At 38.1% G+C, this 141,170-nt stretch overlaps 14 protein-coding genes and 1 pseudogene across 21 annotated transcripts in view; 8 read left to right on the top strand and 7 right to left on the bottom strand.

Annotated features, from left to right (window-relative positions):
* Nucleotides 1–5,961, top strand: part of LOC133742363 (actin cytoskeleton-regulatory complex protein PAN1) — a 9,191-nt gene extending 3,230 nt beyond the window's left edge. The window contains exons 3-13 of one of the 2 annotated variants that reach the window (XM_062170028.1): nucleotides 416–634; nucleotides 717–943; nucleotides 1,917–1,991; nucleotides 3,022–3,093; nucleotides 3,180–3,278; nucleotides 3,600–3,671; nucleotides 3,752–3,866; nucleotides 4,450–4,518; nucleotides 4,677–4,974; nucleotides 5,054–5,135; nucleotides 5,228–5,961. In XM_062170028.1, the coding sequence (XP_062026012.1) occupies nucleotides 416–634; nucleotides 717–943; nucleotides 1,917–1,991; nucleotides 3,022–3,093; nucleotides 3,180–3,278; nucleotides 3,600–3,671; nucleotides 3,752–3,866; nucleotides 4,450–4,518; nucleotides 4,677–4,974; nucleotides 5,054–5,135; nucleotides 5,228–5,728 (1,829 nt within the window). In that variant the 3' untranslated portion in view covers nucleotides 5,729–5,961. Of the gene's footprint in view, nucleotides 1–415; nucleotides 635–716; nucleotides 944–1,916; nucleotides 1,992–3,021; nucleotides 3,094–3,179; nucleotides 3,279–3,599; nucleotides 3,672–3,751; nucleotides 3,867–4,449; nucleotides 4,519–4,676; nucleotides 4,975–5,050; nucleotides 5,136–5,227 lie in introns of both variants that reach the window. The other variant, XM_062170027.1, reaches the window with a different exon arrangement.
* A 781-nt stretch (nucleotides 5,962–6,742) lies between these two features.
* Nucleotides 6,743–8,865, top strand: LOC133744641 (putative pentatricopeptide repeat-containing protein At5g43820; annotated as a pseudogene).
* Nucleotides 8,866–12,710: 3,845 nt separating this feature from the next.
* On the bottom strand, nucleotides 12,711–13,994 carry LOC133744640 (NAC domain-containing protein 2-like). The gene has a single exon (XM_062172714.1). The coding sequence runs from the start codon at nucleotides 13,992–13,994 to the stop codon at nucleotides 12,711–12,713; it is 1,284 nt and encodes a 427-aa protein (XP_062028698.1).
* Nucleotides 13,995–25,183: 11,189 nt separating this feature from the next.
* LOC133744165 (uncharacterized protein At5g43822) lies at nucleotides 25,184–29,009 on the top strand. The gene is made up of 6 exons (XM_062172309.1): nucleotides 25,184–25,347; nucleotides 25,429–25,550; nucleotides 25,644–25,823; nucleotides 27,605–27,661; nucleotides 28,136–28,200; nucleotides 28,552–29,009. The coding sequence occupies exons 1-6, from the start codon at nucleotides 25,216–25,218 to the stop codon at nucleotides 28,593–28,595; spliced, it is 600 nt and encodes a 199-aa protein (XP_062028293.1). The 5' UTR covers nucleotides 25,184–25,215; the 3' UTR covers nucleotides 28,596–29,009.
* An 871-nt stretch (nucleotides 29,010–29,880) lies between these two features.
* On the top strand, nucleotides 29,881–34,153 carry LOC133744121 (U-box domain-containing protein 44-like). The gene is made up of 4 exons (XM_062172258.1): nucleotides 29,881–30,303; nucleotides 30,929–31,499; nucleotides 31,603–31,912; nucleotides 32,418–34,153. The coding sequence occupies exons 2-4, from the start codon at nucleotides 30,945–30,947 to the stop codon at nucleotides 33,992–33,994; spliced, it is 2,442 nt and encodes an 813-aa protein (XP_062028242.1). The 5' UTR covers nucleotides 29,881–30,303; nucleotides 30,929–30,944; the 3' UTR covers nucleotides 33,995–34,153.
* A 288-nt stretch (nucleotides 34,154–34,441) lies between these two features.
* LOC133744122 (F-box/kelch-repeat protein At5g42350-like) lies at nucleotides 34,442–37,590 on the bottom strand. Of its 2 annotated transcripts, XM_062172260.1 has the most exons (3): nucleotides 37,432–37,590; nucleotides 37,282–37,331; nucleotides 34,442–36,680 (listed from the first exon to the last, which is right to left on the bottom strand). In XM_062172260.1, the coding sequence occupies exon 3, from the start codon at nucleotides 36,621–36,623 to the stop codon at nucleotides 34,881–34,883; it is 1,743 nt and encodes a 580-aa protein (XP_062028244.1). In that variant the 5' UTR covers nucleotides 36,624–36,680; nucleotides 37,282–37,331; nucleotides 37,432–37,590; the 3' UTR covers nucleotides 34,442–34,880. The 2 variants fall into 2 exon arrangements, with proteins under 2 accessions (XP_062028244.1, XP_062028243.1); XM_062172259.1 differs by lacking the exon at nucleotides 37,282–37,331 and having other exon boundaries at nucleotides 37,432–37,589.
* A 19,744-nt stretch (nucleotides 37,591–57,334) lies between these two features.
* LOC133743325 (uncharacterized) lies at nucleotides 57,335–59,856 on the top strand. The gene is made up of 9 exons (XM_062171207.1): nucleotides 57,335–57,518; nucleotides 57,638–57,664; nucleotides 57,763–57,842; nucleotides 58,200–58,272; nucleotides 58,359–58,416; nucleotides 58,757–58,808; nucleotides 58,950–58,974; nucleotides 59,072–59,163; nucleotides 59,471–59,856. Exons 1-9 carry the CDS (start codon nucleotides 57,420–57,422, stop codon nucleotides 59,520–59,522), a joined length of 558 nt encoding a protein of 185 aa, XP_062027191.1. The 5' UTR covers nucleotides 57,335–57,419; the 3' UTR covers nucleotides 59,523–59,856.
* A 179-nt stretch (nucleotides 59,857–60,035) lies between these two features.
* On the bottom strand, nucleotides 60,036–63,248 carry LOC133743323 (probable protein phosphatase 2C 27). Its single transcript, XM_062171206.1, has 4 exons — nucleotides 62,555–63,248; nucleotides 62,078–62,269; nucleotides 61,298–61,503; nucleotides 60,036–60,955 (listed from the first exon to the last, which is right to left on the bottom strand). Exons 1-4 carry the CDS (start codon nucleotides 62,762–62,764, stop codon nucleotides 60,397–60,399), a joined length of 1,167 nt encoding a protein of 388 aa, XP_062027190.1. The 5' UTR covers nucleotides 62,765–63,248; the 3' UTR covers nucleotides 60,036–60,396.
* Nucleotides 63,249–72,870: 9,622 nt separating this feature from the next.
* On the top strand, nucleotides 72,871–79,642 carry LOC133745230 (pentatricopeptide repeat-containing protein At1g77360, mitochondrial-like). Of its 5 annotated transcripts, none has more exons than XM_062173267.1 (4): nucleotides 72,871–73,120; nucleotides 74,061–75,650; nucleotides 76,518–76,593; nucleotides 76,727–79,641. In XM_062173267.1, the coding sequence occupies exon 2, from the start codon at nucleotides 74,093–74,095 to the stop codon at nucleotides 75,536–75,538; it is 1,446 nt and encodes a 481-aa protein (XP_062029251.1). In that variant the 5' UTR covers nucleotides 72,871–73,120; nucleotides 74,061–74,092; the 3' UTR covers nucleotides 75,539–75,650; nucleotides 76,518–76,593; nucleotides 76,727–79,641. The 5 variants fall into 5 exon arrangements, with proteins under 5 accessions (XP_062029251.1, XP_062029250.1, XP_062029249.1 ...); XM_062173266.1 differs by having other exon boundaries at nucleotides 76,518–76,598; XM_062173265.1 differs by lacking the exon at nucleotides 76,518–76,593 and having other exon boundaries at nucleotides 76,727–78,153; nucleotides 78,235–79,638.
* A 915-nt stretch (nucleotides 79,643–80,557) lies between these two features.
* On the bottom strand, nucleotides 80,558–81,327 carry LOC133744639 (receptor-like protein EIX2). The gene is made up of 2 exons (XM_062172713.1): nucleotides 80,818–81,327; nucleotides 80,558–80,662 (listed from the first exon to the last, which is right to left on the bottom strand). The coding sequence occupies exons 1-2, from the start codon at nucleotides 81,325–81,327 to the stop codon at nucleotides 80,558–80,560; spliced, it is 615 nt and encodes a 204-aa protein (XP_062028697.1).
* A 55-nt stretch (nucleotides 81,328–81,382) lies between these two features.
* Nucleotides 81,383–82,538, bottom strand: LOC133744638 (receptor-like protein EIX1). The gene is made up of 2 exons (XM_062172712.1): nucleotides 81,706–82,538; nucleotides 81,383–81,560 (listed from the first exon to the last, which is right to left on the bottom strand). The coding sequence occupies exons 1-2, from the start codon at nucleotides 82,536–82,538 to the stop codon at nucleotides 81,383–81,385; spliced, it is 1,011 nt and encodes a 336-aa protein (XP_062028696.1).
* A 1,692-nt stretch (nucleotides 82,539–84,230) lies between these two features.
* Nucleotides 84,231–87,203, top strand: LOC133744637 (uncharacterized). Its single transcript, XM_062172710.1, has 2 exons — nucleotides 84,231–85,217; nucleotides 85,497–87,203. Exons 1-2 carry the CDS (start codon nucleotides 84,231–84,233, stop codon nucleotides 87,201–87,203), a joined length of 2,694 nt encoding a protein of 897 aa, XP_062028694.1.
* Nucleotides 87,204–91,626: 4,423 nt separating this feature from the next.
* Nucleotides 91,627–92,280, top strand: LOC133744636 (uncharacterized). The gene has a single exon (XM_062172709.1). The coding sequence runs from the start codon at nucleotides 91,627–91,629 to the stop codon at nucleotides 92,278–92,280; it is 654 nt and encodes a 217-aa protein (XP_062028693.1).
* Nucleotides 92,281–93,599: 1,319 nt separating this feature from the next.
* LOC133745123 (coatomer subunit delta) lies at nucleotides 93,600–100,148 on the bottom strand. Of its 2 annotated transcripts, none has more exons than XM_062173115.1 (12): nucleotides 100,038–100,148; nucleotides 99,377–99,446; nucleotides 98,969–99,008; nucleotides 97,245–97,468; nucleotides 96,627–96,869; nucleotides 96,336–96,510; nucleotides 95,732–96,036; nucleotides 95,214–95,412; nucleotides 94,977–95,130; nucleotides 94,560–94,622; nucleotides 94,341–94,437; nucleotides 93,600–93,977 (listed from the first exon to the last, which is right to left on the bottom strand). In XM_062173115.1, the coding sequence occupies exons 2-12, from the start codon at nucleotides 99,377–99,379 to the stop codon at nucleotides 93,888–93,890; spliced, it is 1,593 nt and encodes a 530-aa protein (XP_062029099.1). In that variant the 5' UTR covers nucleotides 99,380–99,446; nucleotides 100,038–100,148; the 3' UTR covers nucleotides 93,600–93,887. The 2 variants fall into 2 exon arrangements, with proteins under 2 accessions (XP_062029099.1, XP_062029100.1); XM_062173116.1 differs by having other exon boundaries at nucleotides 100,043–100,126.
* Nucleotides 100,149–102,998: 2,850 nt separating this feature from the next.
* LOC133742408 (WPP domain-interacting tail-anchored protein 1-like) lies at nucleotides 102,999–104,028 on the bottom strand. The gene is made up of 2 exons (XM_062170063.1): nucleotides 103,420–104,028; nucleotides 102,999–103,072 (listed from the first exon to the last, which is right to left on the bottom strand). Exons 1-2 carry the CDS (start codon nucleotides 103,793–103,795, stop codon nucleotides 103,065–103,067), a joined length of 384 nt encoding a protein of 127 aa, XP_062026047.1. The 5' UTR covers nucleotides 103,796–104,028; the 3' UTR covers nucleotides 102,999–103,064.
* Nucleotides 104,029–141,170: the final 37,142 nt, after the last annotated feature.

Below are 141,170 nucleotides of genomic sequence, written 5' to 3'. Positions count from 1 at the left end.
GGTGTGTTTTTATTATCATAACAGGAAATTCTTGGTAAACATCTCAGAAAGATAATGCTTAATGAAGTTTAGGTAGGGATTTGTCTGCTTTAATTCAGTTTCCTACTCTAATGCTGATTATACATCTATGTTTTTTTTTTTTTTTTTTGGGGATAGATGGGAGATCAAATATGTATGTATTTAATTGGGAATCATCCTAATTTTTTCATGATATAATATAATTTCTTGTTACTGGACACCTTAAGAATTTTCATTTACTTTTGGTACTTTGATTTTCGTCGAAGATGTTTATGACACCCTTAATAATGACGGTGTAGTAGAAATGAATATACTTTTACCTGAATTTGGAGAATCTTTCAAAAGACTTTGTTTGGTTCTGCAAATGCTCAATAATATCCATTTGGGTCTTTCACAGAGGTTCTAAAGCAGGTGTGGGACTTATCTGATCAGGATAATGACAGCATGCTTTCCTTGAGAGAGTTCTGCTTTTCTCTCTATTTGATGGAACGTTACAGGGAAGGTCGGCCTCTTCCAGCTACACTTCCAAGCAATGTTATGTTGGATGAGACACTGCTGTCAATGACAGGTCAACCAAAAGTGGGTTATGGAAATGCAGCTTGGAGTCCCCACCCTGGTAACATTTTGGGTTTCTTTTCCAACATCTTTTATTTTACTTAGATTTTTATGGGTGAGATATTTCTTTCTCTTGCATTTAGGCTTTGGACAACATCAAGGGATGCAAGGTTCCCAGATGATGCCACCTGGCACTGGTTTGAGGCCACCAATTCAGGGAAACGCCCCTCAGGCTGATCGTACAGTGCAACCGAATCAGCAAAATTTGAGGGTGCCAGGGATGGAGGGCTTGGCTCAAAACCAGCTTGACAATGGGAAGCAGGATTCAGCCAACTCAAGACCTCAAGACCCTAACAGTGCAGGGAAAGAGGCAAGTTCCTTTGTGCTTTTAGTTATCACTTACCACAATCTTGCTTGAAATGTATATCAGGCCCTTTAAGTTTCTGCAGTCTCATTTGGGAGATAGGATGGGGATAAGATGATGTTATTAAAGTAAGAATAGTCACTAGCCAGGTTTTGTATATCCTAATGAGAGTCTAGCAATTCCAGATTAGGATTTAGTCCTAAATAATTTAGAACCGCACTGAGAGGCTGGTCATGTGGTCCTATTGAACAAACTACCTTGCTCTTCCTTTTGTCAAGCAACTTTTTCAAAAAAGATAGTCAGTACCACAGAGATACAAAGCCCAAGGTTTGAAAAAATTCTGTAGGCCTTATACTTTTTTAGACAGAATGAACTGAACTAACACCTTTGGAAAAAGTGACCTGATGCATCCCAACTAAATAGATATAACCGGAAAGTTGTTAGTTTGAGTCACCTGCTATACCCTCTATGTCAATTATTATTCAAGATATTGGTTGAAAGTGTAGATGAAGTGCAACAGTCTTGAAAGTTGCACACTATTAGAATAATTGACTTCGGTCTCATCATATCATTTAGGAGTGACATTGTTTCGTCTTATTGGCCAACGCTCGATGTGGTGTTTGCTTGGCCTTGCGCTAGCATTAGATTAGCCTTGGTATTGGCTCTGCCCTAGGTGTTTGCTTGCCCTTGGCGTTGGATTGGGCCTTGTGACCCTGTGACCCTGGCTTTCACTTGTGCATAGACTGGGATGACCTTTTCTCATTCTGAATCTTTAAATTTATAATTTTAATTAAACTGGCTCGGCCTTTTGCTTAGGCTATGCCTTGCTAGTTGGCTTCCAGAAACCTCGATATTTTAGTTGACTTACCACATTGTTTTTTTCCCAATTCCTTTTTTTCTTTTTTTCCCAAGTCCTATATGTGCCTTTTGCTTACTTCCTTGCAAATCATTCATACTTATATATCACTGGATTTGATAGGTTGAAGAAACTGAGAATGTGATTTTGGACTCAAGAGAGAAGATTGAGTTCTATCGCACGAAAATGCAGGAACTTGTAAGTAGCTTCTATCTTTCTTTATTCCTGTCTTCCTTGTCATTAGAGGCATGCTGTTTAAATTTTGCTAAGTAAAAAGGTTCAGATATATATATTTTTATGCTGATCTATAAAAACGGATGCAAGAACAATTCAGGCCTTGCTCATGTGGTTGGGGTTTCAGTTTACCTAACTAGCTATTTGCTAGAGTTTTCTGCCTCCTAAATATTGTAGGGTTAGCGAAGGTGGCCCTCAGCCTGTGAATCGGGGTTGAGGATTTCTGGGTATCAAAAACTAAGTAGTTGAAATGCATGCTGGTTCACAGTTTATCATTATTGGGTGTCTAGTGATTCTGTAATGTTGGTTGACAGCTTGAACATACCCTAACACACAGATGCTAATTGATTTGGTCATCGCAAACCTCTTAGTAATCTTTCTATGTGAGTAGGGTTTACCTGTTCGCTGAACTGATGCTTGAATTATCTCATAAAGTAACTTAAGTAATGAGATATAAGTACATTATTTCGTTGCCTTTGGTTGCTTGAACATACCCTAACACACAGATGCTAATTGATTTGGTCATCGCAAACCTCTTAGTAATCTTTCTATGTGAGTAGGGTTTACCTGTTCGCTGAACTGATGCTTGAATTATCTCATAAAGTAACTTAAGTTATGAGATATAAGTACATTATTTCGTTGCCTTTGGTTGCTTGAACATACCCTAACACACAGATGCTAATTGATTTGGTCATCGCAAACCTCTTAGTAATCTTTCTATGTGAGTAGGGTTTACCTGTTCGCTGAACTGATGCTTGAATTATCTCATAAAGTAACTTAAGTTATGAGATATAAGTACATTATTTCGTTGCCTTTGGTTCCTTGTTTGGTTAACTAGCTGTCTAGATATTTCATCTAGATATCATATACTTTTTTTTTTTTGCCTCTTTCTTGAACAGTAGAATTCTGGTCATAGCTGACTCTTCTGTGCTTCACCTTTTTTTTGTTTGGGCAATCTTCTGTGCTTCATCTATTTTGTCATTTTTGCTTACAGGTTCTGTATAAAAGCAGATGTGATAACAGATTAAATGAGATCACAGAAAGGGCACTGGCAGACAAGCGTGAGGTATTTGCTAATTCATACAGAACCATAATGCTCTCATTTGGCACAAGTGGTATCCCTTTAGCTTGTCCTAACAAGTGATAGTACAGGCTGAACTACTGGGTAAGAAGTATGAAGAGAAATATAAACAAGTGGCAGAAATAGCATCTAAGTTAACCATTGAGGAGGCCACGTTTCGTGAAGTTCAGGTAATACCATTATTTATTTCAAGTGGGTAGTAACTATTATCTTCAGTTTCCATGTTGTGAGCTCAGAACCATGCCATTGTTCCGCGCATGAACATGTCTGTCATTTTCCTTCTATCTGTTTTTTTCCAAGCTTTATTTTCTACATTCTCTTTATGGGTGAAGGTATTACAAATTAGGACATCCTTAGATCAGTCACATAGCTGCAAATTATTGTTGATGTTTTGTTCTGTGACTGTCTAGATGTGTATCTTCTTTGAATGACCTAGTGTTTTATTCATGAGAAAGTGTTTCATTATTTTGTCTTCACTCGATTCATCTCAGGAGAGGAAGATGGAATTGCATCAAGCAATTGTTAGAATGGAGCAAGGAGGTAGTGCTGATGGTATCCTTCAGGTACACCCTCTGCCATTAGCTATATGGGCTTATTACTATATGTTAATTTGTTTACCGCTGATGGATTATTGCTGCTCTAGGTCCGAGCTGATCGTATACAATATGATCTTGAGGAGCTAATAAAGGCTCTTACTGAACGTTGCAAGAAACATGGGCTAGACATGAAGTCAGCTGCAATAATTGAGCTTCCAACTGGTATGCAGGCTCTCGTATCTTTCCCAACCTTTGTTCTGTGTTGTTTCAATTAAGCAAGGACCCACACTGGAGGAAAATGCCATACTATGCCCAATATCTGAATATGTCTCCAAAAATGGATATCTCAAAGTTTTAAACTAATAAAAGTTAGAAATGAGGGAAGTTGTGAGAAGAACATGGAAATTGTAAATAAAACTTTAGGAGAGATATCTGAAGAAACCTCATTATGTGATGGATGAGTGATCTAGGATGAATATGATGTGCCTGACAAACAACGATTATAGAAATTAACATAATTCACCTCTGTTTTATACAAAATTGTTTCAATACATGCATGGAAAATTGTGAAAGTAATTGATTGCCTTGGCTTCATCATTTCTATTTGTAAAGCCATTGTACCACAAAGGATAATCATGAAGGAGACCTTAACTTTTGGAGCCAAGGCAGATAATTTTTAAAGAATGTGACTATATTGTTCCATATGCACTCATTATTCTTGAAAATTACCTTATCGCATTTCATAATAATTTGCCTTCTTATTTTGGTTTTATTCCATGACATTTTTCATGTGATGGTTCTTAAGGTTGGCAACCTGGAATTCAAGACGGAGCAGCTGTTTGGGATGAAGATTGGGACAAGTTCGAAGATGAAGGTTTGTCATAAGTTTCGTAGTGCAGATTTTCTTGTTACTATACCTCATGATTGTTTTTTTCTTCATCTCTTTTTCCTATTTGATATGCAGATGCACTTTAACCAAAATGTAAAAATACTTGTTCATTCTTACTAATAGGAGTTCCAATAACTTTTCAGGATTTGGCAATGATCTCATAATTGATTCCTCAACAAAATCTGTCCAGAGAGAAAAGGCTTCCCCAGATCGTAGTTCAACTGCTGATTCATCATCGGTTACTGATGGAAAGTCAGGAATTTCTTACAGCAATGGTGATCATGCACATGAAAGTGAATCTGTTTTCACCCACGGTGAAGATGAACATGTAAGAAGTCCCAATGGCAGTCTAGCTGGAAGGACTGCTGTAGACAGCCCGTCTCGAGACTTCTCAGACATCCACTATGGTAAAAATTCCGAAGCAGATGGAGAAACACACGGGTAGGTGTTAATATAATTCTCTCCATGCTATCTGTTTATGCTAATGCTGATTGATACTTTGTATTTCTGGTGACAGAAGTTTTGATGAATCGACCTGGGGTGCCTTTGACAATAATGATGATATTGATTCCGTTTGGGGATTTAATACTGACAAGGGCAAGGTGAGACTAACATCTAAAGTACTGCTCTAGCTAGTGATTACAAGACAACAGCAAATGCATTGATGTTTCCCATATATGATGTCAACTTGCAGGGCACAGATTCTGAGAAGCACAGAGATTTCTTTGGATCTGATGACTATGGTGTCAACCCAGTAAGAACTGGATCCCCCAATGCAGATACCGCCTTTCAGAAGAAGAGCATTTTCTTTGAAGACTCTGTTCCTAGCACACCAGTCTCGAGGTTTGCCAACTCGCCAAGATATAGTGAGGCCGGGGATCACTACTTTGACAATTTCTCAAGGTTTGATTCATTCAGCAGCAGGCAAGACAGTGGTTTTTCTTCTCAACCTGAGAGGTTCACAAGGTTTGATTCCATGAATAGCACTAGAGATTTCGGCCACTCGAGGTTTGATTCCATAAGCAGCAGCAAAGACTTTGGCCAAAGTCATGGCCACACAAGGTTCGATTCCATAAACAGCACAAAAGATTTTGGTTTCGATGACACAGATCCATTTGGCTCTTCTGGCCCCTTTAAGGTCACATCAGAGAGTCAAAATCCAAAGAAGGGATCTGATAATTGGAATGCTTTCTAACCGGCAATCCACTGTATTATCTGTACCTCACAAAACCCCCATTTTTTTTTTTCCGTTCTTTTTCCCCATTTTGTTCAAGGCTTGTGCATTGTAGCCAATTTTGTGTGTTGTATAGCTTAGAGACAATGCCGGACATACGTACTATTGTTTGTATGGCCTTATTGTATTAAATTGATGGCAATGTACTATTTGATGTATACGAAGATGAAAACGAGTAAAGTTGATTTTTGTTCTGTTCTTTTCCCCCAATAACAAGTTCTCCAAGTTTTCTTACGTTGCAATTTGCAAAACTATTGAATGCAGATGGGATTACCCTTCTTTTGGATTGATGGATTCCATAAGCTCTTTCACGTAGATGTGATTATCCCATATGCTGTATGCTCTAATCAATTTCATATGGCTAGGAAGTTAAAGAATGTGTCATAAGACGTCAATGATGAAATCTCAATAGATTTGCCAGAGCTGCAATATTGAAACCAGTTTCACTATTTCAGGCTGAACTCCCAAATCCAGTCATCGATTTTGGGGTGGAGGCATGTTTCGAGGAAGTTTGAGCATGAGAACTCCAGAAGAAGCTCCTTTGTTTATTATCCAAGGCATTAGTGACTTGAGGGGGGCACTTGAAAGAAGGGGGGCACTTGAAAGAAGACATTACATGATTAGGTTTAGGTATATCGCATAAAGTTGAGCTGGTGAGAGTGACTCTAACAACTCTAGCCAGACTAATGTTTCTCCAACCACTCATAATTACCAATATTTGTTCTATGTTGGATTCCAGAGATATTAATAATATCACTTTTTTGGGGTTCTAGATCATCCTGGCTTGGAGTTGATTGATAAATATGCTATGTGGGTTAGTGATGAATGGTGAAACGTACTACTTGGGCAGATAGATGGATTCCTGGTGTTTCTGGGATTATGCTCCACGCTCAGCATTTGGCTGCTTCCATATAAAAAATTTACTGATCTGGTGGATTGGGTGAAGTTATGCTGGAATTTGACCGTCACTTTACAATGGAGGACGCTATTAATGCTACCGAGTCCATCCCACTAGCATCTGCTTGGGTTGATTTGGCCCTATGAGAAATCTGGGAGTTTACCAATTAGATCTGGTTACCATAAGAGTCATGGTGGCAGGCTTAAACCCTCATTGCATTGTTAATTCTAAGGTCTGGAAGTTTCTTTGGGAGTGCCCTGGAATTCCATAGGCTAGTAATTTTCTTATGGAGGCTTGCTATGATTCTATTCCTTAAATGGTCAATTTGCATTCCAAGAGCCCTGATTGCTGAAAGAAACCAAGTCTCTCATTACAGGCTTTACTCTGCAACTGGAAGCTTCTACTGTCATCAAGGGTCTTTCTTTAGTCAAGGAATGTGCTTTTCAGGAAATTATCATTATTTCAGCAGTCTATTTCTACACAGAGAGGATGGAGTGTGCAATACCCAATTACCAAGATCCATCCCTCTTTTAACTTGACAAGCAAGCCAAGCCACAGCTGAGTTTGAAGATCTCTCAAGTCTTAACCAAATTCCATGGACAACAATGAAGCATATATAAATTGAAGTCTTCTAATGTCCTTGAGAAGAGGGTAGATTTCCCAGGGGATCTTCTGAGACTGATTATTGATAGCCAAAAGCATCTGTTCAGAATCAGTTTCAATAATGAAATCCTGGAAATCATGTGATTTTGCCAACTTCAGCCCCTCCAAAATAGCAGAAGCTTCAGAAACAATGGCATAATTTGAAATAACAGAGATAGTGGAGCCTGCCACCAATTGCCCCAGATGATTTCTAGCAAAAATACCATCTCCTGCCCTCCTTGTAACATCATCCCAAGCACCTTCACAATTAATTTTAATCCTTCCAGGACAAGGAGCCACCCATTTAGAATCATCAGAGTCTAAGATTGGCAAAATAGCACAAATATGAGCAGAAACTTTAGTAGTATTGAGGAATTCAGCAATGGCGGCTCCTATTCTATGAATAATGCCGATAGGATTAGGGGACAAATGCTCATAAACAATTTCACATCTCGCTTTCCAAATATTTCATAATGTAAGATCCACCCAACACATAAGATATTTTGAACCAGATTTAGAAGATGATAGTTGTGTGAACACCTTTAAAAGCCAATCATCCAATGTAGTCACTACTGCAGGATCAATTTTATAACACAATGGAATGCCAAACCAAACCTGGTTTACCCAAGGGCAAAGAAATAGAACCATGCATGTTCCACTGATTCTGGAAATTCCTTGCAGATAGGACATAAAGGATTAGATACCACCTCCTTCGAATAAAGACCCTTCATAGTTCATAGTAAGTAGCAAATTCAGACAAGCTCTCCATAAGAAATGCTGTGTTTTTTAATTTGGCAATTCAGAAGCCAAATGTAGCCAAACATGTTCATACATACCATATAATCCTCAGAGCATTGGGTCGAAGAAAGTTCTTTAATTATATGATGCAAGTGCATACAATACAATGTAATGATCTCTAACTTTATCTCTATTGGGAATATTAGATGAATGTGTAAACTACTTCAAGTGTATGTCGAGTAATGGTTGTGATCCAAATGTTGATACTTATACCAAATTGATTGCTGGTTTCCTTAAAGCCCGGAAAGTGGCAGATGCACTGGAGATGTTTGATGAGATGTTAAGTCGAGGATTTGTTCCTACGATGGGGACTATAACCTCTTTTATGGAAGCCTTATGTAGCTATGGTCCACCATATGCTGCTATGATGATCTACCAGAAAGCAAGAAAGGTCGGATGTAGAATATAATTGACTGCTTATAAGCTATTGCTTATGCGCCTATCTAGATTTGGTAAATGTGGAATGTTGCTAAATATTTGGGATGAGATGCAGGAATGTGGTTATGCTTCTGATATCGAAGTTTATGATCGAGTATGCAATCAGTGGACTTTGCAACATAGGGCAGCTTGAAAATGCTGTACTTGTCATGGAAGAGTCTCTACGAAAAGGTTTTTGCCCAAGCATACCTATAGCAAACTAAGTAAACTTCTTGCTTCAAATAAGTTAGGGAGGGCTTATAAGCTATACTTGAAGATTAAAGCTGCTCGTCGTTTTGACAAGACACAGAGAATTTGGCGTGCTAGGGGATGGCATTTCTGAATTGACATCTCAGTGTTATTGACTTACCTGCTAGAAGAGTGGTTGTTCTAGTAAGTGCATGTGTGACACTCCTAAAGAATCGAAGAACAGCTCGATCAATCCAAAGGAAAACTCGGTTTGCTGCAAATTTGGCATTCAGTGTCCGAATCGTGATTGCTATACCTTTCTGGAAAGGGAACGACGCCAGGAACAAAACTCGTCGCTTTGCCATGACGTGTGGGCTTTTTCGGGCTTTCGGGATCGTTTCGGGCCTCAAAACTGCGTTTTACTATTTTTCAGAATTTTCGGATTCAAATTGGATTTGTTTTGTTTTGACCCGTGGGCTTTAGAGACCCTAGGGTTTCTTTTCTCATATATAAGCAATCTTAAATGGCTGCAGAATCTATCTTTTATCATATTATCAATCAAATTGAGAGTTTTTCTCATCTATCTCTGGTGGACTCCAGATTTATCCTTTTAGGGTTTATTGCTTGTAAACCTAGGTTACTTTCGACTGCGTCACATAAACTATAATTTCTGCATGCAGCTGGTATATTTGTCTAGGACTCTAGGTATGCAATTTTGTATTAACTGGCTTTTGACTTTTGTAGGACATTGTATTAGAGATTGGTTTGATAATGGAGCTGACATTTTATCAGGTAAGATCTTCTTGTATCTTTAATCATCGGTAGTTTTCATAATAGCAACTCGTCTTTGCAAGTTTCTCACATGGAAATAGATGGGGCCTCAAGTCTGTTTAAAATGTCTGGGGCAATTCAATTTTATCTTCATGCAAGCTGTTTTAATTTGAAGCTCCGATTTAGCAAACTTCAGACTCAAGTTTTGTTTCTTTTGCTATCAACATGTACCAAGATTTATTTTTTATTTTTATTTTTTTGGGTTGCTCCCTCAGTCACACTGTAAAAGGGCTCTTTTAAGTAGCTTTGAATTGCCAAAAGAAGTGGAATTTTTTTCTTTTTTTCTTGGATGTATTTGAATCTTTTGTTCTGATCATGAATGCCTTTACACATTTCACGTTTGTCATAACCAAATTATTAATTGCAAGCAGATGACCATGCTCAAACATTAACCAACTCCAAAGAGATAACCATGCTAAAATCTGGCTGGCTGATCGAAGATGCTTCCATTCATAACCTTGAATGGGAACTTTGCTGCAGATTGCCAAATCATGGAATCTGTAATGATGGAAAGTCTTGAGTAAATCCTCAACAACCAATACCTCCTCTCAATTTGGAGTTGGTCGTAAGCTCTTAACTAGCTAGGTTGTTGGGTAAGGGTTGTAATAACACTTGTGGCTGAACCATGTTTCCAAAGCTTCATATCACATAGCAATTAAAGCAAAACCAAAAACTGTCATTGAATAGGCTTGTGAAGTTAGTTTTTTTTTTTTTGGTCACTATCCTGTAATAAATCATTATCAAGCAATGATGACGCTAGTTTTGCTTGGAGACCAAGAATTCTTGGTCCTAGGACGACAAGATCAAGCAATGAGTTGAGGGATAAGATATTCTGTTTAACAGACAAGGTGATGGAAAAAGATGGTCAGCATAATCATTCAGGATATTTCCTCATAGAAGTAAGAAGTTGGATCCATTCAATGTTTAGTTTCAAATGAAGATGGTCTTTCCACTTAATTCTAGTAAATTGCTTATTGTATGTAGGATACATTCTACAACGATCTGAGGGATCCTTCTGCTTTTTCTTATAGTGGATCTATATTTGATTGGCTTAGAAATTCAAGAGATGATGCTCTTAAAAACTAAAAAGTGGAGTGTGTCTTAGCTGGAAAATTGCAAAAGAAGAGAAAAGCAGTTGTATGCAACATAACTGGCTCAAAATTGCCTCAGTTCCAAGGTGATGATATGCACAAGACACAGTTTTGCAACTTGAAATTTCAACCTGCTGATACGTCACCAGGTACACACTTCTATTGCTTTTTCATGCCCTATAAATTATGTCGTACTTACATAATTGGCTCTATGTGAACTTCATGATTGGATGTATTTTCAATTCAATTTGACTGCTTTAGGTCAATTTCTTATAGAATCTATCAGTTTGTCAATAAACCAATCTCCCTCCTCAAGGGTGGTTGGGTATGCAATTTATTGTTAGCATTTATTTTGTCCCTCTCTTATGGTAATGCCAATGGAAGTTTTCAGCAGGTAGGCAGTCGTTATTATACATTTAACAGTATAACAATGTACAATTTTATATTGTTGGGAAATAGAACATTACCTACTTATACTTTTACCTTTTGCGTTATTGCATTGTTTATGTTTCTATGGAAAACCATAAATAAAGGTTGTAGACCATGCAACATTTGAAGTGATATCAGTAATACGACAATGTATATAACGAGCATGAGAATCAATAATACTAACATTAAGAATTCTAGATTTCTGACACAAGATAATACTACCACACTGACCGTCGTTTATTGCATTGCTAAACTGTGGTGACATGTCTAGTTTTCTTTGCACACAATTCCTCTCCGCTCGTGTTTATAGTTCTGTTCTTATAATGTGGCAATATAACTAATTGATTTGGGGACTTTTACTTGGTACCAGCTGACGGCAGACACAGTTGTGATTAATGACATAAGGTTGCTTCATCTAGATCGAGGATATACAGAACAGGGCAGCTTATCCAATACTCTTATTCTAATTGAAGCTACATGTACAGGAATATAGTGTAGGATTGTATAGTGCTACGTACAAAGATGACTATCAATGACAAATGGATTCCAGAGAATCCCTGCTACTTTTCCAATAATTGCTATTTCCTTCTTATCAATGTAATCTGAAAACAACGTACGTTGAGGTTCATAGTTATGTTCAATTAAGAGCGTAATTTGGTTTTCTTTACAAAATGATACAACCGCATTGTATTGTTGTCTTTGTAAGGTTGGGAAGTTTTCAATAATCGAGTTTCCATTTGGGAGTTTTGGTTTCATTAATGAGCAACGTATGAGGAATCTGTACAAATTGAAGGGATTGGGAGTTCTCTATTCTAGCCAATTTAGAGCTTCATTGACTAAGCTCATGCAATCTAACAAACTTGAAGTCTTCTAAAGCTAGCCCTGCATAAAGAGTGGATCAACCCAAAGAACCAGAAGAGAGGGAAGTGAAGAATGAATTTTTTTTGTTTTGTTTTTTTTACCTCTTTTATCTCCTTCCAACCCAATTTTAAGAATGATTTTTACCTCTTTTATCACCTTCCAACCCAATTTTTTCTTTCTCCCTTTGATAATTGTGGGTTAGAAGTTGGTAATCCTTCATCAAAAGTAGTCTAATACAAGTACAAGGTGATGTAAGTTTTGAATTATCTTTTAAAGACTAGCTGCATAAATCTTGAGATTAGTAACCATGCCGTCTCTGCTAACTTCTTGCGGTGCATGAGATCAAGAGGAACAAAACATGTCCTCGCAAATAATGTTGCACCTACTAGTAAATTTAACCAATTGCAGGTAATACGATTTGGAGTCTAATCAAAGCTTTTATCCATTTAGTTGAATATGAAATATAGACTCATTGTTCATTTTTAATGAAAGTCATTTTTAATGAAAGTCTGAAGATTGAATATATATGAAATATAGACTCTTTGTTCATTTTTAATGAAAGTCTGAAGATTTCATTAATGTAAGACTTTCTTATAGAAGTCAGAGAACGCAAATATCTGTGGCCTCGTTAAAACCTTTTCCGAGTAAAACCCATTTGGGATAAAATCTTAGACAAAAGAAAGAGTACCACGCGTTCATATATACAACAAATTAAAACAAAATTTATTGACATTGTTGTCAATTAATCTTAATAGCTAGGCTATTTTCATGCTAATATCAGCTACGATCACCATTGCATGTCACTCCAAAGCAAATTGTTCTCCTCAGGACTAAAATTGATCGACTCCAACCAATCTGAACAATATTCATCAGCTGTCTTTTGTTGCTCAACCGTACTTGGGACCTCCACCAAAGACTCAACCCAGTACGCACCATCCTGAAAGCCAATTGATCCTCCACACACATTATTGCTTCCAGATGGATCAAGGCAACCTTTTCCCGAGGATAAATATGGCATATCATTGCAACCATCATAGGCCGCAGACATGGATGATGTGGGAGCATGAAGGGTGCTCTTTTCCTTTTCTTCAGCCATATCTATATTACTACTCTCACCATTAAGAACTGATTCGTCCTTTTCTATACCCATTTCTTTTAAGAGTTCCTCCCAGAGAAAATCTTCCTCCGGCAGCATATTAAATATCCCATGATCGTCCCCGAATGAAGGGCCTGCCTGCATCTCGGCTAATGGTTGCTGTCCACCATTTTCCTCACCTTGAAAGCCAATTGCGTGAGCTTCTGAGGGTGCATTATCATCTTCAAAGCATTCCAATGACTCTTCTAGTTCAGCTGCGAATGCAGCATCATCTTCTGATGGCATTGTTAGTGGTGCATTAGCAATGGATGGCACCGTTCGTTGCCGCTTCTCTTGTGGCTCAAGCAACTCTTCTTGCTCCCTATTTGAGTTTTCTCCATCATCCAAGGCATAATTGTTTTCAAGAACCTCTTCCTCTTCACGTTGCTTTCTCTTCTTTTCGATCTTGGTTTTGGGTTCACCATTCTTTCGTAATAGACAAAGAACATAGTCTTTCACTATTTGTTTCTTGTCTATGAGTGATCGATCAAGGTAGAACTCATACAAGATCCAACAGCCATTGTGCACCGAGTCTTCGTTCTTGTAAGTATATCTTTTCTTCAAGCCAACAGCACGACCAGTTTCAACAGATCGTACTGGCTTGCCGGAGTCGTCGCCCTTCCAGGTGCCACTTCCAACATTCCGGCGCACACGCTTGTCTGTGGAACTCATCTTCTTGTGTTGGGTGAAGAAGTAGATGTCCTTGTTGAGCCTCAAGTTGTGTGGTCTTTTGGTCTTGAAGGCCTCCCATATCTCCCAAGGTTCTTGGTGACCGTAGAGGTCGCAGTCGAACACCACGCGGTTTCTGCCGGGCACGTTCTGTCCGCTCAACATGGGCTTGAGATAGAAGAGAACTAGTTCATCTTCCATGGGGCAGAACCTCTGGCCAGGAAGGTGATTGCGTCTGCTCTCCTCCATCGAAAAGTCTTGCTGCATGTTTATCTTGCTTTTCTTGGTTTCGGAAAGAAGTGTTTATGGAAAGAAGATGAGTAGCTAGGTTTTGATGGATAGAATTGTTTCTGGAAACAAGACTACTCTTGATGGGTTTGGAAACTTAGGGCTACAGTTTATAGAAACTTACGGCTTCGTCGCTTCGATCAGTTTATATAGAAACTTGGGGCTTCAGTTTTTGAGGAAGGTTCCCTCTTGAGCACGACACTAGCCTATGAGCCAACACGTGTCCTAACCTTAAAACTCACCGCCTAGCATCTAAAGATTCCTCCAGCTCACTCCTATTCCAAACGACTACATCAAGTATTGAAAACGACATACGCAACCATGATCCTACTCACCAAGCTAAAACAGTGAATCATAACCATAGTGCAGCAATTAAGATCAAAATATAAGGGTCCTAACAATGAATATTCCTACCAATATTATACCATACAAGATGTCTCTAACGTACGACTAAGCTCATTGTGGAGAATTAATTGTGAAGTTTTGATGAGTTCGGATGGAAAGGACGTTGTAATATATGATCCCACAGAAACTAAAAATATAGGACTGTACGTTTTTCAGTCTCGTGCAGCAGTAGCATGTGTACTTAGACACTTTAGGTTTACCAGAATTAATTCAGTAGCAGAAACATATTAAAACCCAAGATTTATTAACAGAATGAGAGTCTTTTGTGATCTGTTAAAGTTTTGTGTACCACAGCTTTGAATATATTTCTGAGTTATGATGGAATCAAGTTGTACCTAATTAACATTTTTCTTCTTGTTGTTGCTTCTTTTGGGAATTCAAGCAAAAGAAGTTTATATTGAGTTTTGGGCAGAAATAAAAGACCTATGGAAATGATTATCAACTTGAGGAATGTTAAATGAATAATTTTATCTTCATATATCATCAATAACTGATGTTGAGTATACATTCATAGCTGGAAGGCTGTCTGTAGACCTAAAAGTATGGGTGGTTTAGGGATTAACCAAACGGCAAGTATGAACCAAGCCATGCTTGCCAAAATAAGCTGGAGATTAATGTAGAATAATGATCAAGGTTTATGGAGCAGAATTTATAGAGCTAAGTATCTTCATGATCATTCTTTATTGTCTTCTAATTATTAAAAGAACCCCAAAATTGCTCCAGTACATGGTCTGGGGTGGTGTTTTGGGGATGAACTGTTAAGACTGGGTTAACAATGGAGAACTTGGAATAGTGCTCTAGTAAATTTCTGGAATGGTAAATGGAGCTGTGCATGAGACAATTTGCTCTAGATGCCAAGTATGTTAATGACAGTGTCTGTTCAGGATTTTCTGCAAAATGGTAAATGGATTGCCTATATTTTAAGAAATTATCTTCCTCCATCCCCAGGTTATTAGTCATATTACATGCATACCCCTTTCCTTGAATCATTCTAATAATGATAAACTCATTTGGGGAAGTACATCTTCTGGTATATATTTTTTTTCAGTGAAATTAATCTGCATATTACCAATTATGTCAAGGCCAAGATCATTGTGACTTTACATGTGTGTTAGTATAGGTAATTGTATTGTTGGCATCTGGAATGGCTAGGATGAAAGTACTAGAATGGCCTAGGCATCCGACTTGCCTATTCAGTTACCAATTATGTCAAGGCCAAGATCATTGTGACTTTACATGTGGCAGCAAAATATGGTCTTTTGCTATACCTCCTAAACTGAAGATATTTATTTGGATTATTGTTCAAGAAAGATTGTTAAACAATGCTCACAGGTTTAGAATACATGCATATTGCTAACTCTGAAAACACGGGACACTTGCTGCGTGATTTTAGATATGCTCAACAGGTCTGGCATGCTGTTACCATCCCTATTACAACGTAGAATACTTTTTCCATGGGTTGGAAGGAGTGGATTACTGCTAATTAGAAGCAAAAGGGGTGCTTATAATTAATTTTTTAGAAACATGCAGTGGAATACTTTATTTGTTTTGTGCTGCCGGTATATTTGGAAATAAAGGTGCAAGGGGATCTTTGACCCTGCTTTTCATGTTCCTCATAACATTTCTGACGTCATTATGAATTATATATGCAACTAGAGTCAATTTAATTCAAGAATTATATATGCAGCTAGCTAAAGTTAATTTGCGGTCTTAAAAAGACGACATCTCTGGTCTTAAAAAGATGACATTTCTAACGTACATATTCAAAACTTACATCACCTTGCACCATTAAAGATGTATTATAGTTTTTTTGATGAACTTCTAGTCCTCAAATATTTAAGAAACAAGAAAAGGGGAAGGATTGGAAGCTGTTAAAAGATGTAAAAATCTCAAAATGACACAAACTACTTCAGAACATTAATTAAACCCATTCCTTTGGGTTGATGCAAGCATCTAATAGTTTCCATTCTTCGCTTCCCTCTTTCTGGTTTCTGCCCACAAAACAGCAAGATTTACTCACTCAATTATAAGCCAAAACTTCAAGCCGTTTCAGTACTATTGGAAATAGAGTTATCAGGCCGGCAGAGAGATCCAGGAAGCTTACATGGTCGTTTTCCCACCGAGCAGTCAGTGGAAGAGAGACAAGAATGCTCTCAGATTCGACCTCTTGTCTTTAATCCAAAAGTTGTTCCACAATCATAAACCTTTTGTATACAAGAAAAAGATCAGTTGGACCTCATTTATAGACTTATTGATCGATGATATGAATTTTTTAACATTTCAGGCTAGTTTTAATGCCAAAATTCAACATGACGCCCTCTTCGCAATTGCTGCGCGCCATGACTAATAGTCCTCTGTAAATGCCTAAATGGTATATACTTCCTTTGCACATTCTGCAAGTCAAGGAAAGGGTATGTAGGAAGAGAATGGAATCACTCAACTCAACTAGTATGAAATAATTAGTAGAAAATACCCAAGAAAAAGAAGGAGCATTTCATGTTTCCAACCATTTACCAGTGGCAAAAGAAAGGAGCATCTCCTGGTCATAGTCATATAGATCATCAAAAAATATTCCTCCAAGCCCGCACCCTCTCATCGCAATGTTGCATATAGATATGATCATCGAGCATAAAGCAAAACAGTATCACAAAACTCCTTTGGCATCTTAACTAATCGAGTCCAACTGCATCAAAGAGTAATGGATGCATCGGTACATGTTCAAGCGAAACCTCTGATGATTTAGGAAACCTCATTGTTTATTTATAATCTTTACAACCCCAAAACATCAAACAAATATTGATGCTTTGTAGTTTTTTTTGTTTAAATATTGATGCTTTGTATTTGATACTACGAGGATATAGTTAATATATCTGTATTGTATAACTACAGCCCACATGCATGGGCAAGCATGAGAGCTCAAGGGAAACATGAAACAAAACTTAATTTATATCCCTAGTTTTCAGTACTGCATGTTGATACGTCTATAGTGAACTTCTATAGGGTAAACCTTATTGAAATTGTGACATGTTGAATGATTTGACAGGACTTAATTTATCACAGAATCACAAACACTACTACAAAACATGCCTACGGCTGGGGGCACACTACAACTTTCCCTTTTGAAACCTTTTTACTTTGGTCTGGACCCTTTTGAAACCTATAGGCACTATCAGAGCAAGTTCACCCGTTGGGTCACTGGGTCACCTACTATTTACTGCTTTTTAGTGTATATTTTCATTCTCTGGGTCACGAAATACACTGTGCCCGTGACCCAGGGCACAAAATACACTGTGCAGGTCACCATGGTGACCCAGAACACTGTACAGGGTGACCCAGGGCACGAAATACACTGTGCTCGTGACCCAGAGGGTGAAATTAACACTAAAAAGCAGTGAATAGTGGGTGACTTGGTGACCCAACGGGTGAACTTGCTCTCAGTCCCCTTTGAGATGACATTCAATTGACGAGGCGTGTTCAATGTGATCAATCTCGATCATAGGGTCTGTTTCTAATCCAAGATTAATCACCTAAATGGAGTAGTCACATACCCATGTAACAAAAAACCAACAGTTATTAAATTCTGAAATAAAACAGCAAAGTAAATATTCATGCACTTAGCACGTAGGACATTACCTGTTTATTTTTATTTTTTGAAAATAAAGGGCTGGTGCGGTTATCCTCAAGCCTCTATTAATGAAACTACCGAATACAAGGGGGGACCCCTGATTACAATAAGCATTTAGATTACGTCCCAAAATGATATCAGAAGTCTCTACAAAATATATGTATTCAAACAAGCACCAATTAGCAAAGAGTGCACTACTGGCTACTCCATTTGCTTTGACATAGCGGTGACATGCCGGAAAGATAACTCGATTACAACGAAACATGATTACCAAAAGCACAGCTTTCCCACTATGTTGCCGCCGGAGAAGAAATCCTGCGGCACTCAGTTGCATCCTGCCACTAGGAGGATGCGACCATTGTTAGATCACTGCATCGCTAGGCCAGGCAAGGCACTTAGAGTGCACACACAAGCATTCAGCCCGACTAGCCCTACAAAATAGTGAAATACATGTAGGGACTTATTACACGCCAAAAGCGAGACATAACTAACCAACTAAAATAGATAGATATAAAAACAGAAAATAAATAGACATTACCTGTTTATTTGAATTCACAACTTCTTGTGCCATTTTGATCATTAACTAACCTGGAGTCTTTATGAAGCTTGACTTGGTTTGATAAAAACACAAAATAATCAAATAATCAGTGTATGAGCTGTGACCTGTTGATAAGTTATAATTCCAACATTGTAATGGTCATGGTTCGATTCTCACTAGGTATGTAAGGGTGGACAAAATACATTAAGTCTAGTAATGATAAATTAAGAGCTCATAAATTAATAACAAAATAGAAGAAGAATGTGAAGAATATGCTAAACATAGATACAAAAGTTAGAAATAGGCAAAATAGCCAAATTATCCATTCTTTTCCCATAGCTGTTGATCTACATTAACTTTTAGATTTTCCATCCAATTTCTCCGTTAACTTGACCTCAAGTGCTAAGCGTTTTCGTCTTTTCAATTGTCACCTAAGAAAAAAAATTCCATTCAAAAAAAAAAAAATTGTGCATCAAAGGAAACCTCAAGCAACTAGGGAAGGTTTGCAAAGCAGAATTGGAGAAGGAAACTAGGCACGTTGAAAACCACCACACCCTGCACCTTCTCTTCTATCTCTCTTTCTTTCTTCTTTTTCCTTTTTTTCTATCTTTATTATTCTAAATTTTACTTTGGTTTTTAAAACTATGTGTAGCTAAATCCTTTTTGTTAGGGACGAGGTTAGAAGCCCCAATTATGTGATAACCATTACTATGTTAATCTAGTTTCGAGAATTTTTGTGTGAGATTGGTTGTTTATTTCTGTTTGATTGAGAATTTTTGCATGTGTATGTTTTATGGTTGCAAACATAGGATTTATGCATGTAATTGGAGCTAGGTTTAAGAAAATAATTCACCTAATTTTTTTATTTTCTAAATCCACAAGTACGCTAGACTTTGGACAAAAGCTGATGTCTTAAACAACTAGAAGAGCATGCTAGGTAGGCGTTCCTCACTAGAATGCAACTCTATAACCAATCGCTTCCACAAAATCTTAATGCTTCAAACATGTTGACACTAATTGTGTTGTAGATAGGATAACGTTCTATACCTTGATTGCATGTTGATAGGTTTAGCTATTGTGCGTTCACATAAACTAAATACTTAGGGAAGTAATAATAAGGGACATGATCTCTGCTCCGACTTGTTTTTTGATTGGTTTCTATCTCACGCTTTAGTAATTGAAACTAGGTTACATGACTTTGTTTGATCGTAATTGGTGGTGAAAAACTGAGTCTCTAACATCTTCTTTGTTATCTTTTCAAAAACTAAAATTGTTTCTCTTCTTTGTTTCTTTTAATTTTCGTTAACTTCAAAAACCCCCAAATTAAACTTTGTTTTATTTTATTTTTGTTTTGTATTTAGTTAGTTTATTTTTCGTGATTAATTGTGCACCCTAAATCTCCTGCCTTGAATGATTTCTACTTATCCTATACTACAATTTGACATTTTTGTAGGGTTAAATTGTGCGTTTGTTTTTAGCGCATCAATTTATGGCGTCGTTGCCAACTAGGTTTAGAAATAATAGATAAGATGGAAGAATGTTGGAAACTAGGATTTTCAACAACCTACAATCTCGCCGTTCCACTCCAAAAACCTCTCGGCTCTAAAACCTAATGGCTTGTCGCAAAATCTTCCACATTAGAAAAATCCTGAGGATCCTCCAAAATCATCACTATCCCAAAGATAGTCACCATAGAGAGGATTATCCCAGATTTTTCAAAGCCTTCTGGCACCAAAAACCAATTGTCTTATGCTACTACAATTTCTTCAATAGTCGCTGCCTACGCCAGTTTACTTTCCTTGCCAAACCAGAACAACCTTGTGGCCTTAGAATCGGAGCAGTCAGTCTTCAAAGAAGAGGATCGTATTAGGGCTATCAGTCACGAGGAGGCCGAGGATGCGGACAGCTGCCGGTGGTTCGCTAAGTTGCAAAGGCCCTCCAAGTCCCCCAAGGTGGTTGTGTAAGCCAAGGCGGCGAATGAGTCAGATTTGGAGCTTTGTGATTGCTTTGGTGGAGCTAAAGATCAGGAGATTGAGCTGCAAAAGTGATTATACCTTTGGCAATGAGTCTGTTGTGACGCAAGTCTCTGACAATAAGGAATGAAGTCTGTTGCGGCTCCTGCAAAGTGGACTCTAATGGAATAAGCTTTTGGAAGGATTAAGGTTGTTGTTGGAACAAGCTTTTCCTGTTTCTTCAATCTTCAGAGGAGTCTGAACAGAGTAGTGTGCTTTACTGTCCAGATGGCTGTGAAGTGTGATAAGTGTGCTGAGAAGTGTGATTCTTCCACGGATCTGGCTAAACATGTGAGGGCAAAACATGGCAGCTTCAAATGCACCTTTAATGGTTGCAAGAAAGCCGGTTTTGAGACCTTCAATACCTTGGTCGCACATCAGGCGATGCACAAGCCGAAGTTCCAGTGTGTGAAGAACAAATGCAAGATGATATTTGCATAAGCTGGTCAACTAAAGTCACACAAGTGTAAATGACTGCTTATGTTCAGTACTTCAGTTGTATTAATTTAAAGCTTTAACTTGTAAGATTGACTGGTTTTTAATTTCAAACAAGATGTATTGATTTAAAAAAAAAAACAAAAAAAAGCTTTTCCTGTTTTCAATTTTTTTTTTCCAATTTCATTCAAGTATGAACTCCATTTAAATTTCTTGTTTGGAAACAATTTAACTTTGGTTTGTTATCACTTTAATATTGGGTTTGGAACTTTAAATTTCTGTTTGGTAAAAAAAAAAAATTAAATGAAAAAATAAAGAAATGAAGAATGTCAGATTTGATATGCTGAGATAAAACCACATTTTCAGAACGAGTTCCTTAGCAGTAAAATAAATGGTTCGGTACTTTTTCTTTTTTTGTACTTGCTGATTATTAAGTCTTGGTTGCTTAATTTTTATTTTTAGGTAGTAGTTGAAAAGATGAAAATGTTTGTCACATGCTAGACGTACATGTGAGGTCAAGTTAACGGAGAAATTGGATGAAAAATCTAAAAGTTAATGGTAAGGTGCAAATCGGCAACAATTAGAGAAGTGAGGGTGTAAATATTCAAAATTGAAACGTTAGGGGGTAAATCGACAGTTATGGGAAAAGACATGGGGTAATCTGGCTATTTTTCCTTAGAAATATTATAAATTCATAATAGTAACATGTAATTGGCCTTCACGTAAGAAACTTTTAGATATTCGTTTTTAGTTTTCAAACAAACTTCATAGTTTTAGAAGCAAAATCTCAGTTTGTACAATCCTATTATCCTAATTAGAGGCTCTCAAAATTGCAAAAGCAAGATAGATCCCTTCATTTTCATGGCTTTTAAGGAGTTGGGCATAGTAAAAATTATCCATGTATAATCAAAACAACGTGGACATGTTTTATTTTTTGTTTTTGTGTTTTAGTATATACACTAAAAATAACATATAATCGACAACTAACATGCTAAAACCAGGTTTCATTCAATTTTTTGTAAGAATGATTTTTTAAAAAAGATAGACTAAAAGATAAACGGTTCACATGCTAATGTAACATCGTGACACGATGGATCCAAAATGGTGGTTTGAAGCTTTTTCGAGTGCTAGTAAATCCTTAGTACGTATATACGTATCTCCTACGAAGGAGATATACAGGACAAAGCAGATATTTAATCAAGCTATGTATGGAAGCAAGGTAGTAACCGCTAACCATAGTTAGAAAGCATGTTGTTGCTTAGCATCATATGATACAGAAGGACAAGTAGGTTGAAAGCCTATTGGTTTCCCAGGTTTATGTCGCACAAGTTACTGTAAAAGATATCATTGTTGTTGTGAATCTCATTCAGGAATCAATCAAGATCAGATTGTATCCAGAGCGAGGCCTCGCTTTGAAATTTCAGAGCGAGGTTAGGATTTAGGATCACTTTTCGATCGCATATCCACATCTCGACCGTTCAGTTTTTAGGTACTAATGTATAGGTCATCTATGCAAAATTTCAGCCAAATTGATGGTCGTTAAGACATCTAACTCCCTTAAACCAATGGACGAACTGAATATGTCCAACCTGAACTGTACTAGCTTTATGGCAGTTATTAATGTCTTAACGACCATCAATTTCGCTGAAATTTTGCAGAGGTGATCTATACATTAGTAGCTAAAAACTGAACGGTCGAGATGTGAAAATACGACCGAATAGTGACCCTAAACCCTAACCTCGCTCTGAAATTTCAAAGCGAGGCCTCGCTCTAGATAGGATATATATATATATAATATGTTGTGTGAGTCATGTTCACCTAATCAATGAATTTCTTGCTTAGTTGTGCATCATATGATACATAAGGACAAATAGTTTGAGAGTGTGTTGGTTTCCCAGGTTTGTGTCGCACAAGTTACTGCGAGAGATATCATTGTTACTGCGAAACTTATTCAGGAATCAATCAAGACCCTAATGATGATATATATATATATATATATATAGGATTTTTCTCAGGTAAGGATGTCCTTACCTAAGGTTTAGGTACGGATTTGGTGTTTTCACCCACTTTCCGATCACATTTTCACATCTTAACCGTTCAGTTTTTAGGTCCTAATGTATAGATCACCTCTGCAAAATTTCAGCCAAATTGGTGATCGTTAAGGCGTCCAAAACTGCAATTTACACGAACGGACCGAATCTGTCGAACCGGAACCGTTCGTATTTATAATGGTAAATTGCAGTTTTTGATGCCTTAACGATCACCAAATTGGCTGAAATTTTGCATAGGTGATCTATACATTAGGACCTAAAAACTGAACGGTTAAGATGTGAAAATATGATCGGAAAGTGGGTGAAAACCGGAAATCCGTACCTAAGGCTAGGTAAGGACGTCCTTAGTGTAGCCGGACTGTATATATATATATCAATAAATTCCCTGATCAATAGGTTCTTTGCTTGGTTATGCTCAATCATGCCCTTGGATCGAGATTCAACAGTGCAGCTGGATCATCACTCCTTGATGGAAGATCAGATATTGATCCCATAAATGGTGTATTCATCACCCTAGGATAGTATTCTTTATTCAAAATATATTTCACTAAAGAGAAGGATTGTGAATTTAGAGTTGGTTCTGATGGATGAATGTGAATTGATGATGACATTCTTAAATAAAGTTAGACATTTCATCCAAAAGCAATCACCATCTAATACCCCAAAATCATCTTCACATATGATATATAATCATTCAACTCATACAGAAGTAGACTCATTAATAACTACAACAGAACTACAAGTACTAAGAACCTAAAAACTTATGTAAGAAAAAGGGAATCAATCCAAATTCTGCCAGAATTATTCTTATCTGGGTCAATCCAAAGACAAAAAACTAAAACAAATCCGAATTTCGAATTTTAAAGAAAATGAATCTAGAGTTTGGAGGAGCATACAATTGGGAAATCGAGGGAGTTGCAGCGAATGATGTCAGTGAGATTTGAACTCATGACCTCCACGGTGTTAGTTAGGCTAGCTAACCAACATGCCACGACTCACCCAACGGTGTTAAATTCAATTGTTGTAGTTTGAAAAAAAAAAATTTCATCATGTGTTACATTTAATACCCTAAGTATTAACACTTCTCTTTTAACCAAATCGACTTATCTCTTAAAAATCTTTATGCACTTACTACTTCTATCATCTTACAAAAAGTATATAAATAACTCATAAATCACTCATTTGAATCACTTATAGACGCCAATAACTTTTCTTTTTACTACATATCTAAAATCTTTGTAGTCTATCATCTTCTTATTTTCTACTTTTCTGAGATAGAACCAAGTACAGTGAGTAAGTTGTTAATACAAAACAATTTCAAATTTATTTAAATTTCTTGCACTTAAACCTCAATGAAGAAGTCGACATTTATGTATGTATTACATAGTCTTCAAAAACTTAAATATTGAAGCATGCTATTTTGTTGGTACATCAATAGCATTTAAATGAGCTCAATCAAAATACAATCAAAGCTATTATAGCATATAATCTAAATTTTGTTTGGTTTATGATAACTAACGAGCTAAGGTTCTTATTTTGTGAAATGATATATTACTCTTATATATCTACGATCTTAACAACATCAAAAGCCTTGTAAAAGATTGTCATTGTGAAATATTAAGATCACTGCTTCGATCTAATGCCTCTAGGAGATCGATCTCTAACACGTACGATACATTTGCGGGTGTGTAACAAGTTAAAATTTATATAAATGCAAGAGGTTGTTGCAAGCTATTATCAAGACATAATATAAAGGGATAAACACCATCATAACATGCATTTACCCAAATTTTGTTGCTGACTTGCAGTTACTTCATTAAAATTCTACTACACAAAAGTGACCATGATTTACCAAAGCTAATAGTAAAAAAGCTATATGAAAACTTTAAATTGAGCTATGGAGGATTGAGAAGACAATAATAAACACACTCAAAATATTTTGGTCCTTGAAAAAGGGTATACGCAAGATGGAGAACAGCGGTGAAATCTGAAACCGCCAAAAAGAGAAAACTTTATTCACAGTAAAAATTAAAGTTAAAAAAAAGAGAGAAGATTTTATCAACAGCCGACAACAGGGACTCGAGTTTAAACGTAGAGCCAGTTCGAGTTCGAAGTTGTGTAGGAGGAGGTGAGGATGGAGGCGACGGTGAAGAAATACCAGCAGAGGTTCAGGAAGGTTAGGGACGAGATGGAGACCTGGGCCCACCTTCAATCTCTCTTGATTTCCCAGTTCAGAATGGCCTCCTCCATCATCCTCAGGTTGCAGGTCGGTCCTCTTCTCTTCTCTTCTCTTCTTTTTGTTTTTTAATCTCTTAAATTTGGGAGTTTATTGTTGGGCTTTGATCAGGTGCTTCAAGATTCAACCAACTACGGTGGTGGCTTGAATGGAGTTCCCCATATTCAAGAGGCTGTGCTGCTCAAGCAGATGGAGTCATTGCAAAATCGCTTGCTTTCCATGAACAACACCATGTAACTTGTCTCTTTCTCATGCAATTTCTGACATTTTTATTTAGTTTCTTTGCATTCTAGTTTCTGACATAGTCTTGTGTTATTGAATATCAGGGATCAGTTTCATGCTATTGTGTTGTCTCTTGGGAGGATTCATCGTGATGGTAGGCAGATGGTACAAGGTGGTTCTAGTCAGCTGAGTGTCAAACAACTGCAGCAGCGAGTTGGTGTGAAACCCAGTCTCGCCGATTGCGTAGATGGGCTCATGCTTCTTCAGGACATGCACTGCTCTGAGTATGTGACCTCTCTCTGTTTTCATTTGTGCATTGTTAGTTTACCAGAGGATAATAAACTTTAGCAGCATTAGTGACGGTGGGGACTGGGGATGTGTTTGACTTGAACAAACAACCGGGCTGGGTTACCTCTCTATAGCATAGATTACTTTTCCGAAAATCAGTGTGTTAATTCTATGTTGCAAGTGAGACCTTAGCTCTTTGCACTACTCAGAACAGGCTGGTCTTAAGAGATTTTTATTGTTAGCAACTTGGAGGTAGAGGCCTCTCATGAGTTCCTTGCTGAGCTCTAACCAGGTTAGTACAGGTGGGCAAATCTCCAACAGCAATCTCATTGCTCATAGAAGAGCAAAAGGTGGGTTGAGAGTATGCGTGGAAAGTTAGACTTATCAAAAGCCCTATGGTAGACTAAGATGGGATTTCATTGAGGAAGTTGTTAAGGTAGTTGCCATTTTTGGTATCCCTTTACTGTTGCTCATGAACTGTGTGAGATCTGGTAAATATAAGATTATGGTAGAGAAGTGAAGCAAGGAGATGCCCCATTGGGCATCTCCTTATTTATATGTGTGGTGCATGGAGAAATTGAGCCTAAATCACTCAGTTATCAGAAAGAATGGAAGGAAGTGAGACTGCAAGGTTGGACCCTCTAATTTCTCACCTTCCTTTGCAGATAACCTAATTTGTTATGGTGTGGCTCTGTTGATCTTCTGCCATACCAATAGTATTTCATATGGAACCTTAGAGACCCTCCTAAGATAAAGAAATCTCTGCACCACTTATTTTTTTAATGCGCAAAGTTGATATTGAGTTGTATTACTATCTCTATCTATATTCAAATGCCCTTCTCTTCCAACTTGTGCCAGTGGCAAATTGAAATCTGGTTTTGAGTATTCTAATTCTATTACTTGAAAATATCTTTGTTGTTGTTTGTTGGGTTTTCTGGAAGTGGAGATGTAGCAGAGGTTTTAAAAAACAGTTCCAAACTCCTTACTCCCCTAGATCAGTTATTGAGAGTTTCATTGAAAATGGGTTAAGGCCAATAGGATTAATAATATTGGATCTCCTTTTGTTTATAATATTTATTTGCTTGGTCTCTCTGTACCTGAAGAATCTGTAAAGATCAGTGCCTATGGCCATGTGGTTTTAGAACCAATAAGACTGGAGGTATTGGAGCTGGTGGTGGCTTGATTTGAAGTAGTTGTGGCGACTGCAACCTCAACATTGATCATTAAATTGTGGAATATGATTCCCTCCATGTTGCAAGTTTGATCAAGGGTCAATGGGATGAACCCTACCCTTACATGTGCTGCTCAATAGTGTAGAAGATTGTGACTAAGGCATTTGGAAATGCTCCAGTCTCCATCAACCTCTTTTGTTGCAAATGTAGTATCTTAGGTGATGGATCCGCTCACTTGAGGCACTCTCGTCTTGGGATGGCACCTGTGAGAGAGACCTGTGGAATGTATTTTAGTGCAAACTTCAGGATGATAAAGATGGCCTTTGTAGGCCCAAAATAGTAGCGTTAGTTTGTCTTGGTTTTGGCCTTAAGCACCCCTTCAAAACCTAGAAAACAGTATATATCTGAAGCATTCATGCTTTGCTGTCGGTAGAGTTATCGGCCTACATACATATAAGCACACAAAACAAATCTTCTTCATGCTCTCTCACACCCACACACTATCTAATGTAACTGAACTTTGTTTTTCTTCTGGTCATACATGGATCAAGATGCCTCCAACTTAGTTGGTCACTAATTTACTCTTTTTATCCTCTTCCTATCAGGTACCTTTTAAAGTCATCATTGGTTTCAGCACTATCAGAACTTACTTTGAAACCCAGGTATGTGAAGTTCTTATCTTCTATAAGAATTGCTGGTTACCTTATGATTTGTCTGAGGACATTGATCCTCTCAAATATGAGGGCATTCTATGGTACATTAGATCAGTAATTGGAATATGTTCTCCATATAGCTTACTGTCATTCTTTTTTAACATGTCAACACAACCAATACCAACAGCTATCGATATAGGGGTCTCACACCCCTCCGCCCCACCACAAAAAAAAAAAAAAAAAAAAAAAAATGTAAAAACAGCCCACCATTTGCTTTATTCCCAATTCTCCTTTTTGGACTTCCAGCGGCATAGTCTGCAGATGAGTATGTCCTCTTGTTACATGGCTATATCGTCCTTTTCTCTCTTTTTCGTTCTCTTATTATTATTTTTTTTCCGGTTGTTGTTGTTGTTGATGTTTATGCAATTAGTGTGTCTTATATCATACTGTTTGTATGCTTATCCCGGATTATCACCTTTCCAGTGCCAGTGATCTGGGTTCCCTCCAGCAGATCTTGATTGATCAGCCCAACATCCCCAAGGAGGAAGGTAAGAAAAGCTGTTTACTCTTCAGAGGGTTATGTAAACTTTTTCGGCTATGTTATATACGCAGTTGAGCCAAATTTAATTCTGTAAAATGTTGCGTTATGCTTGTGTATGAAGAGTTCTTATTTTTGTTTGGAAATATTGGATATGGAATCAAAACAGAAACCTTTATCTTATTCATTTGATATTGGTGCCAGTTTATCTAGGTGAGATGTCTAATATGATTTGGTGAATCAACTAACCATAACGTCCATGTGGTTAAATCTTCTATAGTAATTGCTTAGCTAGTATAACATCTATTAAATACTGAACTAATTCTCTGACTGATAAGCCTTTGTTTTTCTTCTTTTGCAGTTCAATTCATCTTTGATATCATATTTGCTGAAGAAATTTGTTGATCCTTTTCGTGACATGAGCTGCAAATTTTCCTAGCTCTGGAAATGGGGACTTCAAAGAAAGCAGGTACCTTTAGATTTCAAAGAGCGATGAGGAAAGGAATGACAGTTGGGTTCCAAGGTGCTAGCAACATTCATTTCTGGAAGTGCACAAGACGAAGACGAGCAATTTACCTGTAATCTCTATGCAAGTGATTTGATCGAGCAGAATGTTAGAATCTTTTCTGTTGTTTGCTCCCCTTGAAGAAGATTTTGTTTCAATGCATTTTGCTGAAGAAGGGGGTTTTGCATTATTCTTGTTTTCACTCACGTGAGAAGAGAATTTTGATGAGGTCAAGATAAGCTTGATCCAGTCCAAGTCACTTTGACCAATAGAGATTTCCATTCAATGAAATTTGCCTTCTACTATTCTTTATACTCGAGGCCAAAAGCTTCTGAACTGGATCTGACCTTCTGGTCCTGCCGTCCGAAGTACACGGTTTTAGATTTTATCTTTAACTTTTACAAGATCTTATTCTTATTAGAGAATAAGATTCAACCATTAGACTTGGAAATAGACACGGACATCTTGTTTCCTACCCAATCTTAGCAACATATGAGTTTTATATGTACTTATTGTGCTTGTGAAAATGGAAATATGATCAAATTTCATGGTAATAATTTATAGATCTTCAACAATTCACCATCGTTTACTTGGATCATCCTAGTGTGATAAAAAGTCTTGCACGAGTTATATAAGAAGAGTATAAAGTTCTGAAAAAATCAATCGAATCTGAAATTTATCGTCACGTATACCTACTAGATGTTAATATAGTTTTTTGTTGATATGTAGTTGAAAAGTCAAATCACAAAGAAAAGAAATGGAAACCAAAAACAAAAAGTTTCAATTCAAAAGAAAAAAAAAATGTAAATACACAAATGCCTCTATTTAGTGTTCAAAGATAAATCTAAACGTTTACTGGGTAGAGAGGAGAAAGGTGCGCCATTTGAGAGTCTTAGAGAAAATCACCAATGATTGGGAAGGAGAAAAGAAAAAGAAAAAGAAAAAAGAAAAAAAAAAAAAAAAGGAAAAAGGTAAGAGGAGGCGACGTCGTTTTTGAGGTATTTTTTTAACCGGTAGTTAAAAAAACACAGTTGGGTACTCGCGCGGGCGAAGTGGGGTCGGCGGCTGGTGAAGCTGTTAGCTGTGCTTGAGCTTCACTTGTGTTTTAGAGAGAGAGAGAGAGAGAGAGAGAGAGAGAGAGAGAATAGTCTCTCATTCTTCAGTCAACAAACTTTCTCTCTCCACATACATACAAACAAACAAACAAAGAACCATCAAATGATTTCTCTTCTTCTTCTTCTTCTTCTTCTTCTTCTCTCCTTCCTTCCTTCCTTCTCATTCTCATTCTTGTTGCCAACAAGGCCTCTCTCACCCACAATCCTCCCCTTTTTGGGTTTTTGCCTTTTGCTCTCTCTCTCTCTCTCTCTCTCTCTCCCTCAATTATTAACCCAACTTCTCCACAACATTATCATCAACTCACAACAACAAACACTTCAAAATCAAACAAAACCCTAATTTTGTTTTCCTCTTCCCAAATCGAAATTCGGCTTTTCAATGGAACAACATGGCCTTTATGTGCTCTTCTGCTTTCATCTGTGCAGTTATACTCAGACCTGAATTGGGGTCTCTCTTCCCTATACCAACTTTGACTACAAGTCTATAAACGGGGTATGTATATATATATATATATGCTTCTTGTTACATTTCCTCTTCGGTTTTTTTTTTTTCAAAATAAGAAATGTGTAGCTCTACTTGATGAGGCATCTGTTATTAAGGTTTTATTGTAATTAGATTACCTGAATGGAATATAAACTCTCTTGAGATTACTCAAATCGAAACCTGCTTTGATGAATCTGTATCCACCCTCTGTTATAAGATTTAGTTTTGCAGTGTCCAATTATTCCATTCATCTTTCTTATACCACTTGTTATTCAGTGGGAATCAAATAAATGCTAGGAGGTCATATCAAGCGGTTGATTGATTACTCGTTATATTTCATGGTCTGCTAGAAATAAGAATATGGAATATTTGGTTATGCCTTAACAAACTCATGGGTCTAATAGGGTATTGGTTGAAACATGACATTTTCAAGTTGCATCCCTTTATAGTTTAATATCTGTAATGTTCATCGCAAACTTCAATCCTCCTTGGATGAAAATGGAATCGCCCCAAACAACCTTTTCATTCGTTTTGTTATGATTTGTCTCTTAGTTTCAAATTGATTTAGTTGTATCGATAGATTTACAATTACTGCAAATTTGGTTCATCTTTCTGCTAAATTGCTATGTTGCAGTTGGTGATTAGCTGAGATGGCTGAAAGCTGGCAGGGGAGTTATGACGCCGGCAGCCAGTCAGATGACAGCTATAGATTTGAGAGGCTGCACATTGAGCCTATTTATGATTCATTCTTTTGCCCCTTAACGAAGCTAGTTATGCGGGACCCCGTTACCTTAGAAAATGGGCAAACATTTGAACGCGAAGCAATTGAAAAGTGGTTCAGGGAGTGCAGGGAGAGTGGAAGGAATTTACAGTGCCCACTCACACTAAAAGAATTAAAAAGCGCTGAATTGAAGCCGAGCATAGCTTTGCGAAACACCATTGAAGAGTGGAGTGCTAGGAATGAAGCTGCTCAGCTTGATATGGCTCGTAAATCATTGAATTCGAGCAGTTCAGAAGATGATATTCTTTTGGCCTTGGAGTATGTCCAGCAAATCTGCAACAAAAGCAGATCAAATAAGCACATTGCACGAAATACAGGATTGTTGCCCATGATCATTGACATGTTGAAGAGCAGCAGTCGTAGAGTTAGGTGTAAATCTTTGGACACCCTAAGAATTGTTGTAGAGGACGATTCTGAAAATAAGGTAGTTCTATATGTTTCGCTTTCTTTTTTTCCAAATAAATTTTTCTGGTTTCCCCGTATATTTGCTATGATAGACCCTGTTATTAAATTTTCTTTGGTTGTAGGAAATATTGGCAGAGGGGGACACTGTACGCTCAATAGTAAAGTTCTTGTCTCATGAGCAATCTAAAGAGAGAGAGGAAGCTGTCTCTTTGCTATATGAACTATCCAAATCTGAAGCCTTATGTGAGAAGGTTGGTTCAATTCCCGGAGCAATTCTTATGTTGGTTGGAATGACAAGCAGCAAATCAGATAACATTTTGACTGTTGAGAAAGCTGAGGAAACATTAGAGAATCTGGAGAAGTGTGAGAACAATGTGCTTCAGATGGCTGAAAATGGTAGACTGCAGGCTCTTCTGACACAAATTCTTGAAGGTACTTGCACTTCTCTTAAACTTGATGCTTTTCTCTATGACAGCTAAACGCAGGACAGCAAAACAGGCAAAATACTCCTTGGCTAATTTCTCTCATATTAAACAGGCCATAGCTGTATATAGGGTGAATAAGCATCTCCCATTGTATTTGTTTCAGAAGAAGTCTAAAAAGTCCTCTTGATGTGAATAACATCCTTCTTACGGGACAACTTTTTATTAGTTTTAACCGTAATACTTTTGTTGCTGTCCATCCCCTAACTTCATGATGTAAACTCTTGTGCAAATTATTACATCTCTGCCATGTCTGACCAAGTACTTTGGTGTTATATCTATTGAGGGGATAATTGGGAAATTCCTCATGGACTTCTGGTTTAAGTTTGAGCTGTACTTGTCTGTTCATTTTTCTAGGTAATTTAAACCGGGATATTCCTGTTTTATCTTTCTCATACTATGTTTCTCTGGTTAATATGTGAAGCATCAACCTTTTTCCTTGATTGTGATTGCAGGCCCCCCAGAAACTAAACTATCGATGGCTAATTTCCTTGGCAACCTGGTTTTGGACAATGATGTAAAGGTCCAAGTGGCTAAAAGTCTGGGTTCATCTTTGATCAATATCATGAGAAGTGGTAATATGCAGTCAAGAGAAGCTGCTTTGAAAGCTCTAAACCAAATTTCATCTTGTGAGGCAAGTGCCAAGGTGCTGATAGAGGCAGGAATACTTCCATCTCTGGTCAAAGACCTCTTTACTGTTGGCCCTCATCAGCTTCCTATGCGACTCAAAGAGGTTGCTGCAACAATTCTTGCTAATATTGTTAACTCAGACTATGACTTTGATTCCATATTAGTTGGACCTGATCACCAGACTCTAGTCTCAGAAGACATAGTCCACAACCTACTACATTTAATTAGCAACACAGGCCCAGCAATCGAGTGCAAGCTTCTCCAGGTTCTTGTTGGACTCACTCTCTCTCCCTCTACTGTTTTGAGTGTTGTTGCCGCCATTAAAAGCTCTGGCGCCATTATTAGTTTGGTGCAGTTTATTGAAGCTCCACAAAAGGAGTTGCGTGTGGCTTGCATTAAACTTCTCCAAAACCTCTCCCCACACGTGGGTCAGGAACTAGCTGACGCTCTACGTGGCACAGTGGGCCAACTTGGCAGCCTAATCAAAGTAATATCAGAAAATATTTCAGTCACTGACGAGCAAGCAGCAGCCATTAGCCTCTTAGCTGAACTTCCGGAGAGGGATCTGGGCCTCGCCCGACAAATGCTAGATGAAGGTGCCTTCCAACTGGTGTATTCCAGAGTAGTTAAGATACGACAAGGAGGGACTAAGGGGGGCCGCTTTGTCACACCATTTCTAGAAGGGCTTGTACGGGTTCTAGAAAGGGTTACTCTTGTGTTGGCTGATGAGCAAGATGCAATTACACTCTGCCGTGAGCTTAATGTTGCAGCCCTTTTCATTGAGCTTCTTCAATCCAATGGACTGGACAATGTACAGATGAGTTCTGCCGCAGCATTGGAGAACTTATCACAAGAATCCAAAAATTTGACAAGATTTCCCGAGTTGCCTACCCCTGGTGTTTGTGCCTCAATTTTCCCATGCTTTAGCAAGCAACCTACCATAAATGGACTGTGTCGGCTTCACCGTGGCACATGCTCACTTAGAGAAAGTTTTTGTCTCTTGGAAGGACAGGCTGTGGACAAATTGGTAGCTCTACTTGACCACACAAATGAGAAGGTGGTTGAAGCAGCCCTTGCAGCATTGTCTACTTTGTTGGATGATGGGGTTGATATTGAACAAGGGGTTTTGGTATTGTGTGAAGCAGAGGGAGTCAGACCCATTCTAGATGTGTTACTAGAGAAACGGACAGAGAATCTGAGGAGGAGGGCAGTTTGGGTAGTTGAGAGACTATTGAGGAGTGATGAGATAGCCTATGAAGTGTCTGGAGATCCAAATGTGAGTACTGCACTTGTTGATGCATTCCAGCATGGTGACTATCGAACCCGACAGATTGCCGAACGTGCTTTGAAGCATGTTGACAGGTTACCAAACTTCTCTGGAGTGTTTCCAAGTGCAGGATAGCAAGCTTCTAGTGGTTTGTTGTGTGGTTTGCAAAGCTGCAAATGGGACGGTATATATTGCTGTATACAGATTTTTCATTTGTTTTCAAAGTGTTCATTTGTTCTTAAGAATGATATGACAATCAACTTTGGTTTCTGTTTATGAACTTCATCTTGTGTAGCACTGGGGGTACTCATCTCTCATTGATTTAATAGTTTTGTACTTTTTGAGAGAATTATTTTAGTAAAACTGAATAATATTGGTATACCATGTTTTGAACTCCCGTTCAAGTTCTCCCCATGTCAGACGGTACATGTTTCCTGACATTAAAATTTGCATTGGATGCCAAAAAAATACAACCTAAAATTGCCAATTGAGATTAACAGTGTTTTAAACTGATGCTCTTTAAAATTGACCAACCTAGTACCAGATACCCAAGATCGGAAGATCCTACTGTGAAAAGGCAAGTGCCCGAAACTATTGATAATTTATTGCAAGAAAGCCACCAATAAAATTCAATACAATAACAAGAGCACACAAATTCAATTTGGTTTCAACATATGAGGTGGAAAAATTAACAAAGCGTCGGAACTTAAATTACAGAATCAATATTTGCATGTTGGTGAAGAAATTACATCCAAGAGCACATGAGGATGAGAATGGGCATACCAGATTGCTGTCTTCAGTGTTTTCTTAAGAAACTCATTGAAATCTATCACCAAGATACACATCAACTGTACCCAAAGAAATAAAGGATACACAAAGGTACGCCCCAGAATGGTGTGCTCTTGGATTTGCCAGCAGCAGGTACGCCCCAAAATGGTCTTGTGAGAAGGAGGTCATGATCATGTGTGTAATTTCCTGTTTCTGTGAATTACAACATACAGAGGATACAGCCACCTGTAATTTACAGATGTAGCACAGCCATTGATTTTGTCATGCATGAAGAAGCATCCAGTTCACGAGTAACATGGTTCCTTGAGATATGACTCCATTTCATCTCCATGTCAGACACATCGCATACAGTGAAAAAATCCAATACTTGACCAAATATTTTGAACATCTCAATGCCAAATATCAGATTTCCATTTGCAACAAACCCAGCATTCCAGTCCATTGGAGCATCAGGATGCACAGAGACCTCGTACCAGTTGAGATACATGAGATCTAGCTCCCATAATTTTCTAACAGCCTTGTTTCTCCGGCCTATTTGACCATCCCCTTCACACCACAAGACAGAGAGCATGAAAAGCCGGCCATTACAAGATACCAGTTTTGGGTAATATTCATGAACACGGGGTGGGAAGGGAGTGGTTTGGATCCCAACCCAGAAATCCCGTTCTATGTCATATCCTGCAAGCTTGTCAGTTTCAGAATAGACATAAAACATCCCATTACAAACTACCCCAGAAGAAATGACCCCAAAGTCCAAAGGCAGCCTTTGAATTTCTGTCCATTTATTTGATATAGAATCATATATTTCTCCAGAATCCAAAGGCTCATCCCATGGTCCAAGACCACCTACAGCAATAAGCACAAATCTTCTATAACCCTTCATGCCTGAGGGATCATTTTTATGTTTGATAAACTTGTATGACTTTCTACTGGTCAAGATTGAAGATTCATTTCCATCAACTGCATATCTACTTTGACGCCTCAGGGACAGCCTGTGAGGATCTTCATAAACATCTGACACCCCACCAACCCGGGACCTGGGGATACGTCTATCTTGTCGATTGTGATGGCTTTGAATGATTGAAAAATCAAAACTGACCTCAGAAACTCCTAAAATAGGCATTGATCTTGCATGCTTCATAGATGCAACTTTACGCCAAGACTTAGTTAAGGGACTAAACATCATCACCCCTTTGTGCGTCTTAAATGAGCTCCTATCCAGCCTCCCAGAGTTGTTCAAGCTAGAACAGCCTCCAACAATATAAATATCATCCTGGATGCTAGCAACAGAAAACATGAATCTTCCCTTTAGAATATCAGCATCTATCCCATGCCATTGGTTTTGAGACACATCCAATGCATGTATCACACCAGAGCAATAACCATCTTTAACAGCACCAAACAGAAACAACCATGGATTCAGATGTGAACCTTCCCGTCTCATATGAAGGAATCGAGGAGTAGTGGTCAACCGTTTCCATTTCTTACACACAAGGCGTGCGGTCATGAGACTAGTTAGTGGGAGCCTCACCAAGCACAGTTCAAGGATATCATCTGGAAGAAATATGTGCATTCTGCTATGTCTTACTGATTCTTCAAGCTCAAATTCCTTTCTGTTATGCTTCTTCCAAAATCGCTCCCTCATCCCATACGAGAAGCAATCCACTCCAGATTCCTCAGTGCCACATATAGGTCGGTATCCCTTTCCTTCATCACTGGCACTCGACCTCCTCCTGGTACTTGGATCCCCAAACTCATCACCTGTGTCAGCACCTACTTTGCAACCCCCACCCCTACCATACAAGGTAAGACATCTCAACGATATCCCCTTCAAATCATCCTCCTCTTCTCCTCCAGATTTCTGACCCTTCTTCCTCAACTTCTGGCTAACAGTTCTCATCAGACGCCTTGATACCCTCAAAGCTGCAAAATCTTGATGAAGAGATTCTTCATCAGATAGTCTCTCCGAATACATTCTGTTCTTTAGTCATTGAAAGGAAAAGCATACACAGTCTTGCCAATGTCATGAACCCTGGTGGAAGAGAAAGCATATGCATAAGATTCTCATCAAGAACGCAAGCCCAGACAAGGAAAGTAAAGACACATGTCTACATATACTCATGGCTTTCCAAATCTTAGTCATAATACAAGCAATGAAGCCACGTACCACATACTCAACATCAGTCGAACAATATCATTGAAAAACAAGCAACAAACATGATAAATCGAGACATTTCTACTTTCAGTAAATTAAAACTCAACAAACACTGTGACTCTAATTTGAGACCAACATCCGATCCAATCACAAAGGCCAGAAATTTAAAACCTTAGCAATTTCAGCATTCAAAAATACTTTCACAGAAGAAAAAAAATAAAATTGAAACACAATCACAAAGTGCATTACTCTCATCCATTCCAGTTTTCTCAGCAACCAAACAAAGAGCAAAAGATTACCAATTTCCAAATAAAACGAGACTACAATACAAACATAGAAAAGAAAAGCGAACAAGACGAAATCGATGACAAATCAATAATACCTACTGTACCTAATCCTCCACTAACACAAAAATCAAAATTGAAATAAAAGAACGAAACTTTATGCATTGGGTTGCCTAATAAAGGTTGCAGCTTACTGAAATCAACACCCTTAGCCCCATTTTTGCAGATACATATGCAGAGAGCTCTGTAGTGGTTGCAGAGAAATTAAGGAGATGAAGATGCAATTAGGAAAGAAGCAGGGTTGGATTGAATTGAAAGGCAAAAGAAGGAAAAGCAGAACTTACATGAGCATTAGGGGCATTGGCCATGGAGAACAGCGATCTGGGCGATAATGGAAAAGAAGGTAAAGGAAGGAGGAGAAACATAAAGAAGCTCAATCAATGTGAGAAAGCGAAAGATGGATTCTTTAGATGGGAATGAATTTTTGGAGTTTTTTAATGGAAAGAGGAGCCTTAAATAAAGAATGAAGTGACCCGAAAAGAAGGAAACAATTATATAATTGTCTATTTTAGAGAGCTTGGTCGGGGCTGTGGTCATTTGTAGTCCTGGTCTCAACTCTCAATTACTCCATTTATGTTCAAAATTTGTATCAATTGTTCTTTTTCTCTTTTTAAACTAAAGAGAATTTGAATTTGATTTCATATAGAAAAAAAGAAAAGAAAAAAACTTTGTATCAATAGTCAAACATTTAACATGTTGAAAGTTTAATTTTTGTTTAAATATTTTTTTTTTTGTTGATCGGGTTTCTGGTGGAGATTCTGTGCTCCGAGCAATCACTCTTAGTGTTTGGCTCGACCGAGAAATGACACGATTTTCACTATTACGCATTATATTTTGTCAGGATTGTCAATTATGGTTCAAATGTGGCAGCTACCCCTGGTTGAGGCAATTGAAGACCATATGCTTTGGCTCTCATTGGCAGCTTGCTTGGTAGTTTTCTATCTTAACTTGGGAATTTATGATTACATAGATGTACTATAATTGAGACTTTTATAATTGGTGGCATTGTCCACGTAACGACACTTTATAATATTTCTTATTAGGATTTAAGCTTGGTAATCTCATTCTAGTTCATTAACCCTACTAAAGAATCAAATTTGACTCCGTCCTAAACCACATTGACCCTCTAAGACCCGACAACTTTTATGTTACATTATTGTAGATCAACTCCCGTTTAAAATATATGTATCTCTCCCTCAAGGTAGGGAAATGTTATGGACTAGTCTAAGTATTTTGTAAATATAGCAACTAGCAAACCATGTATCCGCACAACCTTGCACAAAGTAAATAGCCCAAAAAACCATAACCCCTAGATGACATTCATAAATGATTGTAGTTGTCGTAGTCACAAACAACAATGTCATCGCCGCCATATGCAGGCAAAAATCTTTGCCTATAGCCATTGCCAAAGGTACAGTACATCCCACCACAATAGGTTACCCACGCCAAAATATATAACCTGAAGTACGCCATCATCCACCGTAACTAGGCATTTGATAATCACACTTGCCATTATTAGTAATGGTGTCTAAGCCATCACACCTCATCTAATCGAAACAACCAGCATCTTGTTCCTCCACGTTAGAACCCTTGTCATATAGTCATCACCAAAGACACAATCATTACTCTTAAATGTATTGAAATAACATCACACATCTCCATCAATACCACTACAATAAGTTATCCAAGTCAAAACATAAGACCCTAAGTGCGCCCTCGCCCATCGTGATTGCATACTTGATAACCGGGCTTGCCATTATTAGTAATGGTGTCCAAGCCACCACTTCCTCTAGTCAAAACAATCAACATCTCATCTCCGAAGAGTTTAGAGCATCCATTGTTGACAATATAAATGCAATATGTGTACAGAAATTTTTTGTTATAATTTGTTTCATATAAAAAAAAGAGAGGAGAAAATAAGAGTATAAATACTGAAATCACTTCGAAAATAGGGTTGTTAATAGGGGAGGAGATCTAAGAGCAAATTGAAAGGTTTGAATAGACTCACCCTTTCGACACAATTTGAAATCCACATGAAATAAAGCAGGTCACTTGCATGTCCACCCACCAACACAAACTGAATCCGTCTAATCTGTTTTGTTAAAAGAGTCTCGTCAGGTTGTAGATAACTCAAATACAGGCATGCCACATTTAAAATAAGTAACTTTAAATGTATTTAAGGATTCAAAGTCTGGGATGGGTCAATGTGGAAGTTATGCACTATTGCTTCAAGATTTCACTCACTTTTTGTAGCAAAATGTTTAGGAAAACCAATCAGTGGTCATTTAATTAGAACTCGTTTCAATATTTAACTCACTATGTTTTAAAGATATCACTTAACTCACTCACTTTAAAATCCGTTATTCACATAACTTATTGTCGTTAAATCTCCTGTTAAAAGTCATTAAAGTTGAGGGTATATTTGTCAAAATACTAATAAAATACATTCCCAACTTGAAGAAAAATGACAGGTTTTTTTTTTTTTTCAAATTAAAGTTTTTTTTTTTTTTTACAAGATTCATATTTTATTAGAAATTTTCAAAAAACTATAAATATTTTTTTTTTGGGAAGTGATTAGACTAGGCCTAGCAAACGGGTTACCAACTCGTTAACAGCCTGAAACTGGCATGTTTAAAACTCATCCGTTTCTGTCCATTAAGATTTCAGGTTGAAAATATACCAACCCGTTAGGACATCCATCGTTACCAATATTGATGCAATATGTGTAAGAATTTTTTGCTATAATTTTTTTCACATAAAAATATGTGAAAATAAGAGTATAAATACTGAAATCACTTCAAAAATAGGGTTGTCAATAAACAACAAACTTCTCTTCTATAAACAACAATTTGTCAATTCAAAAAAAAAAAAAACAACAATTTGTTGTTTGCATTCCAATAAACAACAAGCTTCTCTTCTTCTGTTTTTTTTTGTCAACTTTTCCTTGTTCAACAAATCATCCATCATTCCAGAAGCTCGGGAATTTGCAGAATGTCTTTGCCTTAAGGTGGAGATCAAAATATTATCCTAAGTTTTCTAATTATCTATTCAATCTTTTGGCATCCAACTTATCAAACAAATTGTCTTCAAGAGATTTCCCAAGCTGGAATTCTTTAATTACATCATGAACAAGGATTTCAACTTCAACCACATTCTCATATTCCACCAATGCTTTCCCAGTAAATTTAAACTCCGAACATGAAGGCTCATGTATAATTATATTTTTTACCATTAGCGTGCAACATCCAACAGTAGGTGCAGTGATTTCATCATCCCTAACATGTCCAGGTTTTAAAGCCAATGTATCGATAAGATATGTAGCAATTGATCATTGCTTAATTATAAGATTTGGACTGGTAAAATCGATTGTGTATTGTTGCTTGATAGTGCTTTACTCTCCTCGCGGTGTCAAATTATGAAATGTCATAACTGCTGCAATCTTTCAGGGTCATGTATTTTCTTTTTCTGGTAATCGAATCTTCCTAATATGCGAGCTATTTAACATGAGAATTACGTTCTAACATCCAGGAATGGGACAGTGTAGAGTCTGACTTGTATCTCCAATGTTGATGACAACGTCACTTGGGTAGATTCGATTTTTGAACATTCCATTCTTTGTGTTCTTGTCACGGCCTATAAATTATCCAGTGGTTCAATGCAATAGCGTGATAACCTCCACCTTTTTACCATCCACATATGCCCATTTATTTTTATTCTCTTATCCGCTTCTTGCAACTTCTCTTTTGCCCTTCATGTTTTTTTTCCTCTTATACTCATCATCGAGCCATATATTTATATCTCGAAAGTTGTAATTTTTTAAGTTCTTTATTGCATGCTCACTTTCAAACTTTTCTTGCTATTCTTTCCAAAAAAAAAATTATAAGTGTTGCCTCACGATGAATGAAATGAGTATCTACATGCTATGCGTACATTGTTGCAAACTCCTCTTGTTCGGGATTCAAATTTACTGCTATCTCATCATAAATTACTTTTACCATGAGGCTCGTATGGAGGTGGAAAAATGAGACGCTTATGAGATAAAGTAATCCATAGCATAGATTTATCAATAATGTTTGGCCTTTTAACTTTAGTTTTACATTCATCTTCATCTGGGAATGTATAATCATCCCCAGCATCTGAAGTCAACCCTAAATCTTGAACTTTCAGTGAAACTTATAAGGGAAAAATACATGTACAAGGCTATCACACAAAAAAAACAAGGAAAAAAATGTGTGAATAGAAGGAAAAAAAAAAAGTTGAATGTTGCTTGTTCGGAAAAAAAAAATTAAAAGAATCGAAAAGCAAAATTTCCTTGGATTTGATATTTTATGTTGTAATTGTTGAGGGTTAGAATAAAGTAAAATGCCCAAAAAGATGACATTTGGCCTTGAAAAAGAAAATATTACTTTCTTCATGTGTTGAGTTGATTACCTTGAAGAAATATCAAGATTCTCACATCTCTTATACCATTTATTATGCTCTGCTAAATTTCTTTAGAATCATTGTGATTTCTCTTTCCGTTCTTTCTTTAAACCTTAACCCTTGGCCCATAAACTCTTTTTGAACATATCTTTTTGTTCTTTCTTTAATTTCAATGTTATAATGGGGCCAAGGGTTAGGATGAGCCTATGGCTTAATTTTATGGGTCATATCTTTTTGTTCGTGAAATCTAAATAAAAACAAAAAGATATATTCAAAAAGAGTTTTTTTGTCATACTTTCTACGTGAGTTGTTTGTTTTACATATATATCCATTGAGTATATCCATATGAGAAATTAAGTTGAAGCTTGTTTGAACCATGTGGATGTTGAGTTTTCTTTTGTTGCATTTGTTCTGATTGTCTTTGCATGATATTTTAAGCATGATGTTTATCAAAATAAATTATTTTTTAAGTGAGATTGTGGGTTTTATACTATGAATGTTTAAATAGCTTGTTGACTATATGCGTGCGCGTTAATGAGATGTTTGGATGACATTAGGTATGTGTCTTGCGTAGTTAGTTTTCTTCGTTTGCTAGGAACTAGCAAAGCTTAAGTATGGGGGTATTTAATAGGAGCATTTTATGCGACGTTCATAATGATAATGATAATCCCTATGTTATCAAATAATTTCAGAAAAAAAATATTTTTCAGGTTAGAAATGTATTTTAATAATATTTAGACAAATATACTCTCAACTTTAACGGCTTGTAAAGTGAGTTAAGTGTCGAACATATCAAAACTCAGCAAACTTTAGTCATTAGTTTCCATGTTTTAAATTGGTTAAGTGGTGGACCTTTTGTATGGATTTAAATAGTTATTAAATACCTGACACAACTTGTGTATTAAACCGGGTTAGGTGGATCAACGCCAGTCATTCATTAATAAACAGGTTGAGGTTAAGTTTGAGTCTTTTGCAATTCTAACACCATTTTTGAATCAAAGAAATTACTTATCATTAATCGATGGCTCAAGTGAGCTGTTTACAATCATTCTCAAGTACATCTAAGATGTCTTCTGTGTCTGACTAAACCAAACTACACCTTGATCAGCTTCAAAACCCAAGCCTGCTAGGCAATGAGCCACATTGTTGCATGCTCTAGGAGTGTAAACCAGCTTCACTCCTTGCAGCTTCTTCCAAGATTGATGAATGTCATCCACAAGACTTCCATTTGCTAGCAATTCATAGTTAGCTTCTTGAATTTCTTGAATGGCTGCCATACAGTCACTCTCAACAATCACATCTTTAGCTTGTAACAAGTATAGCATATCAAAGCCTTCTCTAATTGCAAGAAGTTCACCCTGCTTGGGAGAGGCCGTGCATGGTACTGGACGAGCAAAAGCCGCAATAAACTGACCATTAAAGTCACGGAGTACTCCTCCAATTCCTCCCTTGTTTTGGTCTGGTATGAAGGCCGCATCCACATTCATCTTGAGGTAACCCTGAGCAGCTGGTTGCCATTGCACTCTTTTCTGTTTTACTATTTTGCTGGGACCAGGCCTAGCTTTGTGGAAATCTTCCAACCATGTGAAGCTACTTAGCATCACTTCCTGCGCCGTTTGCTGAGTACCCGACCACAAAGCATTGTTTCTATTTTTCCAAAGAGCCCATATAATCATCAAGAGCTTTTCAAAAATTGCCGGCTGAAGGCCTATAGCTCTTTCAAGCATCCACTCCTCGAAAGTAATATTAGGTAGTATGCTATTACCTAAATTAAAGGGTGGAGATGAAATGATCTGGTTGGCAATTGGATACTTACAGAATAGGTGGGAAGTGTCCTCCATTCTATGAGTGCATAACAAGCAGTTTGCCTCTCTGGTGTATCCTTTAGTGAGTAATCTGTCTCTTGTGGCCAAGAAATTGTTGCAGGCCCTCCAAACACATATTTGTACCTTTCCCAAGACTCTAGCTTTCCACAGTTTCTTCCATAAATCCATAAATGGATCTCCATGAGAGGTTGAGGTGAGAACCTGTTGAAGAGCTTGTTGTCTTGCAATCCAATACGCGGACTTAACAGAGTAGAAGCCTCTTTTCTCGGGACCCCATATAAGTCTATCCTTGCTAGGTTTTTGACTTAAGGGTATACACAATATTCTAGTAGCAATATCCTCAGGAAAAAGAGTTTGCACCGTAGATGGGATCCATTTCCTAGTACTAGCATTAATTAAGTCTGATACCTTCTCAAAGGTTGTATTTGCAGGCCTCTGAATCTGGAATTGGTTTGCAATTGGAATCCATCTATCTGACCATATGTTTACTAGGTTCCCCTCTCCAATCTTCCATTGTAGGCCTGGGCATAGTCGGGCCGGGTCGGTTTCAGGCCCAAACCGAAGTCGAACCGATCCAATCGGAAATACCATTTTTGACACCGAACACCATATTGTTGCTAGCTGGGCCGAAAATTCGGTTGGGCCGAATTCTGGAATCGGGGCGGGTCGGTTTCGGTTTTAATATGGGCCCAAATTTTCATTTTCAAGCCCAATGTGAAATATTATTTCTAGGCATATTATAGTCAATTTTCAGCCCATAATGACTTTTTCAGTCTATTTTCACTTTCAGTCTTTCACAAACGTGAAAAGAAGCATCACAAAATCCAAGCACTTGCAAAATCTAAGCACACTAACATTACAAACATATTCAAAATCCAAGCACTCAAACTTGCAAAATCTAAGCATGAATGGATGATAACCTAAAATTTCAACCATAACTCATAACATGATAACATCATAACTCAGCACATCTGCAAATGCATCAATCATCATATTATGTTATCAACATTTCAAACCTGCAAATGCATCACCATCACAGAAAAACATGCAGCAAATGATAACCATTTCAAAATTCAAACCTGCAAAAGACTTAGACCCAAATCTAAGCAATTCAAACGAATCAAACCTGCAAATTATCAAACCTAAAATTTTAGACATCACTAAGCAGTTCAAGTGTCCAACATTAGTCTCTCAAGTAAGTTCAAAGCAATGAAGCTAAATAAGTTAAGTTATTACAAACCGAATAGCTAGCATTGTAGGGAAAAAAAAAAAACATTGCTGCCATCAAAAACAGGCCTTCAGCAGCTCAACTCATCATGCCATCATCACAAGCAGTTCATTCCTCAGATGCCACCTGAGTAACCCCTGATTCTAGTTCAAGAAAAAGAAAACAGATAAAAGAACATGTATTAGACAAAAAAAAAACTAAAAAATATATGCAAATAGTCAAATACATATAATGACTGAAATTAAACAAACTTTTACCTGATTCAAGCTTTTCCAGCTCACCATACATCTCCAACTCAGTTCTAGTAGGTTCTTGATATAATTGGGCGACACCATTAGCCCTTAACTAGTCACTGCAGCAAACCAAGCATTCAACCATCTTTGGTGTCAAGCTAGCCGTAAAAGGATCGATAACCCTTTTACCAAGGCTGAAAGCACTCTCGGATGCCACTGTTGAAGCTGAAACTCCAAACACATCTCTAGCCATTTGGGACAGAATAGGGTACCTCGGTGCATTCTCTTTCCACCAGTCCAATAATGGAAAATCCTTATTTGAAGGGTCCTCAGAAGCCTCTAACAGATACTTGTCAACCTCATTTTTAATCTCCACAACATCTTTCTCTTGTCTTAACATCATAAACTCATGCATGGTTTGAGCATGGCTGTCCTCTTCAGAAGCATCCGCAACTGCAGTGTCAAATTTGGGAATGGTTGCATGAGCAGAAGCTTGGGCAGCTTCTGGATCAGCCTCCAAATACTCTTGAAACATGTCCAAAAAAAGGCTTTTGATCTCAGCAACAGCGTCTACAACCATCTCCTTGTCTTGCATCAGCTTGGGAAAGAAATATTGAAGATAAAGCAACTTGTATTGAGGATCCAAGACAACAGCAATCATGAGAACCTTGTTCATGTCTTCCATTTTCCTCCAATACTTGTCGAACTTCTTCTTCATAGATGTCCCAATGCTTACTAATAGATGATCATCGCTGCAAATGCATTTGTCTAGCTCTTGGACAATGGTGCACATCCACAACAAGGGCTGATTTGCTGTGACAACCTTGGTTCCACTAAACTTAAGTGTTGCATCATAAAAAATCTTCAGAAACTTCACCAACCTTACTGCCTTGTCCTAATCAGTAGCAAGTGGAGGCCCATCCCTCTTCTTGCCGCCAACCCTTTCTTGAAAATAACTTTCAAATTGAGAATCCTCATCCTCCAATCTCAGAAATGCCTTTCTAAACTTAACAGCAATGTCCAACATAAAATAAGTGCTGTTCCACCTAGTACAAACATCCAACGGAACTATGGACACATTAGAATCTACTTTTTCTTGCGAAGCACACTTTCTAAACTTCTCCAATCTTGCAGGAGAAGACCTGATATATTTGACACAGTTCCTAATGGCATCGATGGATGAATCCAACTCCTCCATGCCATCCTTAACAATTAAGTTAAGGATATGGCAGCAGCACCTCATGTGCAAAAACTGACCATTTAAGACCAGCTCCTTCCAATTTCCTATCTTTTCCGTCATATAATCGAGGGCCACCTGATTAGGGCTAGCATTATCGACAACTATGGTAAAAACCTTTTCTATTCCCCATCCTATCAAGCATGACTCCACAAGCTTCCCAATAGTCTTACCCTTATGGTTAGGAATGACAATGAAATTCAAGATCCTCTTGTGTAAAACCCAATTTTCATCGATGAAGTGGGCTGTGAGAACCATATAATTGACATTTTGGATCGAAGTCCAAGTGTCAGTGGTGAGGGAGACTCTCTGAGAGTAGGTGGCTAAAATGTTTTTAATCCTAGTCTTCTCACCTTGGTAGAGATCCCAGATATCTCTAACTACTTGCCTACGGGAAGGTGGTTTAAATAAAGGCTGAGTTACCTTCACAAAATCAATAAAACCTGGTGCCTCGACAAAACTAAAGGGTAACTCATCCCTAATGATCATTTTAGCACAAAACATTCTAGACTTGCTTTCTTCATACCCAAGTGCAGTAATATTACCTCCATTATCAGCATAATCAAATACCAGATGCTTCTGTTTCTTCGACGGTATGTATAAGGGACACTTCCGGCAGGCATACAACATGTGGTTCCTCATACTTGAAGTCCCATTCGACTTGGAGTGCACATAATATGTTTGCGGGCAGTAGTTGCATTTTGCTCGAGGCTTATCCATCTTCGAACCATCAGGATTGGTGAGCTTAGTGAAGTGATCCCAAGCTATGCTCTTGTTCTTCCTTTTAGGCGCAGAGTCAGCTGCAGGTTGCTCAGATGCTGCAGTATCAGTAGTAGTTGCAGTAGTAGAAGCAGGCTGGGCTAATGGAACAACTCCCATAGCTGCTGCAGGATCCAGCTGGGATTGAGTGGTGCCTATGCTTGATCCAGGTGGAGTTCCTTGAGTTCCTTCCATCATCTGCAAAAAATATCGAACACAATTTTAGCCTCAGATGTTCTAAAAAGGCTGAAGAAACAATTTATTTAACTATATGCAGTAAGCCATAAAGCCAATAACAAATGAAACAAATCAGAACAATATCCCAACAAAAACAAATCAAGTCAGAAACAAATCATAAATCAAGTTCATAATCTGAGCAAACAACAATAAAAAACAAATCAAGTTCGTGAAACAAATCAGAACAATATCCCAACAAAAACAAATCAAGTCAGAAACAAATCATAAATCAAGTTCATAATCTGAGCAAACAACAATAAAAAACAAATCAAGTTCGTGACCTTAATTAGTTAATTTCATAATCTGAGCCCAATAGCCAATACAATCAAAAACAAAACCCACAAACACCAACAATCAACAATCGGTTGCAAAGTAGAAACCAAAGTTGTAAAACCCACAAACAATATCAGAAATCAAAGCAGAAAACTAGAAAACCCTAAATCTAAATTCCCAATTAGACAAACATGCATCACATACCGGAGCCCGGAGAAGATAGAGACATCGAAGAAGTGGGAGACGTCGGAGATGGCTGAGAGAGACGCCGGAGATGGAGATCCGTGGTGTTCGTTCGTAGAGACTGAGATCGCCTGTGTTGAGAGATAGAAACCAAAGTTGTAAAACCCACAAACAATATCAGAAATCAAAGCAGAAAACTAGAAAACCCTAAATCTAAATTCCCAATTTCATTAATTTCATCACATACCGGAGCCCGGAGAAGAGAGAGACGTCGGAGAAGAGGGAGACGTCGGAGATGGCTGAGAGAGACGCCGGAGATGGAGATCCGTGGTGTTCGTTCGTAGAGACTGAGATCGGCAGATCGCCTGTGTTAAGAGAAAGCGACTCGAGAGAAAGTGAGATCTGAGATGACTAGATGAGTGAGAATGTGAGATCGGTATTAGGTTTTCTTTTAGATGAATAGATTCAGTGAGGTAAGGTGTACTGAAAGAAAAAATAAAACCAATCAAATATTGACACATAATATAAATTATATATTTTTAATATATATTAGGAAATTCGGTCGGGTCGGTTTTCAACCGGTCGGAAACAAGTTCAACACCGATTCCGACCCGTATACAGTCGGTTTCGGTTCGGAAAATATGGGTTTTTTCCCTTCCTAATTCGGTTCGGAAACCGAACCATAGTTTTCGGTTCGAAACGGTCGGAAAACCGTTTGTGATTCGGTTATGCCCAGCCCTATTCCATTGTACTCTAGCCTTTAGTATAGGTCTTCCATTGATAATGCTCGTCCAAGAGAAGGAAGGTGCATCACCCAATTCAGCCTCCCAAAAGGAGCAAGAAGGGAAATATCGAGCCTTGTACAATTTTGCTATTAGTGAGTCCGGATTGGTGATAAGTCTCCAACCCTGTTTAGCAAGCATAGCTAAATTATAAGCATAAATATTTTTGAAACCCATACCTCCCTCCTGTTTTGTGAGGCACATTCTTTCCCAGCTTCTCCAATGGATTTTCTTTTGATCATCAGTGTCACCCCAGAAGAAAGAAGCACAAAGTTTATGGATGTCATCACATAGACTCTTTGGAAGCAAGTAGCAGTTCATGGCATATAAAGGCATCGTCTGAGCAACAACTTTTATTAGGATTTCTTTCCCTGCACAACTCGGGATTTTAGCTTTCCAGCTGATCAGCTTCTTGGTTAACTTCTCTTTGATGTACTCAAAAATGGCCGTTTTTGATTTTCCAACTCTCAGAGGCAATCCAAGATACTTGTCATGCTCCTCTACTCTCTGTACAGCTAGAATAGAGGCCAATTGCATTTGTGTCTCCATATTGACATTGTTGCTAAAAACCACACTGCTTTTTTGAAAATTCACCTTCTGTCCAGAAGCTCTCTCATAAGTATCTAGAATAGTTCTATATCCATAGCATTCTGCTTCAGTAGCAGTTCCAAATAGAAAACTATCATCAGCAACAAACAAATGATGCAAAGTGGGGGCATTAGGGCACATGGTAAGTCCTTGGATCAGATTCCTTTGGACAACCAGTGTAATTAAGGCTGACAATCCCTCAACACACAAAATGAATAGATACGGAGACAGAGGGTCTCCTTGTCTGATTCCTCGTGTAGGGATGATATGCTCTGAAGGCTCTCCCTGGATCAAAATGAAATAGTTGACTGACGTAACACAATTCATAATCATTGCAACCCATGCAGAATGGAACCCCAGCTTCGTTAGCATAGACTGTAAAAATTTCCATTCAAGCCGATCATAAGCTTTACTTATATCAAGTTTGAGAGAGAAAAAACCTGTGTCTTGATGCCTAAGCTTGTGCATGAAGTGAGCTGCTTCAGTAGCTACTAGGGTATTATCAGAAATCAAACGGCCAGGCACATAAGCACTTTGTAACGGTGAAATAATGTCAGGGAGCAACTACTTTAATCTGTTTGCCACTACTTTGGAACAAATTCTACAAATAACATTGCACAGTGCTATAGGGCGAAAATGTACAGCTTTCTTTGGGTCTTTGACCTTGGGTATGAGGCAAAGGTGAGTAAAATTTGCCTTAGGCCAAAGAACTCCAGTTTCTAAGAAATCTCGTACAGCTAAGCATACATCCATACCCACAACATGCCAATATTTTTGAAAGAAAAAGGGTAACATACCATCCAGCCCCGGACTTTTGAAGGGGTACATTTGGAATAGGGCAGCCTTAATCTCCACATCAATATAAGGCCTCATAAGATCATCGTTCATGTCATATGTGACCTTCGTTGGTGTGGCTTCCAGAATCGTATTGAGGGCTGCAAGGTCACAGCCTTCAGTAGTAAATACTTGCTGAAAATATGTCATAAGCAAACAATGGATTTCTTGGGGTTCAGACTTCCATTCATTTTGCTCATCCACCAAACCTCGAATCAGATTCTGACTTCTTCTATTGCTAGCTCTTCGATGAAAAAAAGTCGAGTTTATGTCCCCATCTTTGAGCCAAATTGCACGAGACCTTTGTCGCCAATATTTCTCTTGTTGAGTGAGCAACTGACTATGCTTTACATGTAGCAATCTCTGTTCTTCATACTGCGTTGGAGTATAGGGCATTCGCATAATATCATTTAGTTTTTCTTGGACTACATGCAACTCAACTTTTTGTTTATCAAACTCCTTGTTGTGCCATTGAAGAAATTGCTACCCTGTTTTTTTTATTTTAAAACCCAACTGACGGAGAGCATTCCTAGTGGACGGTACTGCCCATTCTCGTTGTATAATGTTGCTGCAATCATTGTTTCCATGCCACATTTCTTCAAAGCGGAATGACTTTTTAACCTTTCGGTATTGGAGCCTCTCCTTGCTAACATCAATAAGAAGGGGACAATGGTCCGATTCAGAAGGGTTAAGTGTTAGAACCCTACTATATGGAAAGCTGCTTCGCCGTTGCACAGATTGAAACCCTCTGTCTAAGCATTCCTTCGTAAATTTGTTACTCCAAGTGAAGCGACTTCCAATGAACCCCATGTTCAAGAGGCCACAATCTGCCATAGTTCTTTGAAAGGTCGCCATAGGTGCCGCAGCCCTTCTTGGTCTGCCTGACTTGTCAGAGTTTGACATGATCTCATTGAAATCTCCTGCCATTAACCATGGGAGATCACATTGTTCAGCAGCCAAGGTACGAATAAGGGACCATGTTCTGTCCCTGCCACCCCTTACAACAACGCCATATATGCCTGTAAAGAGCCATTTTTCTGTATCATCCGGTTTTCCAATTACCACATCAATATGGTGTGCAGAGTGAGAGCGCAAGCTAGCATGAGTGTCGTCGTTCCAAAGGAGAGCTACACCCTGCGATTCTGTCTGTTGGGGAAAGCATATGTTGTCTTTGAATCCTAGACGCCTGGTTATGGAGTCAATTAGATTCTTCTGTGCTAGGGTTTCCGAGAGGAAAATGAGACTAGGTTTTCTAGCCTGTACCAGATCCACCAAAGCCCGCTGGGTTTCGAGGTTCACTATACCCCTACAATTCCAGACCAGGATACTCCCTTGCCTCATACCGGAGGCCGGAATTTAGAACAGCCGAAGCTTTTTGTGGCGCGTAGATAGCGGCGCTTAGGGTTTTGCAATTCTAACACCATTATTAAATGAATAAGGTTGAATTTTATTATTGTGACATCTCTACTACTATAAAATCAAGCCCTCTTTTGGTGTCAAAGGTTTCGCCAATTTCTTAAAGTCCCCGTATTACCCATGATATAGAGAACAGTTCAATTTAAGTGAAAAATATCAAGGAGTGGTAACAACGTAAAATACACAAAAAAGAATAAGAAAATATAATACGAAATCATGTGCTTGAAAAAAAAAATAAGAGAGAGAGAGAGAGAGAAAAGTGACCCGTGGTTAGCACGATCGGAGAGCACGCAATCTCCAGAGGAAAGAATAACCGTCATGGCGCATGATCGGAGACTGGAAACAATGTGGGAGATGATGGAGTAGATATGGCTTTATCACTATTCAACTGTTTCTCGATTTATAGTACATCTAAAAGGAAAAAACTCACACAGAAAGTGGAGCACAGCAGACTCAAACCCAGAGACAGGAAAAGATTCGTATCAAAATCGGTGATTGAATATTCACCTTTTTGAACAAATCTCCCACCACCAATAGTTCCAGGTACTTTTTCTGTTTCCTATGTTCTTTTTTGTTCAAGTAATTAATTGGTATGCATTTTGGGGGGAAGCGGGTGTTTCAATTTCATAGTTTGATCAATAGTTTGCGTTTGTTTGTTTGTGTCCTTTTTTTTTTTTTTTTTTGACAGGAGCATATTGGAGAACTAGAAAGAACAACTGCGATAAACATCTAAATATGCGTTGTTTTTGTTTTTATTGTTTAGTAAAGAATTAGAGTGATCAAAACAGAATAACTATTCATATATGTTGGCAATGATGGTGACACAGGAAGTAGTTATTGTTCTACAAGTTTATTTCCTCTTGAGCTTCTTGGTTTCACATGTGCCCTTGCTCACACACAATATCTCAATTCCTTTGTTTTTGACATACTTTAAGGTACGTTTAGCTTCTTCATACTACGACTATAATAAATACCTATTTTATGTGCTAATGCATGGTATGTTATTATTGTTAAGTTCTAATTTTCAGAAAGTGATGGTGATTAAAAGGTTGATGGTGATGGCTATTATTGATGGTGATTAAAAGGTTGAATTGCATATGCGTGTGAATAAATTTATAGGAGCACAACAATGCACGTAGCTTGGTAGTTTTTTCTCACCCCCAACTTTAATCATTCAAGATCAGTCCTATCTTTTTCTACATCATTGACTTCTTTTTTTTTTTTTTTTTGTGGCTAACCATTGATCTTTTTGTTGACATCTGCTATCCCATATATTTCCATACCGATTATGTTGTGTTCTTTCGTTTGTGAAATTTTCAGTAATTACAATTGGATTATAGTATAGTATAGATCAATTTCAGGTTGCTATTTTCTATTATTTTCCTCTACAATATGTTCTACACTTCTACGTGATATATATGATTTTTGATTATTTTCAATTCTTTGTAGAGTTCAATGCATCTTAGTTATATTTGGGAATACAAAAGCATGTGATATCATACTGAAATCTGTAGGTACTCTTTGAGATTGAAATTGAAACACTATAATATACTCATACTCATTATGGCCCTCAATATGAAAGATGTACAGAGAACTACATCTTAAGCAAAATTTCATAAACTAAAATAAAAAAGAATAAAAAATAAAACAATTAGCCAAAAGTAAGAAATTGCAGTTAATATGGTGAAAATGTATTCCTAAACAAAAGCCATTTATAGAACAGATGCTAAAAAATAAAGGAATTATCACTGCCTGCGCCTTACTTCGCAGGTGCAGTCTATGTGATATAAACTGTATATGGAAGTGAGGGCCTCTGAGAAAGATGAACTAATATTAGCAGACACCAATAAGAAATGACTGAAACAATTGTCAAAGATATCTATATCACGAAGACAAGCTTGCAGGTTCAATATTAAGATATAAGCAGAATTATTTTCCACTTGCTTCGAATCATGCTTTCATATATGACTATCATATATGTGTGGGTGGTTTTTATACTTCATGCTTTAGTTAAACTTAAGCGGGATATTGTCTAACATATAAATTGATTTTATATCATTCATCTTGAAATCTTGCTAATTATTATTATTTTTTTTTTTTTGCAGTGAGAAACAGGTTTATTCTGGTAAGCAGTGTTTGAAAAAAAACAGAAAAGAAGATAAGTGAAGGCGAAGGAGACTGTTGGAGTCTAGGCCCCGTTTGTTAGCCAGGAAATTAAACTTGGAATGTGAAATAGTTTCCTATTCCATTAAATTGTCGTGTTTTTTTTTTTTTTTTTTTTTTTTGATAGAATGAGGTCACGCTTTATTAAAATATAGAAAAAACTACATATTACAAAACTCAGCTGCCAAAGCCGTCAGAAGAAAGGAAGGAGCTGAAAAATAAAAAGTTTCTTCAGTAAAAGAACGAGAACATGCAGCCATGAGATGAGCTACTGTGTTTGCAGACCACCTTGTGTGAGAAACCTTCAAGTGAGAATGAGCATCCAGAATGGCACCAATATCATCATAAATACGCCCCAAGGTTGAGGTATTACGCCCATCCCTGGTAATCAAATGATTGTACACAATTTGAGAATCAGTTTCCAAGATAGCTGGAAGATAATCATGTTCAACCACAAATTGAGCAGCCAAACTACATGCCCTAGCCTCTGCGTGTTCTGGCGACAACAAACCAGGCAACGCCTTACCCCCTCCAGCAACCATAGTACCCTGAAAGTCTCTTATCACAAACCCACCACTACCTCTTCTTGAAGCATAAAATAAATGAGTCTGGAAATTAATTGTCATGTTTGGTTAAGTCATAAGTCTGGAAATTAAGGAAAGTAAAATAAATGAGTTGACCGGAGTTCAATTTCATAAAAGAGGCAGAATGGGTGTGGTATTTCAATTCCTTCACTCAATGGAATTGAAAATTTACTTGTTTAGCCCTTCATAAAATCTGGTCAATTAATAATTCTTATCTCCACTCATTCATTTTTAATCTTCCATATTTAATTTGATTGGGCATTATTGAAAAATCATTAACAAATCAATTCTCTCAAACCATTTTCTAATCTCAAGTCTTGAATCCTTCCAAATACTACAAATGAAAATGCTAAATCAATTCCATTCCATCCTTGAATGAAAAATTAGTACAATTCATTTTTCCACTGTAACATTCTGGTCAACCAAACGGGCCTTAGAGATAGAGTTTTGATGGGAATGGAATTCAGATTCCTATGCTCTTGGGAACATTAGTCCAATCATAGGAGAAGAAGAGCCCTATGATTACTCAGCCAACGCTTCAGGTATTTATGTAAGTAATTGTCCCCATTCGTTTTTGTTTATTGTCTGAAAATGAAATATGATTACTATATTAAGATTGCTCTATTAAGGCAAATGTACTATATTTGGACACTGTTATGTGAATGTGACACCAAGCAAATGAATCCAAAAGCACTATCTCTGCCTTTTACAATTATCTTTCTGTGTTTGCAAACTTAGATCGACACAAGTTTGAATCTTTACTGTTTCAATCTAAGATCTTACAATTTACTTCATCTAAAAAAAAAAATTTGAATCTCTACTGGTTCTTCTCATGGATAAAAAAGGAAAACTTAGTGATACTAATTTACTTGGATTAAAAGTAATGCATTAGGTACAGTGAAATATATGTCTCTGATAGTCAAAGCAGTAGCTAACCAGTTCCAATGATAAGTAGACTTAGATGTGTGATGTGTTTGAACCCATATTAACATTTTACTCCTTGTCAGGAGTGTCTCGGAGGAAACGGGCCAATATCAATGGCTCAAACTATGTATTATTTTTTTTGAAATGGGGTTTGGAAATATCAATGGCTCAAGCTATGTATTATTGACAAGTTTGAAATATATTATTTAGAGGCTAAATAAAGCCTACTTGGATATCAAACAATCTTGAGCAAATCTTGATATGATGATATCTATTGATTTACTAGTAATTATCAAATATTTTGATAATTAATGGTGATTTGCTTGATTACCAAGGTTGTGCAAAATGGGAAGATATTAAGAAGCAAGCTGCATATGTGGCTCATATTACGTGCGTCATGCAAGGAATCAAGGTTGCATTCATATATATGGCAATTAATGTATAATGAATGTGGAACAGTTTGAGAAGGATGCAATCATGCTTAATTACATTCAACAAGGGATATATATGAATATATACATGCAGTACGTGCATATCAGAGTTATCATCCAAAAGGTTATTAACCTTGCCTAGAAAATAGCTTAGTCAAGAGGCAAACAATTATTATCTATTGCCTACGATATGTTATCAAGATTAATAAGTGTTTTGATTGGATTCAAGGCCAATAACTGTGACCTAAAATATAGTATATTCTTTGAAGGTATTTCACTCCTATTAGGAAGGTGAATTTGCAGTAAGTAGCCTATACATATAAAGGCTAAGATGAAAACAAGTCTACACAATCTCTCAATCAACTAATCGCACAGATTATCAAGCCTCCTCAACAAAAGTTGAACCTAGAGATAGTCAAGGACCACCTTAACGCCGAGATAGTCGAAGACCGCTTCCACACAGAGAAACTAGGGTGACGCCTCAACAACCTTTGTACTTTCTCCTCATTCCCAGTGATTACTCTGCTTAGTCTACAAAACTAAGTATCGATACTGTGACGCAAGAGATCACACCAGAAGTCTTTATCCGTAAGGCATAGAGAAGAACTTTGTGACAAGATTGATGCTCTCCTCGTCCACAAGTTTGAAGAGAAGTCAGATCCGGGACAGCCAGCCCCAGACGATCGCACCCCATGGTACTAGCACGTCGCGCAATCACAAGCAAAAGAGACTGTTTTCTAGCCAAACTAGGTCATAGCCCCAGACGATCGCACCCCACAGTACCGGCCGTTAAAATTGTAAATATTTGTATATATCATTGCATAATTTTGTATAAAATTTTATGTTTTTTTACTAATGAATTGCTAAATACACATACACTGTAGTATAATACTAGCAAATCAGGGCGCGCGATGCTGCGGATTTTAATTTTTCCTGAATTTTAAACGTAATAGACAGTCCTCATATATATTTGAACAAATTCATAAATCATAACTATATGCATAGAATCAGATAGAGACCATTGAACATATGGTTACTGGAGTAACTATTATAGATCAACGGTTTCTCTTAACAAAAAAGAAAACGAAAAAACTACAGATCAAGCAAGAGTTTGTTAGCCATCTCAACTTCAACTTCAACAAATCCAGCATCACATTTCATAAATATCATAGGCCAAAATTAGGACACAACACAATTGAGGGCAGTGCTATATACAACCTATGTTTTAAACAATCATCTGTCATTCTAGCCAAGAGCCAAACATAGAGAACAACCCTTTTATAAAACTTAAAACTCATCACTTCTTCATTAGTTCCTTGGTCGGGCTGGTGGCAGAAAATTTTGTGGCTTAAACCACTTCAACCAAGGTAGCATGAAAATGGCCCTAGAGGGCTAGAGATGATATATGTTGGTTGTTGAATCTATAAAACTGAAAAAGCAGATTGAATATTATAATTAGCATAAATTCAAGGGCAAAATTCATATGTTGGTATCTTGTATTGCTAGTGTCGTGTCCTGATAAAGATCGATCAATGCCAATTGAAACTCTAAACCTTGGGTGGAAAACATGTTCTCTCGCCAGTGCCAGTAGTTCTGGCACCACAGTCAAAACAAACAATGGGAATCATACTTTAGGTTTGGGACGAGCTAATTGGGGCATTCAAATTGTGTAAACAACAAAGTGTTTTAGATCTCGGGTCGGCAAGAACTGGCCTAATATGCAAAACTCCTGCTTTTGTGTTATACATGTATTGAGTAAATCCCCAAAAAATAAAATAACAAAGGAGTCACGATACTATTCATTCAATAATAACCTTCTTCATTTTACTTTAGTATAGATATTAATTAATTTTCATTTGAAAGAGTTATGTATTGTGTAACACGGAAATTATATTGCACTCCCGAGAGAGGAAGGACAATGCGTTTATGCGAAATGAATTTTTAAAATTTTTTTTCTAAAAACAAAGACTTCTGAGTTTCGGGGCAACCCAGAAAATGGATATGGGCCGGGTGGTCAAGACGGACCCCGGATAGTAACTAAAATCTAACACCGCACGCTCTCAAAGTCATTGCGACTCAGAGAGAGAGAGAGAGAGAGAGAGAGAGAGAGAGATACATTGACGAATCCAAGTAGAAGAAGAAGAAGAAGAAGATGGAAGGGTCAATGCTCGCGACCGTGATTCTGATATTCACCATCTTCACCGTCGCTTCATCCATCGACGACAAATGCGCCGCCTGCAATGCCGTCGCGGTAAAAAAAAATCTCGCCTCTTTTCATTTCTTCTTCTTCTTCTTGAATTTGAAATTCCGGTGGATCTCGTGAATTGACAACTCCTCTTTGATTCCTTCCCTTCGTCAAATGATTTGCAGGAGGAGCTAGAGTGGGGACTTTCCAAAGTGAGAATTCAAGATTTTTCAATTCTAACTAGCTCAGCTTCCTGACATTGGAAATTAGTATGAGGATTTTGATTCGCAATGTATATTTGTTTTTGCAGGAAAAGCCCAGAAACCACTTGGATATGAGACACCGGTTGGACTCCCAAGGTCAACGGAGAGGAAAGGTAATCGACTACAGGTATTACCTGAATTGCCTCCTCCTCCTCTTCATTTTAGTTGGCAAGTTTAGCATCTATGTCATACTTTGATATCCTAATGTCCCACATTGTCAAAGAAAAGAAAGCTGCCCTAGAGTGGGAGGGTTACTATCGATTGTTTTCCAAGCATAATGGAAGAGTATGATCTGGATACTCATGTCGAAAAATTAAATATCCTAGGCTTGTAACTAGATGAATCGATGACTGTTTGTGTTCAGGATACAATTTTCTCGAGTAAATTTTTAGAGACAGTACTCTTTATGAAAATTGAGTTGTTTTAGTCTACTTTATTTTACAAGTGGCTGGTGACTGTTTTCTTTTGCTATTGTTTCCAATAGAGTCAGTGAGCTCAGAGTTGTTGAACTCCTCGATGGACTTTGTGATAAGATGCAGGATTACACTCTTCGCAAGGTAATGCACTTGGGATTTTAAAATTTGTTTCTTTTTATCACATATTGTTGTTTACTGGATTCACCAATTCTGGTTTTCATTCGCAGATAGATTCAAACAGACAAGAGTGGATCAAAGTGGATAATTGGGATAACCTCACAACAGGTACGTATTTCTACATGATAGATTCTACGGTTGATGTTGTTCTTTGAATTGAAATTGATATTTGCATTTTAATAGAAACATTTTTTTTTTTTATCTGTCTGTTTATAGTGATTAAGCAACAGACTGATGTGCTGTTTTATTTTCAGTCAAATAAATGCTGTTGGTCTGATAGTTTGTTTGGGAAGTTCCTAGAATAGGAGAACACTTGGATAAAAATGAAGTTCTTCTTGGCAGTTACTTATCTATCGCATAAAAGGATTTGATTCATATATCTGAGATGTTATGAAAGCTGTAAAATTTTGCAGATTGATATGCCTTATTTTTCTCTGTGTGTTTTCAGATAAACAAGAAGCTAGAGCATATTCAAAGGATATATCAACTTACTGTGGAAGGTGAGAACTTTCTTCTTCCTGACAAGAGTTTAGTTGCCAACTTTAAACAGATTGTCTTTGTCATTTGAAAAATGTGGCTTTTCTAAACCAGTTAAGCTTCATATGATTCATAAGGCTAACCTGTATATCTATTTGTGACAGGTTACTTGAGGAAACAGAAGATGAGGTGACTTAATATTCTTGATATCTATGAAATAAATAAATGGGTTGTTTGCATTGCACACTAATTATTTTATCGGCCGACTCTTCAATTACTCTTGCAGATTGCAGAATTGATAAAGAAAGGATCTCTTGGAGTAGGAGATGTAAGCAAGGTTCTATGTCAAGATTTGAGCAAACACTGCAGCAAAACAAGGTAGCTTACTAAGTTTTATTGCCATTCATCATACCTCAACAAATACAAAGAAAAATGAGTCCTTAGTTTCTACTTTCTACCGCTCCCCTCCTAGGGCACGAACCCTACATTGAAAAGACCAAGCATACACTTGATAATCAATAATCTTCTTTGACATTGGGTTGTGTAGATTAAAGTTTTTATTATAGCAACCTTACCTAGTTTTTAAACCCAGTTGTCTGTGGGTTAGAACTTCTTGGGTCTTGCTGTACATCCAAGGGTCTCCTTTGTATATTACCCTGAAATTATTTTTGGTCTGTCTGTGCAGTGCTTCACATGAGGAAAATGGTTCTAATGGTGGATCAGATGGAGAACTCTGAGTTGCCTAAATTCACTACTATTACACAAATTCGCACGAGGTTAACTTTATTGAAGTTTGGTCGGCTTAGTTGGCATTGCCTAAGAAGTGTAATGCTTGAGTGACGATTATTCTTATACCAGCAAATTTTGCTTCTATACTTCTGGAATTATGTACCAATATGTTAAACTAACACCAGTCGAAGACCCCCAATATGTTAAACTACATGAGTCTTTTTCAAAGAACTCAGGAGTGTTTCTATTTTTCTGTTCTTTAGTCAAGGGACTCGAGGCAAATGAGAACCAACATAAGATTGTAAGCAGCGTCCTTGCTTGTTACTTTCTTCAGTGATTTCACATTTGCATTGTCCAAAAATTGAATGTTTCCACTTCCAATCACTTAACTGTAGAATTCCTCCTTCAAACTCCCCTCCCCAATAGGAAGGGTAAAGCCCTCAAAGAACATTCATTTTGGATAAAATACTTGAAAGAACATTCATTCTGGATAAAATACTTCATGCTGGACAAGTGGAGAATGGATCGCAAAATTAAGTGGAAATCAAATAATGAATATGAATACTTCCAATGGTACACAACAGTCTACAGAGCTTGTTAGATGTACAGGATATACAACATTACAAATAACCCCCCTGCATAAATAATATTCCTTTGAATGAGGCTGATTGAGGCTGGACTCAAATAACTGCTACGCGAACAGCAACAGCAGCAACTTGGGATACAATGTTACCCCCTCACCAATTTAAAACCTTTGCAATTCTGTACACAAATCAGATGGTCCGTTCCTTTTATCTCATGAGTTGCGGTCCAGTACACCCTTCAACAAATTAAGCCCTTCTGCAGAAATGCTCCTCCGGACTCGGCTTTGAGGTATTTCTCTCATGAGTTGCAGTCCAGTACACCCTTCAACAAATTAAGCCCTTCTGCAGAAATGCTCCTCCGGACTCGGCTTTGAGGTATTTCTATCCGAGGGGGTGCATCTGGGGAAAAACAAACCACGATAACAGTTAGATTATCACATGTGTGCCGCTTGAGTGCCTCTCTGACCAGTTCTCTTGAGCATCTTTCAGGATCATTATGGATCATCAGTTCTTTCCTCGCCATCGTTACAGCACATTGGCTACTCATTACATCCCACAAACCATCACACCCCATTATTAAAAACTCATCTTCCTCAGTCAGGCATGTCTCCTTCAACTCAGGCTCTGCACTTAGAGGGCAGGCAGAGCCTTTCGGTCCCTTCATGTGCCAGTCTCCTAGAGCACGAGCCACAGATAATTGTCCATTGAGGTACCCGTCATATATCACACCACCAAGTTTCTCAATTCTTAGCCTTTCTGATGCACAATTTGGTTTGTGGTCGTTTGACATCTCTATTGCTCTACCCCGTTTCCCCATTACAGCTCGACAGTCTCCAGCATTAGCAATGATCAGGGTCCTGTAAAGAGGAAAAGAATATAACATCTGTAACAAATTTCTGACTCTCCTGAATCCTAGGTCTGAAAAAAAAAAAAAAAAAAAAAAAACAATACTAAGGAAACTTTATGCTCATCCTTATATTTCTTCCTTCTTTCATTGTTTCCCTAGAGCACCATCACAAGTTTAAAAGACTATCATGTTCTGATGCAGTATCCTAGAAAAATTAGTATTTTCAAGAGATATCCCGTAGCACGAGAAACAAACTTGTGCTAATATACCATCTATCAGAAGAACTTTAGCAAATAGTTCAAGTCACCAGTATCATATGATGCCAAAATCAGGGTAGTGAAGGAGTGATTACCTTCCCGAAACAAGGGCAGTCAGAGCAGTGGTGCCAGAGGAGATATCCAGAGAACTTGCATCTGCAAATGCATGATCAGCTTTCACGTAGGCACTCTTAATAGCCCTCTCCAAACAAGTTGGAAAATGAGAATCCTCAACTATGAATCTAAGAATGTTGCTTCTGATAAACGATGCTGCATCTGTGCCTCCATGGCCATCAAATACCTGTTCAAATGTATCTATATTAACAAATCTGGGTAAATTACAATGAGCCCCACTTCCTAAGATCACTGTAAAACTTTACAAGATTGAGTAGAGGGGTGATCAAATAAGTACGAAACAAATAATGAAACAGTTATTATCAGATAAAAGTTAATTGGTATTGTGGTTTAAATTTGAATACCTACATGCCTCTCCAACATGTCTCTCTTCTGCTAGTTAATTAAATTACGTGAACACATTTGAAAACATTCGTAGGAGGAAAATAAAAATCAATTCTGTCTTGGTGTAGGTCAGTGATATTACAGGAGCTCAAAGTAAAACTGGATCATACAAAATCGGGAAATCCTTCCAAATGATGTTGGATCTGATATTGTATGACCAAAACAGTTTCTGGAAAGAGTAATCAACTAACAAAGTAACAAGTAACCACCGTGCCACGTACAACTACAGGAGCCACAAAACAGACAAATTACTAATGCTTTATCATCCAATTAGTTCAGCTTTAAGAGCGCCATTTATTTCTCCTGATTAACAAACAGGTAATAGAAGGTAAAAGGTATGAAGGTGACCTACTCACCCCATAGAAAGCACCAGGTGAAGGGAAGGCAGAAGTTCCACCCAGATGTTCAACAAGATTATCTACGCAAACGTGTTCATCCTCCATGTACTGTTTAGGTCCTCTTTCAGCACAGCTTCCTGATCGGAACACTGGGAGAAAGTTTGAACTCTCATTCGAAGGTGACTTACTGGCTACAACCCCAACTTCCAACTGGAAAAAAAGTCAAACAAAGGAGTAAGTACGATGCAAGGTGTACATTTGCAGTTTTAGCTGCCCAGAAAACCGGACAAGCAAAAAAAAAATCGAATTCAATTTCGCCTTCCTAGTTAAAAGCAGAGAACAAACCAATACAATATAAGAACCACATATGCATTCTCCAACATTCTAATCTACTGAATCGATTTTCATTGAAAAATTAAGTTTGAGATCAAGATGTAAAACATACAGCATGCTAATTACAATGCATCTCATCATACATATAAGCAATGAATTTACCAAATCCTCAGGGGCGAGCATCCTCATGGAGCTCAAACTGTGCCGCATTACCGAGAGATGCCGGGGAGGTTTCCCATTCGCAATATGCTTCAAACCGTTGATATTCTCATCATCATCTTCCAAGGCTGACATGTTGTCATTGTAGCAAACACCTTCAAATATGGTCGTCGGAGGCGAAAAATCCATACCAGCAGCCATGTTCAGTCGCATATCATCGATCAATTACTCCAACTCAAACCCCCCAAAACGACCTCGTTTCCAGAATTCGTAAAATCAAAGCTTCAGATCTAGAGCAACAATAATTCACCAAATGGCTTCAGGACATGCCCAATCTACCGTATCTTATCTTCTCAGAATCCGGTTCCTTTTTAGGAATCTCAAATAGGGGGTAGGACACAGTACAAATCAACCGCCTTGAATCGAATCGAATCGAATCGAAACAGAGATAATCAGGAAATCGATGCGAAACAAAAATGTCTAATACCAAAGAAGAAGAAGAAGAAGAAGAAGAAGAAGAATATTGGAGAATTTTCACAGCACAATGTTTTTGTATCCTTTTTTTTTTCTTGTGAAAATAATGGTGATCACTGAAAACCCTAGAAAGGTGAAATTCTCAGAGAGAAAGAAAGGAAGAGAATCATTAGCTTTTTTAGAATTGAGAGAAAGCAAGAGAGTTGGTTACTGGGTATATGGTTGGCCACCGGCGATTCCAGGTAATCCGGTGGATCGCGTTACCTGGAAGTAAGAGTGCGGGGGAGGAGGATACCGACACGTGGTGATTTGTGAGTGGGTGATCTTGTTGGTGACGTGGATGGCGTTGTGTTCTGAGAGGCGGGGGTTCGATGCCGGCCGTTAAAGACAGGATGAGCGCGCGCCTTGGATTCTTGAAGTACACGTGGCGGGTTGCGATTGGAGGGAAGTGGGTGCATTTATGAGCCGTGATTGGGGAAGTATTGAGAGTACCAGATGAAATGATTGGAGAGTGGCAGGAGTGATCTAATTTCTTTCTTCCTATTGGTTCCCTGATCTTGACTTGCTCGGTTGCACCCACCCACAAATCCTCTCTCTTCACTCGCCATTTCTTCTCTGTTTTTTTTTTTTCCCTCTATTTTTTTTTGTCCTTCTGCTTCTAGACTATTATTTCCATTAAGTTTTAACTGTTTTATCTTACAAAGTGTGTTAGAAACAACCTAATATTGCTCAACATATACATAACATTAGCTAAAACATATATACATGACATTAGCTAAGGAAGAAAAATATTTCAGGTACAATTATTTCGCAAATGTGCTCTTTACACAATATTTGGAGTAGGAAGATTATCATAAATGGTCACTGAACTTTGACATGTTCGACACTTTGGCCACTGGCTTTTCAAATATATCACGTTAGTCACTCATCTTTTACATCGTCTTACACATTAATCACTACCGTTAAATATTATGTTACAATCTTGTAAATAATGCATATTGTGAGAATATTTTCGTTGAAGTTGAGATTTTTCCTATAAATTCATATTAAATTATTAAATAGACGAGGATAATCTCAGTTCCATCTGTAATACCCCGGAAAATCCAAATTAAATTCCGTGGATTTTTAGAAATGATTTCACGATAGTAGGAGCGAGTACGAAGCTTGGAAAAGTTGTGGAATTAGTTCGAACGATTTTATTTTCGAAATCGAACGTTATTTAGGGGCTCGTGGAAATTGACTTTTTATACATACGGAATTTGGGAACACTTCCTTCATGAAAGTTGTAGAGCTCGTCGATACGATCTCGTGCATATGTGGAACACAATATTCGGAGTTCGTATGAATAAGTTATGAATATTTGAAATTTGGGAATTTTCTATAAATAGGAAAAATTTCTGATTTTTTCATTAAGGACGAAAAAATCTAATTTTTGCTAAACAGTCCCCGAAACCCTCCGTTCTCTCTCCTCTCCCACGCGGCCGAACCGCTCGACCCGACCCGGCCGAACGGCCCTCCTCCGGCGTCCTCCAGCCCCGGACCCGGACACCACCGTGATCGCCGCTCCACGCCCAGACGCCCTCCGGTGTCGTATTGGCCCGCCGCTGCCCCGAAAGCTGGATCGAAGACACCCAGACGAGACGAATCGACCCGGTCGGAAAACCACTTTTCCGGCGATTCATGGGACGATCCTTCCCATTTTCGTGATCTCCTCCTCATGCTGATCATCCCCATGTAAGCCTTTCATCACGATTTTGTGTATAGAACGCTAGATCATGGTTTGACTTTTCCAACGTCCCAGATTCAATCTGATCAAATCCGACGCACCAGATTAATCCAAACTTCCAAGCTTGATCTAGGACGATCTAGGCCAAACCAGACTTAGCTCCAGGTATGGAAGTCGATCACCCTTTCATTTTGAACAAGTTTGTAGTTGGTCGCTTTGCCATCGGAGGTGGTTGACCCGGAGTTGACCGCCGCGTTGACCGCCCACTGACCACCGCTTGTGGCGGCGCGTCAGACCATATTTTGAGTTTTCATTATCTAGGCGATGATCTATGCATCCATACGAGCGTTTTGATATATAACATGGTCATGTTAGAAAAAGTTGATAAATAGTGGATTTACGTTTTTACGTTACTATTTACGGTTTTTACGTTTTATCTTCGGTTTACGATCTGCGAAGATCAGACCATCGGTTTTGCTTCAAATTTTAATATGTTGATCGTATGACTGTCCCGATGACTTTGTGAGGTCACGGGCGAAGATCCGACCGTTGGATCTTCGTATAATTGTAAAACAGTAATTCGGAAGGCGATTCGTGAGAATCTGACCGTCGGATTTTCATATAAATTTATGGAGATATTAGTAAGGGCAATTCAAGAAGATCAGACCGTTGGATCTTGGTGATAATTTAGGAGGATGATCCTAAAGGCGATCTGTGAGGATCCGACCGTTGGATCATCGTTTAAATTCGATTTGACCGTTGGATCATAGTTTACGTACGTTTATGAGTTGTTGGCTAAGTTAAGATCATTATTGGATCAGGTGATCGATAGATTGATTTGGTGGACGATTCGGATTGATATATTTGGCTTTTTAGAAGACGCAGCTGGATTAGAGGTGAGTAAACCTCACGTGGTTCATATTACGAACCGGATAAATTTAATTACTTTATTTTTGTCGCAATTGTGTGAAAATATTTGTGGAATAAATATTGTTTTAAATTATATGGACTTGATCAACTACGGTCCATAGGTAAGTAAAATGATTTTATTATACAAATGAATTTCACGGTTTTTATGCTTGAACTATAGTTGGTATTAGTGGTCATCCCTGAGCAGATGATTACGTATATATATATTTACGTGGAATATATATATTGGTTGACGTGTAATTGGTGTGATGAAATGATTGAGAATGAATTGGATATTATTCAAGCTATTAATCTCGCATTTAATTGTTGAATAATGAAATGTTGATCATGTGGTGTGAAAGCTATTTTATATGCCCAATTGTGAATATGTGGAAATTATTTAAAGAAATAAAGATTTGTCTTGAAATAATATGTCTCTTTATGTGGGTGTACATATACTTATATACGATCTATAAATCATAAAGATTGTATTTTGTGATTTTGATTATGTCTGAGAAGTACAATTGTGAAGCCGGGTGTTATCTACTACCCCGTGCTTAAGTGAATTACTGGTAAATGTGTTTTGGTGTTATGTGGAAGTTAGCCTTGGGCCCTAGTCCCTACAGATAGTGCACTATTATACTCTTAGGAACCTTGCTTTGTGCATACAGGTTGCTTTGTGTATTCCTTGAGTATACATACTTTGGATTTGTCCTCCGTATGCTGCGGCTTACCCGTGCTTTGGTATTATGGACCCTAGCACGTGGATTTATGATTTGTTACCAGTCAACCTGGCTTTCCCGTGTTTTGGTATTATGGACTCTAACACGTGGATTTATGATTTGTTACCAGTTAATCCGAAAATTCACTAAGATGAAAAGTGTACTTATATTATTTTGATCAAATATCTATCTGTGATATATTGTTAATATGTGAAGATGTTAGTGAAAAGAGAATCAAGCATGCTTTGCTTTAATGTTATTTCACATATTAATGTTGCAATAGTTGTTGGTTGTGATCAGTCAAATGTTGAGTTTTAAAAGAGAGTATCGAGAATATACTTGCTTTTATGTTTATGTGATTTTTGGAGTTACCGTGTGACTGTGTTGATTGTTTACTTGAGTTATAATAAATATAATTGAATAAATCAACAGTTCTTTCTTGTTTACTCATACGGGCTGTCAAAAGCTTACCGGGTTTTGTGTTGTTGCAATTCCCGGTACACTATTCAAATTGTGTAGCGGGTAATCTCACAGGTCAGGAGAATCAGAGCAGTGATCGTGCGGTTTAGAGTATTAGTATTAGATTTATAGCATTTGTTTTGTGAGGAGAATTATACTCATTTGAGTTTTACTATTTGATTTGGTGAGAGTGTGCTGTAATAAGTAGCTTGAGGATTTGGTTTATGTAATATCAAGAGGTGTAACTAGTGGTTGTTTCTGAGAGAAAAATTCAGAACGTTATTTGTATTGTTATTAGTCATGTTCCGGATTTGAATCCTTATTTCAAAAATTCGGGGTGTGACACCATCTCCATTCATCACAAAATTCACAAATATCTATGGACGAGGAGAAGAACATGATTTTTATGTTTATTAAGACTGGGTTGTGCTTGTATTATTCACTTCTTTGATTGGTAGTGATTTGAAGGGATGTGCATGTTCAATTGAATTCATGATTGAGTGGTTATTGATGAAACCAATAAATGTGAAGCATTGAATAAGATCCGACAATCCGAACAAAATATTTGATGGCCTCTAAAAAAAGACCCCCCCCCTCTCCCTCTCCCCTTTGTGTAAAGTTTCGTTCTTTTTTGGTTGGAGGTTAATTATAGAGGATCAGAAGAGGACGTCCGCAAAGATGCAAAAGTGCGGACGTCCATCCTCAGGCCTCGATCAGGCGCAGACAGTGGCGCTGCTCTTGCCAGATGGAGACCAGGCCTCGATCTTGAGCTTTTTCTTGCCCGTGGACTCGTTAGCTACAAGTTCGCAGTCGACCTTAATGGTGTTTGAAGTTTCGGGTGAGCTCGCCACCCATACCTTCGACCTCGATTACCTTGGCCTTCATCTTGATGGCGCCGCCGTTCGGGATGCCCATAATTTTTGTCCGGCATGAGCAGCGCCGCCGTCAGAGCATGATTAAGGCCTAAGGATGGACGTCCACACTTTTGCATCTTTGCGGATGTCCTCTTCTAATCCGGCCTGTGTGTGTATAGTCTTTCTATGCTAAAAACCTCCTTAAATTTTAAAATCTAAGGATTTCCTTGAATAGATTCACTTTTCGATCGCATATCCACATCTTAACCGTTCAGTTTTTAGGTATATATAAGTAGATCATCTCTGCAAATTTTCAGCCAAATTGATGATCATTAAGGCATTCAAAACTGCGATTTATAATTATGAACACGAACGGTTCAAGTTGGACAGATTCGGTTCGTTCATTGATTTAATCTAGTTCGATACCTTAACAATCATCAATTTGGCTGAAAATTTGCATAAATTTATACATTAGGACCTAAAAACTGAAAGGTCGAGATGTGGATATGCGATCGAAAAGTGAGTCTATTCAAGGAAATCCTTAGATTTTAATATCTAAGGAGGTCCTTAGCACAGAAATACACACACACCCACACCCACACCAACACACACACCAGGGCCCTTCTAGTGAGGGATCCCTTCTTTTGGCCATTTTAAGGGATAATTTATTAGACTAATTTTTCAATCACATATGCACCTCTCCACCGTTCAATGTTTAGGTCTATATGAGTAGATCACTACTGCAAATTTTCAGCAAGATTGATGATCATTAAGGCATTCAAAACTTTGATTTACAATTATAAACATGAACGGTTCAGGTTTGACAGATTCGGTTCGTCCATTGATTTAAACTAGTTCGATACCTTAACGATAATCAATTTGGTTGAAAATTTGCAGATTTGATCTATACATTAGGAGCAAAAAAATTGAACAGCTAAGATGCCGAAATGAGATCAAGAAGTGGGTCCCACAAGGAATCTCTTAAAATGGCCAAAAAAAGGGATCCCTTAGAGAGAGAGAGAGAGAGAGAGAGAGAGAGAGAGCATGGACTTCCGCACTTTTGCTGCACTGCGGACGTCCTCTTTTGATCAGGCCTGTATAAAAGATAGAGAACCTATCACTTTTGTTTTATTTTCCGAAGAAAGTAAATAAATAGGAAGAATCTCTTTTATTTACACATCTCTATTTATTACATACACACACCACTTTTTTGTAAAATTTTAAAATTCTATTTTACGCCTTCTTCTTTCCTTTAAGAAAAAAGAAGAACAAAAAACCTTCATCTCTGTCGAAAATGGTGACCGAAGGTGGGTTGTTGTAGGATGGCATCCAGTGAGTAACCTTTCTCACTGGATCTGACAAAACCAAATAAACAAAAAGAGAAGGGCTCCCAACCTCCTTCATTGTTGCAGATCTTCAATTTTCATGTTTATATATTGTTGGAGAAATTTTTAAAATATAATTATTTATTTAAGAAATGAAAAGGTGTCATTTAATTATGTTTGCACCTTTTGGATTTGTCTGAGTGAAATAATATGACCAAAAATCAAATGGTACAATTGAAAAGGTACCTTACCATTTGAAAGGGTACATGTACTTCTATATAAAGGATTCATTCTATACATAATGAGATAATCTAAGACAATCCCAACAGATTCTAAGAAGATCTAAATCTCTGATATTCACAATTTTCTTGTTTTCTCACATATAAAACTCCTAGAAACTAATAGTGCACAATTAGTTTCTAGTAACCTTGAGCCATCTTATAAACCTTCTTTTGAGTGTTTAGGTTGATCTTTGTAAGTGCAAGACGCCGATCAACAACAACATTGTGTTGGGCTTCATTGTATCCTAGAGGCATATTTGATTATCCCCTTTGCACACTTGATAGTGGGGCAAATAATGTCTTAAGGAAAGCGTTGTTACAACGTACCTTAGAAGCATAAACTCTCTCATGCACATCCACAAATTAGTTCTAACATACATCACATTAAGGATTGCGATTACTGGAAAATAAACAAATTGAATAATTGGAGCTTTGTATTCAAATGACTATGATTAAATTTCTATATAATTATGCATTTGGTTCGATTCTAGAATTGCCCTCTTGGTTTTGACAATCGTTTGGTGAGAGAGTATAGTTAGTAGACACACTATAGTTATTCAATTCCATTAAATATGCTTCAAAATCTATAATTCTATATTCCATTGAATTGATGTACTACATAGGAATCATATAAACATAATAAGCAACGACAGAGAGATAAAGGAGAGAAGGGCTACAATGGATACTGGGAGAGTGATGAAGAAAGGAAAAGGGGTAATATTGAACTAATGAGGAAAAAAAATGGCAGTGATTTTTTTTAGGGTCCTTGACCCAAAGCATCAAAATAAGTAAAAATTATCTCACTTACCCCAGCAACAGATTTTTGTTCCCATATACACAATTTAACATCAAATTACCATTTTGCCCTCAATCCAATTAAATAATTACAACCACTGCCACTCAACATCAAAATCTCTCTCTCTCTCTCTCTCTCTCTCTCTCTCTCTCACCGGAGCCACAACTCTCACCGGATCCTTCCTTGGCTGATCCAACAAGCCCAGCCTCGATTGCGAACCTGATTCCGATTGCGGCCCGCTCCACATCCGAGGCTCCCAGACGGATTCCAATGAATCGGAGTCCAACGCCTCCGATTCCGACCTGCAGACGGATGCCGAGATTGGGTCGGAGCTACCTCGCTGTAGGCGAACTCGAACCTTGATGAAGACGGCAAAGAAGCTTCGGTCGGAGCTACCTCGCTGGAGGCCAACTCGGACCTTGATGCAAACCCTCGCCTGAAAACGACGAAGAAGTTAAGGTTTCGGTCCCGGGTCTGCAACCTTGGAAGAAAGGAGAAGAACAAGACTGGGTGCCCATATCATTTTTTTTTTTGTAAATTGTGGGCAGAAATCAAAGAAGGAAAGAAAAAAAAGGTTGTATCGGGGGGCAATAAAGGGATATTCGAGGGCAATAGAGGTATGTTAAAGGTTTATTGGGGGGCAATAGACGTCTATTGAGGGTAATAAATATTTTTAATTGATGTAATCTCCTCGTTTTTTTCCTTAATCAAAGTTTTATTAGTCTAATTTTAGAGAGATTAGTTCCCAACTGGCAACCGAAAGGTCTATTGGGGGGCAATGGACAATACAGATTTATTGTTTGGGGGGGGGGGGAGGGGGGGCAATAAACCTCTTCGGCCCTATATGAGATATTCGACAACCTTTTTGGGGACTTTTGGCGAGATTTCACAAACCTCTATTGCCCCCTAATAAAGGTCTATTGGGGGACAATAGAGGTTCATTGGGGGGCAATAAACTTTTTCGACGACCTATGAGATCTCCGATGACCTCTTTAGGGACCTCCGGAAAGATTTTCAGAGAAGTCCGGTGGGCGGCGGTCGATGACCAAAGTCCGGCGTCCGATAACCAGAATCCGGCGATCGTTGGCCGGAATCCGGCGGTTGGTGACGGGACTCCGGCCAAGTCTCCTTTGGCTTCTCTCTCTTCCATTCTCTCTCTTTCTCTCTATGTAACAAAGGGGTGATGGTAAAATAATCTCAAAAAAAAAAAAAGGGTCCTTGACCAAAAGCACCAAAATGAACAAAAATTATCCCACTTACCCCAGCAACAGATTTTTAATCCCACTTACCCAATTTAAAATGAAAAGACAAAATTGCCCTCAGCCTAATTAATAAATTACTGACATGCCACACTGTCTCTCAAGCACGATATTCTCTCTCTCTCTCTCTCTCGGCTTTCTCTCTCTCCCCCGGTCGCCCTTCATCGACGACGTTGTCACCGGCGGTCTCTGCAGGCACGATATTCTCTCTCTCTCTCTCTCTCTCTCTCTCTCTCTCTCTCTCTCTCTCTCTCTCTCTCTCTCTCTCTCTCTCTCTCTCTCTCTCTCTCTCTCTCTCTCCCCCCGTCGCCCTTCATCGAAGACGTTGTCACCGGCACGGCTTCCCGGAGATCTGGCATGGAGGCACCAAAACCAAACTGTGGCCTCGCTCGGCTACGGACTGTCGCACCGGATCTTCAAGGCTTCGGCGACATCGACCTGTCCAGATGCACTTGCCTTCATGTGGTGGGAGATCTCATCGCCGGCGACCAGGAGAAGGTGTTCGTGGCCAGCTTCCACCTCCGCCGGACTATCTGCCGGACTCGGACCAGACTCGAGTGATTTGGTCCAGCTGCTGCGTGGGTGCCGAAATCAACTTCTTCTTTTTTTTTTTTTTTTTTTTTTTTTCTTTTTGTAAACTTTGGGCATAAATCCGAGAAGGAAATAGAGAGAGACATCTATTGGGGGCAGAATTCTGGCGATCGAAAGTTATATTGGGGGGCAATAGACGTCTATTGGGGAGCAATACATGGCTGATAGAGGTCTATTGGGGGGCAATAGACGTCTATTGGGGGGCAATACATGGCTGATAGTCATCTATTGGGGGGCAATACATGGCTGATAGTCATCTATTGGGGGGCAATACATGGCTGAATAGTCACCTATTAGGGGCAATAGACGTCTATTAGGGGGCAATAGATGTCTATTGGGTGCAAAAAAACTTTCCGGTGAGATTTTCAGCAAATTCCGGTGGGCGGTAGCCGGTGACCGGAATCCGGCGACCGTTGACCGGAATCCGGTGAAAGTTGACTGGAATCCGGCGACCGGAATCCGGCGAAAGTTGGCCGGAATCCGGCGGCCGGTAACGGGCTCCGGCGAAGTCTCCTATGGTTTCTCTCTCTTCCATTTTCACTCTCTCTCTAAGTAACAAAGGGGTTGGGGGTAGAATGGTATTAAAAAAAAATTAAAAACAAAAAAAAAATCTTAATGGGGTATTAGGGAAGACTCCCTTAGAGTGTATTGGGTAAGAGAGAATTAAAAAAACTTAATGGGGTTAGTGGGAAAAAAATCCCTAGAAATGGGGTAAATGGACAAAAACCAAAAAAAAAAACCTAATTGGATATTAGAGAAGACCTTATTAAGTAGGATAAATGACCCTAGAATTAAGGTAAATGGACAAAATCTTTTTTTTTTTTTTTTGTTATGGGTGTGTATTAAAAAAATATACGTGTTCGGTGTTCCCAAATAAAAAAGCGCAAAAAAGCTTAAGAACAGTCGACCCCTTAACAAAAAAAAAGGAAAAGAAAAAAAAAGAGAAAAACCATACTTGTACCAAGGAGTGAGAGAGACAACAGTCTACAGTAGCTGAAGCTTGTTGCCTTGTTCTCTGAAAAGTGAAAAGGCCGAGACTTGAGTGTTTCCCCGCTCAATTTTTCCACCGTAGTCGCCCCCAAGATCGAAACAGAAGAACCAAAGGAGAAACAAACAACAGTCTTGTTTTGGAGAGCAGAGAAGGGCATTTGGACGACGACGACGAAATACAAGGTAAGCACTCATTCAAGACTTAGCGCTTTTGGGTTTAATCCAGTGAGGCATACATGATCAGCCAACTGCTTTATAAGAGGAGATCAAGTTTTTTGGGTTGCTTCATTTGAACAAATTTACGCTTCTGGGTTCAATTGCTATGTTTTTATTTCCAATTTTCCATAACAAAATTGGTGTCCTTGAGTACTTACCTTAAGTTATCACATGACATGACAAGTATTATTATGTCAATGCAATTGGGGGCTATGCGGCATCTGCAGAAATAGGTTGAAGGTTTTTCTAACTGTAGGGATTCCGGATTTGGCTTCCTGAAACTGCATAAAGCAGAACGAAGAAAAATACTAATTACTATCATTTAGAGTAGGTAATCTGAGTATTGAGATTTTGGTCCAGGCAAGTTATTATTATGTGGTTTTATCATGTGTAGAAATTTCTTTAGCATAATGTTTCTATTGATCAAATTTTCTCAAGTTCTACAAACACAGACACAGACTTGGGTCCTGTTCAAGATGGGCAGCGAATACTCATCTAGATTGACATTTGGGTCCTTTTAAGATACTTAGCGATCGCCCATATTGTGGCCTTGAGATTAACAATGGGGGAAAACACGGAGTTGCTATTCTTTGGATGTCAAGGATGCTATATGTAGATGAGTCAACAAAATGAATTGCCCTGCAGGGATGCCTTTTTGATTGAGAATCCATCCCTAGTTGTGTATAGTTGCACCAATTAGTTGTAAGAAAGATTTTAGTTGTTTTATGAAGCTAATAAAGCTTATTGTATACACTTTTTCTTTTCTGGTCTTTTTTATTGCAAAAAGGTTCTGAAGTTTATTTAAAGGTTCTGGTCTTTTATTCCCTTAGTTGCAGCATTTGGTTCCATTTGTTTCATAATTCTTAAACATATTTGCTGTCCCTCATTTTAGTTTTCAATACTCCAGGTGCCTTTAATGCCCATTGGGTTACAAAGAATATGATTATCAAGATACAGAGCTATGGAGAAAAATTGGGTTTTCGATGGATGATGCTCTCCCGAAATTACTGTTCGAGTGAAGCAACAAGGCACATTACTGATCCAACCAAAAGAATATGCAAAATCATGATGTCTTGCCCCACACTCACACTTGATACTGCCCTTGATCAAAGTGGGGTCAGAATTTCACCTGAAATAGTAGAGGATGTTCTCGTGAGATTCAAGAATGCCGGAATGGTTGCATACCGCTTCTTTGAATGGGCAGCGAAGCAGCAAAACTACACGCATAGTGTTAAGGCATACCATGCTATGATCGATTCTTTGGCAAAGATAAGGCAGTACCAGATCATGTGGGAGCTTGTGAACTCAATGAGGACCCAAAGGATGCAGAATATGGAGACATTTGGTATCATTATGAGGAAGTATGCCAGGGCTCAGAAGGTTGAGGAAGCGATTTATACTTTTAATGTTATGGAAAAGTATGATTGTGCTCCGAATTTAGCGGCATTCAATGGCCTGCTGAGTGCTTTGTGCAAATCCAAGAATGTGAGGAAGGCTCAGGAGATTTTTGATAAAATGAAGGACCGCTTTGAGCCAGACTCAAAGACATACAGTATATTAATTGATGGATGGGGAAAGGATCCAAATTTGCCCAAGGCAAGGGAGGTCTTTAGAGAAATGGTTGATGCTGGCTGTAATCCTGATATAGTGACTTATGGTATCATGGTTGATGTTCTGTGCAAAGCAGGGAGGGTGGACGAAGCCATTGAGATTGTTCGGGGCATGGATGCTAGTGGTTGTATGCCTACATCTTTTATTTACAGTGTTCTGGTGCATACATATGGGGTGGAAAATAGGATTGAAGATGCTGTTGAAGCATTCTTGGAGATGGAAAGGAATGGAATCAAGGCTGATGTAGCCGTCTATAATGCCTTGATCGGTGCTTTTTGTAAAGTTAACAAGTTCAAGAACGTGTGGAGGGTCGTAAATGATATGACTTCCAAAGGTGTTGCAGCCAATTCGAGGACCTGCAATATCATCTTAAACAGCTTGATTGACCGTGGAGAAACTGATGAGGCATTTAGTGTCTTTCGTAAAATGATCAAAGTATGTGATCCAGATGCAGATACATATACAATGATGATAAAAATGTTTTGCGAGAGAAATGAATTAGAGATGGCTCTTAAAGTGTGGAAGTACATGAAGTTGAAACAGTTTGTTCCCAGTATGCATACATACTCAGTCCTTATTAATGGATTGTGTGAAAACGGTAATGCTTCAAAGGCTTGTGTCTTACTGGAAGAGATGATAGAGAAGGGGATTCGGCCATCAGGTGTGACATTTGGGAGATTAAGACAGTTGCTTATAAAAGAAGGAAGAGAAGATGTACTGAAATTTCTTCAAGAAAAAATCAATCTCCTTGTCAAAGAGCCTTTATCTGATTGAGGAGTCAGACTAGCTACTGAGAAAGTTTGGTTTCTTAATGCATTACTTACAAGTTCTGGAGTATATTGCTGTTGATGTGCTTGCTCATGAGAGAAAGACTCAGCTTTTGCAGGTCAGATTCTTTTCCATTTTATGTTTATGTCAAATACTGGTCAGCTTGCATTTTTGTGAATGTTTGCTGTTTGGTGAGAAACTAGATAGTTCTAGGGTTTTGTATCATTGGATGGTGCTGAGATGATAGAATCGTCCTTATTGACAACACAAAATTTTTCTGGCTAATCTTTGTTGACAACATTTCAGTTAGTTTGCAAACAGTGGTCCATAAAAGCAGATCATTCCCGAGCATGATTCCCTTTTCTATGTCATTCAAGTTATTACTAACCATATGTTCTACGGTTCTACCAGACTTATGTCTAACACATGCTTCTCAAGAGAGGCATCATAATTATTCTCATATTACTTTATCTCATCATCCGAGATTATGGGCAATTAAAGAAAACAACGAATAAACTCTTGGCTAATCTGGGTAGACTTGCCACGAACCGTGACCACAACCTCATTATCACTAGGTTTCTCCCTAGGAGAACCCTTATAAAAATCTCTCACACATCTCTCATCATACCCACTATTGGCGGAAACCAATTACGCTAATTCTTTTTCATTAATATACTCCATGAGACTAGTAAGATGAAGGTATATGGTGGAACTAACCAAGTTCATGTTATTCTCGGAGTGAATCTTCCTCAAGGTGCCCGAGGAAGTTAGAAATTTCACTTGTTTCTTGTTTATTTTGCTATTTTTGTGATTTCCCCTGAAAATTATCTATCTCACCAAATTGATGATCTCATATCTTCTTTTTCCTCATCGCTTGACATTCTTTTGACATTCTCATATTTTCTGTTAAATGAAATGTTTTGAATTATGACCATATTCAGAGAAGCATCGACGATTTCCACTTTTGTTCCTCTTGTGATTACAGGTAAAATTTGTTTGAAATCACTGCCGAATAAAAAAAGGTTTCCCGACAAATGGGTGTTATTCTCCGAATCATTATGGTGTGGTAAAATATCACGTAGAGTTTTATCAAGTGATTAAAAGCAATGTTTGTGGTTCATCAGAGCTTCATCTCAAACAATTAAGTCAGATTTTTCAATAACTTTTGCTAAATTTGTACACTGCCGTCTACAGGTCTCTGGCAGGGAGATCTGCTGTCCCCCCTTTTGTTCTTGATCTGTGCTGAAGTCTACAATTATCAACTAGATACTTTCCTGACACCTTTTTCTCGGCTTCGTTAGTCAATGCCTCCCTCCCAAGTTTGGAGGTGCTTATGGGGAAGAGAGCTTGTCAAGCATAGTGTTTTGTGGAGGATAGCTGATGGAACATCTGTTCAGATCTATAATGACAGATGGATCCCGAGACTGACTACTGTTATGGTTTGCAGTCCTTTAAATTTCTCTTGTGAGTGATCTTTTGCTTCCTTCTGGGAAATGGGGTAAAGCAAAAGTTGAAGCCAATTTCTTTGTGGAGGATGCTGATTACATTCTTAGTCTCCCATATAGCAAGGCAGACAGAAGGGACAAGTTGATATGGTTTTTTGAGAAGCATGGAAAATTCTCAGTGAGGTCAGGGTACAAGTTGGCTTTGTCTTTCATGGAGAATGCCTCTGAGAGATAAAAGTCCACAAATGAATCTCAGTCAAGATGTTTTTGGAACTTTGGAGTCTAGGGTGGCAAACAGAGTCGAACTGTTTTTGAGGAGGGCTTCTCGAAACATCCTGCCATGTACAAATTCTATAAAAGCCTGGAAAATTACTCCTAGTGATTTGTATTCGAGATGTGGTAAGAAATCTGACTCTGCTTCATGCCATCTTTAAGTGCAAGATGAGTAAATATGCTTGGAGAGTTGGAGGTGCAATTTTGGTTTAATGGGAAAGTGGAATTTTCAGCAACTTCTTCAATCTTCTTGAGTATGCAGCTGGCACCCTTTCCCTGTGTGACTTGAACAGTTTGCTTACTGTCCCTAGTTACTTTGGAAAGAAAGAAATGATGTTTTTCATGTGTTGTCTGAAAGACTTGAACTTATCTCTGAGAAAGCCATTTGTATGCTGGAGGAGTTAAAAAATGAAAATTTATTGGAAAGCAGTGCCTTAACAGAGAATGCAAGATGGACCCCTTCCAATGAGGATTCTTTCAAACTTAATTCTGATGTTGTCCTTGACGACATTAATGGTAGGAAGAGTTGGAGTGTGGTTCAAAATTTGAGAGGAGAGCTGAAGGGGGCCCGTTCCAGATCTTGGAAAGGGAGAGGTAGTCCTTTAGAGGCGGAGTTGCAGGGGATTCTTGATGGCATCAAGTTTGCTATTTATGGAAGCTTCATGCCTGTTATCGTTGAATCTGACTCTTCTGAGGCACTAACCCTTGTTGGGCAGCTGTTAGTCTTATTGTGGAGGACATCAAAATGTTATTGAGTATCGCACAGGCAAGACGGTTAAGCTTCATCCCCACGAGGGCAATCTGGTAGCTCATTGAAGACAAGCAGTAGAGAAATTTATCCATGGGAAAGAGATTGACTTGGAGGAGTTGAGAGGGAGAGTGGACCAAGCCCAGATACAAAAGGTATGTGTTACAAGCAACTAGTATTCTTGTGAAGGTGATGTTTATAGTTAATGATTGATCATCAACAAACTGTGTTTTCAGCACTATAGCCTTTGGATATGGATATCCACGCTTGCTGATGCTATTATATGCTGGATTGCTGCTCGAGATGCCTTGTGAGAAGAAAAAGTTATAACTTTGTTTTTCCTGTGCCCAAATGCGTTGCTACATTACATATTTTTCTAAAATGAGACTGATGTTTGGCGGCGAGGGTAGAATTGAAGAGCTTATTTTAAAGTGGCCAAGGGAACATAAAAGTTTGCAAAGTTTTCTCATGTTGAGCCTAGATATGTAGTGTGGTTATAGGAAGGGCCTGAATGGCTAATGAATTGTATATAGATTGATATCAACGATATTACCCTCTTTATCTATTGAATGGAATTTCAGTTGATAGAAACTTGTAATACTGATCACAACACACTACAAAAACTGATATAGGCTCTGCAACTGGAGGGACATCATCTGGTGTTTTCTCATATAGTCTGAATATGATCAGCATTGTAATGAACAAGATCTTCAGGAATCTAGATGGAAAAGCATTTAGTCTCTTGCTATCCATCCAAAGCTGAGGTCTTTTCTTTGCATCCAGCAGGGTAAACTTTTAACAAATGATCAAAGGCTCAGGAGGCATATTGCAAGTACTCGTAACTGTGGTTTTTGTTCTGACAGTCCTGAAACCATGGTCCATTTATTGAGAGATTGTATCAATGCCAAGCGTTTTGTTAGCCGTCAATATTCCCACCACTATGAAAGCAACTTATACTTCGGGATGGGGTGAATGGGTTAACTGCCAATCTAAAAGCAGAGTTTTTTTTTTTCTCCTGGTAACTTGCAGTGGTTCCTTCTTTTAGTTGGGTAACTGGAGAATGGATGAGTGCCTTCTTGGTTGATATTGGTACAGGAGAAGTGATTCAAGCTGAATCCACAGTAAATTTGCAGATTCTTGTTGCCTTGAATGTTAGAAATTTGGAAATTGAGTCAGACTCTTCTACTAATCTGGTGAACCTTTCACATGCTGAGAACATTGCCTTGCACCCTCTTTGTAATATTCTGCTGTATTACAAGAGGTTGATGAGTCAATTTGATTCTTTGCAACTTCAGCATATTCAAAGGCAATATGGTGGCAGATCTTCTTCCTAAAGAGTGTTCATCATTCTGAAGGGGTGTGTACATTTCATTGCCCTCCTAATCTTGTGATTGAAGCCGTACTTGATGACATTCTAGGTGTTGTTTGGCTTAGGAAGGTTTGTAACACCAACTATTAATGCATTGCAGAAGGAAACAGTAAGTCACAAGACAAATAATTCAATCTAGAATAATTTTGTGTATTTCAAATGAGAATATAAGTATATTCTTAACCAGTCTGTGCTTACCTCAGTCGCTTTTCTGGTGTCTCGATGTAGTTGGCAACTTTGCATTGGTGATGGCCGTTCTTGTTATGCTGAACTTTCTAATACAGTCGGCTACTTATGGCCTCTTCAACACTTGGATAGGGCCGCCCTACCACGTAGATTGTAGGATCGGCCTATGGTCATTGTTGTAGTAAGGTAAAATATTCAAAAAGATCTCACTCACCCTTGTAAATGGTCTTCATTACCCTCGACGTGATAGGGCGGCCCTATGGAAGACCTCCCAAATTACACCGGATTGCAGATAACATAACAGTTTAATTTAGGTTCGGAATTTGAACAGTATGAAGGTCTCTCACTTCACATTGCATGCCTTTCTTGTCACATTGTGAGACTTAAATATATGAAAGGTGTCAAGACAAACTTTGGCTTGGAGTGAATACCAATCACTTGATAGGCACATTAGGGCGTTTTGGAGGAAATGTGTTTTACTGTATTATAGAACCTGAAAACCCATATACATGATTATGTATATTCTCATACTATATTATATATACCCTGAACACATCTGAATATAACCACAAGGGTTTGCCTTTTTAGGAATGCAGTAGTGAAGTTCAATTCCTTTCCGAGACCAATGAAGGTGACATTTGCTATGATAAATTTTCAAAACCAGGAGTAAGAAAGTTGAAGGGGGGGTGCTTATGTTGAACTTCCCAGTACAAAAACACAGTATTGACTTATTTAAAGCTTCTTGGAAATAAGTTGAATAACAGCAAGATGATCAAGATTGGAAGAGATTAATTCAAATATTCTGGAATGGAACAGTAGTAGCAGCTAGTTAATTTGAAATTAATAGAGAAAGCTAGGTGTAAATTACAGCAATTGAGAAGCTAAAGGCTTCTATGGCCAAAAATGTAGATTTGGATATGCATGGAATCAAATGGCCTTACTCGCGCCCATATTACATATAATCCATTTATTACACAAACCTCTAAAGAGAAACAAGCTGATATTTATTTATTTCTTAGCAACGGCATCTCAAAACCTTCCACATTAAGCCTTGAATTTCCAATTTCGGGGTAAGTCGGCTCATTCCCCCGAATGCCAGTGAGAAGCTCCTGAGAACATGTCAAAACAAATCACAGTTAAAACACAGTTTTTCTGTTTTTCCAAACAATTGTGAAAGAGTTTGTAGATGCAAGTCTAGTCAAACAAATCAGTATAATATAGCTTATCTTACCATTTATCTGTGATGTCTCCTCTGCATTTTTGCCTTGTACACAGCAGTTTTGACATGAACCCAATCTCTTGTATCATCCAGGAACCTGAAATAGGAGTGTCTCCAAGAGCTCTTAAGCAGTAAACTGCCACAGACTTTCCAAAATCCAGTGGCGAATCCAAGCACTGTACTGACAAAGAATCCCATGCTTATGATACCATCATCATCATATTCAGTACCAGTAGTGACTCCAGGATTTTGTGTTGTTCCATCTCCAGGGCATTGTTGTGTAAGTGGTGGTCCGCAAAGTCCACTATTTCCCATATAGGCAGAAGCATTAAAAGACTGAAGTTGAGTGCCTAGTGGAATTCTTCCAGACAAATGGTTGTATGATAAGTCCAAGACACTAAGAAAGTTTAAGCTCGAAAAACTTGAAGGAATTCTCCCAGATATCTGGCGTCTTGACAAATCAAGAGATTCTAACCTGTTCAGGTTACCAAACTTTTCAAGAACCTTCCCTGTCAAATTGTTTCTTGAGAGGTTTAGAGAATTCAACTTTAGCATGCTTGTTATATTTTCAGGAATATCCCCAACCAAGTGATTGCTTGAAATGTCAATGCTAGCTTCTCAAATGTGCAAGATTTCCCCCAAACTCAGTCTTTACTCCTTTCCACACTATTTCTACAAATCCAAAAACACTTGTGTCATCAGATGAAGCTGTTATGTTACTGAAGCAATGCGGCAAGGCTCCGGATAAATTGTTCTGAGAGAGGTCCAAAACATGAATGGAGCTTAAACTGCACAGGGATGAGGGTATGATTCCGTTGAACTCATTAGACCGTAGGCGTAGAACAAACAAACTTGTTAGGCTTTGGCCTATCCATGGTGGGATTTTTCCGGATAATATATTTGCTCCAAGGTCAACAACTACTAGTTGTGTACAGTTCTCCAGAAAAGTTGTTACCATGTAAACGCAATATCCACAATAATTGTAAATTGCCTAACGAGATTGGTAGTTTCCCAGAAAATTTATTCTTTCCTAAATTCAGCAACTCTAATGCCGGAAATTGCATCCAGCAATTAGGAAGTTCCCCTGACAATAGGTTTACAGAAAGGTCGAGAAGGAAGAAATTTGGAGCCTGTGTTGCACATAAGGAACTCAGGGGTCCAGAAAGCTTGTTTTCCGAGAGGATCAAATATTGGATTGTTGGAGGGAATGATGGCAATGCACCAGAAAACAGATTAGAAGACAAGTTAACATATTTCAACAAGCTTGTGGAAAAATTCGGCAATTTGCCATGGATATGGTTCAGGGAAAGATCTAGGTCCTCTAAGCCAGAAAATTGATCCAAGAACTTCTCAGGCAACGAGTCCAATATTAATCCAGCATTGTTGATATGAAGATTAGTAAGATTTCTCTGCGTTTGAATCCATTTGGGGAAAGCTGGGCCCACTTTGCAAGAGGACATGTATAAATCATTAAGTTGAAATGGTGGATTCCAATTTGAGCTCAGATTGATAGACAAAGCCGAATTATCAGAAACATCGAAGGACTGTAAACGAGAGAGGTTCAAAAAGTGGGCTTCTGTTATGACACCATTCAACGAATTCCCAGAAAGGTCCAAAACTTCAAGGCTAGAAAGTTGCCCTATACTCTCTGATAGAGAACCATTTAGCAGATTTTGGGAAAGAGATAAAAATTTTAACTCTGTAAAACTTGTTAAATCTAGCCCTAATGAACCCCAAAATCGGTTTTGGCTCAAGTCCAAGTCCATGAGTGTATTATCAGCACAAGACAAGATCTTTATAGACTCCTCAATGTTTTGAGAGAATTGGTTCCACTCTAAATGCAAGGACTCTAAGCTGCGTAAGCTTTGAAAGAATTTTGGTATTCCACCTTCAAGTTGGTTTTCACTTTTCAGACAGGTCAAGAAATTTTAGAGAAGCCATGTTTGTGAAAACATCTGGGATGGGACCTTGTAAGTCATTTTCCCTCAATCCAATATGGACAAGGTTGCTGCTGCTAACATTGGCTATCCGATAAAATATTGAAGAATTAAGAGAATTAAAAGAGAGGTCAAGGGCTTCGAAAGTGGCTGAAGAATTGATAGAGGAAAGTGATCTTAGATTGACACTGAGATCACACTCAAATAACTGAAGCTCTATCACTGAAGTCAGCTTGCTTAAAGATTGTGGCCAATTTCTATTCCCAGACAAATCTATATCAGAAATGTGAAGGTATCTCAAGGAAGAAAGATGAGATAACCACTCGAGACTTTCAAAGCTCACATCAGAGTTGCCTTCAAGATCAAGAGTGTGCAAATTAGAGAGGTTTCCAAGTTGGGAAGGAACAGGTCCACTAAAATTAGCTCTTGCAAGTTTGAGTTCTTTCAATCGAGTCAAAGAGCCAATGAACTTGGGAATCATAATTCCTCCAAAATCACTAAAACTGAGGTCCAAGTAATTTAGATATCACAATTCAAGTAGTGAAGGATCAATTTCACCTCTTAAAGAAGCTTCAGCATCAATGTAATCATTAGAAGAATTATTAGAGAGATTTAGAGTGATGACATGACCTGTTTGGTTGTTGCATGTTATTCCTCTCCACTCGCAACAATCTTTCTTGCTTCCCCAAGAGGGAAGAACATTAAACTCGTCCACAAGGCCTTGCTTAAGCTGAAGCAGAGCACGCCTTTCACTTTCCTGGCACATAATGTTGGAGCTTCCTACACTACTTGAACAACAAGTAACCAGGCATAGATGCCAAACCAAAACAGAATATCGTATAGACCTAACACTCATGATTATGATCATGCAGATCGATGATGGCAAAGTGAAGAAAGAGATGCTATACATAAGACCCCAAAAAATGCTGTATATAAGACCATCTTTAATCCCGTACTACTTGAACAACAAGTAACCAGGCATAGATGCCAAACCAAAACAGAATATCGTATAGACCTAACACTCATGATTATGATCATGCAGATCGATGATGGCAAAGTGAAGAAAGAGATGCTATACATAAAATCCCAAAAAATGCTGTATATAAGACCATCTTTAATCCCGTATTCAAAAAAAAAAAAAAAAAAAGACCGTCATTAATTTGTTAGCTTTTCTAGGACAAAATGTCGATCATAATTGTACGTGGTACCATCATTAATTTTCCTTATTTTGTTATCATCCTCAGGTTAGTTCACACCAAGGTGGTTGTGCACTATGAGTTAAAGTTGGTTTCAATAATTTTATGATTTGATTTTAATTGACAAAACTAACAAAATAAATTAATAAAACATAGACTAACGAAAAATGCCAGTAAACTAAAGAAAGGTGTAGACAATACAAATAAAGGAGGCCAATTAAGAGATTTTTATTCCTAGTTATAACAAAACCCTAGGAGAGCTACCCTCTCAACCCTAGCCTACTACTACCGGCCGGCGGCGGGAATCCTTCCTTGCTCCGATCTTATGCAGCGTTTCAAGGTTCTGGCATGGAATTGTCGGGGCCTGAACAACACAGAAACCCAAGACGCTCTTGTCAGCATTGTTCGGCATCAAAACCCTAGTCTGGTTTTTTTGTCAGAAACCTTGGCAGCCCCGGATCTATTGACGACAGTTCAACGTCGAATAGGTTTTGATGGTGTTGTTTGTGCACCGAAGGATGACGACTGTCGTGGCTTAGCCCTCTTCTGGCGTAGAGAGCTCCCGGTCCGCCTTCACACCTACTCTGCTAATCACATCGACGCTGAGGTTGGTGTGGTGGGCTCAGAGGGAGTATTTCGCTTCACAGGTATCTATGGAGTCGCTACTACAGCTAACCGTGATATTACTTGGAACCTTCTCCGATTATTGGCTACCCAATATAACTTACCTTGGCTCGTTGCTGGTGACTTCAACGAGATCTTGTGCCATGCAGACAAGTCTGGCGGCCCAGCTCGACCAGTGGGACAAATACAGCGATTTCGTCAAGCTCTTGTGGATTGTGATTTAGTTAATATGGGGTTTGTGGGATCACGCTTCACCTGGTCTAATCGTTTTACAAAGGAGAGGCTTGATCGAGCCTGCCACACAGTGCAGTGGAGAGATCTCTACCCGTTCTCCCGAGTTATCACTCTTCCCCTCAGTCACTCTGATCACTGTCCTATCTTGATTGATGTGAACCCGGATTCTGGTTCTTTGCCTCGTAGTCCTAGGGCTTTTCGGTTCGAAGAGATGTGGCTGGCCCATACAGGCTGTACTGGAGTTGTTGAGCAAGGTTTGATGCTTCCCACTATTGGTGAGTCCATGTCCCAAGTTAGTAGAAAGATTAAGCATACTGGACATCTTTTCTTGAAATGGCATGATGGTACCTTCCAGCAGCGACAAACTGAGATGAAGTTGATCCAAGGTAAGCTAGAAGTCCTCATGAGGAAGCCTTTTGAGCAGAGTCATTTTGACGAACAAAAAGCTCTCCAGGTCCGTCTCAATGAGTTACTTACTGCCAATGAAACTTATTGGCGGCAGCGTTCCCGAATCCAATGGCTGAGGGAGGGGGATCGAAACACTGCTTTCTTCCATCGAAGGGCTTGAAACCGTAGGTCTCGGAACCGTATTAAGGGACTCACCAATGCCTCTGGACAGTGGACTTCTTCACCGGGAGAGATCTCGAATATCTTGCTTCATTATTATGAGAATATCTTTAGAGCGGACACTTCTGATCCGGATGCTCTCAACGTTATTTTGGATTGCTTGCAGCCTAAGATATCCGATGAGATGAACTTGAGCCTTTCTGCTCCGTACTCGGAGGAGGAGATCAAGAAGGCTTTATTTCAAATGCACCCCTCTAAATCTCCGGGTCCAGACGGGATGTCTCCATGTTTTTTCCAAAAGTTTTGGCATGTGGTTGGCCATGATGTGTGCTGCGCAGTTAAGGCAGTATTGACCACAGGTACCATCTCCCAGGAATCAAACTTCACTCACCTTACTCTCATTCCAAAGATTAAAGAATCGAAGCTCCCTTCTGACTTGCGACAAATTGCTTTGTGCAACGTGATTTATAAGATTGCTTCGAAGGTTCTGGCTAACAGGCTCAAGCTTATTTTGCCTCACATTATTTCCCCGCTACAAAGTGCTTTCGTTTCTGGACGTTTAACCTCAGATAATACATTGGTTGCTACGGAGATTGCTCACTTCATGAAAAAGCTCCGTAGGCAGGCAAATGGTTTTTTTTCTTTGAAATTGGATATCTCGAAGGCATATGATCGTTTGGAATGGCAATACCTCGAGGCTATTCTTCTCCACTTAGGGTTTTGCCAAAGCTGGGTGTCCATTGTACTGGCCACGGTCAAGTCTGTTAGCTACTCTATTTTGATAAATGGATCTCCTACAGGTTTTATCATGCCTACTAGAGGTATTCGACAAGGCGATCCCTTATCTCCATACTTATTTATATTGTGCGCTGAGGGTCTCTCTGCTTTGATTTCCTCTTCCGTTCAGAACGGAACTATTCGTGGTTTAACCATGGCTCCTACTGCTCCTACCATGCATCATTTACTTTTTGCAGATGATTGTTTTCTTTTTGGGGACGCATCAGCACGAGAATGCCTGGATTTTAAGCGTTTGTTGGATGTGTACGCTAGAGCCTCTGGACAACACATTAACCTGCAGAAGTCTAGTGTGGTTTTCAGTGGTAATGTTAGTTTGCATAGCAGAAACACTTTGGCTGCTATCCTTGGTGTGCAATGTGTTAAAGAACATGGATTGTACCTAGGGCTGCCTATTCATGTTGGACATAATAAGAAGGCCATTTTTGCTTATCTGAAAGAGCGCTTGTCAAAGAAACTCATTAGTTGGAGATCCAAGATTTTAAGTTCTGGAGGTAAGGAATTGTTAATTAAGGCGGTGGCTCAGACTCTACCTAATTATGTAATGAATTGTTATGCTCTCCCTAAAACTATGTGTGATGAATTACAACAACTCTGTTGTCAATTTTTTTGGGGAAGCTCTGAGGAGAAGCAGCGAATTCACTGGAGGTCTTGGGAAAGAAAGTGTTTGCCAAAAGACAAAGGTGGTTTAGGTTTTAAACACTTACATGCTCATAATCTGGCTATGCTCTCTAAGCAGGGTTGGAGGTTGCTTTCCAAACCTGACTCGCTTGTGGCTCAAGTATTTAAAGCTGTCTATTATCCTTTTGGATCCTTCCTTACGGCAGACATGGGTGAGCGCCCCTCCTACTCGTGGCGAAGTTTAATGGAGGCTAGGCCTGTGCTACAGGCTGGACTTGTTTGGAGAATTGGAGATGGGCAGTCAGTGGATATTTGGAATGATGAGTGGATTCCTAATGTCTCTCATCACTCTATCTTTAGACCGGATGACACTGTCTTTGAGCGGGTAGCGGATTTATTCCATGGTGATTCATTGACTTGGAATCATGTTGCTGTCCATGCCTGCTTTGAGCCTTAGGTAGCTACCAAAGTACTCTCCATCCCTTTAAGTGTCCGCTTTGGTCATGATAGGCTATCTTGGAAGTTTGAGAAACGAGGTTTCTTCTCTGTCAAGAGTGCTTATTGTTAAAGTTAATGCTTTATTCCTTATGTTTTTCTCTTTATGCTTTAACTCAAGTAAAACTCAAGTATGTGTTTGTAAAACCATAATTACTTTGACTTTTGTGTCTAAAGTGTGGTGTATAATATGGCTGCAACACTCAAAAGAAAACAGAGAGAGAGAGAATCTGATCAAAAAAATATCAGAACGTAGCAGTGAGCAACAAAGTGTGCTGCAGCTTTTTCTTTCAATAAAAATCATCTTCTTGCATCTGTGTCTATACCATCACTTCTATATCAAATATATATTGGTGTATGTGTGTGATTGAGTGCAGGAGATAAAGATCAACTGATCTAAGAAACTAATCAAGGCAACGTACCTGATTGGAGTTGTGAAAAGCAGTTGCATAACAACGCAGCAAGCTTGGATCAAAGGAGGTGAGTAATAGCTCAACCCCAACACTTATCGAGTTGCTTGTGAGTTCTCAGTTGGTCATCTCTTTGCTTCATCTTCTTCTGGTGATCCTTACAGTCCTCTCTGGAAAGCTCTATGGAGAGCAAAAGTCCCTAGTAAAGTGGCAATATTTGGGTGGAGAGCGGTGCATAACCTCCTCCCAAGTCGTGCAGCCCTTTCGTCCAAAGGATATACAGGTCCAATGCAGTGTGTGACCTGCGATGGTGAGGTGGAAACCTTAGAACATGTATTCTGTGATTGCCCTTTTATTCGGGAAATAGTGGGTGGTCCACCGTTTTCCATTCCTAGGTCTCCACTACGGTGGAAAGACTAGATGGTGGCTCGGGCTATCTCCTTGACTTCTGCATCTTTTGATCAGTTGCTTGTTCTCCTTTGGAATGTCTGGAAGCATAGGAATGATACCCTATGGAGAGGCCGCACTCGTACTAGTGCTCAGCTTGTAGCCACGGCTATGGCAGGGTATGAGGAATACTTACAGGCCAACCACTCCATTGTCAACCCCCAGCAGGCCCAGCAGCGACCCCCAAAGCAGTGGTGTCCTCCAGCAGATGGGATGGTGAAGTTGAATGTTGATGGCGCCTTCCTGTCTTCGATTCCATATGGGGGTACAGGGGGCGTGCTTCGGAACTCCCAGGGCCGTTTTGTTGCTGGCTTCTCTTATCAAATGGAGTTTGTTAGTTCTCCACTGCACATCGAGCTTCTGGCTTTAAAGAATGGCCTCGAGTTACTGTCTTCCATGCAGATCACCAAGGCAGTTGTGGAAAGCGATTGTTTGCTTGCAATCCAAGCTATACACTCAGCAGATGCAGATCTTTCTACGTTGAGTGCTTTGATCACAGATCTACAGAATCTTATTGCTGCGAATAGGGAGATTACTATATGTTTTGTCCCTCGACAGGCCAATGTTATTGCCCATAGATTAGCCAACTATAGTTATGAGTCCAGTATTCATTGTAATTGGTTTGATCACGCTCCAGATTTTATCTTGGATGCCCTTATGTACTATTTACATCGTATTTATTTAATAAAGCTTCTCCATTTTCAAAAAAAAAAATACAAATAAAGGAGGCTCATTCACCCAAATGTTATATTTTAAAAACTAATCTAATGTATATACAGAATTCCAAATTAGTCGATAATTGTGTCCACACCAACTTAATCAACGAGAGGTAGAGCCGTTTTAAGAGTTACTAACTCTCTTTAATTAAAATAAAGATCGGAAATCAAACTACTAAGTAGGGATGGCAATGGGGCGGGTTGGGGATGGGGATCACAATACCATCCCCATCCCCGGGGTCATTCTCTACCCCCATCCCCTCCCCAATCCCCAATAAAAATATATTGGGGATTCCCCGTCCCCATCCCCATCCCCATTGGGGAGTAAGCCTCCAAACCCGCCCCAAATCCCCAATAAGAATTTAATAAATAAAATAATTTTTTCTCATATTGCCTTTTTTAAAATCAAAATCTACAACAAATAAATTTAAAACATGATTAAATTCATAAATCATAATTTAGTGAGTGCAAAAGTCAAAACATCATTAAAGTAAAGTAGTAAATGTATATATTTATGATTTATATTATAAAAAAATAAATTAAAATATATATAAGTTAAATATATGTATATATTATTGGGGCGGGTTTGGGGATGGGGATCATAATACCATCCCCGCCCCATCCCCAATCTTAGATAGCGGGGATTGGGGATCCCCATCCCCATTCCCCATTTGTCCCCGAATTCTCCCCCCATTAGGGGCGGGTATCCAATGAAGCTCCGCCCCGCTGGGGATTTTTGTCATCCCTACTACTAAGCAATCCAGCGTCTAAACACGTGAAAACTGTTACTGACTTGATACTACTGTCGATTTAAACTGTTACCGACGAAGACCCAGCAAGACGGAGGTGAGAAACCATGTGCCCATCTGGTGAAGAAAGCATGAAAAAGCTGCATGCTGCCATGTTGGTGACCCATTAATTAATTACGACACGGAGCAGCAATTGTTTTTTTTTTTTTTTTTTTGATCTGGTGGAGCAGTAATTGTTGAGAGATGAAAAACAGATCAAGTGCAGGAAGACTCTGCCAACTTTCACACAGTTACGGGTTTCACGATCCTGCCAATTGATTTCTCCTTGTCCGCGCTCATGGACTATTAATTTGTTGCGTAAAATCTTCATATGGTATTTCAATTATTACGAAATACGGTAGCACATAGAATGGCTAGCTTCAGTTTTGAATCAAATGTTCACCTTAATCGGTTTATCAATGCTCCGGATCTCATCCTGGATGCCCTTATGTACGATTTCATTTGTATCTAATAAAGTTTTTTTTCTTTCTCAAAAAAAAAATTATTACGAAATATATTTTTGGATACCTACAACGTTTTAAGAAGTCTAGTGGTACCTGCACTATCCATATGTTAGCCCCTTTAATACTTCCGTCTATTATTCCGTTTAAAATGTCTATGTGGCGGCCATGAAGTATACATGTGACGAAAATATTAAGAGTAAAATAGTTTTTTCATTTATATTTAGAATTATAATATTTAATATACTGTACATCTATAATTAAAAAATATTTTGACACATAAAAAAAAAAAAAAAAAACCCAATTCCGTTCTTCACTGTTCTCAGGATTCTCGGGATAATTAATTTAAGAACTTTTATTTGTGTTTAGTTCTTTTCCATGAAAATATTGATATATATTAATTTGAGCCAACTAATGAAATAAATTTTTTTTTTCCAGAACAATTGATAGGATCCATCAATGGAGGCGGTGGGTAAATCTAGATATTCACAAACTTCAATTCTAGCTCTTTCTTTTTACAACCTAGGTTAATTTATTTTAATTTAGTTTATACAAAATTTGTGAAAAAAAATATAAAATATTTCTTTTTACAATTTTATCCCAACTTTAACTGAATACAAGTACCACTAAACTCCCTAAAAATTTATAAGTACCAAAAATTGCATTTGGTGATAACTCAGCTACCATATAAAGATTTTACCCTCAATTGCTTTTTTTTTATAATTGGAAAAGAAAAATTACAAAGAGAAATCTCCTACACAACTTATTTTTAAATTATCCACAAACAACAAGGCATTACAAGCTAAAAGAGGAAGACAGACTATTAATTGTTGAGATAGATATATACTTAGTTTAAGGAGGCCATATTTTTTATTTATTTTTTGAGTAAAAATGTCAATAAACAACAGATAATATCACAATAAGAATGTATAACAACTAGTCCATGAGTTGAACTCAAGACATTTCTCTTACAAAACAGTCTTGTAAGTTTCTCTCATATATACAGACCCTTCTGGTGAGAGATCCTTTTTTTTTGGCTATTTTAAGGGATCGGTTATTAAACCAACTTTTCGATCACATATGGGCATCTTGACCGTTAAGTTTTTAAGTGTATATGAATAAATAGCCAAATTTATTATTCTTGGTTGATTGACGCTTAAAGACATGAAGCAGTGTGTGGGGTGCTAGTAGTGCAGATGCAAGCAGGCGTGTAGCGCTGGTGCTGCGGTGAGACTGACGTGAGGGTGCAGGCTTGCGGCGAGGGTCACGCAAGGATAACGGCAGAAAATATTTTTAGGGTTTTGAAGCTAAGGTTAGCGCTCGTGCGACTAACGTGTTGTAGAGATACTTTTCATTGATAATAGGGTCTATATAGAGGATTACAAATATAATATCTTATATTACAAGGAATCCTATTCATAAATAGAAGATCTATGAAATTATAACTAGGGTAAATAACCATGTTTGGACTAGGCCCATTACTCCTTTTATTTTCAAGGAATGGTTACTAGACTAGGCATCCAGTCTCTCATCTGAAATTTTTTCTAAGCTGCTAATGATCCTATGGGGCTTTGGAAGAATAGAAATGATAAATTGTGGAATGATAATGCTAAACAAGCACCGGTAATTGTTGCTTGTACTATGGCTTGGTATGAAGAGTTTCTTCAAGCTAATAGAAGCATGACACCGGTAACCTGTAAGAGGACGAAAGCTAATGCATCCTGGTCCCCTCACATAGTTGGTATGTTGTGTTTGAATGTTGATGGTGCTTATGTTCCTTCATTACAGCATGGAGGCATTGGAGGTGTTCTGTGTAATGAGAAGGGTGAGTTTATTGTTGGCTTAGCTTATAGGGTGCCCAATGTGTCTTCTGCTTATCATACTGAGTTGCTTGCTATTAAATCTAGGTTGGAGATCATCCAGGCACTTGGTATAACAAATGTTGCTTTAATGAGTGATTGTTTAGAGGTTGTAAAGGCTGTGACAGCAAACGACCAAGATTTTTCTCCTTTGGGAACTATTGTTGAAGAAATAAAAGGTTTGTTAGGAGAATTGCATTCTATAGGTGTTCATCAGAATTACAGAACTGCTAACCATGTTGCTCATAGATTAGCAAGTTTTGGTTTTGATTCTGACATTCATATGGAATGGTTCTTTCAAGCTCCAGAGTCTGTTCTGGATGCCCTACAGTACGATTGTAATCATATAAATCATTAATACAATTTCTTCTTTACTTCAAAAAATAATAGATATGTGAATTTATAGATATATAGACAGTGGTGGTTCCAAATAGGGGGTGGACTTGGTTCCATCGATTCGGTTTTCTGCTAGTAATCGAAACCGCACTGCAAAATTTAGTTAATCGATATATCGGTTAACCAATATATTAGTTCAGTTCGGTTCGATTCGATTCGGTTTGATTTTGATTAATTTTAACTCCGTTAACATTGTTGATTTAATCTTTATTTTCTAATGAAAATTTTCATTTCTTCAATTGTTTTCATAGATATAGTAATTATCCAAACAACATCAATATACACAAATTTAATGTAAACAAAATACCAACAAAACAATAGATATGAATATACTTTAGCTTATTCTATAGTGTAAAGCTATAAGAAATATATATATATATATATATATATATATAATAAGCAAATGAAATAACAACAATTAAATTAAGTTACAACTCAAATAAATTACAAATAGCAATAGAAAATTAGAGACCCCTGCTTACCTAAGAGACAATTTTTAAGAGACTGTGAAGGACAAATGAATCTGACGGTGAAAATTAAAATATAGTTTTAAATTATTATAATTTCTGCTTTTTAAATTAATACATATATATGGTTGAGATGCAATTGTCTCTCACATTCTTTTAAAACTGTCATTTGAAGTTAGCAAGCCTCTAAAAATTAATCACATATAGACATTAAAGTATAGATAGAGTAACAAATATAATTACCTATTATAATATAAATTTAAGGCCGGCTCACCTAAGGGATAGTTTTTAAGGGACTGTGACGGACAAGTGAATCTGATGGCTGAAAATAAATGCACAGTTTTAAGTTGTTATAATTTCTGTTTTTATATTTAATACATGTGGTTGAGATGCATTTGTCCCTCACAGTTCCTTAAAACTGTCTCTTAGGTAAGCAAATCTGATATAAATTTTACCTAATAATTTTATATAAGTTCGGTTCGATTATTTTTTTATTTATTATAAAAACTAACCAAAAACCGTACCGCAAGCATTGATTCGGTTTATTTTTATCACTTCAGTGCGATTCAGTACAATTTATTTGTATTCGGTTCCAAAAGAAATTGAGATGGAATCACTTCGATGACTGATTTCTATTGATCACACAAATCCTCAACTCGTACCTATTGAGGACAGTATTTCAATCAGAAGGCCTGTTATTGTTTGTTATAGTTGTTCAATTCTAATCAGTTAGTAGTAGAACCATTCTAAGTCCAGTCAATTTTCTAGATAAAATTCCACGAGGACAAGAAGAGGCTGGAAATGCAGCCACCAGTTCGTCAAAAAGCACTAGGCCAAATATTATTAGTAGAGCAAAAGGAAAAGAATATAATGTCATGCTGATAATCCTGATATAGTACAAAGAAGTCGGTGCGGATACACTATGAAATACTGTAGATTGTATAAGCATCCTCGGAACAATTACGTTCAATTTAATAAAACCCCGGCATCCTTGATCTCAAATTGAGTATAAGAAAGACATACTAACAAATAAATTGCTGTTTTAGAATCCAATCCACATCCAAAAAGTTGCAGAAACTGACAAACAGACACTGCAGACCAGTTACACCACCTGGTAGTTCTCTGTGAGCAACTGTGTTCTCTGAGCGAACTTGGGAGGGGCTCCACCTTTCAGAGGTAAGATATTCACAACCTACAAAAGAGGGGTTCGCAATGAAAAACTTATTCACAATATGATTCGCAGGAAAACAACAGAAAACATTTTAAATGGCACAATCTTGTATCTCTGCTAACGTAAATGCTACTAAAAAGAAGTTGGATGCAGGTGGTGGATTAAGATCAGGTTCAAAGGGCCATTCAAGAAAATATCAAAGAAAATTGTGAGCTACATAAATTATGAAGTACTGGCAAACCTCGGTCACCAGACCGACCTTTACATGCATTAATGACTCCTAGATAGAAGCATGGCAAGAGTTATCCAAGCTCAACACTAGCAAGTTAAGATATCGCAAGGATCTTCTAGAAGCAGCAATCATAGTCAAGCAGTAAAACATACCTTCAGGTCACTGAATGTACTAGTGGCAGAGAAGCGCACAGAAATGGGAAAGAATACATTCGAGTCTGCTGGAGGAACAACAAACTCCATTGATCCACTGCCAAGAGTTTGATAAAAAAATAAAAAATAAAAAATAATATAAGATAACCATCAAGATTAACACTACTATATAAGGAACATGTCACAATCCAAAGGAAAGTCCAGCCAGTATTTGCAGACCTGCGGTTTGAGTTATCAATAAGAAGTATAGACCACTCCAATACTGAATTCCTTGCATCATATCTGCGATGCAATTGTTGATATCAAATTTAAGCAATGTAAGTTCCAGGAAACATAGATATATCAAACAGTTAGTTCTGGCCAAAGCAGATAAAAAAGGTCCAAAGAATCACTTGATAAAAGTAAAGATATCAGAAATTTAATACTTTGTGCACCCAAAATGATACATACTCAAACTTGCTCTCATAGGAAGTATTCCAAATACCAGACTTGTTATCAATGTGAAAAACACAACTTGTAAAAGATGATTATAACGTTGTACTTATCTATCTGAAGATAGTGCTGACTTATGCCTTCTTCACCATGAATCTCTTAAAACAAAACAAAAACAATAAAAAAATTGTCTAATTCTCTCACCTCCATTCACCATGAATCTCCTTCACAACTGGAGCCTCTCTGAGAGCTGGAAGAGGTACTGAAATGACAACATTTCGCAGATCGAACATTGATGAAGCATCATACTCAATGTTGACATAGGTTTCATTTCCAGAAACAGAGGGCCAACAGTTGACTGCAACAAAGATTGAGTAATATTTAATTATCAGAGAATACAAGATAAATTGTACACAAGATAATGAAAAGACTTGAACCGACTTTGTAGAGGCACCAATGATTCATCTTGACTCTGCATTCTCCATTTCAAAAGACCAACACCTGCTGCATCACCAGCTTGACCAGTGGGGAAAGGCCTATTAGGATCTTTCAAGCCTAGAATATTTTCATTAGAAAATAGTTCTTTGTTCATGTTAGGATGAGTTTTAAAAAGGATGCCAGGATTTCCACCGGTTTCAATCTGAAAAGAAGACAAAAACAGATTACAATAAGACAATGGGACCTACTACTGAAGCATGACCCAAACAGATCAACAACGATGAACCACAATGACAATCAAAGCAAGCTTAAAAAGACAACATTCAACATAGACAAAGCTCCAGAAATTCCCATAGCAAGGACAACTAGTATTATTCTATTTAATTGAAACAAACCTAATATTCAACCACGTCCGTTGCAAGATGTGTTGCACCACATGACCATGACCATTGAAATATTTCAATAGAAGTACCCATTATGCCCATTAAAATGTTTGATATACATGCATACACTCAAAGTACCTGGACTTGGATATGCCCGTCTTCTTGGTTAAGAATTTGCAGGGATAATGTTCCTTGAACATCAAAGTTACTGACTCCACCATCACGTTTAAGTGTTACATTAAGTTTCTCTTCGACATTCAAAGTGACGGGATCAGTTAAAGGTGGGGCAACCGACTTTGACTGGCCTGCTTTTGGCTGTACATCTTCAAGAATCACCTCTCCCTCCGCTTTTAAGGACTCTAAAAATTGGTTGGTCCTTTGTGATTTTCCAAGCTGCATGCCTAAACCCTTTGGCGGAGCTGTGGCAGATGAAGGTGGACGGCCTGTGGATGGAAGTGTACATAGTCAAATCAAGTGGTCTTTTTATGGCAAATCTTGTCATACAATAAGAAGATGAATGCCAAGGGGATGAAGGTAACAATTAACCTTGTAAATTATGTTCCTACAAATTTTTCTTAACGAGGCCATATAAGACCAGCTTGACAAATGTAGCATGCAATACAGGGTATTATATTACTAATAAGTTAATAGCCGAGCAAGAATTTAAAAGGAATGTAGCCCACCACCATCACTGAGATATGAGAAGGAACCACAAAATTCATGCAGACAGATAAACACATACCTTTGGCCTTCGAAGAAAATGTTTCAAAATCAGCGGTCGCTCCCAAACCAGAACCACTTCCAAAACCACTTCCAGTGCTGGATAAGCTCATCTCACTAAAGGCACTCTCAATTCTTCCAGAACCCATTGACTGCAAAGGCCCAAATCCTCCCTTTTCACCTCTGCTCCTATCAATCTGCAGAAAGAAAGAAAAAAATTATATGAAATTATACAGAGGAAGACCCATAACACAAGGAAATTTAGCAAAACACATAACTAGTAAATGAGGGATCACAGGGCCTAAACAAGTACCTTGCTTTTGTCAATCTCACTGGCTTTACGCTTCATAACATCCTTGGTCTCATTTATCTTGCTCTGCATTACGAGCTTGTGAAGCTTCTCTTCATGACTCTCCATCTCACAGTACTGCTTCACCTGTGCAACAGTCACATTCTCCTTGTGCCCAAGAGAGATTACTTCATCAAAAGCAAAAATCAACTCGAAAGCTGTCCTGCATATACCCTCTTCATCTAGGGACAATGCATATTCAGGTACCTAAGAACAGTAAAGGAATCAACACAATCGTTCTGTCTGACAATTTCGATACATATATCTAGAAAAGAGAAGAATGGGTTGAAAACAACTAACGGGCCAGAGCATAACACTAGTTCACTTCTATCATCTTACATTTGGGATAACCATTTTAGAGAAAAGAAAGCCAAATATTATGGCTTAGAATATGGACCATACATGAGAACAAAAGAAAATAAAATTGAAAAGAGGGATCCAGATCCACGCAAACCAGCCATCACAATTCTATTAGCGATTGTGATGATTCTGCAAAACGGCAATGATTGGTGGATCGATGGATCAAAGAAGTCTGTCATCAAAGAAACATGAAAGTACTCAAAGGACAGAGTAAAAGGATACAAGCTTAGAGAGCAGCCTCAAAGTCTCCAAATCTTCTAAGATATTGCTCTGCTTGTTTGTAACTAGAAGCAAATACAAAGCTTCTATTGGCTGGTAAACATAGCGCACATTTTCCGTCTCGACATATGTATGTTGTTTTCCAGTGCCTACCAACTTAGGGAAAGCCGCAAGAAGACCCTCAATCCTTATACGAGACATATCCATAAACTGCCTCGAAACAAGCACTGCCAAACAGAAAGCAAACATAAACATCAATTTAAGCAACTACAATGTTATGCAGACTTCGAAATTTAGAAACATGAAAATGAAACAAAAAAGTGATGGAATCAATGACAGATCTTGTAACAGACAGAATCCACATAAATGCGAATACATCGTCTAAACACTAAGTACGTTTTACTGACAGCCAATGTTTGATGAGTCTCCTATTATTTGATAAGCTTTTCCTTTTTATGGGTTTTATATATCTCTTAAATACCAAAGTTTCACTCATCTGATGTTAAACTAAACGTTTCCGGTCCATTTCCTTCAACTAATTCAAGCGACTCAGCCAGTAGACAAGTTAAATTCACTAATCCTTGGATTATATACAAAACCTTGTGAGCCAGGTTAAGAAGGAGTGACTGCTGGGATGGAATCAGACATACTCGAAGCACTCCACAACAAATAAGAGTCTCCAGGTTGGATAGGTAGTAGAGATCAGAACTTCTATCTGTAGGGTGCCCAGGATGGGAATGGGGATAGTTCAATTTTTACTTTCCCAACAATTGACTATCAAGTATGAGATTCAATTTTACAAAAACGGGGCAAGTGATATATCATACATATGTATAAAGACACTATAAAGGGTCAATGTATTTCCTGGTATCATTTTCTAAACCAACTGTATGAGATATACATTTGGACTACGGTGAAAGCGTCAACAATCTATAAGGGAACCTTTGTTCAAATTAGAGGTACAAGAGCCAAAAGTGTAATTTAAGCTAATTTTCGATTATTATACACAAGAAGTTGTATATAGCCTAATATTTTGAGTAATGCATTTACCAGAGAGTCTTATTTGTTGTGTTATTGTTGTCAAACTCTCAATCACGACCATTCATCAAGTCAAATCATAAGTGAATTTGCGGTGCAGATTCACAGAGCCTTGCCTTGGTGCCCAACAATAATGTGTTTTTGCACATGCAAGGAATATGTAAATAAGTATGTATATCATCTCCTAATACAAAATAACTAAAACATGTCACTAATTCTAGATCATGAGATCTTTCTCTACAGCAAGAAATAACGTGGTAGGAAAATGCAAGTAGTTGCATTCACATTTGTTCTAATCCTGGAGTACCTCTTATTTGAACTCCTTAGTAGATTATGTCCGTCAATGCATGTCCACACCAGGTGAAATACATATGAATGCATCTCAGGATTCATATGAGATGAAACAACCAAGAAACATGTCTTCATCCAATTATTGATTAACATATCTTCCTATTTCAAAATAAATCTTAGAGCAATAATGTCCACCACATTGTAGTTATTGTGCAAATTACTTTTCAAAGTGATGCATCAATTTCCTATTTCAATGACATTCTCAGTTTATATTCATCAACCCACTATTCCAAACTCACCCAAGGGAACATTGGATAGAAAAAAGGAAAATGCAAGTAGTTGTTCTTTTAAACTGGCAGCTAATAGCAGAAGCGAAAGAAAAGATGCACAGAACTCACCTTTCCCAGACTTGTTTATAACGGAAGCCGCAAGAACAACCTAAATTACAGATAAAAGATAAAGTGAGGAGTCATATTCCAAGAAATGCATTAATATTCTTAAGCTATTCATACATTCTAACCCACTGAAGAGCAACAAAAGGAAAAATTTTCTGAATGCAGTTCAACTAAAAGAGCAACGTAATAATAGTGAAGTCATCTGTTACCAGTTCTGAAATCAATTAAAACTGGGCACAGAAATTAAACTAAGTATTTTGTTGCTGTATAATGGAACTTGAATTCAGAATACTTTCCCATGTCTTGTTAAAATGTACAAATACACATACAGCACTCAGATCAACTATTGTAATTGTTCCCACTAAGGTCAACATTAAATGGAAATTGAGAATGTAAACAAGAAAAACATACCATCTTGATTCACTCAGAGTTTATCGACAACCCCCAACGGAAAAGCAATAAGAAAGATTGCACAGAGCACCTGAAAAACAAAAAGCTCGTCAATATAAAAAAAAATGAAGATCAATATCAACAAACAACAGTAATCAAAATTAAGAGAACATCTCAACATTCCAAAGAAGAACAATCTCCGGCCATAATTTCATTTCTCTAACAAACCTAGACATCTTAACTGTGTCGCATCAAAATGCTCAAATCCAAATTAGGTCGCGTGCGATTCAGTGATTTCAACATCTAATTCTTCATCTCAAACCAAATCTGGAAGAGAATCTCATTCCGAAAACTATATTTCTACAACTAAACTGAAAATTAAGATCAGATCCAACAAATTCAACCTCCACGTATTTGGAACACGATGAACTCTGACGAAATGTAACGGCATTACTCTCAGATCACACACTAAAACTGATAAATTGTCAAAACAAATTACGATTGAGGCGCGTTTCATCAAAACAAGAGAATCATTTGTTACAGACGAGAAAAATTAAACTGAAAGATCTGCCTAGAATCTACTTACTAAAACAGCAAGAGAGAGAGAGCAGAGAACCAGAATCGACCTCTGTAAGAGAGAGAGAGAGAGAGAGAGAGAGAGAGAGAGAGAGAGATGGCATACCTGACCCTGGTTGAGGCGATTCTGCTTCAGATCTTGGATTTCTCTCTTTGCGTTGTGATGGTGTGTTCTATAGCTCTCTGCCTGTAGTCTAATTCCCGTAGTTGTTTAAGCCTCGTTTATATATATTTATCTTCGTCCGCTTAGGTGACGTCGTTTTAAGAAATTTTACTTTCTTTTTCTTTTTTTCTTTTTCACTTTTTTTTTTTTTCGGGAGACAGGAGACTTTATATACACCACTTTTTTTTTTTTTTATCTTTTCTAAAGTACAGTTTTATCCTTTAAAAAATCTTTAGATCTGGGCAACAATAGCCACGGTTTGGAGAAATTATTGTATAGTCCCGGACTATCACGTGTATTTTGATACAAGTTAATGTGATTGATCCACATAGCAACAACTTGTTATTAATTTTTTTTTTAATTTTCTTTTTATCTTATGCATTGAACCTTGCTAAAGGGAAAATGATCATTTACCCAATTTCAGCTTAAAAATTGCCCACTTGCTCCACCAACAGTTTTTTAACCCCATTTACCCAAAACACGCTAAGGGATTATTTCCCTAATACCCAATTAATTCTTTTTTTATTTTTTTTATTTATTTTTGGGACTTTTTTGCCCTTTCCTTCTTTCTCACTTAGAGAGGGAAGTCATCCTCCACCTTGCTGTGCACCGGTGACCAGTGGCCGGCCGCGGTCTCCGGTGACCGGTGACAAGAGTCCCGCGACCGGTGACCGGAGTCCGGCGTCCAGTCATCGGAATCCGACAACCAGTCACCGGAATCCCGAATCCGACTGCCGGATTGGTGACCGGATTCCGTCGTCTGAGTTTATTACTCCCTAATAATCATATTATTGCTGAGTTTGGGCACCCAATACAATGCTGTGTGTAGCAAAAAAAAAAAAAAAACACTAGAAATTGATTTGGGCACCCAATAAAGCTCTGGGCACCCAATCACCATCTTCGTCGGTCTCTTGCATCAGAAACAGTTCCTCCCAAGTACGACAACACCTGGGTCTGGGGTTGTGCGGTTGGAGGCGGCTCGGGGGTGCCATGGTCGTGGCGGCGCGGTCGGGCTCTGCTTGTACGAAGCCGATATGGGTTGGTTTCTTGGATCCGATCTGGAGAATGCAGTCGGCCAGGGGTGGAGAGAGAGAGAGAGAGAGAGCTGGGGTGGTGATCCATGGCTCGACGGTGGCAGAAGGATGATGAAGGCGGTCTGGCGAAACCGGCGGGGCGATGCAGTTAACCGGAGGTGGAGAGAGAGAGAGAGAGAGAGAGGGAGAGAGAGAAACTGGAGGTGGGGATTAGGGGAGGGAGAGAGAGAGAGAGAGAGAGTCTGAGAGGAGAGGGATGAGTTTCAATTTAATTAATAAGGGCTAAAATGTCAATAGATGTTAGATTGGGTAAATGGGGTTAAAAAACTCTTAGTGGAGTAAGTGGGCAATTTTTAGGCTAAAATCGGGTAAGTGGTCACGACCCCTTTGCTAAAATGTATTGATTTCATTGGTTTGGACCACTACATTACAATCTCACGTGGTACTCTGAGACTATAAAATAATTACTCCAACGTCAGTGATGAGAAGATGACCATCCATAAACATCGCATACTTCGAGCAGACCAAAACAATCACTATATCTTGGAGAATTGTTGGTGATGACTATGCTAGAATCAATTAACACATGGAAGGCTTTAACTTTTCACCAAAATTTGTTTCAATTTTCATGTGCTAGGAGCATAATAAGATTTAAGATTTTATTGCTCAAAAAAAGGGAGTTGATACAAATGCATACAATATTTATGGATAATACTTTATATAACATGTATGAGAATTATCATGAATATACAATTATGTTGCTTGGAAAAACATAGATTCTAGTAATTTGGAAATCAATACTTTTGTGACGATAAAGATATAATTGAGAAAAGATTATTCAGGGAACTGAGATATTATCTTTGAACCACTCTCTCCAAGTACTCAGCTCCACAGTGATGATGTTTTGTCTCCTTTTTTCTGAATAAAAAATGAAGCTTATTTAGACATTCCCACTTAATAGACCTCCAACTTACTTTTACAAATAACTAGTATACTATCTACAGTTCTAATTTTCCCACAATGCCTATCGTCTAATAAAATCAATAAAAGCCTTTTTTTAGAGGTTCTATTCATAACTCCAAAATCAGTAATTGGATCTTCTTCAATTTTTGACCATTTCACAATCCTATTTTACCTTTGATATAATTAAGCTGAACAAAAAAAAAAGCCTCTAGTTGGTAGAGGTCACTCTCCATGCTCCCTCCCTCCTTCTATATTTTACTTTGCTTCTACTTAATTTTTATATGGTCTCTTTATCACTACATGAGAACCTGAAAATTCTAATATGATGAAAGATTATGTAGAGAGAAAATGTTTGATGCCTCTTCCAAAAGATTTTTGTTAAGGTCATATTGATGAGAAGACAAGTATGACATTAGATTCTAATGATTCATTGGTAGATGAAGGGTACAATAAAGAACTAGCAACCGTACCCGCACTTTGCTGTGGGATTTGTTGTTGCCAAAAATTTACAATAATGAAAGATATAACTTAAAAGAACTTGATTCTTGATTAAAGTGATAAAACACCATATACCACAAATTAATCAGAATATAAAAGAAAAAGTTTCCTGTCTCCAAAATTGTTTTACAAAGCTCTAGCTTACTATATTGTTCTGTAACTCTACCATACTACCTAATTCTTCTATAAAAGACTTTCTAATGTTACCAGTATCTTCCAGTTCAGCAACTCTGGACTCCTTCACCTCAAGCGTAGCCTTAGTCTCATCCAGCTTGCCTTCCAAAAGTTTCACATGTTGTTTCAAACTCAATATCTGTGCTTCCAAGGTATTCGAAAAAGTTTGTCCAATGTTTTCAGAAGCGAACTGGTTAGATAAGTTGGATTCAATAATTTCCGGATCACTTGCAGATGGATCAACAGGCTTCACTGAATTATCACCTCATGATATAGGTTCTTTCCCAATCTGCCCAAATTTCTAAACATCTGCATGAGTACACACGATTCAATTAACAAAAGCCATAGCAGAAACTTCCCAGGAAATTGAAGCATATTTTGAATCAAAGAATCTGGCCCCTTCGAAAGTGGTAAAAAATAAGTCACAAATAGCTTTTGCGGGAAACAAACATTTTACAAAGAGATGAGCATATATATACACGACAAATTAGAGAGGATTATTTTTCTGTAGCCAAATCAAAAATTAATGCAGAAAAAAAAAAAAAAAAACGGAGTCGCATTACATAATGATCATATTTGAAATTACATTAATTGATAGTTTTAGTTGTTTTTATTTAGAATGCATTGGGAAATGTTACTAACAAATATGAGCATACCTATCAGGAAAATTGCATCTCCAATGAAAACTGCTTGAAATATGTGACCAGATTCATTTGCAATGTACTCAATTAATAACAGTGCAATGTACTCAATAACAGTTGCAGTAGCTATTTTTGCTTCCTCCGCTTGATACAAAGCTGCCTCCATGCATTTCAATCTACCCGTCAGAAAGCTTACTTTATCATTTAGTGCTGCATTGGATTCTGATATTATTATACACTTTTCCTCTACACTGTCAGCTTGACTTTCAGCGTTTGAAACCTTCTGCTTTAGATCCTTTATCACATTTTCCATATGCATGATAGTCGAATTCAACATGTTTTGTTTCTCCTGGCTAGCTTCAGCAGTTGCCACTGCATGTTGCAACCACATGTCAGATTCTGTTAACTGCGTCTTAAGAAGTCTGAGCTCTTCATTAATTTCAGTATGTGCTCTTCATTAAGTTCACCACTGGTCTCTGTTAATAAATTGCATTTGGCTTCTGCATTCCAAGCCCTACCTTTAGCTTTTGATTCTTTCACTTTCAGATATGTAATAATGTTTCACATTTCACTTTTTTCATCTTCAAGCGAACTCACCTTTTCGCTCAGAGTAAAGGCCTCAGAATTGGCAATAATTAACTTATCTTTAGCTTTCTTCAAGCTGTCTCTTAAGCTATCTGTACTGAAGAAGGAGCAACTGGCAGCAAATTATCACTTGAATCCTCTGATGCTCTGACATCAAGCATTTGGCTCGACACTTTTACAAATCATTTCCAAGCTTTGGGAGACAGCTCTAGAAAAGGAAGAAAATATAGCAAAATTTGTTAAGTGCATCAAATGAAGGGTAGTCGAAACAAAAATCTCAAGCATCCAAAAAACCAGGTCTCAAGCATAACATTCAGGCATATGGAAGCATGGTGACTTGACTTTGCAATTACTTTATCATTTCTCTAAACATAGAATTGTCTGACTACTAGTACTATAATATTAAAATTTTAAGGAGTAGGCAAGAGACTTAAAAGGTATCACCAAATTAAATAGTATTGTGTTTTTCCTTACAGTCATAACTCATAATCAAGAGCTTATAAGAATTAAATTGCATTTTTCCCCTCTGCATTCGCAACAAGTAGACACCTAAACATCTCTTTGGACACAAATCAAAAAAGATTTCCATGTGTCTTGTAAACATTAAACATTCTTTGTCCCACAAATCAAAATGTGCTAACAGGGACATTCCTATCAGACTTCCCTTGGTTGTGAACTGTTGGCATAAGAGCATCTTTAACAGACTCTCTATTTTGACTCCTTAGCTATTTTGGAGAGCGTGTTTAGCTTTTTATATGTTTTAGCAGCTGCACCAGACTCATAAGTGGCTCTCCATTATAACTTTTAGCTATCTCGCTCCTAAATATAGAGAGCGAGATGAGGCTCTCTATAATTTAAAACATTCCATTTGAGTTATCTTATGTAACTTATAAGTATATTTAAATTATTTAATCTTCATTTAAAAAATAATATAAATTCAAAACTAGCTAAAATAGAGAGCACTGGTACAAATGTAGTTCTAAAGTGGCTAGCTAAAATGACTTTTTAGCTACTTGAGCTAAAATTTGACTAAAAAATAGCTAGCATTTCTAAAGATGCTCTAAGCATGGTAATGCAAGTCATTATGAAACAGTTAAATAGATATTATAAAGAAAAGCTAGGCATTGGAAAAGTCTAATTCGAGCAAAATGAATAATATCCAACATCCAGATAATGCAATCCAATTGCAGGCCCAAACTGAGAGTAGCCTATATATGCTAGCTAAATTTCACTTTTGCATTATCAAGCTCTTAATTGTATTCTTCTATTAATCCAAAAATCTGGTGATCATCTCTTTAATTTTTTTTTTTGAATGAACAACAGAACCAATGCTAGCTGGATATAATCACTATCAATTCAAATGTCAATTTATTCCTTGTCTTCAAAACCATGCATAAACGCCACAATTTTGTTTAAAACCCTTTCTGAACTCCTAGATGTGCAAAAACCACCTGACTCAAACTTACTTTGCCTTGCAATTTTATGGAACATAAGAACAATTTCAAAAGTATTGATCTCAACATTGTATAATCCCAAATTTTTTGATCTCATAAGCTTTGGAAAAGAGGCTGAAAATAATATGATCAAAATTTAGCAGATTTTATTTTTACATACTCTTACCCTCCTTGACATTGTAAAGTTGAGAGTGCTTGTTTCCATCCAGGTGCTCCATTACCTGTTAATGCAAGCCAGGGGCAGATATGATGCTTAATTAATAGAATCAAACTCCATCGTGCCAATTGGTGATGCATGCCTTAGATCTTTCACTACAAAAATAGACAAATCAAATCATTTAGACCCATTTCTGATGAAATACGAAAAGTCAATGAGGGAGTATAGAGGGATTATGTCAGTCATTAATTGACTCATATAAAAAAACAATGCTTCTAAATGTCATGAGGTATGTCCAAACAAAACAAAAACTTGGACAGTAAAAGTTTTTGTTCAAAGATGATTGACTTAGTTTGGTTACATAGTTTTCACTTTCCAGAAAGGTAACTTATCAATGTGTCCTACTATCAGGTCGTGCTATAAATGCAACTCAAAGGGAACCCATAAGTTTTAGCTATCAGGTTAATGAGTTTTTTTTTTTTTTAATTTATTTTAATTGACATCCAATTAATTTACCTGCTAAGTGCATTCAACCAAACCAAAAACTCAGAGCTCAACCACAGCAATGGAAGCCATCACCAATTGCAACCCTACAAATCCGAATTAGCCAAGAAACCAAATTAGAAAACCATGCCACCAATACATTAAAAAAGTCACAAATTCAAAACAAACATAAACCACAAAAACAAAATGAAAAACAAAAATCAATTTCACAATCAAGTTCTCAGATACTCAAAGCCAAAAAACCCAATTTATAACACCACAGATACCATCCAAGCATTCCCACGCAGTCATTCTCTCAATAGCTCTTCCAAAGCCACCTGGTCAAACAAACCAATAGAATGAAATGGAATGAAGTAAACCTGTAGAAGAGATGGAAAGAGCTGGTTTGATTCAATACCTTTGAACAAAGAGGAAAAAAGCAATTATCAATACAGTATGAATAAGAAAGGTGCTACACCTGGAACCAAAAAAGAAGAAAAAAGTATTGTTCATGAAGACACCAAATCAAGAATTGATCGCAAAGCTAACAACAGAGCAATTAACTAATAAATGAAAAAAATGATATACACTAACACATGCATGAAACAATTTGCTGAATTTAACTATTTCCCATATTTGATTCCACAAAACCCAGCTCAAATGCAAACCCACACAAAATTAATCCAGATAATGAAAATGATAAATCACCCACAAAACCAAATGAAATGCAAAACCAAACACAGCTAGATAAACCCACATACCTAAATACCCACCACCCAAAATTGCATGCACTGACATTCAAAACCAATCAACTAAATAAGAACCTTACCTGAAGCTCAAAGTCTCAAAGATATCTTATTGCTCAATCGGATCTTCTCAAAGATGAAAGCGGTGCAACTGGCTCGATCTCGATCAAGAGATTTGATCAAGATTTGAGAGAGAGGAGAGTGAGAGAGAAGAAGGAAGATCGGGCGCAAGCTGAAGAAGGATTTTATACCTAGGTTGGAAAAGAATGGCAAAATAGTCATTTCACACTGTCAGCTCGGTTTGAGCCGGTAGTATTACTAAGCCGATGAACAGTTAACTCACAAATAGTATATAGTAAATTTCGCTTCAAAATGTTAGAAGATGTTGGACTTCCAATACCAGCTTCTAATTCTTGTGATGTTAAAATATCGAGGATTTTGATAGGAGCATAAAATGCGACATTTATAATATTTAAAACTCTATATTTTGCTAAGTTATTTCCTTTAACTTGATCATCAATTTAACTTAGTTTGTGTTTTATAGGTAAAATGGACTCTCAAAGACCAGAAATGCTACAAGTGACGCAGAAATGAAGAGAAGTGAAGAAATGGAAGTTCTTCCAGTTTGACTAGGAAAAGGAAACCCAGTTGGAGTAGGAGTCTAAAGCTGACTTGGATTAGGAGTTCTACTTGAGCAAGGAAACCCAATTCTACTTAGATAAGGAAACCTAGTGTGACAAGGAGTCCCTGTTGAATAAAGATTACTCAAGAAGGTTCCGGAAGAGTGTAGAAGCATCTCGGGAAAGAAGTTCATATTTGACTAGGAAACTTGATTGCATATGGAGTTCTGATCATACTAGGAGACCTGTGGAAGCTAGAAGACGTCCTGGAATATTCATGAAGCATCTAGAAGTGGCGTGAAACTCATGTGAAAGTCATGTGCCGTGCAATACATGTATAACTCGGATTTTGGAATCAAGATGGAGTTTGGATTTCGGATTTGAGTTAGATTTGGTTATGTCGTGAGATTCTTGAAGCTTCTAGGGACTTCTTGACGTCAAGACTTCATGGAATGCATATTGGACACGATTTGGAGATGATGATGCAACTTTGATGATGTGGAATTAATTTATTGGCCAAGGGATGTGTCAACCAAACAGAAAATTAGAAGGAAAACCCGAATCAACACAACTTAAGAGAACTCAAGTAGGAACGAATTGGGAGAGCCTTTGACGTTTCATTATATAAAGAAACATCTTTCTAACGTCAAGGGGTGACCATACTTTCTCCACAATTTCGATTCCTCACTTGTGTGCTCTTGAGTTTCAGGTTTTCACACCTTCAAGTTCCTAGCTGTGCCATCCTCCATCATTTCCGTGAATTCCACCTTGTACCACCACCTTGGAGCTGCTTTGGATCTTTGGGACGTGACTAAGGGTGGTTCATACCACCTCTTCCATGTATTCTTCATGATTTAGTGTTCTTTTAGATAGAAATTTTGCTTTTGATAATCTTTGTATAAAACCGAAACCCTGAGTATACAATCTGATTTTTGGATTCAATTTTGATGTTCTTTTCAATGTTTGAAATGTTTATGTGTTCTTGATCTTTGTTAGTTGCCAAAACTATGGAATGATAATCTGATTTTGTTTGATTGAAATCTTTTATGTGCTTTTGTTCTTTGGTTCGAAATATTGAGTAATTACATGTAATTGGAGCTAATAATTAGGTTTATGCTTTGTAACCCTAATTCGAATAAGTAGTTAAGGCTTGGGACATAAGTCGAAATCAGATTGTTCTTGCATTGAATTGACTTGCTTTGAGTACTTGGATTTGCATGATTATCAACTAAACTTTCACATGAACTTAATGATTTGAAACTTGAGTTTTCATGGTTGCTTTGATTGTGTAAAACCTGTTTTCGAAATATATTGTTTGAGTGCTTAATTTGCTTGATCAATTGTGTTAAGGGAAGTAAAATAAGGGACATTATTTGTTTTTAACTTTGTTTCTTGGTTGATAACGTTCCATGGTAACTAATAAAGATTAAGGGATGCATGAATGAATTTATCTTGAATTGTTCTTGATGAATTGCTTTCCAAAGATTCTTCTTTTCCCACCTATGTATACAAAAACGTTTTCAATTACTTTATTATTTCTGAAAGTTTCGAGTTTTGATCTTAGAACCCCCCCCCCCCCCCCCCCCTATCTTTTATGTTTTGTGTTCTTGTATATATGCAAATTGATTTAGGTTTTCAGGAAGCATGAAACCGTAAATAATAAAGTATATAATCTGAAAATAAAGTTGTTAAGTCATAAAATATAGTTTAGGAATTAAGTTTGGCCGAAATATATGTTTGGTGTTTTGTAGGAATTAGTTTGGTGTATTTTAGGAACTTGCTTTATGTTTTTTAGGAATTGTGTTTTGTAGGGATTTTTGTTGGTGTTCTTTAGGGATTTTAGTTAGAGTTTGTTTCTTACTTGTATTTGTATTCCTAATTAGTGTATGACTAGTATTCCTTGTCTAATATGGATTCTTAATTTAACTATGACTTGTAAAATGTATTCTAGTAGGAGTAGGATTCCTAAACTAATTCTAATTTGGATTTCTCTATAAATTTCGAACCTTGTTGTCTATATATACATATATTTTCGTGTGAACTTGTATTTTCTTCTCTCCAATTTTGTGTGTTGCATGTAAGTACCCTCAATCTCCGATTTGAACGATCTCTGCTTATTCTATACTAACTACGTTTCTTTTCAGGGTTTAAATTGGCACTCGCTTAGAATGTATCATATTTTACCATTCTTGTGAATGGTGTGAGTATAAATTCTTGTCTCTTTGAACAAATCATAAACATGTATTGTGATCTATGCTGCTCACAAGGATCATTTCTGCACAACAATCTCCTTGAAAGTATTAATGGTAAGTGACGAAGTGGTGTTAGCTCAGTGGTTAGAGCACCTACTACCTAGGATCCAGGTCCTGGGTTCGAGTCATCATGAGGGTAGGAATGAAATCCTTTAAAGAAAAAAAAAAGTATTAATGGTAAGTTAGTTGCTGAAATAATAACTGAAACAACTAACATTGCTAATGCCATTAGAACTCACAATCTTTCCACCCAATCCTTCCCAGTACACATATCAACCAAGCATCAAACTTTAGAATCTAAAAAAAAACTAACAAAAAGAAAAAAAGAAGTAAAAAAACCAAAAATTTAAATGTCTACCAATTGTATCATCTTTCAAAATTATATAAAAAACTCAATGTCAAAGCCCTTTACCGATGTATATTTTAGGGTTAAAGTTGGAGGAGAAAGTTTTCTCCAAGTTGAAGACTACTACTGTTTGTAGATGTAAGAAGAGACTTTTTTTTACTCTTTTGTGTCCTTATGGTAGTTTGACATGAGTTGACAAAGTCAACTATCACTTAGAAATTAGAGAGGTCCAAATGCTGATTTGGAGGTATGAATAGAAGCTCTCTAAAAAGAGTGGAACTATTCTTTTTTTAAAAAAAAAAGTGGTAATATTCACACATCCTGGTTTACTATTTTGAACATCTCATCCAATCTTTTACATGAAACTGCCAATTTTGCCCACTATTTTTGTTCAAACATCTGTCTTTCCTCAACCAACAAACCAACCACCTCTAATGTCATGCTGGCTGCCTCTAGTGTTGTTACCTTCCATCTTCCAGGGCCGGTCCTGAGACTCTAACAGCCTGAAGCGAAGAAATAAAATGTGGCCCCTCATGTGTGTGTGTGTGTGTGTGTATCGCCAAAACGCAGTACAAAATTTTGTGTAGAATTAATAACAAAACAAAAATATATGAATGTTGATTCGTATATAAATTTCTGAAATACAAAAAGTAGTTAAAATAATTAATATATAGGCTAGGATTTTTGGTCAAAATCTTTATATGGAGAAGGAAATGAATTAGTTATTTATATGAAAAAGGAAAAGGAAATGAATTAATTGTCTGTTTTCATATGAAAAAGGATAAGAAAAAAAATCAGTTTTCATAAGGAAAATATTTTTATATGGAGAAAGAAATGAATTATTGATATGAAAAAGGAAAAGACAATTATTAATTGTCTGTTTTTATACGGAAAAGGTCAAAAAAAAAAGTAAAAATAAAATACGCATATGAGGTTCGAACCTTGGTTGGTTCAAAAAGAGACCAAGCTGTTGCCGCTAGAGCAATACATCAGATTGTGTCTATGATAGCACAGAAAATATATATACTATATATAACATATATACATAATTAAATTTCTCCGAGGCCCCCGGAAACCGGTGGCCTGAGACGGCTGCCTCAGGCAGCAGCCCTCAGGGCCGGCTCTGCATCTTCAGTGACGAATTCTACAGTCTCTCACCCCAATTCCACTCTTTGTTTATATAATCATTATTTCTTCATAATAAGATCAAATTGTCCTATATTCCTATTTAGTCTTTTGTTTATGATTATTATAAGGGCTGATTTCCTTTTACCTCTTTGACATTTGCACTTTAATTTAGTTATGCCCTTGCACATCTAATTTCATCATATGTACCTTTGTGCTGTCTAATTTTAATCAATCTAGTCCCATAATTAGCTTTCACGTCAAGTAATTTGTAAACTGAAAATGTAGCTTTAGTGAACTCCCTTTCATGATGGTGTTTCATTAACGTGACATGCAAAACTATATCATAGGAAGTCCACTAATGAACTGTTCCATGCAATAATGAGTTACAAAATGATCTAATATTACTCTACTATACCAATATTAATGCAAATTCAGAGGTAAAGATAGAAACAAGAAATCGTTAGCATATTACAAGTCAAATGAATTAGTATAGAATACCAGAAATAACATTTAACTCATGCTTTCTATCTACCATTTCTTCATCAATATACTTATACAAATTATTTTTCATACTTGAACTTGAACTATTCTTGTAAACTTGAACTTGAACTTGAACTTGAACTATTCTTGTAACAAGCATCAACGTCCTACACATAAAATAACATGTTTTTTGATGATGAAGATGAAAATCCTGAAATCATAGAATAGTTGCCCGGTTCTTTTTTGTTCTTGTGTAATAAGTAGCTAGAATTGGCAGAAAGCACCTACCACTATGCCAAAAAGGCCTTCAGACGACACAAGTTTTGTTTTCTGTCGTCTGAGTTTTTCAGACGACATAATTTTTTTTTTTATGTTGTCTGAATATAGGCTAAAACCATACCCGTTCAATTTGGAAAAATGGCTAGCATTCAGATTTCAGACAACACATATATATTTGTTGTTGTAATAGATGATGATTTCCTATCTCAAATTTGGAGGGATATCCAAAAGTTGATTTGAGTCTTTTCCCTCTCAAATTGACACGCCCTAGTTGACTAGAAAATTGTAGTGACATTCAGATGACATTTAAATGTTGTCTAAGTGTGGAACTTGTTTTAAAATTTTCTGAGTTATTTTGACTTGTGCTTTTGATCTCTATCCCTCACAATTAAGGGGGGGTGTATTGTATATGGAATTAGTGGAACTTTTTAAGAAATCTATGGAATTTAAAAGTCTGGGTGTATTCAATATAGACTTTCAGCAGTCCATGAAAGTCTTGGGGTATTCGATTAGGATTTTTAAAGACTTTATGAATTCCACCAAAATCTAGGGGTATTCAATTAGGACTTTTAAAAATGAATAAAAGTTTAGAGGTATTCAAAATTTCATTCATACTTATGGAATTAGAAAATCAAGGATAATCATGGACTTTGTAGTGTTAACTATACATACCAAATTTCAATAATTTTCTAGCCATCAGACCAAAGATTTGAAAAAGTCTATCAAATATTTTTTTTATTTATTAAATCTATCAAAGTTTTCTCTCTGCGCGCAAAGAGGTTGGTTATCTATCATCTCTCTTTCTTGTTTCTTCTTATCTTTTCTCTAAAATCTTTCATGATATATATCAATATTTTTTGATACCCAACATGTTCATTGTAGTTGTTGAATGTGATTATTATTTTTTTGTTCAATTGTGATACTTGGAACCCTAATAGCAATAAAAATATGAAATCCTAAAACCCAAATATTGTGGTCTACCCCTAAAACCTTGAATAGTGTTGCTATGAAATACTAGGTTTTGTCTTATTAATTATTCTCATCGATTTGAATTTATATCATGGTTCAAGTAAAGCTTGAACAATTGAATTTTGGTTGATTGATTATACACTACACCAATTTTTCAATCAGACGATAGTAAACATTTTAACTGTAATACCCCGAAAAATCCAAATTAAATTCTGTGGATTTTTAGAAATGATTTCACGATAGTGGGAGCGAGTACGAGGCTCGGAGGAATTGTGGAATTAGTTCGAACGATTAATTTTCGAAAAAACGAACGTTATTTAGGGGGTCTCAAAAAGTGACTTTTTATACATTGGGAATTTGGGAAAACTTCCTTCATGAAAGTTGTAGAGGACATTAAACCGAGTGCGTGCATATGTGGTACGTAAAAATCGGAGTTCGTATGCGAAAGTTATAAGCAAAATATGAAAGTTACTGTTTATGGTAGATTGGTATAAATTTGAAATGTTACTGTAGCCAGGTAACTTTTCTTTCTTTTCTCTCTCCTTCCCCCGTGCTCTCTCAGTCTCTCTCTTCTGCAACTCTCTCTTTCTCTCTTCTGCAACCTCCTCTTTCACCACCTCTAGACCACCAAATGGCGAGCTGCGAGCATCGATAGACTCGTCTCTTCCTCCTTATCACGCATGTGGGAGTTGTTTACGACGATTTGGCCGGAAATGTGGAGATCGAAGCCAACATTTTTACTGTAGCAAATTAGTCAACGCCGATTTCCGGCCACCTCCAGTCATAAACCCAGGTCCATTAGAAGCGCCTTAAGCCGCTCTTCATGCTCGCCAAGTCTCATAACCCAGATCGAAGCATGGAGGAAGAAAGCATAATTGGAAAATTTCACTGTACATCGGAGTGCTTAATTGTTCGGCTACTTCAAGGTATTTTCTGACTTTGTCACAGTTGAGAAAGTGATTGGAAATGTTGAGATGATGCTGTGGATGAAATTTGGTGGCCAGAGGAGGTGGTTGACCGCCGCGTTGACCGCCGTTGACCGCCCACTGACCGCCGCTTGTGGCGGCGTATTCGACCATATTTTGAGTTTTTATTATCTAGGTGATGATCTACGCATCCTTACGAGCGTTTTGATATATTACAAGGTCATTTTAGAAAACGTTGATAAATAGTGAATTTATGTTTTGACGTTACTATTTAACGTTTTTACGTTTTATCTTCGGTTTACGATCTGTGAGGATCTGACCATCGGTTTTACTTCAAATTTGGATATGATGATCTTATGACTGTCCCAGTGGCTTTGTGTGGTCATGGGCGAAGATCCGACCGTTGGATCTTCGTATAAATGTAAAACAATGATTCGGAAGGCGATTCGTGAGAATCCGACCGTCAGATTTTCGTATAATTTTATGGAGATGTTTGTTAGAGTGATTCAAGAAGATCTGACCATTGGATCTTTGTGATAATTTTGGAGGATGATCCTAAGGGCGATCCGTGAGGATCCGACCGTTGGATCATCGTATAATTTTGATCCGACCGTTGGATCATCGTATAATTTTGATCCGACCGTTGGATCATCGTATAATTAGGATCCGACCGTTGGATCATCGTATAAATTCGATCTGACCGTTGGATCATCATTAAATTAGAATCCGACCGTTGGATTTCCGTATATGTGTGGTTTATGAATGATTGCTAAGTTAAGATCGTATCTGACTAGGTGATTGACGGTTTGAGTTGGTGGACGATTGTGGATCGTATTTTGAGCTGAATTGAAGACGCAGCGGGATTATCGAGGTGAGTAAACCTCAAGTGGTTCATATTACGAACCCAATACAATTAATTGCTTTATTTTGTTGCAATCATATGAACTATTGTTGGTGTTACTAGACATTCCTGTGTGAATGTCTGTATATATATTATTACGTGAAATAATATGTATTGTTGGAGTTGTGTTGAGTTATTGTTGAGAAACAACATATTGTGAGAGGTATTGAGTTTATTGTTGAGAAACAATATATTGTGAGAGGTATTGAGTTTATTGTTGAGAAACAATATATTGTGAGAGGTGTTGAGTTTTATTGTTGAGGAACAATAAATTGTTGTGATCTGTGGAGATCACTAGGTCACGAGGTGACCATGGCATCTATTAGTGAATCACGCTCTCGTACCGGGCTGGTGGTTATTAATAGTATTAAATCGTAATCACGTCTGTGGCCGGACGAGTGGTTACGTTCAGTTAGAGCTCTAGTCTGTCTGCCAAATGTGGAGTGACCTTATGAGTGAAATTGAGAGTAACTCATAAGTGTCTATATATATGTGGTAACCTTATGAGGGAAATTGAGAGTAACTCATAAGGGTCTATATATATATAATGAGTCTGTCTGCCAATTGTTGAGTAGTGATGTGAGGGTAATGTTGAGGTTACTTGAGACTGTGAGGGGTCTTATGTGAGAAGTGTTGAGGATACTTGAGTCTTTTAAGAATGAGTTCTTAAAAGAGAGCCTCAAGAGTATCCTTCCTTTTATGGTGATCGTGTTGAGTTATAATAATTGTAAGGAAATAAATCAACAATTCTTTCTTGTTTACTCATACTGGCTGTAAAAAGCTTACCGGGTTTTGTGTTGTTGCAACTCCCGGTACACTATTCAAATTGTGTAGCGGGTATTCCTACAGGACAGGAGAACCAGGACGGTGATCGTGCGGTTAGAGCAATTGTTAGAGTTTTACAGCAATTGTAAGTTGTGAGGTGTGTTATGCTCATTTGAGCTTTACAATATTGCTTGTGAGAGTGAATTGTAATAATGAACTCGAAGTTTCGAGATTTGGATTTTGTAATTGTAATTATTCATGTTTCGGATTTGAATTTACTATTCAAAATTCGGGGCGTGACAGTTTGGTATCAGAGCGTAAGGTGCATATTTGGTGATGTGTCAATACCTTCCGAGTGATGGCCCGTCTGCAGCGGATCCCCATCGTGTGCTCTTTGGTATTGGCTAAGTCATTGGGTATGCGTGAGTGTTGGGAGTTGTTTAGGCCGCTAGGTCGTTTTAGGAACGTGAATACCTTCCCTATAGTATTGACTTGGTTAATATGAATTTGTATTTGACTTATACTGTGTTTTAAGTGTTATACATGTATTAGCCAAGCATACTATACTCCTTAGGTGATGGAGATTCGAAGGGGTTGTACTTAGAACCTTACAGTTGTCTTGTAGGTTCGTATTGGAATAAGTTCAGTGGCCGCGAGTTACAATCCTTGAGGAATAGAAACCTCTTGATTCAACTCTGTTAAGTCAACGAGGATTGTTTTATGGAAATGAGGTTCTTTTGATTGTTGAAGTGTTTGGTTGAAGGCATGGTGTGGACCTATGCTCGTCTGTAATGTGGATACGAGTATTAATCGATAGTAATTTTGCCTTTTTAAGTTGGATATACTAATGTTTTTGAATAGATTCTTGACTCATGTGGAGTTGTGAGTAGTGTTGCGGTTAGGGAAGGAATTATTGTGGTTAATTCTTCCATGTGTTTGTAAGTTGTTGAGCAGAGTTTGAGGTGCGAGAATGGAGTTTGATCTTGTGTTTGAGTGATTGAGACGAACGACTATATATTTAAGTTATCTACAAGTACCTATAATCATAAGGGTTATTGAAGTGGGACTAGTAGTAATTTTAGTGATTCTAAAATTGAATCGAGTTCGAGGAACGTGTTTTATATACGTGGTTGATGTTGCGAGCATCATTTTTGATTGATATTTTGCGTTTCACAAAGACAACTGGATTGGAAATTCTCCATTTGGACACCTTGGTCTGTTGACCTGACTATGACTTGTGGACATAGTTTTATTTAAGTGAAGGAAATTGATTTTGTGAACTAGTTTTCTTAAGTTTTGGATCGTAGTATGGAGTTGGACTGAAGTGAATTTGAGGTTGTTTGTGTTTTAAGTTTAAGTAGGCGGGACACTTAAAGTTTTGAAATGGAGTTGATTTTGGTGTAATTAATTGGGAAAGTTAGAATCAGTTCTTGTGAAGGATGTTGGATGAGAGTGTGTGCCTTTGGTGATTGATCTTAGGTGATATAGTTAAACGCAATTTCGGATATTGATTTTAGTGACTTTGTTAGGTATATCCATAGTGGTTCAAGTGAATTACTATGTGATATGGAGTTTGATTCGGTTTCTAAATCGTAAATTCATAGGGTATGAATTGTGGTAAGTTTAATGGAGCAATTAATAGAGGAAATGGTTGAGATTTTATAAGATTTGTATGGGTAACTCTAAGGATGTGGGTTTTTCCTAGCTAACTCAGGATGTGTTTAGCTTTATTAAACCCTAATTCTAACGACGAAATTGTTTGTGTTTGGTTTGACTCAGAGGATACTAGCTAGACCTCGATGCGACTTATTTGATTGTTGGATTCTTTTTGAGTGATTGTTTTTATTGCATCATTATGAAAGATGTGTGCAGTAGAGTTGTTTATGGTTTTGAAAATAGTATTGGGTGACCAAGGTTCGATCCTTGGTGTTGTTGTTGGTTAAACAAAAAGAAAAGAAAACATGCACACCATCTTATTGATTTTATATTACAAAAAAAAAAAAAAAAAAAAAAAAACGAGGACTATGCTATACTAAGCCTAGTCAGCAGCTCCGGATGGATTTAGGCTGAGCTCAAGAGAAACGTTTGAGCCACTGTGGTAACCGCCTGAGCCACCAGAATAGTAACCAAAAGCGCTACCTTCCTCGGAAGTAGCCTTCAGGTTACCAAAGACGTCCTCGCCGTGCACGGGGAACAGAGGAAGAGTTTGAACCTCCTGGTGATCTCCTCCTCGTTGTTGCAGGGATGTTTGTCCTCCTGTTGTGCCAAAAGAGTTGTACTGGTATTAGTGTTGAAGTGTGAGGAAGAATACGAAACAAAATTTAAGTAAATAAATCCTTCATTACCAGTAGAATAGGTGGAACCAAAGTTGAGATCAATGGATCTACCATCATCAGTAGAACTAGTGGACCCAAAATTGATGTCAATGGATCCACCAGCTGGCCCAAAATTGATGTCGATGGATCCACCAGCACCAGTAGAACCAGTGGACCCAAAATTGAGATCAATGGATCTACCAGTACCAAGAGAACTAGTTCTCATGGGCACTGGAGCAGCCTGATTACACCTATTCATCTGCTTCTCTCGAGCCCTGACGTTCTGGAACCAAAAGTAAATGTTCTTACCCTCAACATACCCATACTGGTTCAGCTGGAGACAGATCTCGTGAATCTGCTCTGTAGTTGGGCACTTAAATCCCTTGACATAGTAAAGATCCTTGAGGATTCTTATTTGTTCTGGAGTAGGAATCCACCTGGTACGGCTTCGCCAGAAATCCATGTTGGCACTACTTCCAGCTGCTTGGGTGTTTCCTCCCTCCTCTGTTGGTTGCTGTTGTTGTGGTTCCATTTGTTGCGGGGTTTGGAGCTCCATTAGTTGCAGAGTTCGTGGCTCTTGGGTCATGGGGTGAGAGGATGTGGAAATCGAGGAATACATGGTTTAGTGTTTGAGGGAGATTTTGTTAGAAGGATTGGAGTTGTTGAACTGGTGATTGGAGATCTGAGATTCTCAGAGGAAAGATGAGATCGAATCTTCAAATGGAAGAAAAGATCTGAGAAAGAAGGATTGAAGATTTGGAGGAAAAGATTGAAGATCTGAAAGTTCAGAGGAAAGATGGGATTGAATCAACTAGATGGGAGAGAAGATCAGAAGAGAAGGATTGAAATTGATGAAGAAAGGATTTGAGAAGAGAAAGGCTGAAGAGTTGAGAGAGAAAGGCTTGAGCTCGGAAGAAAATTTCTTTTCTTTTGGAGTGAACAGTTTTTCCCCAGAATGCACCTATTTATAGAACAAGGTGAGCAGATCTCCACCGTTGGATGAACGATCTCAGAATTTGAATCCACGCGTTGGATTAAAGTCATCCGAAAACCCGGAAAAGTTGTTGGCGCGTGGAGAGCGTGTAAGGGGACAGGCCGAACCTCGAGATGCTGTGGCAGACAGCTTTAGCCGAAAGCAGATTTGACTGCCGTAAATCACGGAAGGGATAAGCCGTGACACAAGTGGGCCGTACTTGGGCCTGTCTCGGATCAAGGCATCACTGTAGCTGTGGGTGGAGGCCTGATGGGCCGAGTTTCTGAAACAGTTTTGGATGAGTTGGGCCGGATTTCTGTAACAGTTTTGGATACGTTGGGCTGGGTTTCTGCAACAGTCTTGGATGTTTTGGGCCGAATTGTTGAAACAGTTGAAACAGTTGGTTTAAATAAAAGGATTGGTATGGATAATAACGTGAGCAGCCGTGCTCGAGTGGTTGAGTGTACAGTTCGTGTACAAGAGGTCTGAGGTTCGAACCTCGCCTCTTGTTTATTTTTATTATGTTCGTTTATGACATAATAAGTATAAAATTTGTACACATTATATTAAGCACAGCTTGTGCTCCAGTGGTTGGGGGACAAAGGTTTCGTGCGGCAGGTTGAGGTTTCGAACCTTGCCTCCCCCGTTATTTTATTTATGTCGCTTATGACATAATAAATATAACACGTGAGCATATATTAATGAAGGCAGCTCTTGCTTCAGTGGTTGGGAGCAAAACCTTCGTGTTTGAGGTCGGGAGTTCGAACCCTACCTCTTACAAATATTTTTGGATCTCGTATATGCTTGATATACGACGTATATACGGTATGTACGGTATACATACGTATATACGGTCTGTACGGTATGCATACGAATATACAGTTGTACGGTATGCATACGTATATACGATCTGTACGGTATGCATACGTATATACGGTATGTACAATTTCATACCGTAGCCGAGCTGGAAGTTGGTGGGCCGATTGGTAGGCCCAAATAGTAAGCCCAAATAGTAAGCCCAAATAGTAAGCCCGAATGGTAGGCCCAAATGGTAGGCCCAAATGGTAAGCCCAATTGTTCGGCCCGAATAGTAGGCCCAAATGTTAAACCCAAAGTGGTTTGGGCCGGTTCGAAATGTGGATGGTCCGATTTCTTCAGGCCCAATTGGCCAGCCCTAGTGCTTAACCCAAGGATTGAGCAAGCCCAAGTCATCATCATTGGATGACATAATTTATTGGCGTGCTTTTGGGGATGATTTGTTTTGAGTGATGCATCTCTATGGTTGTGAAGAGTGGTGCATGCTTAAGTTTTACTATGGAGATTTACCGTGATGCTAATTGAGTAGCGAAACACTTTGTGGGAGTGATTACTGTGCTTGTATGCCAGTACAGAGTGATGATCTATGTGAAGATCTATGTGATGATCTATGTGAAGATCTATGTGAGGATCTATGAGATGATCCATGTGACGATTTTGTGTATGTGATGTGGAGTGTTGTTGAACAGTTGTTTTGTGAATTTACATTGTGATGAAGGGATTTAGTGGCCATAGGAATGTATTTTTATACAAAGGATTGTGGCTTTGTAGATTACTACAGATTTGGAAAAGATGGAGATTCTATGATTAGGTCAACCTTAATCGAGAGGAATTGACTTACGCTTAAATTTCGGGACGAAATTTCTTTAAGGAGGGTAGATTGTAATACCCCGAAAAATCCAAATTAAATTCTGTGGATTTTTAGAAATGATTTCACGATAGTGGGAGCGAGTACGAGGCTCGGAGGAATTGTGGAATTAGTTCGAACGATTAATTTTCGAAAAAACGAACGTTATTTAGGGGGTCTCAAAAAGTGACTTTTTATACATTGGGAATTTGGGAAAACTTCCTTCATGAAAGTTGTAGAGGACATTAAACCGAGTGCGTGCATATGTGGTACGTAAAAATCGGAGTTCGTATGCGAAAGTTATAAGCAAAATATGAAAGTTACTGTTTATGGTAGATTGGTATAAATTTGAAATGTTACTGTAGCCAGGTAACTTTTCTTTCTTTTCTCTCTCCTTCCCCCGTGCTCTCTCAGTCTCTCTCTTCTGCAACTCTCTCTTTCTCTCTTCTGCAACCTCCTCTTTCACCACCTCTAGACCACCAAATGGCGAGCTGCGAGCATCGATAGACTCGTCTCTTCCTCCTTATCACGCATGTGGGAGTTGTTTACGACGATTTGGCCGGAAATGTGGAGATCGAAGCCAACATTTTTACTGTAGCAAATTAGTCAACGCCGATTTCCGGCCACCTCCAGTCATAAACCCAGGTCCATTAGAAGCGCCTTAAGCCGCTCTTCATGCTCGCCAAGTCTCATAACCCAGATCGAAGCATGGAGGAAGAAAGCATAATTGGAAAATTTCACTGTACATCGGAGTGCTTAATTGTTCGGCTACTTCAAGGTATTTTCTGACTTTGTCACAGTTGAGAAAGTGATTGGAAATGTTGAGATGATGCTGTGGATGAAATTTGGTGGCCAGAGGAGGTGGTTGACCGCCGCGTTGACCGCCGTTGACCGCCCACTGACCGCCGCTTGTGGCGGCGTATTCGACCATATTTTGAGTTTTTATTATCTAGGTGATGATCTACGCATCCTTACGAGCGTTTTGATATATTACAAGGTCATTTTAGAAAACGTTGATAAATAGTGAATTTATGTTTTGACGTTACTATTTAACGTTTTTACGTTTTATCTTCGGTTTACGATCTGTGAGGATCTGACCATCGGTTTTACTTCAAATTTGGATATGATGATCTTATGACTGTCCCAGTGGCTTTGTGTGGTCATGGGCGAAGATCCGACCGTTGGATCTTCGTATAAATGTAAAACAATGATTCGGAAGGCGATTCGTGAGAATCCGACCGTCAGATTTTCGTATAATTTTATGGAGATGTTTGTTAGAGTGATTCAAGAAGATCTGACCATTGGATCTTTGTGATAATTTTGGAGGATGATCCTAAGGGCGATCCGTGAGGATCCGACCGTTGGATCATCGTATAATTTTGATCCGACCGTTGGATCATCGTATAATTTTGATCCGACCGTTGGATCATCGTATAATTAGGATCCGACCGTTGGATCATCGTATAAATTCGATCTGACCGTTGGATCATCATTAAATTAGAATCCGACCGTTGGATTTCCGTATATGTGTGGTTTATGAATGATTGCTAAGTTAAGATCGTATCTGACTAGGTGATTGACGGTTTGAGTTGGTGGACGATTGTGGATCGTATTTTGAGCTGAATTGAAGACGCAGCGGGATTATCGAGGTGAGTAAACCTCAAGTGGTTCATATTACGAACCCAATACAATTAATTGCTTTATTTTGTTGCAATCATATGAACTATTGTTGGTGTTACTAGACATTCCTGTGTGAATGTCTGTATATATATTATTACGTGAAATAATATGTATTGTTGGAGTTGTGTTGAGTTATTGTTGAGAAACAACATATTGTGAGAGGTATTGAGTTTATTGTTGAGAAACAATATATTGTGAGAGGTATTGAGTTTATTGTTGAGAAACAATATATTGTGAGAGGTGTTGAGTTTTATTGTTGAGGAACAATAAATTGTTGTGATCTGTGGAGATCACTAGGTCACGAGGTGACCATGGCATCTATTAGTGAATCACGCTCTCGTACCGGGCTGGTGGTTATTAATAGTATTAAATCGTAATCACGTCTGTGGCCGGACGAGTGGTTACGTTCAGTTAGAGCTCTAGTCTGTCTGCCAAATGTGGAGTGACCTTATGAGTGAAATTGAGAGTAACTCATAAGTGTCTATATATATGTGGTAACCTTATGAGGGAAATTGAGAGTAACTCATAAGGGTCTATATATATATAATGAGTCTGTCTGCCAATTGTTGAGTAGTGATGTGAGGGTAATGTTGAGGTTACTTGAGACTGTGAGGGGTCTTATGTGAGAAGTGTTGAGGATACTTGAGTCTTTTAAGAATGAGTTCTTAAAAGAGAGCCTCAAGAGTATCCTTCCTTTTATGGTGATCGTGTTGAGTTATAATAATTGTAAGGAAATAAATCAACAATTCTTTCTTGTTTACTCATACTGGCTGTAAAAAGCTTACCGGGTTTTGTGTTGTTGCAACTCCCGGTACACTATTCAAATTGTGTAGCGGGTATTCCTACAGGACAGGAGAACCAGGACGGTGATCGTGCGGTTAGAGCAATTGTTAGAGTTTTACAGCAATTGTAAGTTGTGAGGTGTGTTATGCTCATTTGAGCTTTACAATATTGCTTGTGAGAGTGAATTGTAATAATGAACTCGAAGTTTCGAGATTTGGATTTTGTAATTGTAATTATTCATGTTTCGGATTTGAATTTACTATTCAAAATTCGGGGCGTGACATTAACTGTCGCTGAAATAATCAGACGACAGCAAAAAAAATTCTGTCGTCTAAGTTTTTGAATCCAACAATAGTTTTTTCTTAGATCTTGTGCAAAATCATTTCAGACAATGGTTAATTTTTTTGATGTTGTCTGAATGAGTCGATTCAGACAACAGTTATTACGTGATGTTGTCCAAGGTTCATTTATACAATGGTTGATTTTTGCTGTTGTCTGATTATTTTCAGTCACACAACTGTTATTGGGTGTCTGTTGTCTGATATCTTGTAAGCCAATGGCTACTGAAAGATGTTGTCTGATTTAAGTGGTTCAGACAATGGTTTTAATTTGTCTGTTGTCACATGAGTTTCAGACAATGTACCTTATTTGATGTCGTCTGAGTTTTTTTTTTTTTCCGATACAATCAATAGCTGACTTTAGTTAGGGTTTGACTTATACTTTAACACTTAACACTTTCCTCAATTCCATCGAGCAAAACACCCACTTCGGCCTCCAGCTGAAAATCATTTTCTCTCTCTCATCCCTCGGTCCTGCCCTCAGTTCGGCTCTCAGCCCCGCCCTCAGCCCGCTCTCAGACCACGAACCCGTCTCTACTAAGCAGTTTGAAGGCAGATCCTCTCAAACTTAGCCGGAATTCGTCATATTTAGATCCTCTCAAAATCACTGTCGAGCTCCCGCCCTCAGTCCCGCTCTCAGCCATCTCTCTCTCTCTCTCTCTCTCTCTCTCTCTCTCTCTCTCTCTCTCTCTCTCTCTCTCTCTCTCTCAGCTTCTCTCAGACGCACTTTCACTCCCATTTTCTCACACAGTCTCAAACCATGTTGTCGGAGCTTTCAACCATCAAAGCTTGTTTGCGAGGTTCTTGAAGAAAGCAAGCTCGTTCTTTCGAAGTAGGTATGGATATTTCGTATTGGTTTTTATTGAATTGGAATTGGGAATTAGGGTTTTGTTGCAATCGATTTTAGGTGGGGCTTTGTATTGAATTGGGGATTAGGGTTTTGTATTGAAATCGATTTTGGGTGGGATGTAGATTTCTGTTTAGTTTGAATTGGAATTGGATTGAGGTACTGATGACTTTTGCTTACCTAGATTGGAGACTGAGGAGAAGCAAGTGGTCAGACTAAGGTTGTAGCAGAAGCTCTGTCATTTGGGCAAGAGTTGAAGCTGTGAAGAACAATGACAATGTGTACCTTGGATCAAGAACCCAGCTGAATAAAGAGACAAAATTGGTCAAAATTTTAAGTAAGGTAAGCTGCGATTTCTTTCAAGGGTATGAAGCCATGATACTGTAAATATGAAATTTGTGATGTTTGAATTAAGTTGCAAAGCTTTAGCTGTAATCATGGTTCGATATTATCTGGAAGCTAAGGAATGAATTTGTCAGAGTCATTATCACAAGTTCATGTTAATGAGCTGCGACGAAATTTTGGGATGCTTCTATGCCTTTTTTTTTTGTCACAAACCCATTTCTTTGATAAATTGTGAGGAAGGTTTGGGAATCAGGGTGAGAGATTGTGATCAGTTACTTTAACTGCAATCAGATATCAGTAGTCTATTTAGAGAGGTTAAATTTTAGTTTATATCGTGGGAGAGTACATGTTCCTATCCATGGACTGGTGAATCCTCAAAATAACTAAAGTTTTTCATCCTTGATTTCAGATTCAAGAGATAGTGACTACCAGAAAGCTATCCAAGTTGGAGCACTTTGAAACAGATGAAAAGGTAATGGAATAGTTTTCAGTAGTTCTGTCACTTCTGTGATTTAAATATTCTACTGCTAAGTTGAAATTTGAGTTCTTCTTTCTGTTATGTTCACTATTTACTTCGAGCCTGACCCTAATCTAAATGCGTGTTATATATGTACACTTCACAAGTAGATTTTAAATGTTATTTTTTGAATGGCAGAACTCAATATCTGAGCTAACTATGAGTCTTAACCTCATTTCTTTATATTGTGACAATTCTGCTTTCTACTTTCTGTTAATTAATTGCAGGTAAAAACAATCAGCTTATTTGAGGAAATATGCGGTGTAGGTCCAGCTACTGCACTAAAATTATTTGAAAAAGGACATCGCACATTAGATGATTTGAAGAATGAAGATTTATTGACACATTCACAGAAGTTGGGGTTAAGATATTATGACGATATCAAACAGAGGATCCCACGGCATGGAATTCCTACATCAGTTGCCCTACCATTTGGAGTATTTGAAAATTTTCTTTCTGAACATTTAAATAAGGTTGTCACCTCTAAACTTCGATAATCATATTCTGCACATATATTACTCATGCAGCTGTCATTTCTACTAGTACCTTAACCAGAACAGTCTGAAGTTATATTAATTTGTTTGGCTTTGTGTTTTTGGAAGTTAACCTGTCGTTTTCTATACTAATATCTTAACATTTTAACTAGGAGATGCATAGAAATTTAACTTCAGTAGTAATTTAATTGCTCCTTAACGTCACTGAGCCTGGTGCCAAGTGAGAAAAACTAAAAATGCCTTACTCAAGTGCTTATCTTTTTTGTACATTTTCATGCCCTTTCAATACTTTTGTTAAGTATCTTGCATCTAAGTAGGTACATCGATGAGTGGGACCTCTTGAGGTTCATGATCGAGGAAGAAGTGGAGCTTGTGTGGCCACTAATTGACATAAAAAAGACTGGACAAGTCGATAGGAAAACTCTAACAAAGTGGGTGGTAAGACATTTATCTTATTATGTCTCTTGACTTCCAGAAGTTGTAGTTCTTATTTTGCTTATGGAGGACTTTTGTTTTGTTTCTGTATCATGTAATTTATACATTGATCACATCTTTCAATCTAAAAGCAAATATAGCAGGCAGTTATTCATGAAGGAATTCCTTCTTGTTATGTATGCACATGGAGAAATACTTAAATTTGTACTTGATGGAATTTTCCTTCTATAAGTATCTCTTGGCAAGATGAGATTGGATCGAAGCAAAAGAATAACTTCCCATACCACACACACACACATATTTATCTTTGGTATTTGTTGTTTGTATGCCACAGTTTTCATCACATAACTGAGGTTGATGCTTTTTGATGTAGGGCCTTCCCTCCTTGAATATCAAATGGTGAAACCCACAAGTCCAGCTTATGCTTTGCCAGTTGATGTTGTAAATATGGTTATCTTAGCAAGCATAAAGGAGTTAAGGCTTAAAGCTGCTGGTGCATTGTTTTCACTTATTTGTGAGGTTTAGGATGTTAATGCGCATCACATTTATGGACAAGTATAAGTTTATGGTTAGTGTTTTATGGTTAGGGTTAATGTTGGGATGGAATGACTTTGTTGAATATATGGATGAATGTATCGGATCTTTACATAAATGAATTTGTTTTGAATGTGTTGTCATTTGGATTCCATATATGCAGAATGTCGGTCTTTTGAATGTCTCTCAGATAATTCTATTCCAGCTAAAAACTATTGTCTAATAATTATTCATCATAAAATGCCTAGCAAAAACTGTTGTATGAGCTATCGAACTATAATACATTAAGGACTAAAAGAATGAGAAAGCCATTGTCTAGCAAAACAACAGACAACAGTTTTTTGGAGAAACCTATAATATCAATAATGGATAGACAATGGGAATTTCAACTACATGTTGTCTGACCCAACCTTCAGACAGCAGCAAGCATATAAGCCCCTGTTGTCTGACACAACCTTCAGACAACAGCAACCATATAACCCGCTGTTGTTCTTTCTAGTATTCAGACAACAGACAGCATAGTAGTCGCTGTTGTAGTAAACTTTATCAGACGACAGTTTTTTGGTATTGTCTGATCCATGTATCAGACGGCATTGAGATAGACAACAGCAAAGCATATAATCAGACGACAGTGAAAAACTGTCGTCTGATTGAAAAATTGGTGTAGTGATAGATCAAGACATTGATCAATATTTTTATGATATATGTTAATAGGCGAAAACAAAATTGATGAGAATAATTAACCATAAACATCAAGTGATCTATATAGTATCTTTAAGTTGATTGGGAGATTAGAAATGAGAACAAACTAGCTAGACAGAGTAATAATCATTCATTTGAGTCAAGTTCTACTAGAAGATACTTGACCATTGATGAGGCAACGAGTTATTATCTTGCTTTACATTTGAACTGCATTGGTTGTGTTTTTTGTTTTTTATTTTTATTTACTAGAAAATCTATAGAAGTCATTCATAATAAAGTATATACATTTTCAAGAATCAATAAAAAGTATGTTGCTAAAATCAATGGTTTTAAGAAATCAATAGCAGTCTATCAACTTTTTAAAGAGTCTGTTTGGCTCCAATTTTGTTACAGCTGGTCAAGAGTCTCTTTTATGCGCGGGCGTGCCAGCACCGTTCGGGTGCGGTCGTCGGGGGTGTCCCTTGACCTGACTTCTATCAAGCGATTGTAGACGAGGAGAGCACCAACCTCGTCGTGGGATTCTTTATGCCTCGTGGCGAGGACTTTTGCTGAGCTTCTTGAAAATCACAATCGATACTCGATGTTGTAGATCGAGCAGAGCGAGAACCACTGGGAAGTAGAGAGAACTTGCTAAAGCATGACTTTAGCTTGGCTGGGTTGCTAGGGCGTTACCCTTGCTTGGCTGGTTCTGTAACCATTGTGGTCGCGGCACTACCATCGGCTCCCGAGGAGACTAGGACCGAAGCACGTTGACAGAGGGTTTGGTGGCACTGAAAGTTGGCTTCTGAGAAGACTAGGACTAGGAGTGTGATCACCGATAAGAGAAAGAGAAGGAGAGGAGTTGCTCTTAGAGAGGTTGCTCTAGAGAGAACTTAGATCATCTTAGAGATGTTGTTGAATTGTGTTGTTGTCATTGGTCGCGGCACTACCGTCGGCTCCCGAGGAGACTAGGACCGAAGTACGTTGACAGAGGGTTTGGTGGCACTGAAAGTCGGCTTCTGAGAAGACTAGGACTAGGAGTGTGATCACCGGTAAGAGAAAGAGAAGGAGAGGAGTTGCTCTTAGAGAGGTTGCTCTAGAGAGAACTTAGATCATCTTAGAGATGTTTTGAATTGTGTTGTTGTTTTTGTTACTTGTTGTAGCCTCTATATATAGGCTACCAAGCAACACTATTTGGACTTAAACAACTCATAATGGGTTAGGTTTTAGCACTTAAACATTAATGGAATGTTAGGTTTAAGCACTTAAAACACTAATGGAATGTTAGGTTTAAGCACTTACTGCTCCAATTTTGCTGCAGCTATATCTCTACCAAGAACTCAAAATGGGCCTTCGACCTCTTCACATCAAATGATCCACAATGAGTGTAGATCATTGTGGCAAATGTTCAGAGCTTTCTTCCATGTGGTTGGGCCGGAAACGCTGCTGGACCTCTTACAGGTCCAGTTTTCCAGTTTTGCTTCTGCAGAAAATTGGACTGATTGTTTGAAGGCTTTCCACTCAAAACTAGCTCTGGCACTCTTCATAAGAAATGATCCTTGGGCTGTCTAGAATGGATCTGCAGAGTTTCAGCTCATTTAGAGTTTATTTGGTCAGGCGTCCGCTCCTTCTGTTTAGCTCGGTTTCTCCTAGCCGAAGTAGGAAAATGTGCTAAAGTTGACTTTTCATGCTTCCATAGTAGGCTTTATTTAGTCTCTAAATATATATTTCTAACTTGTCGACAATATATAGCTTGAGCCACTGACATTGGCTCAATTTCTCCAAGACGTGCCTTGTCAGGCCAAAATGCTCATTTTAGGTACAAACATTGCCCCCCAGACCTCGAAGTCAAAGGTCTTCGTCTTGACTGAAGAGGTCTTGAATTAGCACTGCTCTTATAACATCGTTTCTCCAAAGCCACTTTTATTGGTTTGATTGAAATTGCTTGACTGATTCCATATAGGCCTCTAAATAGGCCATTGCCCCCATGTATCTGATGTCTGGTATGCAGTGAATTGACGAAACTTGGGCACGTTGTAGGAGATCAAAACTTTAGCGTGCCCCCCATGCGAAGGAGACTGCTTTTGATCGCGAATGAGGATCCTTCTCTTCCTTGGTGGTAGCTTCGCCATGTGTATAGCAGCAAGTATCTGCCTTGTTCTCTGGCTCTTTGTTGAGAATGCGATTGCTGCAGAAGAAGCCCAACTTGATGAACCTTTGGCTGCTTCTGAAGAAATGGGCCGCAACCTGGCCCGTGTCAGAGTACGGGCCACTCAGGCCGACGCTAGTGCTATTGCGGCGAACCTCCGCATGGAGGAACTTTGCTTGAAATTGAGATTTGTGAGCCAATCTCTGTAGGCCCCCTCGAAAACCGTTTGGTCTCCTCACTTGCTATTAATCCTCTCTTTTCCGAGATTTAAGGCATTAATCACTCGTTGAAAAACAACGGTCATGAAAAAATAATCTCGTGAATAGAACAGTTACCTCTTCGAAAACCGTTCGGTTTCCTCACATGCTACCTCTCTTTTCCGAGATTTAAGGCATTAATCACTCGTTGAAAAACAACGGTCGTAAAAAAATAATCTCGTGAATAGAATAGTTACCTTCTTGGAAACCGTTCTCGATTTACTGACATCGGTTTTGAAATTGAGCTTCATCCAAGGGTAGGGATTTGCCTGAAGTCCCTATAAATAGTTGTATTTAGGGAAGGGAATACTCACAACAACTTTTCTGGAATATTCAAGAAATGGCCTTTCAGTCCTTGCTTCTTTTTCTCCTTCTTCACAAATCTTCCCCTCATGAAATGACCTTTAGCCTCTAAATTTTAGGCTTTATGGCGTAATCTTAAGCCTGGGTTAGGCCTTATGGCGTAATCTTAGGCAACCCCTTGTTTCTCCTTCTGGAATCCTGCAACAACAATGCCAGGCTTCAGATTGGTTTAGAAACGCGAGGGGGCTCCGAGTGTGGGATCCACGATCATGCGAGATCATCTTTGTCATAATCCTACACGCGGAGTGAAACGGAGAAAGGGAGGACGGCCACTCTGAGGTTCGTCTTTCCTCCTCTGTTTTCTTCCTTCTGGACCCGGCCCGTGTTGTGCCCTCCAGATGGAAGGGGCTTTGGTTCTCACCTCCTTCTCCCCCTTTCTCTTCTTGATAGAATCTTGGAGGGATGAGAAGGGATGGACTCTTTGAAGGAATGGGTTCAAGCCACAGAATGGCTGTTCCTATACTTCACGTCCAACTAATGGTGGTTACCATGGCTAGAGGGGGTGCAGAGACTTAAGTTGATATTCGGTTCCTTCACTCTCTGCCCCTCCAGGAGATAATGGCGCGGCTCAACCCGGCGTTGTATTCCATAGCTGCTTCCAATTGAGGGGGCTCAGGGGCTCCATTTTCTTTCACTGGAGTCTCCCCTTCTCATGGATAATGGCGTTGGCCAAGCCTATGTTGTATTCCTCTACCACTTCCATGTAAATGGGCGCGGGGGCTCCGTTACTCCTCTTTTTCCTTCCCTGAAGTCTGCTCCTCCTTGAGATAATGGCGCGGCTCAACCCGACATTGGATTCCATAGCTGCTTCCACTTGAGAAAAGATTCAGAAGATATCCGAAGATTTCTGTTTTGTATTGTAGCCACTTTTGGCTTTGTAATGAATGTACTGCTTTTGGCCACAAAGCCACTTTATGAATACGATAATATTTTCTTATCCTGATATCCAAATATCTGTGAGAAGCCAATAATTGTGTCTCGCAAGGCCCCAAATATAGGCCCCTATAGTTGTATATTGAAAATAATATGAACTTTTTAAAATATGTTCCGCGTCAAAAAGAGCCTCGCGGCGAGGGTTTTGAGAAAATATGTATTTTTTTTTTTTTGGATCCACTTGCTGGTTCCCAACTCAAAACTCTTAGCGTCAATAACTCCTTCTTTTCCGAGATTTAAGGCACTAATCACTCGTTGAAAAACAACAGTCGTGAAAAATAATCTCGTGAAAAGAACAGTTACCTCCTCGAAAACCGTTCGGTTTCCCCACATGCTATTAATCCTTTAATAATAGCTAACTCCTCAAAAACCGCTCCTCACATGCTGCTAGTCCCTTTTTTCCCGAGATTTGGAATTACTAATCTCGATTTACTGACATCGATTTGACTCCTCTTTGACCGTCCATCCAAGGGTGGATATTTGCATGCCTATATCTTCCTCCACATTATAAACCCAAATTTCCAATCCCAAAATCATTTCATCAATTCGAATATTTCTAACAGCAATCTTTCTTAATTACTCATCATCATCACTCTTCAATTCTCGCATTCTCTCAATCCATCACCAATGGAACCACAAACCCAGCAACCAACCGAGGATGGAGGAAGCAACAAAGCAGCCGGGAGTAGTGCTAACATGCTTTATAAGCGGAGTAGGTGGACTCCCACTACAGATCAGATAAGAATTCTCAAGGAGCTTTTCTACAATAAGGGAGTTAGGTCCCCAACTGTAGAGCAGGTTGAGAGGATCTATCTCCAGCTGAAATGGTACGGCAAGATCGAGTTCAAGAACGTCTATTTTTGGTTCGTGAACCAAAGGGCTCGGGAGAAGCAGAAGAAGAAGTCCACTTCGGATGTTCATGTGCCCATGCAAAGATCAGGGCTTGTTGGTGATGACAATGTTGCCAATTCATCTGCACCTGCTTCTGCTTCTTCTGCTAGTGTGATGATTGCTGTTAACGGGCAGATGGGGAACTATGGTGGTTATGGATCTATGAACATGGAGATTGAAACCCTTCCTCTGTTCCCCATGCATGGTGAGGACATCTTTGGCAACATGAAGACTACTTCCGATGGAGGTGGTGGTCACGGTGGTGGCTCTCACATTTCCCTTGAGCTCAGCCTTTCATGCGAGGGCAAAGCTGGAAAAAGTTTCCGGAGCCACTGACTCGGCTTAGTAGCTTTGTAGGAACACTTAGAATTGTCCCCTAAGAGTTGTATTTTTTATTTATTTATTTATTTATTATAGTAGCTGAATTCAATAAGACAAGGTGAATCAATGTTTAGACATGCGGCCCAAGTATAGTCGCCTAGACACAAATTTTCTTTCAAATCCTTTGGGCAACCTTACTGAAATGGCCAGGTGGGGGAGGGCGAACAAGAGAGGCAGAATCCATTTTGGCATGAGCTACTCCCACATAGTGGTTTAGGCCCATTTGCATGCACTTCTGGATTCAAGAACCTGTCATGAACATTGTCCCCTTTCTAGACACCATTTCACATAGGCTATACTTACTAAGATGAGAAATGTCATAAGTGTGAAGACAGTTCAACAAGTGTTAATAAAAGCCGCCCTTAACCTTAAGAGACCTGAACTAGGCATCAATAAGGAGTTTAGGCCAATATTAACAAAAGAGACTTCACCTATTCCGTTATGATTCACAACCACTTACCAAATTCAACTCTTTTTTTTTATTTTTATATATATAAATGACGAAAATAAAGGTGAAAACTGAAAATTGACAGGAAATTAAAAACAAAGAAAGAAGTTAGCAGCACTATGTTTAGCTAACCTCCAGAAGGCCACGGGGGAGGCCATCTATGCTTCACTCCAAGCTCAGATGCATAAAAATTTATAGCATGAAAACCCCCCTTGTGAGAGCTTGAAGGAAAGCAACAAAGATACTTCGCGTGCCAAAATTGGAAGAAATTTAGCTCGTAGGAGGAGTAATCTTGCCCCCCAAGTATCTTTGTTGGCATAGAATTAGCCACAGATTGGCCATTATAGACGACCACTTGTTGGTTTGAATTCTCATGATCAAGAGACTCAAAAACGACAATTTGGTCGCCTCGATCATATTTAATCACCGCTTGGCTATTAGAATTTTTAAGAAATTCATTTTGGTGATCAACAGAATGAACATGAGCTCCATCTTGCCCCCCAAGAATCTGATCAGTAGCCACATATATGGCTGGGTCAGTGGAAAATTCAGATATTTGTTCAGAGACAACTTTATTGTCAGAAGAACAATCTTGTGGATCATCTTCTCCAAAAGCAGCCTCTGTGTAAGGCTGTGATTCTCCAGTGAGGCGTTTAGGTTTATCGCCATCTGTAGGCAATTCAACCTCAGAAACCACCTCTTCGCGAGCAGATTCTTGACTTTTCAATTCTCCTTGCTGTGAACCGACTTGGGTAGCCAAGATGGAACCCTCCTTGCGCAAGGTTGTGAACTCAGATGTTATGTTTGCGGCAGGTTGGGCAGTCTGTTTGTCTCTGCTCGAGAAAAGCTTTTGTGACTGCTCTTTAGCTTTCTGAGCATTCTAATTCATTCGCTGCTCCAACTCGCGAATTCATTGTTCCCTTTTCGCGATCGAAGCTGCCAGATGCTTCCCATAATTTTCACTATGCACTGTAAGGATGCGAAGCCTCTCATCCAGGCTAGCATCTGGTGGAATGATGAGTGGTTCGAACTCGTCATCAATGTCAATATTGCCAATGGTGGCAACATTGGCCATCTTGTCACTTTAGGAATTTCTTTTCGTAAAGATTTTCCCCTGGCATCCCAATGATGGCGAACACAAAAAGACTCTAGTGTTATCCCACCGGGCGTGCCAAAATGTTTTTTTTGAAGCCCGGTGGTTGAATGTGCTTCAAGAGAAAAACTTCAGATGTAGTCCCACTGGGCGTGCCAAAATGTTTGTTTTGAAGCCCGGTGGTTGAATGTGCTTTAAGAGAAAAACTTCTGATGCAGTCCCACTGGGCATGCCAAAATGTTTGTTTTGAAGCCCGGTGGTTGAATGTGCTTCAAGAGAAAAGACTCTTCTGATGTTGTCCCACCGGGTGTGCCAAAATGTTTGGCTCCAATTTTGTTGCAGCTGGTCAACAGTCTTTTTTATGCGCGGGCGTGCCAGCACCGTTCGGGTGCGGTCGTCGGGGGTGTCCCTTGACCTGACTTCTATCAAGCGATTGTAGACGAGGAGAGCACCAACCTCGTCGTGGGATTCTTTATGCCTCGTGGCGAGGACTTTTGCTGAGCTTCTTGAAAATCACAATCGATACTCGATGTTGTAGATCGAGCAGAGCGAGAACCACTGGGAAGTAGAGAGAACTTGCTAAAGCGTGACTTTAGCTTGGCTGGGTTGCTAGGGCGCTACCCTTGCTTGGCTGGTTCTGTAACCGTTGTGGTCGCGGCACTATCGTCGGCTCCCGAGGAGACTAGGACCGAAGCACGTTGACAGAGGGTTTGGTGGCACTAAAAGTCGGCTTCTGAGAAGACTAGGACTAGGAGTGTGATCACCGATAAGAGAAAGAGAAGGAGAGAAGTTGCTCTTAGAGAGGTTGCTCTAGAGAGAACTTAGATCATCTTAGAGATGTTGTTGAATTGTGTTGTTGTCATTGGTCGCGGCACTACCGTCGGCTCCCGAGGAGACTAGGATCGAAGTACGTTGACAGAGGGTTTGGTGGCACTGAAAGTTGGCTTCTGAGAAGACTAGGACTAGGAGTGTGATCACCGGTAAGAGAAAGAGAAGGAGAGGAGTTGCTCTTAGAGAGGTTGCTCTAGAGAGAACTTAGATCATCTTAGAGATGTTTTGAATTGTGTTGTTGTTTTTGTTACTTGTTGTAGCCTCTATATATAGGCTACCAAGCAACACTATTTGGCCTTAAACAACTCATAATGGGTTAGGTTTTAGCACTTAAACATTAATGGAATGTTAGGTTTAAGCACTTAAAACACTAATGGAATGTTAGGTTTAAGCACTTACTGCTCCAATTTTACTGCAGCTATATCTCTACCAAGAACTCAAAATGGGCCTTCGACCTCTTCACATCAAATGATCCACAATGAGTGTAGATAATTGTGGCAAATTTTCAGAGCTTTCTTCCATGTGGTTGGGCCGGAAACGCTGCTGGACCTCTTACAGGTCCAGTTTTCCAGTTTTGCTTCTGCAGAAAATTGGACTGATTGTTTGAAGGCTTTCCACTCAAAACTAGCTCTGGCACTCTTCATAAGAAATTATCCTTGGGCTGTCTAGAATAGATCTGCAGAGTTTCAGCTCATTTAGAGTTTATTTGGTCAGGCGGCCGCTCTTTCTGTTTAGCTCGGTTTCTCCTAGCCGAAGTAGGAAAATGTGCTAAAGTTGACTTTTCATGCTTCCATAGTAGGCTTTATTTAGCCTCTAAATATATATTTCGAACTTGTCAACAATATATAGCTTGAGCCACTGACATTGGCTCAATTTCTCCAAGACGTGCCTTGTCAGGCCAAAATGCTCATTTTGGGTACAAACATACAGAGTCTGTGGACTTTTCAAAAAGTCTGTCATTTAAAAAAAGTTTATACAAATCCAAATACAATACACCCCCCTAAGTCATTTTCTCTCCTTCTCACTCTGCTCTCTCAGCTCGACCTAGAACCCGCGAAACTGAAAAACTCAAACACCGGCCTCTCTCCTTCTGATCAGCTCTCTCAGATCTCGATTCTCACTCTCTCGATTCTTCTTCTTAATCTCTCCTTCTTCTTCTTAGTCTCTACTTCATCCTTCACGTCAGGATTAATGGAGACTCGAATAGGATGCGATGGCCTTGTATTACCGTCGTTTAGGCTTATATCAATTGCGAGGATGAGGGAAAAAAAGAAGAAAGAAAAACGATAAAACTAGATCCAGATCTAGTTTCCTCTCGTCACAGGGCAGACACGTAGAGAACCTCCTTCCATAGCCTTTCCTATAGTCTTCCTCTCAGGTAACTCATCTGTCTTCATCTTCTTATTCCTCTTATTTGGGTTACTACCATCTCCAATTGAAAGTTTGTTTATTGGTTGATAGGTGATTCAGGGGTGGGCTATGACATCTGGATACCGGCCAACATCAACCCTAAATTTCTCTTCTAGTGGATTGAAGAACTGGTTCCCTTGGCTGCGTTTGAGTGTTCACAGGCACAAGGTATGTTCTTCACTTTTCTGAACTTGTTTTGTATTATTTTGTTTTGTTTTTTTAAATTTTTTGGATTTTGATATAGAACCCAGAAAAGTAGCTGAGAGACAGTGTGCGTATAGGCCTATCGCAAGCTTAGTGAACGATTTTGATTACAAATATTGATTTTATTTTTATTGGTTTTGGTATGTGGATTGACGAAGAATGGTTGAGGATTATAAGGGGTAGTGGTAGAATAACCTTGGGATTGAATACTTTCTTGGTCAGCTTTATGGGTTTTGGTTTCTGATGATTTTTGGGAGTGCGCCCTTTCTTCTTTATGTTAGACATGCTAGCTGTTGGTGATTAGTCTTTTTTTTGTTTTGAGTGTTTATCTTGGGTGTAATGTCCTGCATTCTGTTAGAAAGACATTAGTTTGATGATTCTTGTTTTCAGTTTGTAGATTTCTTAGACAATGTTTAATTATACATAATGTTCTTGTTTCCATCTACATTATATCCTAGCTTTTTCAATGTTATTGGCAATTTTGAGAGCATTTGATGAATTATTTTCTGAAATGTGGTCTATATTATATTGAGATTAATGTACTTGATATGTGGTTAATTGTTCCCTATGGATGCTTTTCTTCCACATTATTGATTATGATCTTCCTTCAAAATGTGTTTTCTTGCTATGTCATTTACTTTCTTCTTTGCCATGGTTCATCCAGTAAATAGCAGCACAGTTTGATCAGCAGACTTCTGTGGCCATTCCACAATCTTAAATATCATTTCTGAAGGGATTCTACTCCTTGATGCTCTTCTAATTGTTACTCATTTGCTGCAAAATTGCAGTTTTGGGATACTATGGTGGCATTTGAAAGATTACGGCATTAATGAAAGGTACTGTCTGTATTAATATTCATTCTCCCTTGGAATTAGATTCTCAGTGGAACTTATCCAGAGAAGATAGAACATAGTATGGTTTGAGGAGTGTTTCAGTTTATCTAGTGTCTAACACTATAGCTCGTTTTGAGAAAATTAAGAGAAAGAAAAAGATATTGTGTAATACAATATCGTACTAGAGTATGATTATTTGAAACAAAGAAGATAGAAGCAGCCGACCATTTCTTTCACCTGATGGTACATTAATCTTAGAGACTAATCCAGGATCTAAATGGGCAAGTTTTGTATTAAAGCAGATATTTGTTTGTCTAAATGATTGTGGAATTTCCAATCTAGACCTTAACTTTACCAGTTTTAGTAGGCATAGATTAGGCTCTGCAGTTGTTCACCTCCTTTCATATAATTTACATGCTTTCCTGACTTACAGGACACAAGAACTATTTTTGGGTACAATTAGGCTACAGTTATTGTTCAGTTCTAAGTTTAATACATCTGTTACTTGTATAAAAGGAAAACAGTATGAAATCTATGTCTTTGTGCAAGACTTTCCTCTCTTTTAGAAATGTAACTTTCACAAATGGTCTTCGCAGGGAACCAACTTGCAATTGGCAAGGAAACAAGAAGGCGACTTGGTGTGATATCCTGTACCTGATTTTGGAGCCTATTTGTTTTTCTATCTATGAGTTAGACCTTTTTATATTCTTAATTCTTATTCTTTTCTTCCTTTTGTGGTAGTTTCTTTAGTTAGTTCTGTTATATATATATATATATACAGATCCTATCCAGAGCGGAGCTCCGCTTTGAAAATTAACGTGTGAAGTTCGAGTTTTCAGTCACTTTTCGGTCGCATATCCACATCTCGACCGTTCTGTTTTTAGATACTAGTGTATAGATCGTCTCTGCAAATTTTTAGCCAAAATGATGATCGTTAAGTCATTGATAAGTGCCTTAAAGCTAGTACGGTTTAGGTTGACAGATTCAGTCCGTTCATTGGTTTAAACGAGTTAGATGCCTTAATGATCATCAATTTGGCTGAAAATTTGCAGAGATGATCTATACAGTAGTACCTAAAAACTGAACGGTCGAGATGTGGATATGCTACCGAAAAGTGACCGAAAACTCGAACTTCACAAGTTAATTTCAAAGCGGAGCTCCGCTCTGGATTGGATCTGTATATATATATTGGTTATTAGATAATGGTTTTAGTTTATCACTTTTGTTATATATATATATATATATATATATATATATATATATATATATATATATATATATATATATATATTGGTTATTAGATAATGGTTTTAGTTTATCACTTTTGTTATATTGCTTTCTTTTAAATTTGGGAAGATAAGAATGCTGGTTGCCGACTAATGTGAGGCAAGGAGACGGGAAAGAAAAAAAGAAAAGAAAAGAGAAACAGGGAGAAGAAGGGAAGAAAGAAAAGAAGAAGAAGAAGGGGGATTCGGATCGAATAAAAAAGAGAACAGAGAGGAAGGAAGCAATCAGGGAGAAAGGAGAAGCAGGAGGAGAAGCAGGAGGAGGAGCAGGAGGAGGAGGAGGAGCAGGAGGAGGAGCAGGAGGAGAAGCAGGAGGAGAAGGAGAAGGAGAAGGAGAAGGAGAAGGGAAAAGAGGGAGCATGGGGAAGAGAAAGAAAATAGGGAAACAGAAGGAAAACCTTTTGTTTATGTATTCTGATTTCTACCTTGTGTTTTAGAGATTGTTAGACTTTCAATTTGTTTAAATGTCAGTTCTCCCATTGTGAGTGACTCCTTTACTTTATGATTTTACTAGATTTCTATATTGCTCTTTTGGTCTCTACTTTGAGTTGAAATCATGGTCTTGAGAAACAATAATCTGTCAAGTATTGGTTCTCTCAGTAGTTCATTTAGTGCAGGGTAAAGTTTCTGAAATTTGCAGGTCTCTAGTAGTATAGAGCTTTATGGATTGTTCTTAGTTGTTCCTATTTTGCCTCTGCTGAGGATTGATGCAAAGGACTTCTCTGCTTTGATATTTTCTTTTCATTATATCAATTTCCCCACTGATAGTACTTTGGAAATTGAGAGTCTGGTATTTTTTTTTTTTTTTTAAAAAAAGTGGATCAAAGGAATTCACTCCTACCCCCATCATGACAATACCTAAATGCTTAATCAGGTCTTCCAGTTTTTTGTATCATGTTCTTTAGTTTCTCGCAGAGGATTGATGGTATTTTTTAATATGTTATTTTGTGATTGCCTTATGTGCAGGTTGTGTTGGTTGAAGTTTTTAGGGTTGGGTTATTGTTGGATTGCTTGCTTTACGTAAGACAGCGTAGTGAAGGTAGTGCTTCTTCTTCTTCTTATGACTTTTCTCTAATTGGATTATATATACTACTCACATTTTATAGATTTGATTTTAAAAATAGGGGATACTGTTATGAAGATTGTAGCCAAATTTTATTGCTGAATTTTTTTTCCAAATTTAGATTATGGTTATAGCTTTGATATCTTCTTTTGATTTGTGGACTTTTATTGCTATGTTCTTTGCATTACAGTTTTAGCGAGATTTTATTGCTTTTGTGAAGTTATAACTGTAATCCAAAGAAGGTAGTGGCAAATTGCTTTTGTGAAGCATAGTATTTTGTATGAAAAGGAGGTTGGAGGCTCATCAATCCTCAAAGTTCTTCTTTCAGCTGATGTACAGAAAGATAGAGACAAATGCCAACAAACAAATTGATGATTAGAACTGATGGGCCGTTTAGAATATATGGGCCGTTTAGAACTGATGTTGATTATTAGAACTGTGATGTTGATGATTAGAACTATGCACATGAGACAATGGTGGATTAATGGAAATTGCAATGAATGATTTTGGATGTGGATTTTATGGTTTTAGGAATAGCCAATTTTAATTTCCAGAATGCATGCATACCAATTGTACAGGGGACTACTAAAATATGTCATCACAAACTGCAAGCTACAACAAAAGCACACCAAAATGTGTGGTTGCAGCTGCACAGACACAACACAAAAACCAATAATAAAGTGTATAACAACAACAAATAAGTGTGATTGGACGTGATTACAGACAATATAAAACACTTACTATTAGTGGTCCTTGTTATATTCAGACCACAAAAAAAATTTGTCGTTTAAATAATCTCAAACGACAGTAAATTGTCGTCGTAATGAGATTGACATAACAGAAATCTATTGTCTAAACCATTTCCCAACATCACATATGTATAATTGCAAAATCTTTCACACAACACTTAAATGTCATACAAATCAACCATAGAACGACACTTAATTGTCCTCTGATACACTTTACGACCACATATAATTGTCGTGTAAAGTAAATTAGCACAACCTTTAAGTGTTGTTGTATGAGAGAAGACACTACATATGAGTCTTCATATTTCTTATTTAACGGCATTCAGACCACACAAATAAGTCTTGCAATATGCTTCACAGAATAGTATTTCAAAAAATACTGTCATTGTTTTGTTTATCAGACAATACAAAACCGTTGTTTGAATGCTTTTAAAGAAACAGATCACAATGTTCCCAAAATGCAAAACTCATCAGACGACACATTTTTTATGTCGTCTGAAAATTCAGACGACAGAACTCTTCTGTCGTTCGATACGCCCAAGAGACGACATCGTACTAGACGACACATTTTTGTTCGTTCAGACGACAAAACAGTTCTGTCGTCTGAAGGCCTTTTTGACATAGTGTACATACATGTTTTTGATACCACCCTACATACATCTTTAAATGCTGAATACATGAACTTTGAGTGTAACTTTAGGGTGCTACTCCATTGGCTCGAGCACTATAGCATCCCCTACTTGCATAAAATTGTCTCGTGCAAATTTCAACCAATCGCCACGTAGTCTTGCAAAGTAATTTGTCTGCATAAGCTGATATTGTAGTTAGCCGGCCATTTTCTCCGGATTGCAATCTCTAGGTATACACGGGCGATTGAGGTAAGATGTATTGATTGACAAATGACACCTGCAATCTCAAATGACTGAAAATCTAGAGCCATGAAATGGAGTTGACTATGGAGACTTCAGTTATCTTCTGAATATTAACTACTGCCAAGACTCCGCCTTTATATCCTATGCCCTATTCTTTTTTCATTTTTAATAGTTGATTGCTTGTGGTGATTGTCGTTCCTTTGTTTGTGTTTTAAGGGTTTCCTTTCCTTCAGGTGTGTTGTCAGGCAAGGGAGGACGAGAACATGAGGTCAAGTATATATGTATCATGCCTTGAGATAAAAAATAA

Source organism: Rosa rugosa, chromosome 4, assembly GCF_958449725.1.
Source record: "Rosa rugosa chromosome 4, drRosRugo1.1, whole genome shotgun sequence".
NCBI classification, from domain to species: domain Eukaryota; kingdom Viridiplantae; phylum Streptophyta; class Magnoliopsida; order Rosales; family Rosaceae; genus Rosa; species Rosa rugosa.
Note: the sequence above shows the minus strand (reverse complement) of the source record. Positions and strands in the feature narration are given on the sequence as shown.

Excerpts from the sequence above, each read along its gene's own strand:
- LOC133743325 (XM_062171207.1), top strand. The coding sequence starts at position 57,420 with ATGGAAGGGTCAATGCTCGCGACCGTGATTCTGATATTCACCATCTTC. Across the intron at positions 58,975-59,071 it reads TTGAGGAAACAGAAGATGAG|ATTGCAGAATTGATAAAGAA; the intron begins GTGACTTAATAT and ends TTACTCTTGCAG. Across the intron at positions 59,164-59,470 it reads AAACACTGCAGCAAAACAAG|TGCTTCACATGAGGAAAATG; the intron begins GTAGCTTACTAA and ends CTGTCTGTGCAG.
- LOC133744639 (XM_062172713.1), bottom strand. The coding sequence starts at position 81,327 with ATGCTAAAGTTGAATTCTCTAAACCTCTCAAGAAACAATTTGACAGGG. Across the intron at positions 80,663-80,817 it reads TCAAAACTGCTGTGTACAAG|GAGCTTCTCACTGGCATTCG; the intron begins GCAAAAATGCAG and ends ACATGTTCTCAG.
- LOC133742408 (XM_062170063.1), bottom strand. The coding sequence starts at position 103,795 with ATGTGGTTGCAACATGCAGTGGCAACTGCTGAAGCTAGCCAGGAGAAA.
- LOC133744121 (XM_062172258.1), top strand. The coding sequence starts at position 30,945 with ATGGCTGAAAGCTGGCAGGGGAGTTATGACGCCGGCAGCCAGTCAGAT. Across the intron at positions 31,500-31,602 it reads AGGACGATTCTGAAAATAAG|GAAATATTGGCAGAGGGGGA; the intron begins GTAGTTCTATAT and ends CTTTGGTTGTAG. Across the intron at positions 31,913-32,417 it reads TCTGACACAAATTCTTGAAG|GCCCCCCAGAAACTAAACTA; the intron begins GTACTTGCACTT and ends TTGTGATTGCAG.
- LOC133745123 (XM_062173115.1), bottom strand. Across the intron at positions 95,131-95,213 it reads ATCATTGGTGCCTCTACAAA|TCAACTGTTGGCCCTCTGTT; the intron begins GTCGGTTCAAGT and ends TCTTTGTTGCAG. Across the intron at positions 94,623-94,976 it reads GAGATTCATGGTGAATGGAG|ATATGATGCAAGGAATTCAG; the intron begins GTGAGAGAATTA and ends ATTGCATCGCAG.
- LOC133744637 (XM_062172710.1), top strand. The coding sequence starts at position 84,231 with ATGCAGCGTTTCAAGGTTCTGGCATGGAATTGTCGGGGCCTGAACAAC. Across the intron at positions 85,218-85,496 it reads ACGAACAAAAAGCTCTCCAG|CCTAAGATATCCGATGAGAT; the intron begins GTCCGTCTCAAT and ends GATTGCTTGCAG.
- LOC133743323 (XM_062171206.1), bottom strand. The coding sequence starts at position 62,764 with ATGCGACTGAACATGGCTGCTGGTATGGATTTTTCGCCTCCGACGACC. Across the intron at positions 61,504-62,077 it reads CACCTGGTGCTTTCTATGGG|GTATTTGATGGCCATGGAGG; the intron begins GTGAGTAGGTCA and ends ACATTTGAACAG. Across the intron at positions 60,956-61,297 it reads ACTGCCCTTGTTTCGGGAAG|GACCCTGATCATTGCTAATG; the intron begins GTAATCACTCCT and ends TCCTCTTTACAG.
- LOC133744640 (XM_062172714.1), bottom strand. The coding sequence starts at position 13,994 with ATGCAGCAAGACTTTTCGATGGAGGAGAGCAGACGCAATCACCTTCCT.
- LOC133744165 (XM_062172309.1), top strand. The coding sequence starts at position 25,216 with ATGGAGGCGACGGTGAAGAAATACCAGCAGAGGTTCAGGAAGGTTAGG. Across the intron at positions 25,348-25,428 it reads CCATCATCCTCAGGTTGCAG|GTGCTTCAAGATTCAACCAA; the intron begins GTCGGTCCTCTT and ends GGCTTTGATCAG. Across the intron at positions 28,201-28,551 it reads CAACATCCCCAAGGAGGAAG|TTCAATTCATCTTTGATATC; the intron begins GTAAGAAAAGCT and ends CTTCTTTTGCAG.
- LOC133744122 (XM_062172260.1), bottom strand. The coding sequence starts at position 36,623 with ATGTATTCGGAGAGACTATCTGATGAAGAATCTCTTCATCAAGATTTT.
- LOC133744638 (XM_062172712.1), bottom strand. The coding sequence starts at position 82,538 with ATGGACTTGGACTTGAGCCAAAACCGATTTTGGGGTTCATTAGGGCTA. Across the intron at positions 81,561-81,705 it reads AACAACTTTTCTGGAGAACT|TTTAAGCTCCATTCATGTTT; the intron begins GTACACAACTAG and ends ATCCCTGTGCAG.
- LOC133745230 (XM_062173264.1), top strand. The coding sequence starts at position 74,093 with ATGATTATCAAGATACAGAGCTATGGAGAAAAATTGGGTTTTCGATGG.
- LOC133744636 (XM_062172709.1), top strand. The coding sequence starts at position 91,627 with ATGGGGCTTTGGAAGAATAGAAATGATAAATTGTGGAATGATAATGCT.